Source organism: Schistocerca gregaria, chromosome 6 (genome assembly GCF_023897955.1).
Source record: "Schistocerca gregaria isolate iqSchGreg1 chromosome 6, iqSchGreg1.2, whole genome shotgun sequence".
In the NCBI taxonomy this organism is placed as follows: domain Eukaryota; kingdom Metazoa; phylum Arthropoda; class Insecta; order Orthoptera; family Acrididae; genus Schistocerca; species Schistocerca gregaria.
In genome coordinates, this window is record NC_064925.1 from 140,417,916 (window position 1) to 140,562,094 (window position 144,179).

The 144,179-nt window shown below is 44.6% G+C and overlaps 1 protein-coding gene and 1 non-coding gene across 2 annotated transcripts; one reads left to right on the forward strand and one right to left on the reverse strand.

The window, feature by feature from the left end:
* Positions 1–12,936: 12,936 nt before the first annotated feature.
* LOC126278183 (uncharacterized transmembrane protein DDB_G0289901-like) lies at positions 12,937–114,418 on the reverse strand. Its single transcript, XM_049978094.1, has 3 exons — positions 114,300–114,418; positions 29,421–29,723; positions 12,937–14,970 (listed from the first exon to the last, which is right to left on the reverse strand). The coding sequence occupies exons 2-3, from the start codon at positions 29,686–29,688 to the stop codon at positions 14,855–14,857; spliced, it is 384 nt and encodes a 127-aa protein (XP_049834051.1). The 5' UTR covers positions 29,689–29,723; positions 114,300–114,418; the 3' UTR covers positions 12,937–14,854.
* Trnat-cgu (transfer RNA threonine (anticodon CGU)) lies at positions 60,411–60,483 on the forward strand. The gene has a single exon. It is a non-coding gene; the product is annotated as a tRNA-Thr (tRNA).
* Positions 114,419–144,179: the final 29,761 nt, after the last annotated feature.

The window sequence follows — 144,179 nt, forward strand, 5'->3', positions numbered from 1 at the left end:
CGTTTCAGTACCAGGCAGTTGGCCCGCCAGTAGAGAGTAAGGCAGACGACCGCTGGGAGCATTCTCCATGACCTCCACGGCAATTGTTACTATCCTTACCTCTTAAGCTTGTGCAGGGCTTATTAGCGACAGACTTTCCAAACCGGGTGCAGTTTTGTCAGTGGTTGCTTCACGATTCTGGAATTTGTGTTATCCATCCCATTCACAGATGACGCCTCAGTTACGTAGTGTTGTACCTGAAACTTCCATAACAGTCGTCTGTGGGATAGTAAGCAGGACCACCATGGTATGTGACAGTGAATCATTAGCATCGATGCAGCCGGAATGTGTGGGCCGAGATAATTGGCGACCGTATTTTTGAACCAGTCTTTCATCCGCGCCGCCTAACAGGCCGGAACTATCGGCGTTTCTTGCGGGTGACTTAGCCTCCCCCGCCTTGATGGTTCAAAGGGTTATGTGGCTGCTACATGATTTTCCTCAAGCCTATTTTGCCGTTGGCGTCCGGACGCATCTCAATCGTGTCTTCCCTGGTAGATGGATCAGACGAAGGAGTTTAGGTGCATGGCCTGCTCCTTCACCGGATCTCAACGCGTGCTATTTCTGGTTATGGAACCATGCTAAAAGTATCATGTATGCAGAGCCCATTCCAGATGTGGAGACACTGGAGCAGTGTATTATGCTGCCTTTGACACTGTTCGCATGCAGCCTGGCCAATGAGAACGTGTGAAACAGAGCATGCTACGGAGCGTACACGCTTGCGTTGAGGCACATGGACACCATTTTCAACACATACTGTAACTGTGGTTGCATAGTACAGCGCGTATTAGACCACAGCCTCTGTAACAATGTGTGATTGAATAAATAGTCTCTAGCATGGAAACCATGTACTTCCGGACATACGTTCATTAGACCTTTTTTGTTCCATATCATACATCGATCAAGCCGTAGAGTTTGTACTCGGTGGAAAAAATCACCCTGTATAGAAATTCCATGACATGATATACTTATAGTGTTGGTTATCCTTAGTATTTGTTACACAAATATATATTTATTATTAATATTTTTATGTTCGAAACACATAAAGTCGGAGAGTTTTTCTAGTTCAAAAAGAATATTCCATCGTTGATAGAACATTTACATACATAAATATGCACAGTCTTGTTCGTTATTGCCATAGTTCACGTGTTCGTACTGTAACATTTTATTATGGCTTTTAGAAGGCTTTCCAGGAGACGGTACAACTGCTGGAAATAATGTTTCCAACGGAAACACGTTTCCAGTCGCAGTGTATACATGGTTGGTTTTTGATCAACATATATAACGTTTACATCCAGATTTGAAAAACTACATTATTTCGATTTCATAATGTAATGCACTGTAGTTCCTTCTCTAGATTGTCGTACAGATGACAAAATGGTAGATATAGAAATAGACGACAGAGGGATAGAGAAACAATTAAAATCGCTCAAAAGGGGAAAGGCCGCTGGACCTGATGGAATGCCAGTCCGATTTTACACAGAGTACGCGAAGGAAATTGCCCCCCCTTCTTGGAGCGGTGTACCGTAGGTCTCTAGAAGAGCATAGCATTCCAAAGGATTGGAAAAAGGCACAGGTCATTCCCGTTTTCAAGAAGGGACGTCGAACAGATGTACAGAACTATAGACCTATATCTCTAACGTCGATCAGTTGTAGAATTTTGGAACACGTATTACGTTCGAGTATAATGACTTTTCTGGAGACTAGAAATCTACTCCGTAGGAATCAGCATGGGTTTCGAAAAAGACGGTCGTGTGAAACCCAGCTCGCGCTATTCGTCCACGAGACTCAGAGGACCATAGACACGGGTTCACAGGTAGATGCCGTGTTTCTTGACTTCCGCAAGGCGTTCGACACAGTTCCCCCACAGTCGTTTAATGAACAAAGTAAGAGCATATGGACTGTCAGACCAATTGTGTGATTGGATTGAAGAGTTCCTAGATAACAGAACGCAGCATGTCATTCTCAGTGGAGAGAAGTCTTCCGAAGTGAGAGTGATTACAGGTGTGCCACAGGGGAGTGTCATAGGACCGTTGCTATTCACAATATACATAAATGACCTTGTGGATGACATCGGAAGTTCACTGAGGCTTTTTACAGATGATGCTTTGGCGTATCGAGAAGTTGTAACAATGGAAAATTGTACTGAAATACAGGAGGATCTTCAGCGAATTGACGCATGGTGCAGGGAATGGCAATTGAATCTCAATGTAGACAAGTGTAATGTGCTGCGAATACACAGAAAGATAGATCCCTTATCATTTAGCTACTAAATAGCAGGTCAGCAACTGGAAGCAGTTAATTTCATAAATTATCTGGGAGTACGCATTAGGAGTGATTTAAAATGGAATGATCATATAAAGCTGATCGTCTGTAAAGCCGATCCCAGACTGAGATTCATTGGAAGAATCCTAAGGAAATGCAATCCGAAAACAAAGGAAGTAGGTTACAGTACGCTTGTTCGCCCACTGCTTGAATACTGCTCAGCAGTGTGGGATCCGTGCCAGATAGGGTTGTTAGAAGAGATAAAGAAGATCCAACGGAGAGCAGCGCGCTTCGTTGCAGGACCATTTAGTAATCGCGAAAGCGTTACGGAGATGATAGATAAGCTCCAGTGGAATACTCTGCAGGAGAGACGCTCAGTAGCTCGGTACGGGCTTTTGTTAAAGTTTCGAGAACATACCTTCACCGAAGAGTCAAGCAGTATATTGCTCCCTCCTACGTATATCTAGCGAAGAGACCATGAGGATAAAGTCAGAGAGATTGGAGCCCATACAGAAGCATACCGAAAATCCTTCTTTCCACGAACAATACGAGACTGGAATATAAGGGAGAGCCGATAGAGGTACTCAGGGTGCCCTCCGCCACACACCGTCGGGTGGCTTGCGGTGTATGGATGTAGATGTAAATGTAGATAATTCTGAATTGGGCATTTTAGATTCCTATTAATATGCAAATAAATTTCTGAACATTTTTATTCGATGTGTTTCCTTTCTTCTTTACAAAACTAAGCAACGATACAATTTTGAATCTCCACTATCAGTCTTATTCAGCATTACATCATCATTCCAGATGAGGGACATATCTTCAATCGCGAAACATATCCTGGAAACATAAAAATAATTGGTTTATGCTGAGTTCCGATTTCAGTATTACAGTACATGCGTAAAAACCGTCTACAAATCACCTCTTGGGTTAAACGAGAGAACTCTTAGGTTAAAAATTACCCTGTTTTCATAGAATCATTTCTTGTGGGTTTACCTTAACACTTTAAGTAAGATCTTGTGAAGTTCCACCTTTAACTGGAAGCTGCTCTGGTAGGAATGACATTAGTCTACTTTACAACACTGTTGAGCGCCCATATCCACCATATCCTATCCTATCTATCTTACTTTATACAATATCTGACCAAAAAAGTGAAGTACCCAAGAGACAAAGTGTGTTTATATTTTGCGGCGTGCAGTTGCAGCCGTAGCGGTTATAAAGCTAAGTACTGACAAAGTTATTTGTGCACTGTTATACAGCTATTAAATTTGACAGTTTTCAGCGGTGTTTCGTTCTGTTTGTGGCGAAATAACGATTTAATAAACTTTTGGAAACGTTCGCTCACCGTGTTTTTCCAGAGTTTTCTGTGCGTTGAAGACGTTTAGTAAATTTCGTGCTTTAGTTTTTAGCTGAAGTTTGTTATTGTTTATAGTGAAATATTTCAGCAAAATTTTCATTCAGTTTTTTAACTTCGTCGGGTGTTCCAGTGGCAGGTTGAATTTTTGGTTTTAGCTAATAATTTTGTGAAATTTTGTTGGTATTGGTATTAGTTGTGCTATTCTAGTATTAATAAAAGTAGTTGCTTTCTTAGTAGACAGAGAATTTCGAGAGCGCTATTGTTAGCTCTACAAACAGTTCTACTGGTGTGACTGAATTTAGGTAAAGTGTATAGTTTTTTTCAGTAACTGTAAAATTTTACCATGAGTGAGAAGTGTGGGCTCTATCGTAGGTCTGTGAGTTGTGGGTTATGGTGTGGCGTGTGGCATTTGTTTAAAGTATTTTCATTGGGGGAATGTAGTGGGGAAGTCAGTGGGCATTCTAGCGAGATACTCTCCTGGTAATGCAGGATCTGTAGTTGATAGAGGAGCAGGAGCGTAAGATCTGTGCCCTTCAGGTGCAGCTACAACGCGCAAAGGAGGAACTAGATAGGTTGAGAAGAGTTAACGGTGGTGGGGAATGGGAACTGGCAGTTGGCAAGAAGGTAGCTGGGAAGATGACGTATTCACACAGTTGAACTTCGTGTATTTGCAATAGATTTGACCAACTGTCAGAGTTGATTGGAGAGGAGCCTCTTGAAGCAGTAGAGGTAGGGAACAGGCACCAGTCCTCAACAGTCAGGAGGCCTAAGTCAGTTGCAAAGTCTAACTGAAAGAAGACGTAATCGCGATGTGATTGACATGCGTAATCACACTTCCATACATATCAAGAGGTCCGAAACGAATAATACGGTCTGCTGCCATTTTGCTGCGATTACGGGCAGCATGGGGTTCACGCCCGAGCCTCAGGACGTGCGCTAGCAGCGCATGTCGGATCTTTCAAGCGTCAACTTCACGTCTCAATATCTCGGGATGTAATGGGAATATTGCGATGCAATCAACGCCATTGTGTATCTGCTTTGTCATGCTATGGATTTCTGAAGAAAAAATATAGGAGGTCCAGTTAAAAAAAAACATAAGTTTGTGTTAAAAAACACATATGCTTTCGCTTTAGAATGTTTCCAAATATGTACATTCATGGGCCCTAGCCATACATTGAAACCGGTGAAAGTCGTTTCCAATAGCTGTTATTGTTCCAGAGATACACTCCTGGAAATTGAAATAAGAACACCGTGAATTCGTTGTCCCAGGAAGAGGAAACTTTATTGACACATTCCTGGGGTCAGATACATCACATGATCACACTGACAGAACCACAGGCACATAGACACAGGCAACAGAGCATGCACAATGTCGGCACTAGTACAGTGTATATCCACCTTTCGCAGCAATGCACGCTGCTATTCTCCCATGGAGACGATCGTAGAGATGCTGGATGTAGTCCTGTGGAACGGCTTGCCATGCCATTTCCACCTGGCGCCTCAGTTGGACCAGCGTTCGTGCTGGACGTGCAGACCGCGTGAGACGACGCTTCATCCAGTCCCAAACATGCTCAATGGGGGACAGGTCCGGAGATCTGGCTGGCCAGGGTAGTTGACTTACACCTTCTAGAGCACGTTGGGTGGCACGGGATACATGCGGACGTGCATTGTCCTGTTGGAACAGCAAGTTCCCTTGCCGGTCTAGGAATCGTAGAACGATGGGTTCGATGACGGTTTGGATGTACCGTGCACTATTCAGTGTCCCCTCGACGATCACCAGAGGTGTACGGCCAGTGAAGGAGATCGCTCCCCACACCGTGATGCCGGGTGTTGGCCCTGTGTGCCTCGGTCATATGCAGTCCTGATTGTGGCGCTCACCTGCACGGCGCCAAACACGCATACGACCATCATTGGCACCAAGGCAGAAGCGACTCTCATCGCTGAAGACGACACGTCTCCATTCGTCCCTCCATTCACGCCTGTCGTGACACCACTGGAGGCGGGCTGCACGATGTTGGGGCGTGAGCGGAAGACGGCCTAACGGTGTGCGGGACCGTAGCCCAGCTTCATGGAGGCGGTTGCGAATGGTCCTCGCCAATACCCCAGGAGCAACAGTGTCCCTAATTTGCTGCGAAGTGGCGGTGCGGTCCCCTACGGCACTGCGTAGGATCCTACGGTCTTGGCGTGCATCCGTGCGTCGCTGCGGTCCGGTCGCAGGTATACGTGCACGTGCACCTTCCGCCGACCACTGGCGACAACATCGATGTACTGTGGAGACCTCACGCCCCACGTGTTGAGCAATTCGGCGGTACGTCCACCCGGCCTCCCGCATGCCCACTATACGCCCTTGCTCAAAGTCCGTCAGCTGCACATACGGTTCACGTCCACGCTGTCGCGGCATGCTACCAGTGTTAAAGACTGCGATGGAGCTCCGTATGCCACGGCAAACTGGCTGACACTGACGGCGGCGGTGCACAAATGCTGCGCAGCTAGTGCCATTCGACGGCCAACACCGCGGTTCCTGGTGTGTCCGCTGTGCCGTGCGTGTGATCATTGCTTGTACAGCCCTCTCGCAGTGTCCGGAGCAAGTATGGTGGGTCTGACACACCGGTGTCAATGTGTTCTTTTTTCCATTTCCAGGAGTGTATTTTGGGTGGACAAGATATGTGTTACAAAAAGGTATGACCAAACTTTCAGGAAACATACGTCACACACAAAGAAAGAAAATATGTTATGTGGACATGTGTCTGGAAACGCTTACTTTCCATGTTAGAGCTCATTTTATTACTTCTCTTAAAATCACATTAATCATGAAATGTGAAATACACAGCAACAGAACGTACCAGCGTGACTTCAAACACTTTGTTACAGGAAATGTTCAAAATGTCCTCCGTTAGCGAGGATACATGCAGCCACACTCCGTCGCATGGAATCCCTGATGCGCTGATGCAGCCCTGGAGAATGGCGTATTGTATCACAGCCGTCCACAGTACGAGCACGAAGAGTCTCTACATTTGGTACCGGGGTTGCGTAGACAAGGGCTTTCAAATGCCCCCATGAATGAAAGTCAAGAGGGTTGAGGTCAGAAGAGCGTGGAGGCCATGGAATTGGTCCGTCTCTATCAATACATCGGTCACCGAATCTGTTGTCGAGAAGCGTTCGAACACTTCGACTGAAATGTGCAGGTGCATGAACCACATGTTGTGTCGTACTTGTAAAGGCACATGTTTTAGCAGCACACGTAGAGTATCCCGTATGAAATCAGGATAACGTGCTCCATTGAGCGTAGGTGGACGAATCCAGGTACCTTCTCCTTGGTCTGCCCCCACTCCTCCTACCCTCTACTGCTGAACCCATGAGTCTCTTGGGTAAACCTTGCTTCTCCCATGCGTGTAACATGACCCCACCACCTAAGCCTGTTCGCCCTGATTGCTACATCTATAGAGTTCATTCCCAGTTTTTTTTTTTTTTTATTTCCTCATTGTGGACACCCTCATTGTGGACACCCTCCTTCCATTGTTCCCATCTACTAGTACCTTCAATCATCCTAGCTACTTTCATATCCGTAACCTCAACCTTGTTGATAAGGTAACCTGAATCCACCCAGCTTTCGCTCCCATACAACAAAGTTGGTCGAAAGATTGAACGGTGCACAGATAACTTAGTCTTGGTACTGACTTCCTTCTTGCAGAAGCTGAGCGCTCACTGCATTAGCTTTGCTACACCTCGCTTCCAGTTCTTTCACTATGTTGCCATCCTGTGAGAATATGCATCCTAAGTACTTGAAAGCGTCCACCTGTTCTAACTTTATTCCTCCTATTTGGCACTCAATCCGCTTATATTTCTTTCCCACTGACATTTCTGATCTAGCTCTTAAATATTACTTTGCAAACTTTCAATGGAATCTCCCATTACAACGAAGTCATCCGCAAATGCAAGACTGCTTATTTTGTGTTCACATATCTTAATATCACCCAGCCAGTCTATTGTTTTCAACATATGATCCATAAATAATATGAACAACAGTGGAGACAGATTGCAACCTTGTCTTACTCATGAAACTACTCTGAACCATGAACTCAATTTACCGTCAACTCTAACTGCTGCCTGACTATCCATGTAAAGACCTTTAATTGCTTGCAAAAGTTTGCCTCCTATTCCATAATCTCGTGGGACTGACAATAACTTCCTCCTAGGAAGAAGGTCATATGGCTTTTCTAGATCTATAAAGCATAGATACAATTCCCTGTTCCACTCATAAAACTTCTCCATTATTTGCTGTAAGCTAAAGATCTGGTCCTGACAACCTCTAAGAGGCCCAAACCCACACTGATTTTCATCCAATTGGTCCTCAACTAATACTCGCACTTTCCTTTCAACAATACCTGAGAATATTTTACCACAACGCTGATTAAAGAGATATCTCTGTAGTTGTTACAATCTTTTCTGTTTCCATGTTTAAGGATTGGTGTGATTACTGCTTTTGTCCAGTTTGATGGAACCAGTCCCGACTCCTAGGCCATTTCAATAATCCTGTGTAGCCATTTAAGACCTGACATTCCACTGTAATTGATGAGTTCCGACTTAATTTCATCCACCCTAGCTGCTTTATTGCACTGCAGTCTATTGACCATTTTCTCCACTTCCTCAAATGTGATCCTATTTCCATCATCATTCCTATCCCATTCTACCTCGAAATCTAAAACATTGCTGATCGTATTTTCATCCACATTGAGCAACTCTTCAAAATATTCCCTCCATCTGCCCAAGGCATCCACCGGCTTCACCAGCAGTTTTCCTGACCTGTCCAAAATACATGTCATTTCCTTCTTACCTCCCTTTCGAAGACTGCTACTTACACTCCAGAATGGTTTTCCAGCAGCTTGACCCATAGTCTCCAACCTGTTTCCAAAGTCTTCACAAGATTTCTTCTTGGATGCTGCAATTATCTGTTTGGCTTTGTTTCTTTCTTCAACATAACTTTCTCTGTCTACCTGAGTTCTAGTATGTAGCCATTTTTGATACGCCTTCTTTTTCCTTTTACAGACTGCCTTGACTGTATCATTCCACCAAGCTGTTTGCTTCATCCTGCCTTTACACACTACTGTTCCAAGACATTCTTTAGCCACTTGTAGTATTGTGTCACTGTACCTTGTCCATTCCATATATATGAGAGAGAGAGGAAAAAATTATAATAATATAATCCATTTCAGTGATTTTTAAGTATCTTATTTGATAGCTAATCCACTTGGCTGCCACATCTCAAGGAGCTCAATACACAAGCCCTGAAAGTGTTGGATGTCGTGAATTGCTTGACTAGGAAGAACTGTGGTGCAGATAGATCCTGCTTGCTCCAGTTCTGTAAGTGTTTCGTGCAATCGCGTCTTGATTATGGTTGTACAGTCTATGGCTCGGTACGACCAAAATACACAAAGATTCTGGACTCTGTACACTATGAGGGCATCATATTGGTCACAGGATCCTACAGGACGAGCCCTATACCGAGCTTGTGTCCAGAGGCAGGAGAGCCACCATTAACTATTCGGCGGCGGTTCCTTGTGGCTAAACAGGTGCCTAAGATCCGGTCGTTTCCGACCTCGCTGGCTTTTCCTGCAGCTATTAACACCTGCGAATCCTTAGAACGACTCTATCGCACTTGTCTACGAGGGACGAAACCATTCGGTATACGGGCAAAGCAGCTTTTGTTGGACATGGGAATATCTCCGCCAAACATACAGAGGGAGGATTGGTGCGAAGCTCCGCCCTGGTTGTTATTGAAACCTAGAATGATTTTAAATTTGACAGAGCGCAACAAATTGCTCACTCCAGACTATGTTATTAAAGATAAATTTCTTAGCATTTTAATTGATTACCAGGACTGTAACGTGGTGTACACAGATCTGTCCTAAGAAGGAGATGCTGTCGGATGTTCTGTCATTTTTCCTGCCTCTGTCTTCAGAGGCAGGAAACTATCTTTGACAATGAACTTTATGTGATTTTTAAAGTTGTGGATCAGACGAAACCTGAATTCCCCATGTTCTCTGACTCGCTTAGTGCGTTGTAGACAATCCAGTCTATGCACTTACCCGATAGAACTGTCCAAAACATACACGACGCCATTACTCCACTTGCACAGACAAAGAAAGGAGGTCTCATTCTGTTGGGTACCAGGACGCGTGGGTATCCATGGGAATGAGTTGATCGATGGCGCAGCCAAGGAGGCACGTAACTGACTGCCCTATCCTTCTGCACGCTGCACTGTCACGGCTGCGAATGTCTGTCATGTGTCATTGGGAGGAAGAGTGGCTGGGCATAACAGAAAACAGGTTGCGATCAATAAAAGCGACTGTGAGGCCATGGCGCACCTCCTTCCGGACTGTTGGGATTGATGAAGTTTGTTTAACACGACTGTGGATAGGACACAGCCCCCTGACCCATGGTTTCCTTCTCAGATGTGAAGAACCGCCAGTTAGCGAAGCGTGTGCTGCTTACGGTTCGCCTAATTTTAATCGACTGTATATTATATAATCCTGGTCTACTGGCAGACTTGCCCTCAATTTTAGGTGATAATGCGTTGAAAGTGGCATGTGTTACGAGCCTGTGTTCTGTTTTCACCTTTACCTAAGCTATTAGGTCGACGCTTTTAGTATGTTAGAGACGACTGTCTCATCCCTTTACTATTTTCTAGACTTGTCTGTTAGTGGCTGTCCAGATCATATACCATTGTTTGTAATGGTCTGCCTTGACTTGCTTGCTCCACTGTACCATTCAGAGGAGTCGCGTGTGTTCCTGAAAAAAAAAAAAAAAAAAAAAAAAAAAAAAAAGGGTTACAAGGGAGCATGTCCGGTATTATGTTGTATATTAAGCTATCCTCATTTTGTGTATTATAGCCCCATTCGCCTCACGCCGTCAGTGCTGATGACCGCTATATTGATCGATCTCCAGATGTAGCAGTAACAACAACATGTCTCTTGTTTAGTGATGAAGCGACATTTACCAACCATGGCCAGGTAAACCATTGCGCTACTGCTCTGTTGACAGTCCCCATTGGCTTCCTCAGATGGAATGTCAGTGTCCATGGAGTGTAAACGTGTGGTGTGGGATAGTGAACCATCAGCTCATACTGTCATTTTTTTTATAGACGTGCAAAAGTACCACAGCCTCCTAACAGACCATTTTCCGCAGATGCTAGAAGATGTTCGTCTGCAGACTACCTATGATACCAACATGATGACCACCCAGCCCATAATGCCCTAAGTACTACAGCATGTCTTCGTGATTGTTTCCAGATCGTTGGATTGGACACAAAGGATCTGTATCTTGGCTGGCCCATTCCCTGTACTTGATGCGTGTAGACTTTTTTCTGTGGAAAAAGCTGAAAGACGCTGTCTACAAGACAATACCAACTACACCCAGTGCTTTGCAACGATGTATTACTGCAACCTGCTCAGACCTCTCCACTGAAATGTGCCATGTGCACCAGTCGTCCATACCATGCGGGAAGGACATATTGCCACTGCCAGTGGCCATTTTGAACACAACATGTGATGATCAGTTGTCTAGTTACTGGTCAGTTCTTTAGTGTGTACTACCACAGGTATTGTGCAAGTGGTAGTATGGGGACTTTTCAAAATATATCTCATGAAACAATCATACTAGAATCCTGCAACAAACACTACTGACATTTTTATTATCCTAATTTTAGTCTGCTAATGCCAATAGGCATTGTTCCATTTAAAAATGTGTATGTTTGCACAAAAAATAGGCTTCCTAAGTAGTATTACAATCTGTAATGGCTAACAATATGGGGCGACTGACTGCCAATTGGTTCTGTGGAAACCACAGCCGGCCGGTGCGGCCGAGCGGTTCTAGGCGCTACAGTCTGGAACCGCGTGACCGCTACGGTCGGACGTTCGAATCCTGACTTGGGCATGGATGTGTGTGATGTCCTTAGGTTAGTTAGGTTTAAGTAGTTCTAAGTTCTAGGGGACTGATGACCTCAGATGTTAAGTCCCATAGTGCTCAGAGCCATTTGAACCGTTTTTGAAAACCACACATCAATAGCACTTTCCACTTCCGCAATATTTACAGCGAAAGTTTTTGTGATTCACCCTGTGTAAATATGTATAGAAATACGATCACTGGCAACTGTGTTAACTGATATATATATATAAAATTATGTCAATTTAGTCTCTGAATATTTGTATTTATAGTGCTCCTATTTTTTCATTTCATCCATTAACTTGTGGTGCCATGTAAAGTTTATACATAACATGTTCAACACTTTCGTTAAATGTATACATATATATTTATTTATATTTGAGCCACTACAACAGTGTTAATTATTACTGTTGTTATACATGTATCAATTTATGTCATCAATTTATGGTTTGTAGTACATATCTCTTATTAACTGTAACTGGCTAAGTGGTCATTAGTTCCCTGAGGCCAAATAAATAAATAAATAATCTCAGAAAGAATATAAAACAGGCAATATAGATTCTTTGACCTGTCAGTTCCATGTTTATATTATATGACACTTATGTTATACGTGATTAGGAATTAGCACTGTAAGATTTGATAACTTGTGTACTACGAGGTAGGATGAAATTCATATCCTGTCGTATTAACACTAATATTGTTGTAACTGGGTTTTAGGTATATGTATATGGTTGTTAGCTTTCTAGATGCACATCAAGCTGTACACACTAAAATTTATAAGTGGCACATATGCCACTGCTATACAGATAGATGCTGTAAGTAGACTTGCATTTCTGCTATTTTGTGTACAGTTTTCACGTTGTAGAAATTAATGTACGTAGAGTTGTCTGTCACTCTGTATCAGATTCCACTGATGATGGGTATACACCCAAATACTGATTTGGCCTGTAAATATTTAACATGCAGCTCATGATGTTTAGAACAAATCTTTTAGTAAACAGTAAGAGCTGGCGGTTACAAGCCATTATCTGCCTTTTGTTATCTAATGAAGTCTAATTCATAGAACAATATTTCAGACGGTAGTTTAATAGCTGCAGAAATTTATTTCGTTAAAGCACATAATGTGTAAACCAGAATATACGACTTCAAAATAATGCACATTCTGTGGTAGTACATTAGCCAAAGATAAGTGAAATGCAAGTAATAACAAGCACAGACACTAACAGATGTTGGCTTATACTGGTTACCTCTTGTTCCAAACTCCAGACAGCAGGATGAAGGTAAATTCAGCAGAGTATAAAGACAGTGCAGAACCTAACTTTGATTAAAAATAAAAATCATTTGAATATTCTTTTATTTTGAGATTTCCAATTAGAACATTTATAATAAATCATTGCAGATTCATACATTGAAGGTGCATTGGGTTGAACTATTCAGGCAAACATCGATACTGATATACATGTTTCAGGTACAAGCCAGAGACAAACTGTGTACATTCGATCACCTGCTGATGCAGATTGACACATTACATGAATTTAGGATATGAAAGATGAGCATTCACGAAGAAATCATGTAGTACATGTTAAAGAATATTGTTAGCTACACAAAAATACATAAATACAAAGACCAAAATACATTAAGTAACAATAACATATGGAAGAAGACCCATAGCCAGCATTCCAATAAAAAAGTGCACTTTTTCTTGTCTTACAACATTACATTCACAGTGATTCAATCAAAGTTCTATCGATAATCTATGACAATAGAAGCAAAAGAGTTTGCTGAGGTTATGAAAAGCGACAGTTACCACAGAAGCTAATGATAAACTTCCTGAAATAAGTGTACAGTCACCTGGAGGTTCCACTCCATTATCATGCTCACTTTCTTGGGCTTGTACTTTGGAAAGAGTTACATAATTTCATACAAATCACATTATAGCTACATAGTAAAGTGAAACAATCTAATTATGAGAAAAATACTGCCAGATCCCAGACAGATCGGTCATTAATCTAATTGTGTAACTACAGCTAATTTTCTCACAAAAAAGTTCAATATTTCAGAGTGGACCACAGCAGTATCAAAGTGCATTTTTTTTTAGTTTCATACAAGGAATTCAGTTTCCAAATTTCGTAATCATGTCTGGTCTAGATCCTTCGTAATAATAATATCTGACAAGCTACTAGAAAACTTGGAATTATTATATGTGGTGATGACAGAAAGGAATTTTCTTTCTTTAAGACTGATCACAGTAGACAATAGACACACATCTCTGTGCAAAGACGAAGCACAAAAATGTCAGACGAAAACTGAAACAGACTAATTGTTCTGTCAGTTATGAGCCTCCAACAGCTTTAATGTCATACAAAATTTGACGTTCCCCACCAGCAGATTTACCATCACGTCAACAGTGCAGAGACTGACGTATACCAGCGACTGTTAACACTGATGCTCTGCTCTTAAATGATTTTTTTTTGTTCTGAATTAAACCAAGTGCCAAACTACAGTTCTTTTTAAAGGCTAAATCAAATTTTCGGATGTTTTGAGACAAAAGTGAAGAAAACTTTGACTACACGTCCACACCTACCGTTATTTGAGCATGAAATATGGTTTAGTTCGTAAGTTCCACAAATCACTGTGATATATTTTGGTTGGTTACAGAATAAATGAACACAGCACTTACCCTCACGAAGAAACAGAAATACAGAGTATGACTGTAGCAGGTTACTTGGTAGCCACTCAGCTAACTTTGCAATCACAGACACAAATCTTAATCAGTAAAGGTTCAGAGCAAGTCTTAACAGACTGAGGAAGTCAGTCTGAGCTGACCAAGGATGGTAATTAGTGCCTAGTCTGCAGCGAGTTGAACTATTTGCTTGTAGAAAGTGACATTACTACTGAGGAAGTCTAATGGATAAGTGATTGTGGATACAAAACAACTCATTTCAATTAATCTGGTGACTAACAGCTTTTTTTTAATTAAATTAATTTGGTCCTTTGTTTTTGCTGTAGTTAATTTGAATTCCCAAGTCTAGACAAATGCTACGCATGTTCTATGTTAATTCGACTGTCCACAGACGAAATATTTGTACAAAATTGTTCTGTCTCACTAATCGGAGACGAAAGTTCATAAACGGGCCCAGCCACATATTCCATGTCTCGATGTGGCAAAATCAAAACTCCCAAGAACAGGAGTTAGTTAGCGCTGATGACATCCTTTGGCGCTGCTGACCAATGGCGTTGAGACTGCTGCTGCTGCTATAACAGGTTGCAGCAGTCACCGCCTCCTCCTCCTCTACGATTATCACGCTTGCGTTGGCTGCTGTCATCATTGTAATTGGTGGTGCTCGACCAGTTCGCGTTGTCGGCAGTTCCTGACAACAGAAGAACACATGTTCAAGTGCTGCTACTTGGCTGTGCACTGGAGCCACTCATTAGCACTGGAAACTTTTCACTACAACAAGCTTCAAACGTCTAATAATGCATAGAATGGATACAGGGTGGTTATAATTAGACTGTCGCCTCCTGAGAGGGGTGCTGAGCCATGGCGCTTGAATCTTTATACAGGGCGAGTCAAAAGTCCTTGGACACCTTCATAAGTTGGAAGATTAAAGGGAAAATTGAAATGTGATGATGGGAACATAGATTTGACGTGGTGCCGCAACTTTTGGAGTGAATGGCATTCATGGCCGCCATCTTGAAATCCGCCGTTTTGGATTCAAGTCATTTTTTTTAATGGGAAGGGGGGTGTATGAAACATCAAATAACACTCGCTTGAGCTCTGGAATTTGGTGGTGTAATTTGTATTTGTCTATCTTGTACAGTTTAGTAGTGATTAATGTTCAAAGTTACCTTGATAGCGACTCATGTCTCTCTTTGTTCCAGGTGATCTAAAATGGGTCTGGCACGTGAACAGAAGATCGAAATCATCCTTATATCAGGGGAACGCAGCTACTGAACAATGGCAGCTGACTACAACAGACGAGACCCAGACGGAGAACCGGTATCGCACAGCACGGACCCTCCGTGATCACCAAGTTCCGGGAGACGGGCTCTGATCACGATAGGGCACGAAGTGGGCGACCAATGTCTGCCACCAATGAGGAAACTCCAACTGCGGTTGTTGCGTCGTTTGTGAAAAGTCCTAAACGAAGTACCCGTCGTGTGGCCCTAGCATGTGAATTGAGCCAAACCTCCGTTCTCCGGATATTGCACACCAATAAGTGGCATCCTTACAAGCTGCAGATGCAACATCGACTTAACGAGGATGACCCTGATCGCCGGTTGGAGTTCTGCCTGTGGGCTACTGAACTGGATCCTTCGTTTACCAAGGGCACACTGTTCAGCGACGAGGCGTATTTCACTTTGAACAGGGGGGTTAATCGACATAATTGTCGGTATTGGAGAGATGCAATTGTCCCAATTTGAGAACATAGTCCAGCGAAGGTGATGGTGTGGTGTGGCACACGGGACACCAGCATCATTGTACCATTTTGCATTTACAACTCCTTAACTGCACCACAGTATCTGATGCTGCTGTAGGACCTTGTGTTCCCTTCCACACTGAACGCTACGGCGTTTTCCCGTCTTATTTTCAGCACGATGGAGCCCCTGCACACTATGGCACTGGCGTCCATGGATGGTTGGGGGAACAACTGCCAGGGAAGTGGATTAGTCGCCGTGATCCCGTGGAATGTCCACCCAGATCCCCTGACTCAACGCCCCTTGATTTTTATCCATGGGGACATCTTAAGCAGACAGTGTATGCTGAGAGCATCCGTGATTTGAGACACCTGGAGGAATGCATATAAGACGCCTGTGACCAAATTGCAGAAGACATCCTCCTCCGTGTGCAGTCAGAGTGGTTGCGGCGACTACAGTTGTGCATTGCAAGGGATGAACAACACGTAGAACATGTGTTGTAGCAGTCGGTATGAAGGTAAGTTCACAACTTTGAACATTGATAACCTCTAAACTGTACAAGATGGAGAAAAACAAATTACACCACTCAATTCCAGAGCTCAAGCGAGTGTTATTTGATGTGTCATACACCCCCTTCCCATTTTAAAAAAATGACTTGAGTCCTAAATGGCGGATTTCAAGCTGGCAGCCATGAATGACATTCACTCCAAAAGTAGCGGCCTCACATCAAACCTATGGTTCCATCATCACATTTCAATTTTCCCTTTAATCTTCCAAATTACGAAGATGTCCACGGACTTTGGACTCGCAATGTATTGCTCGCGGGCTGGTTCGCGATCTTGGGTAGAATTCAGCTGGCCATGATTTGGGAGTAGTTCGAGAGAGGGCAATCACACTGTGGGGGGGGGGGGGGGGCGTTTAAAAGACCACTGTTTCATGTTTTTCTTTAATATTTCGGAACCATTACCTTCAAGCAAGGTCTTCTTCATTATTTCCCCAGGACTATTAGTCTCTGCATGACAGGGAATGAAAAAATCGCAAATTATTGAAATTTGTCATTTAATGCTACAAATTAATATTTATAGTTAAATGAAGTGTTAAGACTAAATATTAACCATGCAGTAGTCGCGTGAATTTCTGCTACATTATTGGTTGTGTACTCAACTCTACACATGAATGTGCTATATGTATCATAACATACACAAATAACCTGTTTTAATTAAAACAGACAATAATGAACTTATATTACAGTAAAAATGAATAAGAAGTGTAGTTTCTGAATTATTTATATGAGCTCAGTAATACAACAGTTAAATCAATATTTCGAAAATTACTTTTTGACACATGTATTATTTCAGTCCACAATGTCAAAACATTTCAAACAAACACCTTTCAACTGATCAGGGCACGTCCATTTATCACACCTAACACACCACTTCCTGATTGATTTACCCCATGCTCGACCACACTCATAACACCTTCCTCTTTTTCCCTTTCTTTCCTGTTGTGACTTTGGTTTTTGGTTTTTCTTTTGCTTTAGGGCGTAATACGCGTCCAAGTCAAGACTATAGAATACGAAAACAGAGAGGAGTTAAAAAACGACTGTACGTCGGTCCCAATTGACATAAATAGAAGACAGCTACAAACAGGGTCGTGGAAAAAGGGCTAATAAAAGACACCATACAGAAACGGAGGCCCAAGACTAAAAATTAAATGGCCATCGGCATATTGCAGAGGTGGATAAAAAGTAAAATGCGGTTGACAGCCTGCGCGTCATTTGCTAAAACTGCTGATAACTCAGACGGCAAAACCAAGCAGGAACGTAAACGGTTAAAAGATGGGTAGTCTCTCAAGGAAGTGGTGGACAGTTAAAACTTGGGGGCAATGTGTACAAAGTTGCGCTGTAGTGCCACTTATCAAATGACAATGGCTAAAAATGCAGTGCCCAATACGCAGCCTACTTAAAATGACTTCCTCCCGGCGGGAGGGCCGAGAGGAGATCATTCAAGCCACTGGGAGAGGCTTAATAAACCAGAGTTTATTCCCGTGAAGCGAGGACCATTGGCAATGCCAAAGGGACACCAACTCCTGACAGACGGCAACACAGAGATCATCAGAGGGAATATAGGAAATCATGGGCTCAGGTATGAGGCTACAGCCTTGGCAGCAACGTCAGCAGCCTCGTTTCCTGGCAGACCAACATGACCAGAAACCCACAGAAACATAACCCTGGCTCCACCAAGAATAAGCAAGTGCAATTTTGCTGGACCTGCTGCACTAGGGGACGGTCGGTGTAAAGTGTACATACTCTTTGAAGGGCACTGAATGAGTCCCAGCAGAGGGCACAATGGAAAAGGCTGTATCGCCAGATGTACTCCGAGGCCTGACACAGGGCGAAGAGCTTGGCTGTAGATACTGAGCAGTGCGCCAGCAGTTGATATCGAAAGACACGGGTGCTAATGACGAAGGCACGCCCGACCCCATGGTCAGTATGAGAGCCATCAGTGTATAAAAAGGTACTATCGCGAAGTTCCATGTGAAGGTCGTGAAGCTGAAGAGGATAGACTGAGGCTGGAATAGTGTCCTTAGGAAGCGAATGGAGGCCAAGGTTAACATGGGCCGTTTCGCGAAGCCAAGCTGGTGAAGGGTTCACACCCACTGGAAAAGGTGACGGTAGTGTGAAGTTAAGCCACCGCAGCAAGTGCCGAAAACTGGCTCCAGGAGGTAACAGAGAAGTGGGACGCATTCTGTACTGGCGATCAAAGGAATCATCAAAGAAGGAGGAATAGGATGGGTGGCCATGCATGGCAGACGAACGGCATGCATACCTGCTGAGAAGAAAGTCACGGTCGTTGGACAGTGCTAGTTCAGCAACTTCAGCATACAGACTCTCAACCGGGCTAGTGTAAAAGGGGCGTGTGGCCAAACAGATGCCACAATGGGGGATAGTGTTGAGATAGTGTAAGATGGATGGACGTGCAGACGCTTAAACAAAGCACCCATAGTCGAATTTCGAATGGACAAGGGACAGGTACAAACGGAGGAGGATGGTTCGATCGGCACCCAATTAAGTACCACTGAGGACACGTAAGACACTGAGGAACCACGTGCAGTGGGCTGCCAGGTAAGACACATGGGAGGGCCAAGAGAATTTCCTATCGAGCTATCGAGTAAGAACCCCACGAATTTCGTAGTTTCAACTAGTGGAAGGGCAACAGGCACAAGATACAAAGATGGTGCGAGAAACCAATTGCGTCGCCAGAAATTCATGCAGACGGTTTTGTCAGTGGAAAATGCGAAAGCCATTGTCGGTGCTCCAGGAGTAAAGATGATCAATACTTCGCTGAAGACGCCGCTCAGTGAGACAGGTCTTTGGAGAACTGTAATAGATGGCAAAATCGTCAACAAATGTGAGCTAGAGATGTCCGGCAGGATACGGGCCATTATAGGGTTTATGACGATAAGGACGGCGTCTTTCCCTGGGGAAAAGGATTGGGATGGACTGAGAGAATGATATAGCGCCCTTAAAGTAAAGGTAGCATTGTAGCACTCACGATTTGGAGAAGAGAAGGGTATTGCCCAAGCCTCCTCCGCTCGTTCCCTTTGGAGGAAGGCAGGGTGATAGTGGGAAGAGCTCGAAACTTCCACAAAATGGCGGTCCAAGGTGTTGGAAATAGCAATTGGGTACATGAGGACATCATCTGCTACTGTCAGGCTGGAAATTGGGGAATGGATCTTGGTCCCAGAGAGCCATTGGAGGTTGGCTCACACGACAGAGGAAGGGGTTGAACTATTAAAAACACTAGTGAATGAAATCCAACTAGCTTTTTTGCTGTCCCGAAGAACGCGACGATACTTTGCACCCATCTGTTTATAATGAATGCAGTTCGCAATCATAGGATGACAGTTAAAAATGTGGAGAGCATGTCTCCATGAGCGAAATGCATCGTGGCATGCCTCAGTCGACCAAGGGACTGGGACACGGCGTGGTAAAGAGGAGGTATGAGGAATGGAACGTTCTGTAGCAGTAAGGATAATGTTTGTGAGGTATTCCACCTGGTCATCACATCTGGGGAAATCTTGTTCATCAAAGGTCGCCCGGGAGGAGCAAAGCTGCCAGTCAGCCTTGGTAAGCTGCAATTTGGGCGCGCACATGGATGGGGTAGGAGTCAGCAAACGGAGAGCACATGGAAAATGGTGGCTCAAAGTATGTGTCAGAAAGAACGGACCACTCAACATGATGGACAAGCTGGGCAGTGCAGAAGGATAAGTCCAAATGGGAATAGGTGCGCAAGGAGCTGGAAAGGAAAGTGGGGGCTCCAGGGTTAAGCCAGAAGAGGTTAGGTTGGTTGAGAAGGCCAGCCAAGAGAGCACCTCTCTGACAGGTCCTGGGAAACCGCAAAGAGGATGATGCACATTAAAGTCACCGAACAGGAAAAATGGAGGAGAGGGGCGGGGGGGGGGGGGGGGAGCTGCCCAATAAGCTGTAGGAAGTCCGCCCTGGTGACATTGAATGATGGAGGGACATAAATGGTTCAGAGGTAAAAGTCAGGAGGGAAAGGAAAAGGTGAACTGCAACAGCTTGAAAACGGGTAGTCAGGGAGTTGGGTTGGCTATGAATGTCATCCCATATGAGCAGCAAGATGTCCCCATGAAACGGGAAGCTGACCTTAGGGGGAAGGTCAAAACGAATGGAAATGTGAAAGCGCAAAGTGGTCGTGAGGGCGCAATTTCGTTTCCTGAAGGCAGAGTACAAGGGGACAGCAGTGCTGGGTAGACATGCAGTCTGAGACATCTTGTCAGAGATCGCGCAGCTCCCCTGTTGGATGTTCGAGCCCTACCTCTAGCATGTGTGTGTGTGTGTGTGTGTGTGTGTGTGTGTGTGTGTGTGTGTGTGTGTGTGTGTGTGTGTGTGTTTTGTCCTTAGCATAAGCTAGTTTAAGTTAGATTAAATATTGTGTAAGCCTATGGACCAATGACTTCAGCAGTTTGGACCCATAGTGCTTATCACAAATTTCCAATTTAAAAGGGGACACGGCAATGATAAAAGCAGCTGTTAACCCCTTTGTGGGACCGAAGGCCATGAACGTTCAATTGGAGGAGAGTCATGATGAGGAAGAGATGTAGGGGTATCACCTCAGCGGCTGCTGAGTGAAAGCCGGTGACGAGTCCTTACTTCAGGGCACAGAAGCAGGGAGATCCTGCTACATGTGGTCCATAGAAACATCGGCTTGCTTGTGCTGTTGGTCTGTGGAGTCCAACGCTGAAGAACGGTTGGTCGTGCGAACCAGCGACATGGAGGCTGGCCAGACTAAGGTATCATGTGGCGATACTGTCAAGGATCTTCGAGTTGATGAAGGAGAAGACCGTTTGCCCTTAGTGGACTTCTGCGAGCCTTACTGGTTAGAGGAAAACTCGGGTGTTGTTTGGCTCGAGGGACAAAGGGAGTGTTCACGGGAGTACTACTTCAGTCCTTTCTGGCCTACCACTTGTGTAGCTGACGGTTTCGCCCCTTGAGGCGCGAGTTTGACGGCTTGTTGCATAGCTGAACGGGGTATGGCGATGCTACCTTGACACTGCGCGATTTCACAACCTCAGGATCGCATGTCTGTGTGGCCTTGTCCTTAATGGAGCGAGGGATAACAAGAACAGAACTATAGGTGCCAGATGGGAGAATGCAGGGCTTGCAACTAGCCAGTAACTTACGAACTACTGTGGCATGTTTACAGTCTCCTCCGTTCCACGCAATGCAGGGCCATGCCTCCTGGTCTCTTTAGGTACCTGTGGTGCTTGATATCTCCTTTATATCTGGGGCTTTAGAAGTTCCTATGCATTATTGGTTAGGAAAGTAGTTCTTTTCATGGCTTTATCTCCATTTTTACTGAATAAAAATCTGAAAATAAATAACTTAGCTATTGACATAGAAGCGGAAATGGTAACAGGCGTTTCAGCCTGGAACCGCGCTGCTGCTATGGTCGCAGGTTCGAATCCTGCCACGCCCATGGATGTGTATGATGTCCATAGGTTAGTTCGATCTAAGTAGTTCTACGTCTAGGGGACTGATGACCTCAGATAGTGCTTAGAGCCATCTGAGCCAATGGGAACGCTAGACGGTAGAATTCGTTTCTGGCCTGTCATGCTATTTTGCTCGTCGTCCGGTGCAGCACGCTTTAGCGAGTAGTTTTGCAGACATTTATCTAGAGTGCAAATGAAGACTTTCAACCACCTAGGATCGGTATTATGGTAAGATCACAGCCAGCCGCAAGCATTGTGATTGCCTTCATATGACTAGAAATTACGGTAGGCATCACGTTAGGTAAAGACACCGGTTCACGTATTTTTGCATGCAGATTCCACACATAGAATATTGTGTCTGCGTTCGCATTTTACTACATTCAGAACAAACGGTGACCGGATTCCTTCGCCGTATTAGGACTCAGGTGACTTAAAAGTATTTTTCCACTCATTGACAAGATTCCACGCGCTTTGTGACATTATTTCTTTGATAATCAGAGATGTTGTTAGAAAAAATATTAACTATTCTCAGTCGATAATTATTCGTCGCCACCATGACGAAGTTGAATTATTGATCTACTGGTAAATTATACTGTTTATTTATTGCATTTAGATTTCACAAATTCATTAATTCATGCCTTTTCCTCGTATTACTAATTTCAGTAACATATAGTTGGCTCCATGTTAGGATTCTCATGCACTTTGAAGGGGTGGTGTGCTTCTTGCTTTTGCTTCGAGCTGAAGTGAAGGTTACAATGCACATGCGTTCCCCATTAGAATTTTATAATGTTAAAGAGGATGCATTTACTCGGAGATTTCTTGCTGCTGAGACTACGTGGACCATTGGGTTCACCACACAGGGCTAAATATTTATGGTTTATTAGGCAAATTATTTTATAGATGGTAAAGGCATTTCTCTCTAGAGAAATCTGACTTATAAGGTGCGATTTATAACACTCGGAAGTCCGATTTATAGCACTGAGTGGTCGTGTTGTATATAGTTAACTGTGTCACGAACGTGTTCAAATTTAATTTGTCACTTTCAAGTAATTTTCCCCTTTTGTTGCGCTTCGAGTAAGTTTACCATCTCCTATCGTTGGTGAAACTGTCAGTTTCTGTTACACTTGGCTCACAATCACTTTCTGGTGCCAAATTTCATGGCGTGAAGTGTCTTCGTCACTTTCTATGTACGCTCATGTTTAGTCGCAATAAGACAGTGTGGGTAGTGTTATGTTGCGAAATAACTCATTTCATGTTATTGTATGGGCTTGGATGTAGTCGTGGCACTCTGTCTGACCATATTTTTTTTTACGTGTATGTGAATGGTAATTCTTCTTTGGAAATGCAAACGTGGTTAATGCCTTAACTCAAAGACAAGGACGTCACGGATCACATATGATTACAAGACAGAGCTTCAAAAAATGGCTCTGAGCACTATGGGACTCAACTGCTGTGGTCATCAGTCCCCTAGAACTTAGAACTACTTAAACCTAACTAACCTAAGGGCATCACACACATCCATGCCCGAGGCAGGATTCGAACCTGCGACCGTAGCAGGCTCACGGTTCCGGACTACGCGCCTAGAACCGCGAGACCACCGCGGACGGCACAGAGCTTCAGTACACTTCACAACACATGCGCGTGAGTTCCTTAATGAACAATTTTTAGGCTGCTGGATGGAGCGTGTTCATAAGAGCCTCTACATCCACTGAGACGACCAACGCAATGTTCAGACCTTACCTCACCAGACAGCTCAATATAGGGAATGATTTAGTTCCATGTAACTTAACCTCGGTACAAGACTAATGAAGAATTGTACAAAAGTTCTATAATTCTTCGCCACCAGTTGCTCAAAATAAGAAGGGACGCTTCAGCTGCAACCTGTACGCGAAACTTAACAAATTTAAGTGTCTGCTTTGTTCAGAAAACGGTACCCAGTGTAAAGTCTGACAGACAGCAAGAGGGCCACTGCTGAGTCTCAAAACATGGGTAAACTTGAGCAAAGAATTCAGGTTACGCATATGTGGGTTTGTTATTAGGTCGCTGCATTCTTGGCAACTGAGAAATCCTAACATTTGAAGATAATCCTAGCGGCGTACAATTCGCCAGGAAGCTGCAGATCACAGAGTACGAGGGACGTTTGAAAAGTCCGTGCAAAAATAAAAACTACTTACGTGTTTGGGGGAAACCTTTTTTATTTTTGACATAGTCTCCTTTTAGGCTTATACTCTTCGTCCAACGCTGTTCTAATTCGTTGATCCCTTCCAAATAATAGGAATTGCCCAAGTCTGCAAAATAGCTATTAGTTGCAGCAATCACCTCCTTGTTTGAATAAAATCGTTGTCCTACCAGCCATTTCTTCAAATTGGGGAAGATGTAGCAGTCCGAGCGAGCCAAGTCTGGAGAAAAAAGGGGATTTGAAACGAGTTGTAATCCTGTTTCCATTAATTTTGCGATCACAACTGCTGAGGTGTGTGCTGGTGCATTTTCATGATGGAAAAGGACTTTTTTACGGTCCAATAACCGGCGTTTTTCTTGCAGCTCGGCTTTCAAACCGTCGAATAACGATTAATAATATGCACCTGTAACAATTTTAGCCTCTTCCAGATAGTCGATGAAGATCACTTGCGAATCCCAAAAGACAGTCGCCATAACCTTTCCGGCCGAAGGACTGGTCTTCGCCTTTTTTGGTGCAAGTTCTCCCTTGGTAACCCATTGTTTAGATTGTTGTTTGGTCTCAGGAGTATAGTAATGTATCCATGTTCCATCCACAGCGACGAAACGGCGCTTAAAGTCCTGCGAATTCTTCCTGAACAGCTGCAAACCATCCTTGCAACACTTCTCACGATTCCGTTTTTGGTCAAGCGCGAGCAATCGCGGAACCCATCTTGCCGACAGCTTTCTCATGTCCAAATGTTTATGCTAAAAATTATGTACCCGTTCAATCGAGATGCCCACAGCACTAGCAACCTCACGCACCTTAACTCTTCTGTCATCCATCACCATATCATGGATTTTATCAATGATTTCTGGGGTGGTAACCTCTACAGGGCGTCCAGAACGTTGGAGCATCACTTGTACCCATATGGCCACTCCGAAAAATTTTGAAACCACTTATAAAGTGTTATAATCGAAGGTGCATAATCACCGTAATGTTTATCAAGCTTCTCTTTAGTCTCCTGAGATGTTTTACCTTTCATAAAGTAAGTTTAATCACCACACGAAATTATTCTTCGTCCATTTTTTGACAATCACTCGATTTCCTTGATTCACACGAATGCCAAACACAAATAAATGGACCAATATGACTGAAACTTGGTGTACGTTCTTCCAAAGATGCTATACCAGGTAGTGAAGGGGGAGTTTCCAAGTTACACGTCAGCCGTCGAAAGATCGTAAATTTTCAACCTGTATGAAGACTGCGAGGCGAGATTACACAACGTGATTGGGTGGGATAACAAATTGACCTCGCTAATAGAAAGATGATATGACAGGAATTTCATCGCCCTGGAGGATAGTGTAAGGTACAGTGTAACAAAACTCCTAAGCAGAAGGAGTTGCAAAGACAGTCAGTGAGTTCAAAATGGTTCAAATGGCTCTGAACACTATGGGACTTAAAATCTATGGTCATCAGCCCCTAGAACTTAGAACTACTTAAACCTAACTAACCTAAGGACATCACACAACACCCAGTCATCACGAGGCAGAGAAAATCCCTGACCCCGTTGGGAATCGAACCCGGTACCCCAGGCGCGGGAAGCGAGAACGCTACCTCACGACCACGAGCTGCGGCCGAGTCAGTGAGCAGTCAGTGAATTTGTCTGTAGGTAAGCTGTCAGATGGACCAGGCAGTCAGCGATCAGAGAGGAACCGGACAGTGGGAGTCAGACAGGAGTTCACCTTCTGCTGGCATAGCAACCTACTGTTGACTCAAACTCAGACAGATCCCTTTATTCCGATGGTGACATCCTCATTTTACATTCCATGTCGAATGGACCTTCCTCGCGGTCCGGTGCTCGAATATTTAAGCATTCTCTGCACTTCTCTTTCCGATCTTCAAATATTAAACTGACCACACCTCTGCAAGACAATTACCACAGGCAATAGGCGCCGAGCGTTAGAAAAATAGGCTACGTCAGGCACCGAGTCAGAGGAGGATTAGGCTGAGAGCAAAGAAGGAGAGCCTAATTTTCAGTCATTCGTAAGTTTCAGATTCCTATATTTTGGGGCCTAGTATGAGACGCCACCAATTTGCATATCAAATTTCTGAAGCATCGAACAAGCTTTTCGAATCATAACTCCTCAGATACTCCGCAAAATGTCATAGAGGACACGGAGATGAATAGGTCTGCAAGAAGCACACGTTGGTGAACACACAGTTATGCTGGATCTGTAACTTTTACATGTAAATACTCCAATACACAATACACTGTTTTGTATTATGCATTGTTCATTATAAGAATAAAAATAACGTGAACAAACTCAAACGCGATGATTGATCAGCACCCGTAGCACAGGTACACTGGCGTGTTGTCACGCTCTTGTAAGTAGGTCCTACTTATGTAATAGACATCTTATTACTAAGTAACGCTAAATGAAACTTTAAGATATTGTAATGTATTCATAGCCATTAAAGATTTTCTTGATCATGCATTAGCTACGTGGTTTTTATTTCTAGAATAGTTTTCAGTCACAGTCTCTGTTCTGTTGTGTTCTTAGTGTCGCGCTGTGTGAAAATGGCTGACGCTGCTTCGTCATCCGTAGTGAAAAACATACGTGGAAGTTCTTATTGTTTCTCTCAAGTTTACAGAAGAAATCGTCTTTGAAACTTCCTAAGCAACTGCATTTACTACAGTTAATAATTCGTAACTGTACCAGTAGCGTTATGATACATTCCGTGGATCGATGGTTCAAGTCTCACTTCGATCTTTCTTTTTTCGTTCTCTTTGGAACACATACATCTTTTAAATGTAAAATTCATCAAATTTATGCTAACTGACACATATCTAAGCGTCATTGTTATGAAAAATTCACATTGTTTCTAATTACGTACTGCACGCAGAATTCCAGTATTCATTGAAAATATGAATTCTTAATGATCGACTGTAAGTAAAGGTTGTTTAAGTTAAGAAAACATAACGAATTAAAGTATTAGGGCAAAAATGAGTTTCAAATACCCTTTTGTTGGACTATCGGGTATTTTATACCACAGATGTGGTCTCATACTAGCCAGGGTGATAAACGTCATAGAAACATGGAAACCAATAATTTTCATAGCATCTAGCACACCATATGAATGCTTCTTTTTTTACACATTCCACGGCAGCTCATCAATATGAACACGATTTTCTGACAAAGTTAAAGGATTTGTCACACCTTCATCTACATTTGCATCTGCTATGTAGTCTGAAAACCACCGTGAGGTGCGTGGCAGAGGATATGTCCCATTGGGCGAGTTATTAGGGTTTCTTCCTGTTCCATTCATGTATGGAGCGCGGGAAGAATGACTGAATGCCCCTGTGTGTGCAGTAATTATTCTAATCTTATCCTCACGATCCATGTGTGAGCGATAAATAGGGGTTGTAGTATATCCCCTGAGCGCGGAGTGTACAGGAACTTGTAACTCTACAGGTAATACAGAGGGGTCCAAAAACATGTATCCACTGTTTGAAAGTCCATAACTTGCAAACTAATTGACGGAGTTGTCACATTTTTGGTGAAAGTGTAGCTTAAAGTCCAACTTAAAGATATCACTGTAGGTTTTCGAAATGGTCACCATTAACATCCACACACAAACGATACGGCCGAACTGCAGCACGAACTACTGACTGCAACATGTTCAGTTGGATATTTGCACATGAATGTACGATGGATTATCGAAGTTCATCCAATGTGCTTGGCTTCTGTCGATAAACGACGTCCTTTAGTGTTCCCCACAGGTAAAGGTCCAGAGGAGTTAGGTCTGGAGAACATGGTGGAGACTCCACAGCATCTCTACGGCCTATCCATCTTCCTGGTAGATTTTCGTCGAGATACGCCCTAACATGTTTTTGGTAGTGGGCTGGGTCACCATCTTGTGGAAAGTAAACTCTTCCGTCCCCATACAAGACTCGGGTGGCAGGTAAAATGGATGCCTGAAGCTTCTGAAAGTACACCTCACCGGTAACTGCGCAGTCAAAGAAGAATGGCCCAATCAAACCCCGGTAAGACAACCCACACCACACATTTACTCCTGGTAAATTCACGGCTTTGTCTACATGGACGTTCGGATTTTCGGCGGCCCAGTAGAGGCATTTGTGGCGATTTACTGTACCATTGAGTTTGAACTGTGCTTCATCAGACCACACAATCATCTCTGCCAATTCTTCATCCTGGCGCACCATGTTAGTAAACATCTCGCAGTACTCCATTCTACGATCTGGGTCGTCCTCGTTCATTGCGTGTAGCCACACACCGTCAGGTGGCTTGCGGAGTATGGATGTAGATGTAGATGTAGATGTGGCACTTCCACTTTGCTGTCTTCATAATTCGCGGAACACTTCAGCAACTCACTCCAATTTCACGGGCACTCTATCTCACAGACTTCTGTGGTGAGCGAGTGAATTGTTGTAACACACGACGGGAGTTAGCTGGACTTGTTGCTGTGACAGGTCGTCCAGATCGTCGTTTGCGTACATGTTTAGCACAGCCTTCGGCTTCAGATTTGTCTCGAATGCGACAAATCGTTAAACGTGTAAGTGGCTGCGTTTGATATTTCGCCATTGAAGTCGAACCTCATTAATGTTTTCGTACTTAAAATACCACTTCAAAACTGACTTCCTTTCATCGAATGTAAGCCTTGCGCCATCCATGATTACTCGAGTAAATAGGTGCAAAAAATGGTTCAACTGGCTCTGAGCACTATGGGACTTCACATCTGAGGTCATCAGTCCCCTAGAGCTTAGAACTACTTACACCTAACTAACCTGAGGACAACACACACATCCATACCCGAGGCAGGATTCGAACCTGCGACCATAGTGGTCGCGCGGTTCCAGACTGAAGCGCCTAGAACCGCTCGGACACAACGGCCGGCCGGCTGCGTGCAACTAAGAACAAAACACTGGCTATCTGGCGTGTGTCACCTGACAAAACAAAACAACGCAATACAACGCTTGTGGGGCTATTGCCGGAACTACAAACTATTACACTACCAAAGATGAGACAACTCTGTCAATTAGTTTGCCAGTTACGGAGTTTTAAACGGTGGATACATTGTTTTGGACCCCTCTGTATTTAGCAGCCGCAGTCTAGTGGAGCAGCGACCTCAGGTCACGTGGGATGCGGTCGCTTTCCACGTGGCTCTCGCTCCGCCCTGCCCGTGATTCTATTAGACAGCTCAGTTCACCTGCGTCAGCTCCGGCTCCAGCCCCATACGACTTCCACCAGTCATTATTGTCGGTGCTGGACTCGGTCTTGTTAGCGCTGCCCCAGTGGCTGGATGTGTGGTTGCCACTGTCCCAGTGGCTGGACGAGTGGTGGTGGCTGTCGCTGCTGCCGTGGTCTCCCCCGCCGCCCCCACCACTCCAGGAGGAGTCTCCGCCTCCGGAGAAGCCACCCCCACTGTCGCAGCCTCCGCCTGTGTCCCCACCGCCACTGTCACAACCGTCACTCATCGAGCTGCTGACTGAAAAGTGATCTCAGCAATAACCTGAAAAAGGCAGAAAACATTGTCTAAGAGACCAAGAGATGAATACACTAAGCAGATTCAGAAGGATGAATGCTGCAGTATGTACTGGGAGATGAAGAAGCTTGCACAGGTTAGAGTAGCATGGAGAGCTGCATCAAACCAGTCTCAGGACTGAAGACAACAACAACAACATTTCGAGTACGAGTACAATTTACCTTCCCATTCAAAATTCGCAAACAGAATACTTTGTTTTTAGTATTTGATTCCCGATACTTGAGAGCTGGCCGGGGCGCCGTATAACTATTATTCAATCAAGCCTGGAAGTAGGGTTCCCGAGTGGAGGTATTTGTAAGGGTATTTATAGTTCCAGAGTCACCTGATAAACAGAGAACCCTCCTGAAGATCTTCGTCGAATCCGGAGAACTATACCTATTGGTTCAAATGGCTCTGAACACTATGGCACTTAACATCTGAGATCATTAGTCCTCTAGAACTTAGAAACTACTTAAATCTAACTAACCTAAGGACACCACACACATCCATGCCCGAGGCAGGATTCGAACCTGCGACCGTAGCGGTAGCGCGGTTCCAGACTGTAGCGCCTAGAACCGCTCGGTCACACCGGCCGCCACTATACCTATTTTAATACATTTCTGCGGCAATGTTGTCCATTTCCCCAGAAAAAATAAAACTTTCGTTTATCTGTATGTACGTACATTGATGGAGAAAGGCCCAACACCAAGGAGGAATTGTGCAACTCAAACGAAAATTCGTAGGCATGTTTCTACATTGGGAAGATGATGTCTATTTAAATTTCTCACCAGTCGGATAATAGTGGTGCTAGCAGCGCCACCTTCAGTCTTCTGGAGCGGCCCACCATGAATTCCTCTCGTGTACCTCTTCATGTGAAGAGTAGCACTTGCAACATACGTCCTCAATGAGGACCCAAATCAGGTCTGCTTTAAATACCTTTGAGATTGGACATGATGAGTTGATGTTAGTCAAGAATGCCTTCACGGCGACAAAGACGCAATTATCAACATCTGAGTTTGAACCAGGCCGTGTAATAGGGCTACGAGAAGCTGGATGTTCCTTCTGCGATGCTGCCCAAAGACTTGGCAACAATGTAGAACTGTACATGATTGCTTGCAGCGGTGGTCTCGGAAATGTACGGTCGCGATATGACTGGGCCCAAACGGTCACGTGGCAGTGCCAAGAGGGAAGATCATCGTGTTCGGCGTATGGGTCTGGCACATCGTACTGCATCTGAAGCAGCAATCTGAGCAGCGGTTGACACCACAGTGACACAACGAACTGTTACAAATCGGTTACTTCAAGGACAGCTCCGAGCCATACTCCCTGTAGCGTGCATTCCACTGACCTCAATAGGCCGCCATTTGGGGTTACAGTGGTGTCAAAGAGGGGCTGACTGGAGGGCAGGGTCAGGGACTTTCTCTGCCTCGTGATGGCTGGGTGTCGTGTGGTGTCCTTAGGTTAGTTAGGTTTAAGTAGTTCTAAGCTCTAGGGGACTGATGACCATAGATGTTAAGTCCCATATTGCTCAGAGCCATTTGAACCATTTTTGAGGGCAGGGTGGAGGGCTGTTGACTTTTCTGATGAAGGCTAGTTCCGCCTCGGTGCCAGCGATGGCCGTGTGTTGGTTAGTAGAGGGCCTGCAACCAACCTGTCTTGGTGTTATTCACACTGGGCCTACCCATGGAATTGCTGTGACTTTATGACAGCAGCAGCACTCTCGGGGTTATCCCACGCTCTCTGACTGCAAATTGGTACATCAATTTGGTGATTCGACCTGTTGTGCTGGCATTCATGAGCAGCATTCCAGAGGGTATTTTCCAACAAGATTAACCTCATCCACATAACACTGTTGTGAGCCAACACGTTGCCTCGGCCTGCTCGATCACCAGATCTCTCTCCAATCCAGCATGTGCGCGACATCATCGGAACACACACCCTGCGTCATTCACAAACAATATAACCGTCCCTGTATTGACCGACCAAGAGCAACAGGCATCGAACTCAATCCCTCAAAGTGGCATATGGCGCCTGAAAACACAATGCTTGCACGTTTATGTCTTCAATCAACGTTCTGGCGGTTACACCGGTTATTAATGTACCAGAATTACACATTTACAATGGCTTGTCGCACGCGAACTTTAACTTATAATCTTGCATGACTTAAATATGTTACCCAGATAAGTGCATTCCAGAAATTTAATTACTCTAAATTAATTTTTTTGTGTTGATATTTTTTCCGTCATTGAATATACAGGGAGGTCCATTGATAGTGACTGGGACTCGTCTAGCTTGAAGGGGGAAACCAGATGGCGCTATGGTTGTCCCGCTAAATCGCGCTCCCATAGGTTGGGTTGTTTTGGGGAAAGAGACCAAACAGCGAGGTCATCGGTCTCATCTGATTAGGGAAGGATGGGGAAGGAAATCGGCCTTTCAAAGGAATCATCCCAGCATTTGCCTGGAGCGGGAAATCACGGAAAACCTAAATCAGGATGGCCGGACGCGGGATTGAACCGTTGTCCTCCAGAATGCGAGCTCCCATAGGTCAGACAGATATAAACTGCGTTTTTAAAAATAGAAACCCCCATTTTTATTACAGATTCGTGTAGTACGTAAAGAGATATGAATGCTTTAGTTGGATCACTTGTTTCGCTTCGTGACTGATGGTGCTGTAATAGTCACAAACGTATAAGTACGTGGTATCACGGAACACTCCACCAGTGCGGACGGTATTTGCTTCGTGATACGTTACCCGTGTTAAAATGGACCGTTGCGGAAAAGGTCGATATCGTGTTGATGTATGGCTATTGTGATCAAAATGCTCAACAGGCGCGTGCGATGTATGCTGTTCCGTATCCTGGACGACATCATCCAAGTGTCGCCGGATAGTTACGTTATTTAAGGAAACAGGAAGTGTTTAGTTACATGTGAAACGTCAACCACGACCTGCAACAAATGATGATGCACAAGTAGGTACTTTAGCTGCTATAGCGACTAATCCGCACATCAGTAGCAGACAAATTGCGCGAGAATCGGGAATCTCAGGAACTTAGGTGCTGAGAACGCTACATAAACATCGATTGCCCCCGTGCCATATTTCTATGCACCAGGAATTGCATGGCAACGACTTTGAACGTCGTGTACATTTCTGCCACTGGGCACAAGAGAAATTACGGCACGATTACAGAGTTTTTGCACGCGTTCTATTTAGCGACGAAGCGTCATTCACCAACAGCGGTAACGTAAACCGGCATAATATGCACTATTGGGCAACGGAAAATCCGCGTTGGCTCCGACAAGTGGAACATCAGCGACCTTGGCGGGTTAATGTATGGTGCGGCATTATGGGAGGAAGGATAATTGGCCCCCATTTTATCGATGGCAATCTAAATGGTGCAGTGTATTCTCATTTCCTACTTAATGTTCCACCGATGTTACTACAAGATGTTTCACTGCATGACAGAATGGCGATGTACTTCCAGTATGATGGATGTCTGGCACATAGCTTGCGTGGGGTTGAAGCGGTATTGAATAGCATATTCCATGACAGGTGGATCTGTCGTCGAAGCACTACACCATGGCCCTCACGTTCACCGGATCTGACGTCCCCGGATGTCTTTCTGTGGGGAAATTGAAGGATATTTGCTACCGTGATCCACCGATAATGCCTGACAACATGCGTCAGCGCACTGTCAATTCACGTGCGAAAATTACAGAAGGCCAACTACTCGCTGTTGAGAGGAATGTCGTCACACGTATTTCCAAATGCATTGAGATTGACGGACATCATTTTAAGCATTTATTGCATTAATATGGTATTTACAGTTAATCACGCTGTAACAGCATGCGTTCTCAGAAATGATAAGGTCACAAAGTTACATGTATGACATTGGAACAACCGAAATAAAATGTTCAAACGTACCTAAGTTCTGTATTTTAATTGAAAAAACTACCTGTTACCAATTGTTCGTCTAAAATTGTGACCCATATGTTTGTGACTATTACAGCGCCATCTATCACATTGCGAAAAAAGTGGTCCAACTAAAACATTCATATTTCTTTACTTACTACACGAACATGTAGTAAAAAAAAGTGGGGGTTCCTATTTAAAAAAAAAAAAACGCAGCGCCATCTAGTGAGCCAACCATAGCGCCATCTGGTTTCCCCCATCAAGCTAGACAAGTTTCGTTCTTTGTAGTTTTTTCGTTTGACGCTTATTTCATGAGATATTTGGCCCGGTCACGATCAATGGATCACCCAGTATGTATGTATCTGTGTATGAGTGTTTATGTGTCTATGTGTGTCACTGTATTTCGTGTGAACGTCTGTTAAGCATTCGAAACAGCTCAATTGATCTCATTTATCTTCATCATCATTCTGCAGGGCGTATGTTGGAGGACGTAATGTACTGTGTGATCTCGGAACTTATGCTGTAGGAATTTTAACAGCAGATATTCTCTAAATATATAGTTCCTCTCTTCTTGTTTCTTTGTGCTGGCTGGATATCTCCGTAACGCTCTGATGATGAACCAGATCCCAGAGTGACCACCAAGACTCAAGAATCCATCGAACGATGGATTTGTGTACTTCGTAGGTGAAACACATTACCTTAATAAACTATTAATCAATCACTGACTGGAAACTACCTTTACCGCACCTAGATTTATGTCGTCCTACAACTTCAGGCCGTTCCTGCTGGAAGTTCCTAGATATTTAACGAATGTGATTTCCAGTGATTTATCACTAATCGAGTACTCAAACAGTAATCGATCTTTCTGCTATGTATGCAAGAAAGGTTATATTCGTTTTTGTTGAGGACCAACTGCCAGTTCCTCCAAGTGTCGTTTCTCTGCAGGTATGTTACGTTTGGCTATAATTTTTCGGCTTTATGACAGCATTTTATGCAAGAGCATCTTTCGCGAATAGTATCACAAAACGTCATACGTCATGCAAATCAGAGCCAACGATTTAGAACTAGAATTACAGATACTGACTGCTGTGAAGAAAGGAAGTAACTGTCGGAACTGAATATTTAGGTTTTTATCCTCGTAAACAACATAAATCTGCAACAAGAATTTATGCTTCTAGCTGTTCAAAGTAACTGCTACCACCACAATGTCTGCGTGACAGTTCATGAAATTTATCCATAGCTACAAAGCCACTTTAAGAAATGCACAGGTGAACACGAGTCTGCACAGGCAAATACACGCTGCTGTAGTAAGTTATGTTTTCTCAATCGTCAGTGATCCATATTCCCTGTACTCATCACATTTTCTTCGTCACTGAGCTTCGTATCTATGAAAGGAAGGTTTCGACATTGTAGTCTTGACTGGAGTTGAGTTTTTGGATCACATGTCAGGTTACCGTTTGGAAGAGAAACATTTAGATATTAATTATGATCTGCCACCAAGTGCATGTGGTAATGTTAACGTCTAACAGTAACAACAACTGAAGCCACAAGTGCCTATCAACAAAGCAACATCTCGAAGTTCTTACAAACAGAAACTGCAGCAAAGACTTAGTCGGTCGTCCAAAAAGGCAGGTGTAGAGCTCGTACTCAGAATGTTATTGGTGCAACACTGAGCAATCTTAATGTTAAGTTACATGAGAATAAAGTGTTTGGTATTAAGGCTGAAGACGGCAACCCATTGTGTTGACATAGGACTGAGATAATATTAGTAAAACATTAGATTTTGTGAAATCCGATGGCTTTTGTGAAGTAACAAATAATCGATTGCTTAAGTTTAATAATAACCTTAATAAGTATGTAAACGAGTCTCTTTTCTTTTTTGCATCAGAGTTCAGTAAGAAAAGGCTTAATGTGATGAATCCAAATAGGCCTACCCAACACTCCCAAATTAAATTTCGCAAAGTTAACTAGCCCATTAGACCCACGTACTGTAAGTGGTTTTTAGAGTCCTAATTCCGAAGTCGGTAGTTTCTGCTGTGCTAAACTGTTAATAGAGGTACTACTGTAGCGCTTATTATACTTCCCTTGCAAAATGTCTTCAGCATCTGACGAACCACAGTCAAAACAAACTGCTAGTTAAAATAGAATGATTGAAATAGCTCTGAGCACTATGGGACTTAACGTCTGAGGTCATCAGTCCCCTAGAACTTAGAAATGCTTAAACCTAACTAACCTAAGGACATCACACACATCCATGCCCGAGGCAGGATTCGAACCTGCGACCGTAGCGGTCGCGCGGTTCCAAACTGAAACGCCTAGAACCGCTCGACCACCACGGCTGGCAGTTAAAATAGAGTACCGACAATATACGTATATGTTTGAAAATTTACGTAAACTATCAATTATTATGGAACATACGTTATTATGATTATGCCAAGAAGGCGAAGTGGGAGAGTTCTGTGATGAATTTAAAGAGTAACTCTGTGGGACTTGGGGCCACGATTCTCAATATGTGCTTTTTTGGAGCTCCTATAATGGCTATAAACGCAACGTACACTGGTGACCTCTTGAATGTGAGTTTCGTAACTGTCTCCACTGACTAAAAATCGTAAGGCACCGTATTGTTTTGAACGGGCAGTAATTGATTTTTTCATCCTTGTATCTGGTTTTGATATTTTGTGTTCAGGTAAAGCCGGCCGGGGTGGCCAAGCAGTTCTAGATGCTTCAGTCTGGAACCGCGGGACCGCTACGGTCGCAGGTTCAAATCCTGCCTCTGGCATGGATGTGTGTGGTGTCCTTAGGTTAGTTAGGTTTAAGTAGTTCTAAGTTCTAGGGGACTGATGACCTCAGAAGTTAAGTCCCATAGTGGTCACAGCCATTTGAATCATTTGTTCAGGTAAGTTATACAGTTCGTTGAATTGCCACACAACTCATTCTCATGTAGGTTCTCTAGACGGTCCTCCTCGACAAGTTCTCGAAGTACTGCAGACAAAGCTCCTGGTGAACTCTAAGACACACCTAGTCTTTAACGCAACACGTCCAGTTTTTGATTAATATTTCCTGCAGCTCTTAACATAGCCAACGTACAATTCCGATCCCAGCCTCAATAACAGATTCCTCAGATTCTTCATCAATCTCCTCCACGATTTCGCGCATCGTCGAACAATGTTGCCCTCACCACGTCCTCACACACACTAGCTACTGGCTGCCATTGGAACAATTTCACTGGAAGCCATCACTGTCTTCGTGTGTAAGCCTACTGTCCCGGCCACTGCAATGGCTGCCGGTACTGGCCTTCACTACTGTTAATGTGTTCAGGGAACTGATGCATGTGTTTCAACCCTACGTCGCCGTTTCAGTGCTGGCGCCTTACGGCAAGTAAAGATATTAAAATTACTAACGACGCAAATCCTGCAGCGCACAGTCTAAAGAGCATTCCTATAAAGTTGGGTACCCACTGAATTACATTATTTTATTTTTTTTATTTTTCTAAGGCATCTGCATTATGTAAATTACACTACGTTTCCAATTGGTGAGAGATCTGGAGAATGTGCTGGCCAGGGCAGCAGTCGATCATTTTCTGTACCCAGAAAGGCCCGTACAGGACCTGCAACATGCGGTCGTGCATTATCCTGCTGAAATGTAGGGTTTCGCAGGGATCGAATGAAGGGTAGAGCCACGGGTCGTAACACGTCTGAAATGTAACATCCACTGTTCAAAGTGTCGTCAAAGCGAACAAGAGGTGACCGAGACGTGTAACCAATGGAACCCCATGAAACCTTCCCGTCTAATATTGGATGAACGTTTGCTTGCTGACTGAACGCTGCGTCTCTTAAAATCTTTTAACTGCTGCTCTGTCAAGACTACCTGCTGATTATTACGACGAAACATAAAATGTGTTGTCGCCGTGGCCCTCAGTCGTTACCTGAAATTATTAAGACTGATTCTTACCTTTAATTATTTATACTGGATCGCCATCTGACTGCTACAGCAAACTGTGGAATGAATATACTTACTTCTCTTTAACATAATTATAAGCTGCTGGTGGAGTTTCATAATACTTTGTGACTGGAATTCTTTAAGTTGAAGTTAATTTAGATTTGATAAAAGCTGAAGCTCAGTTTAGACTTTTCTTTTAAGATAACAATAAATTCCGTAAAGCATTTACGTGAATGATTTTGGGATAGAAAATTCTTAATGCATTTAATCTGGTAGAAGTTAACTATATTCTGAGAACGATCTTGACAAACAATTACAAGGGGTATAGTTCTTTACAAAAATTCTTAAAAAGTAGCGTTGCGCTACATACCTAATTTTCCATCAAAATTACATAACTATATTCTGAGAACGATCTTGACAAACAATTACAAGGGGCATAGTTCTTTACAAAAATTCTTAAAAACTAGCATTGCGCTACATATAGCGAGTGGCTGGCGAGCACACCGCTTCTTTCAAAGTGTTAATTCATACCTCGCTTACAGCGACCTCCTCTCATGTCTCGCTAGCTACGACTGCCTCGTCTCACATCTTACTCGCAACTGCTCGCTTCCAACGCTCAATGCTACAAAAGTGCGGTCTCGCCGCCAACAATGGTTTTTGGTGCAGACAATCCCTCGCTTACAGCGACCTCCTCTCATGTCTCGCTAGCTACGACTGCCTCGTCTCACATCTTACTCGCAACTGCTCGCTTCCAACGCTCAATGCTACAAAAGTGCGGTCTCGCCGCCAACAATGGTTTTTGGTGCAGACAATCCCTGCTACCATTACAGATGTATTACTGCGCGCTGTTTCCCGCTCTTTCTCAAAATGTATCTATGTGCGGTTTCCCGCTCTTTCTCAATAATACACAATGCAATTTAATTAACAAAACAATTTAAATAAGAAACAGTTCAGATAATTACATGCTAAAACAGTTTAAATACGCCTATTACATAATTACACCCATACCATCAGGCCGGGTGATACGCCAGTATGGCGATGACGAATACACACTTCCAATGTGCGTTCACCGCCATGTCGCCAAACATGGATGCGACCATCATGATGCTGTAACAGAACCTGGATGCATCCGAAAAAATGACGTTTTGCCATTCATGAACCCAGGTTCGTCGTTGAGTACATCATCGCAGGGGCTCCTGTCTGTGATGCAGCGTCATGGGTAACCGCAGCCATGGTCTCCGAGCTGATAGTCCATGCTGCTGCAAACGTCGTCGAACTGTTCGTGCAGATTGTTGTTGGCTTGCAAACGTCCTCATTTGTTGACTCAGGGATCGAGATGTGGCTGCACGATCCGTTACAGCCATGTGGATAAGATGTCTGTCATCTCGACTGCTAGTGATACGAGGCCTTTGGAATCCAGCCCAGCGTTCCGTATTACCATCCTGAACCTACCGATTCCATATTCTGCTAGCAGTCACTGGATCTCGACCAACGCGAGCAGCAGTGTCGCGATACGATAAATCGCAATCGCGATCGTCTACAATCCGACCTTTATCAAAGTCGGAAACGTGATGATAAGTATTTCTCCTCCTTACACGAGGCATCACAACAACGTTTTACCAGGGAAAGCCGGTCAACTGCTGTTTGTGTATGAGAAATCGGTTGGAAACATTACTCATGTCAGCACGTTGTAGGTGTCGCCACCGTCGCCAACCTTGTGTGAATGCTCTGAAAAGCTAATCATTTGCATATCATAGCATCTTCTTCCTGTCGGTTAAATTTCGCGTCTGTAACACGTCCTCTTCGTGGTGTAGCAACTTTAATGGCCAGTAGTGTATTATTTTTTTAAAAGCATTAACGACTGTATACCAATAAGATTATATCAATGAGAAGTCTTTACTGTTAGATTTAGAAGCATCCGACACACCTTACATTTCAACGCGGTGGGTTACTCCGTACTGTTAATGAAATAAATAAATAAATATCCATGCCGTAAATGGTTTGCCGTCTACACTGGCTCAAGTGGCAATAGCTTAATTATAACCACCTTGTTGGTTACATTCGGAGAAATAAGTCTTATAGCAGATCAGACCAAAAAAGAATTTCAGCGAAATTAAGATACCTTCATACTGATAAGAACTTAGCTGGGAAGGGCGTGACTTCAAGAGTGTTAATCATTTATCACATTCGAGAAGTCCCATACAAAGAGGGACTGCTGTCTGCATCGATCAGTTGAAAATGGCTTCCTGTCACAGAACTGAATGGAATTTCGGAAAGCGATGAAAGTAATTGTAGACAGTACATCAGACATGTCAGCCGGAATCTTGTTATCCCAGCACGACGCGCAGGCCGTGGCAGTCGTGTGTGGCCACTGATCTGGAAACGGTTCGTGGTCCCGCGTGTGACGGCTTACGACAGTCAAGCAGCCGAGTTGGGTCGCGGGTGATGGAATTGGGGTGGGCGGGGAGGGGGGAAGGGAGGGGGGGATGGCTGAATCACAGCAGCTCCTACACGGGGTCCATACAGCAGACGGCGCTGTGTTACAAGAGGTGAGGAGAGGTGTCGGAAACTGGCAGCTGCTGCGCTACACGGAAACCCACTCCCTAGTCCGCAGCCGATCCTGTCCTTCTCTCCACAGAGCTTATCGACCGCCTCTCGTCGCCTTTGAGGTCTGCCTCCAGACCCTTTACGTGTCTCAGACGCCCATCGGCTGGGCACAAAGGGCTCAGGAAGAGTTCTGCAGCCGGGATTGCTTACTGTCCTGGAAGCAAAAAAAAAATACTCTTCCGCTTTTGATGTTAACTCTGTCTTCTCTGATATGTTATCTGCCTTACTGTTCAGCTACTTTCTGTTCCCCCATAAGAGAGCGATAGCGTGGAAATTATTGACCAAGAAGTTCAGGACATATATCCCTAATCTCTTAAGTGAAAACCAAAAGAGACTAATACTCCGCTAGTATACCAGAGCTTCAGTAACGTCACAGTAATGCGCTGTAATTTGAAGTTATGTTCGGTAGACAGTAGACACAATAACCACTCATTTAATTTGGTACAATGCAGAAAAAAATGATCAACCATTCCGCAATTTCTTTAATTAGTTTATACGGATGGATAACATTGAAAACATTGAGATTACGGAAAAAGTAACAGATGAGGCTATAAAACTACTAGATGAAGAAAATGCGCCTACAGGTGAAAGGTGTCTCACTACATACACTACTGGCCATCAAAATTGCTACACCACGAAGATGACGTGCGTACTACAAACGCGAAATTTAACCGACAGGAAGAAGATGCTGTGATATGCAAATGATTAGCTTTTCAGAGCATTCACACAAGGTTGGCGCCGGTGGCGACACCTACAACGTGCTAACACGAGGAAAGTTTGCAACCGATTTCTCATACACAAACAGCAGCTGACCGGCGTTGCCTGGTGAAACATTGTTGTGATGCCTCGTGTAAGGAGGAGAAATGCGTACCATCACGTTTCCGACTTTGATAAAGGTCGGATTGTAGCCTATTGCGATTGCGGTTTATCGTATCGCGACATTGCTGCTCGCGTTGGTCGAGATCCAATGACTGTTTGCATAATATGGAATAGGTGGGTTCAGGAGGGTAATACGGAACGCCGTGCTGGGTACTAACGGCCTCTTATCACTAGCAGTCGAGATGACAGGCACCTTATCCGCATGGCTGTAACGTATCGTGCAGCCACGTCTCGATCCCTGAGTTAATAGATGGGGACGTTTGCAAGACAACAACCATCTGCACGAACAGTTCGACGACGTTTGCAGCTGCATGGACTATCAGCTCGGAGACCATGGCTGCAGTTATCATTGACGCTGCATCACAGGCAGGAGCTCCTGCGATGGTGTACTCAACGACGAACCTGGGTGCACGAATGGCAAAACGTATTTTTTTCGGATGAGTCCAGGTTCAATTTACAGCATCATGATGGTCGCATCCGTATTTGGCGACATGGTGGTGAACTCATATTGGAAGCGTATATTCGTCATCGCCATTCTGGCATATCACCCTGCGTGATAGTATGGGGTGCCACTCGTTACGCGTCTCTGTCACCTCTCGTTCGTATTGAAGGCACTTTGAACATTGGTCGTTACATTGCAGATGTGTTACGACCCTTGGCTCTACCATTCATTCGATCCCTGCGAAACCCTACATTTCAGCCGGATAATGCACGACGGTATGTTATCCGTCGTGTAAGGGCCTTTTTGGATACAGAAAATGTTCGACGGCTGCCGAGGCCAGCACATTCTCCAGTTCTCTCACCAACTGAAAACATCTGGTCATTGGTGACCGAGCAACTGGCCCGTCACAATACGCCAGTCTCTACTCTTGATGGACTGTGGTATCGTATTGAAGATGCATTGCCAGCTGTACCTGTACACGCCATCCAAGCTCTGTTTGACTCTATGCCCAGGCGTATCAAGGCCGTTATTATGGCGAGAGGTGGGTTTTCTGGGTACTGATTTCTCAGGATCTATGCACCCAAATTACGTGAAAATGTAACCACATGTCAGTTCTAGCATAATATATGTGTCCAATGAATACCCGTTTATCATGTGCATTTCTTCTTTGTGAAGCAATTTTACTGGCCAGCAGTGTATAATTACTGGGAGTGTTCAATAAGTAATGCAACACATTTTTTTCTCGGCCAGTGTCGGTTGAAAAAACACTGAATTTGTTGTGGCACATCGTGGAAATTTCCAGCTTCATCCTCTATAGTTTCATAAATTTCCGACACGTGGCGATGCAATACATAGTCTTCGAAATGCGTCGGTAACGTAGGTGCTTTCCAAGCAGAGACTTGCTAGGGTGTTTCTTTTGGCGGAATAACAGAGCACGGCAGACATTCATGGGCGCTTGCAGAACGTTTACGGGGACCTAGAAGGGAACAAAAGCACGGTGAGTCGTTGGGCGTGGCGTCTGTCATCATAGCTAGGTCACGGTAACCTAACCGAAGTCCCACGTGCCGGATGGCCGCCCACAGCTGTGACTACTGCAATATTGGAACGGGTGGACGCTGTCGTTTGAGGTGATCGACAGATCACAAGTAATGCCTTGCTGCTCAACTGGACGTCTCTCTTGGTAGTGGGGACACTCTCGTAGCAAAGAAAGAATTGCTTGCGTGTTACGAGGCTGATCGAGACAATTTTTGGTCGAACATCATCACAGGCGAAGAAACAAGGGTTCATCACTTCGTACTGGAAACAAAATCATCCATGGAGTGGCACTACACCAGCTCTCCTCTGAAGGAAAAGTTCAAAGCTGCACCTTCAGCCGGTGAAGTCGTTGCGACGGTCTCGTCGGACTCTGGAGGGGTTGTTCTGTTTGATATGCTCCCACATGGTGCAAAGGTCAACAGTAAAGTGTACTGCACAACCCTCGGAAACTAAAGCCATGGAATGCAAGCTCCTACTCTGTGACAACGAAACGCCTCACAAAAGTCTTCGCACCTCAGAGGGGCTCACAAGACTTCATTGGACTATCCTTCCTGATCCACTCTATAGGCTCAGACTTCGAACTTTACGATTGCATCTGTCTGGCTCAATGAACTCCGCGAGAAGCAGTAGGTCGATGATTGGGAGGTTACTGAGGGCTCTGGCATCGACCAGTAGAGTTGTACCATGAGGGCATATAGGCCCTCCCAGTAAGGTGGCGTTAGATCGTTGCAGTGAAATGAGATTATGTTGAAAAATAGGGTTTTTTGGCCAAAAGAGTGGGGCATAATAAGGTTATTGGAATCCTAAATAAAACCAACATTCTTTCAAAAGAAAATATGCGTTGCATTACTTATTGGACACTCCTCTCCCCCTGAAGGTCCTGGGGTTAGAATAGACCTGAGGTATTCCTGCCTGTCGTTAGAGGCGACTAAACGGAATCTCACACGTTTTGGCCATTATGTGATGGCCCCCTGTAGGGTCTGACCCTTCACAGGAAGGGCGCCTTACATGGTGCATCGTGTCCATCATGCACTGAGACCTCTCGCAGCCTTCGTCGATGTGGTTCTGCATTTCCGCTCATTCTCTAGCTGTTGAGTGAGGTCACCCTCCTAAGGGCGTTTTCTTCTTTCCAGTGGGCAGTATCACTTTCTGCACTGACGACGATATTGGACTTCTTACCTCGTTTGCACTTGATATCCAGCGCAGTAGCCAGTCTGTTGTGGTGGGGGCGCCATGTACCCTGTTGGTTCGAGCCCCCTGAACACACAAGGATTGCTCTGCTGATGACTGCACTGTTAACTCCCTGACTATGCCAAGGAGTACATTCCCCCCCCCCCCCCCCTGCGGGTTCGGGGGTTATAATTGACCTGCAGTATTCCTGCCTGTCATAAGGGGTGACTAAAAGGAGTCTCCAACGTTTTGGATTTTCAGTGATTGACCTCCCCCTTTTCCAGATTTCTGTTGATAGTTCGTGCCATTTGGGGAAGGACGCTTTATGTGGTGTTTTTTGTTTGTCCATCGTGCACCAAGATCTTGCATGCTAATTACTGTTGTGTGGCGCGCTGTGCACCAAACATCTTACAGGTTGCCATTTCTTGTGATCCACCGAAAAAACTTTTGGCACCAGTTTGGCACACACTTTTCGCATCATCAAATTCTCCGACACAATCCTCCACACCGTACTCTGACTGAGTCCCGGTTCATCGGCAATTAATCTAGTAGTAAGGCGACGGTCGTTGTATAAAAGTTCTCGCACTCTCTCCACATTTTGATCCGTTCGGCTTGATGATGGCCTCCCAGAGCAGTCGAGGTCTTCAACATTCCCGCGGCCATCTTTGAAAGGTTTGTGCCACATGAAAACCATTTCACGGGACATGGCTTCTTCCTTAAAGGCCCCTTGAATCATACCGAGAGTCTCCGTGGCGGTTTTGTTCAGTCACACGCAAAACTTAATCGCATAACGCTGCTCCATTTTCGCCTCTCCCGCTTTTCGACCGAGGTCAATGACACGCACTCAGGCTGCAAGCCATGCGCACTCTCCAGGGTTCCGGAGGCAACTGGTGCAGCGTCAGTTCGTTCCCTGAGACCCGCACTACTCCCTCTCCCCCCCCCCCCCCCCCCCCCCCCCCTGGCGGAACAGGTTCGCGCGCGCTCCCCTACTCAGAAATGAATCAGTCTTGAAACTTCTGAATCACACCTTGTATACAATTTGCACAGAGACGAAACGGCAATTACGCTTAACATTAGATGGGTAGATTGCGCAACTAATGACAAAGTAGTGAATAGAAGTGGGTGAAAAGAGATTTTTGCTAGAGCTTGCCTAAAACCGACTCGTGGCGAAACATATTAAGACCTTCTGGTGACAAACAGACCCGAACTATTTGAAACAGTTAACGCAGAACAGGGAATCAGCGATCATAAAGCGGTTACTGCATCGATGATTTCAGCCGTAAATACAAATATTAAAAAAGGTAGGAAGATTTTTCTGTTTAGCAAAAGTGACAAAAAACAGATCACAGATTACCTGACGGCTCAACACAAAAGTTTTGTCTCAAGTACAGATAGTGTTGAGGAACAGTGGACAAAATTCAAAACCATCGTACAATATGCGTTAGATTAGTATGTGTCAAGCAAGATCGTAAGAGCTGGAAAAGAGCCACCGTGGTACAACAACTGAGTTAGAAAACTGCTGCGGAAGCAAAGGGAACTTCACAGCAAACATAAACATAGCCAAAGCCTTCCAGACAAACAAAAATTACGTGAAGCGAAATGTAGTGTGAGGAGGGCTATGCGAGAGGCGTTCAATGAATTCGAAAGTCAAGTTCTGTGTACTGACAGACTAAAGGTCGAAATAATAAATGTCTTTTTCCAAAGCTGTTTCACAGAGGAAGACTGCACTGTAGTTCGTTCTCTAGATTGTCGCACAGATGACAAAATGGTAGATATCGAAATAGACGACAGACGGTAGAGAAAGAATTAAAATCGCTCAAAAGAGGAAAGCCGCTGGACCTGATGGGATACCAGTTCGATTTTACACACAGGAACTTGCCCCCCTTCTTGCAGCGGTGTACCGTAGGTCTCTAGAAGAGCGTAGCGTTCCAAAGGATTGGAAAACGGCACAGGTCATCCCCATTTTCAAGAAGGGACGTCGAACAGATGTGGAGAACTATAGACCTGTATCACTAACGTCGATCAGTTGTAGAATTTTGGAACACGTTTTATGTTCGAGTATGATGACTTTTCTGGAGAATGGAAATCTACTCTGTAGGAATCAGCATGGGTTTCGAAAAAGACGGTCGTGTGAAACCCAGGTCGCGCTATTCGTCCACGAGACTCAGAGGGCCCTAGACACGGACTCACAGGTAGATGCCGTGTTTCTTGACTTCCGCAAGGCGTTCGATACAGTTCCCCACAGTCGTTTATTGAACAAAGTAAGAGCATATGGACTATCAGACCAGTTGTGAGACTGGATTGAAGAGTTTCTAGATAACAGAACGCAGTATGTCATTCTCAATGGAGAGAAGTCTTCCGAAGTAAGAGTGATTTCAGGTGTGCCGCAGGGGAGTGTCATAGGACCGTTGCTATTCACAATATACATAAATGACCTTGTGGATGACATCGGAAGTTCACTGAGGCTTTTTGCAGATGATGCTTTGGTGTATCGAGAAGTTGTAACAATGGAAAATTGTACTCAAATGCAGGAGAATCTGCAGCGAATTGACGCATTGTGCAGGGAATGGCAATTGAATTTCAATGTGCTGCGAATACATAGAAAGATAGATCCCTTATCATTTAGCAACAATATAGCAGGTCAGCAACTGGAAGCAGTTAATTCCATAAATTATCTGAGAGTACGCATTAGGAGTGATTTAAAATGGAATGATCATATAAAGTTGATCGTTGGTAAAGCACATGCCAGACTGAGATCCATTGGAAGAATCCTAAAGAAATGCAATCCGAAAACAAAGGAAGTAGGTTACAGTACACTTGTTCGCCCACTGCTTGAATACTGCTCAGCAGTGTGGGATCCGTACCAGATAGGGTTGTTAGAAGAGATAGAGAAGATCCAACGGAGAGCAGCGCGCTTCGTTACAGGATCATATAGTAATCGCGAAAGCGTTACGGAGATGATAGATAAACTCAAGAGGAAGACTCTGCAGTAGCTCGGTACGAGCTTTTGTTACAGTTTCGAGAACATACCTTCACCGAAGAGTCAAGCAGTATATTGCTCCCTCCTACGTATGTCTCGCGAAGAGATCACGAGCATTAAATCAGAGAGATTACAGCCCACACAGAAGCATCTCGATAATTCTTTCCACGAACAACACGAAACTGGAATAGAAGGGAGATCCGATAGAGGTACTCACTGTACCCTCCGCCACACACCGTCAGGTGGCTTGCGGAGTATGGATGTAGATGTAGATGTAAAAGAAGAATTCAGATGGTAGTACACGTTCTGAACCACTTTTGATCAACCTAATATTGGAGGGAAGTGTGCATGGTAAAAACTGTTGTGGGAGCTGTGTAGCACTTGTCACAAACTCAGTCGATCAACATTCATCCAGGGGAGCAATTTACTGTTTGTAGTTTGTAACTGGTATCTATTTGCAGAAGGTTGTCACCGATGTAAACAAAACATTAGAAAACTGACGCAATTTCAAATTAAACTCTAAAATAAAATTTTTAATTCGCAAAGCGGCTACGAAATTATGGATAATTGGGAGTTAGTAGAAAAAATAACTGATAACTGGTGAATATGAATGTGAAGTGTTCGTTTAATCTTGACATTGAAGGTGCTGGGTTTGGATAAAATGTGGTACGGAAAGAAGTGTTGTTTCATCGAGGAGGGAGAGATATGTTGTTACGTGCCGGATTGCACGTACGTCCACTGCGAGAAAGCGGAGAAGGCGTATAAGCGGAAAACAGACGAGTGCTCCACGCGACTGGTTCCACGGGGACAGCCGAGCACGTACGATTGCACCTGTGACGTCATCGCCTCGCGGAGTTCTGCGTAAGCCGGCAAAGGCCAACGAGGCTAGGGCCACACGGGCGTTGCGTTCTTGCAGACGGAGTTTCTGCAGCCACGCGGCTAGCTGCGGAATGGAATGCGGATGGCTAAACTTCGAGTCATCTGCTGTGCCTCTCAAAAAATTGTCTTATGTAAAATATCAACACTGTATCAGACTGTGTAGTCAGTGGCTCACTAAAACCTTTATCTTACGCGTAAAAAATTATAAGTCAAGGTTCTTGGACTTGCGCGTGTTCTGCGCTATGCAGTCTTCCTCGTTCCATTGTGAGGAAACTATGTTTCTATCAATCTTATAGTCTTACGTCGCAGTTTGATAATGAACTGGCTTTCTATTCGTTATTGCCCACACTTACAGTGATTCGTCGAAGAAATTAAGACACAGCGCTTATTTTGAAAATGTTGTCGCTGGCCAATATATGTTTCGTGCTTTTTAGACTATATAATGCTGTGTACCAACGGTTTTTGGCCGCAACGGACTACAACGCACCACACTTGAGTCTATCGCCACTTATCGTGTGGTGTTGTGTCTCTTCTAAAACAAGTGCCAAGAACCCAGTTAGTAGCATACACCTACCTCAATGTTTTCACTGCTTCTGAACAAGATATCTTCACTTTCTTTGTATATTTGCGACAATAATCCCTAATGTTTCGTCACTTTTGTTGAACCTCCTGGCCTACAGGATAAAAAAAAGAAACGGAAAATCAACATCAACATCAAAATCTGTAACATCATTAAATAATGATAAATGTTGACCATAAGTTTTACATATCTCTTTCGTTTAAGGTTATTTGGCAACTTGTTACTTTCAAAATGTTGCAAATGGCTCTGACCACTTTGGGACTTAACTATATAATGCTGTGTACCAACGGTTTTTCGCCACAACGGACTACAACGCACCACACTTGAGTCTATCGCCACTTGCCGTGTGGTGTTGTGTCTCTTCTAAAACAAGTGCCAAGAACCCAGTTAGTAGCATACACCTACTTCAATGTTTTCACTGCTTCTGAACAAGATATCTTCACTTTCTTTTTATATTTGCGACAATAGTCCCTAATGTTTCGTCACTTTTGTTGAACCTCCTGGCCTACAGGATAAAAAAAAGAAACGGAAAATCAAAATCAACATCAAAATCTGTAACATCATTAAATAATGATAAATGTTGACCATAAGTTTTACATATCTCTTTCGTTTAAGGTTATTTGGCAACTTGTTACTTTCAAAATGGTGCAAATGGCTCTGACCACTTTGGGACTTAACTATATAATGCTGTGTACCAACGGTTTTTCGCCACAACGGACTACAACGCACCACACTTGAGTCTATCGCCACTTGCCGTGTGGTGTTGTGTCTCTTCTAAAACAAGTGCCAAGAACCCAGTTAGTAGCATACACCTACTTCAATGTTTTCACTGCTTCTGAACAAGATATCTTCACTTTCTTTTTATATTTGCGGCAATAGTCCCTAATGTTTCGTCACTTTTGTTGAACCTCCTGGCCTACAGGATAAAAAAAAGAAACGGAAAATCAACATCAACATCAAAATCTGTAACATCATTAAATAATGATAAATGTTGACCATAAGTTTTACATATCTCTTTCGTTTAAGGTTATTTGGCAACTTGTTACTTTCAAAATGGTGCAAATGGATCTGACAACTTTGGGACTTAACTTCTGAGATCATCAGTCCCCTAGAACTTAGAACTACTTAAATCTAACTAAGCTAAGGACATCACACACATCCAAGCTAGAGGCAGGATTCGAACCTGCGACCGTAGCGGTCGGGCGGTTCCGGACTGTAGCTCCTAGAACCGTTCGGCCATCCCGGTCGGCACTTGTTACTTTGTTGAGCTGTACTGTACGTAAAGAATTGGCGAGTCAACAGCCAGTGACATAGTGAGAAGCGAGTAATGTTCGATTTTGGGCTGCGCGAGTGAAAAGTGTCTGCCTTAGCCGACAGAGAACGACTGGAAGAACATTGGAAACGGATTCCAAAGCGTGCGAATGTCCCGAACTGCGTAGGGGCAGTCGATGGTAAAAACATACGACTGGTGAATCCAAATACGAGTGGGTTAATGTTTTACAATTATAAGGACTTCTTTTCCATTGTTTTTCAAATAGTGATCAAGTTTACAGATTTGTTTTTGTCAACAATGGCTCATTTCAAAAAGATTCAGACGGAACAGTGATTATGACTTGCGTACAACGTCTGAACGGAAATACACTTTTCATACTAAGACCTCTGACTTGCGAAATACTAGTGAGATGACTACGCCGAATGTGTTTGTTGGTGAGGAAGCATTTGGGCTCTCAGAACACCTAGTACGGTCACATGTAGGTAGATTGTTGCGCGTGACAAAAGAACTTTCAACTACCGTTTGTTAGTGGCTAATAGGTGCGATGAATGTTCCTTCGTAATGTCGTCAAATAAACGCGAAATCCCGTTTGCTGTTGGCATAAATAGTTTTCTGTATAATTGTGTATATTTAAGAGATGAGCATCAAATTGAGGACAAATTTACTGTGAAAGGATATGAGTCTGCCACAAACTTGGATGTAAGAACAACAAATGTGTCAACAATAATAAACAGAGACGTAATTGCTAATTATTTTGTAAGTGCTGGTAAAGTACTTGGAAAAACAGAAAAATTTGATGTTTTATATGAAACAGAATAAGAGCATTCATAAGCATTTTGCTTTATACGCACAATTTTATTAATTTCATTGCTATTGTCGGTAGCTGTACCTGTAAATTTGCCTGAGAGATAATAAAAAACAAGTCTGTTACTGTTGACTCTTTATTACTCTCTCCAAAAATCCGTTTTGGAGCAGTGTTTACTAAAAGTGTAATGTTTCATGTTCTACACTCCTGGAAATGGAAAAAAGAACACATTGACACCGGTGTGTCAGACCCACCATACTTGCTCCGGACACTGCGAGAGGGCTGTACAAGCAATGATCACACGCACGGCACGGCGAACCGCGGTGTTGGCCGTCGAATGGCGCTAGCTGCGCAGCATTTGTGCACCGCCGCCGTCAGTGTCAGCCAGTTTGCCGTGGCATACGGAGCTCCATCGCAGTCTTTAACACTGGTAGCATGCCGCGACAGCGTGGACGTGGACCGTATGTGCAGTTGACGGACTTTGAGCGAGGGCGTATAGTGGGCATGCGGGAGGCCGGGTGGACGTACCGCCGAATTGCTCAACACGTGGGGCGTGAGGTCTCCACAGCACATCGATGTTGTCGCCAGTGGTCGGCGGAAGGTGCACGTGCCCGTCGACCTGAGAACGGACCGCAGCGACGCACGGATGCACGCCAAGACCGTAGGATCCTACACAGTGCCGTAGGGGACCGCACCGCCACTTCCCAGCAAATTAGGGACACTGTTGCTCCTGGGGTATCGGCGAGGACCATTCGCAACCGTCTCCATGAAGCTGGGCTACGGTCCCGCACGCCGTTAGGCCGTCTTCCGCTCACGCCCCAACATCGTGCAGCTCACCTCCAGTGGTGTCGCGACAGGCGTGAATTGAGGGACGAATGGAGACGTGTCGTCTTCAGCGATGAGAGTCGCTTCTGCCTTGGTGCCAATGATGGTCGTATGCGTGTTTGGCGCCGTGCAGGTGAGCGCCACAATCAGGACTGCATACGACCGAGGCACACAGGGCCAACACCTGGCATCATGGTGTGGGGAGCGATCTCCTAAACTGGCCGTACACCTCTGGTGATCGTCGAGGGGACACTGAATAGTGCACGGTACATCCAAACCGTCATCGAACCCATCGTTCCACCATTCCTAGAACGGCAAGGGAACTTGCTGTTCCAACAGGACAATGTACGTCCGCATGTATCCCGTGCCACCCAACGTACTCTAGAAGGTGTAAGTCAACTACCCTGGCCAGCAAGATCTCCGGATCTGTCCCCCATTGAGCATGTTTGGGACTGGATGAAGCGTCGTCTCACGCTGTATGCACGTCCAGCACGAACGCTGGTCCAACTGAGGCGCCAGGTGGAAATGGCATGGCAAGCCGTTCCACAGGACTACATCCAGCATCTCTACGATCGTCTCCATGGGAGAATAGCAGCCTGCATTGCTGCGAATGGTGGATATACACTGTACTAGTGCCGACATTGTGCATGCTCTGTTGCCTGTGTCTATGTTCCTGTGGTTCTGTCAGTGTGATCATGTGATGTATCTGACCCCAGGAATGTGTCAATGAAGTTTCCCCTTCCTGGGACAATGAATTCACGGTGTTCTTATTTCAATTTCCAGGAGTGTATTTTTAGTCATGTATCACTCTCTCCAATAACGTAATTTTCCAAGACAATCATGTGACTTTAATTCATAAAAGGCGAAGGAATCGATATCATTACTGTTGACCGAACCAAGAGTGGGAACAGTGGTCTTTGCCACACCCTGTAAGAAATTGTAATGCATACTGCCATCCATGCTTGACTATTATCGGCCATCCATGCATTTATTGTGCATTTTTATAATAAAATAATTAACAAATTAGATATACATATTGTTAACATAAATATATACATTGGCCAAGTTTTCCAGTATCCAGCCACCGATCAGTGCCTCAGAAATCACATTATTGTGAGTTTTAGTGAATATTTTATCTGCGTTGCCCTTAGTTCCATTTATTTGCTTTTAAATCTCGTTACTGAATTCCATCATAAGTGCCGCTGATTTAGTATTTTTGCTAGATGGTGTCAGAAGAAGCAAGATGTAACATGCTAACATCAAGAAATATTTAGTTTCTCAAAACCTGTCACTTTAACGAATCTCTAAATGAAAATGGGTAACACTTTTCGGGATACTATATCGCTAATTCTTTTGTAATTCCAGCTGATATTGTAACACAGAGTGACAATCAATAACTTCACTGAGCGATAACAACGCTGAAGTTACTGATGACAGTGCCACTAAAGCAGAGTTATTAAACACGCTTTTCCGGAACTCCTTCACCAAAGAAGACGAAGTAAATATTCCTGAATTCCAATCAAGAACAACTGCCAAGATGATAAACATAGAAGTAGATATCCTTGGTGTAACAAAACAGCTTAAATCACTTAATAAAGGCAAGGCCTCCGGTCCAGATTGTATACTAGTCAGGTTCCTCTCAGAGTATGCTGATAAAATAGCTCCATATTTAGCAGTTATATACAACCACTAACTCACAGAAAGATCCGTACGTAAAGACTGGAAACTTGCTCAAGTCACATCAGTACCCAAACAGGGAAGTAGGAGTAATCCGCTGAATTACAGGTCTATATCACTAACGTCGATTTGCAGTACGGTTTTGGAACATATACTGTATTCGAACATTATGAAGTACCTCGAAGAAAACAATTTATTGTTACATAGTCAACACGGATTCAGAAAATATCGTTCTGTGAAACACAACTATCTCTTTATACTCATGAAGTAATAAGTGCTATCGACAGGGAATGTTAAATTGATTCCATATTTTTAGATTTCCAGAAGGCTGTCGACACCGTTCCTCACAAGCGTCTTCTAACCAAACTGCGAGCCTACGGAGTATCGCCTCAGTTATGCGACTGGATTCGTGATTTCCTGTCAGGAAGGTCACAATTCGTAGTAATAGACGGAAAGTCATCGAGTAAAATAGAAGTAGCATCCGGCGTTCCCCAAGGAAGTGCTATAGGCCCTCTATTGTTCCTTACCAGTATTAACAACATAGGAGCCAATCTGAGTAGCCGTGTCGGCCGGAGTGACCGAGCTGTTCTAGGGACTACAGTCTGGAACCGCGCGACCGCTGCGGTCGCAGGTTCGAATCCTGCCTCGGGCATGGATGTGTGTGATGCCCTTAGGTTGGTTAGGTTTAACTAGTTCTACGTTCTAGGGGACTGATGATCTCAGAAGTTAAGTCCCATAGTGCTCAGAGCCATTTGAACCATTTTTTTGAGTGGCCGTCTTAGATTGTTTGCAGATGATGCTGTCAGTTACCGTCTTGTAAAGTCATCAGATGATCAAAAAGACTTGCAAAATGAATTGGATAAAATATCTGTGCGATGCGAATAGTGGCAATTGACCCTGAATAAAGAAAAGTGTGAAGTTATTCACATGAGTATTAAAAGAAATCAGCTAAATTTCGATTACGCGATAAGTCATATAAATCTGAATACTGTAAATTCAACTAAATACTTAGGGATAACCTAAACTGAAACGATCACATAGATAATATTGTGGTAGAGCATACCAAAGACTGCGACTCATTGGGGAAAAAAAAATCTACGGAACATAACATCTGAGGTCATCAGTCCCCTAGAACTTAGAACTACTTAAACCTAACTAACCTAAGGACATCACATACATCCATGCCCGAGGCAGGATTCGAACCTGCGACCGTAGCGGCCACGCGGTTCCAGACTGAAGCGCCTAGAACCGCTCGGCCACATCGGCCGGCCAGTGGCAGAACACTTAGAAGGTGCAACAGGTCTACTAAAGAGACTGCTTACACCACGCTTGTCCGCCCTATTCTGGAGTATTGCTGAGCGGTGTGGGATCCGCATCAGGTGGGACTGACGGATGACATCGAAAAAGTTCAAAGAAGGGCTGCTCGTTTTGTGTTATCGCGAAATAGGGGAGAGTGTGTCACAGACATGATACGTTAATTGGAGTGGCAATCATTAAAACAAAGGCGTTTTTCGTTGTGACGGGATCTTCTCATGAAATTTTCTCCTCCGATTGCGAAAACATTCTGTTGGCATCCACCCACATAGGGAGAAAATTATCATTACGATAAAATAAGAGAAATCAGGGCTCGCACAGAAAAATTTAAGCACTCGTTTTTCCCACTGGAACGGTAGAGAGACAGCTTGAAGGTGGTTCATTGAACCCTCTGCCAGGCACTTTATTGTGAATAGCAGAGTAATCACGTAGATGTAGATGAACAGGACACATTGTGGAAAACGCTTTGTAGCTACACAAACACACACTCACACAAGCCACGGAGAACACAGCACTGCCCATTGTCTGTCAGTCGGCCACTCCGATCCGGTCCCAGTATTGACTGCCTGTTGTTCGCTGACCACTCTTCGCATACTTGCCGCACCGCCTGTTTGAACTGGCCAACTGATTCTCGTGGTCCACTGCACTGCGGCTGCCGCTGTGCGATTTTCGCCTCGCAACGGGCGATGACGCTGGCAAACGGCGGAATTCCGCAGCCGCATACGTGTCGCCCTGTGTGGACTACCGCATCCTCCCCTTGCGCCATTGGAGTGCGTACATTTACCGTGAAGAAGACGTTCTGAATATATTCCACTCGCTTCACCCCAATGGTTCTCCGCATGAGCTCTACGATCAAGACTCAGAAGTTGAAGTTGAAACGGACACACACACACACACACACACACACACACACACACACACAGGCCGTGCGCAGTGCAGATAAATACTGGCACAAAAAAAATTAAGAACGGAATCGGCACGCGACAGACAATAGGATTTAAACTTGACAGTGGAAAAACCGAAACAGAAGGGAATCGAAGCATTTGAAATATGATGCTACAGAAAAACGTTGAAAATTAGGTAGTCTGATAAGATTAGGAATCAGGAGGTTCTCTGCAGAATCGGTTAAGACATACGGAAAACACTGACAAGAAGAAGGGTCAAGATGATAGGACGTCTGTTACGTCAGTGAATAACGTTCTTGTTACGAGAGGGAGCTGTGGAAGGTAAAACTGGTAGAGAAAGACAGAAACTGAGGACGTAAGGTAAAATGCTGCTACTCTGATCTGAATTTCTTGGCGGGCCGCATCAAATCACTCACAAGACTTAAAAAAATAATAAAAAAATAAAGATTATAAAACAGCACGGACTTCGACACGAATGCGTTTCACACGGGAAAGAAAATATGGAAGGAGCGATTAAAGGGGAAGGGGCAATTAAGATTAATCTTAATTTGACCATGCGAGAATATTGAAAGTAAAATGGACCTAATTTTTACTGACATGCGTCTAATTCTAAAATAAAATTTTTATCCACCCAAGTAGCTTAGCACTCGTCGTAGCACCATTTGATTAAATACACCAAACAGAATACGTTTAAATTTGATTGACCGTTACAGCCTTTTCTCATACCTTTTTTTTATGGACAAGTGCATTGAAACTCATACGGAAAGGGAAAGCGCCTGAAATAGTGTCGAAACTGTTGCTTCATTTTCAGCAAGACGGGATCAAATATCTGGAAGAATATAGTTAAATCGGATGTGAAAATATGATCGCACAAGCATCATATTAGTCGAAAACTTGATGGTTAATGAAACATAACCGAACTGATGTTTTAACCTTGTGAGGCATAGGCCTGGTGTTGGCCTTTTACTCAAATTTTTTAATCAACGTCGAAGGACGTCACGTGTAAATATTTCAATCTTGCATTCCAGTTTTTATGAGGACGTGAAACATGAGTGGTCATGAGATTCGATAGGTGCTGTACTTATTTTTATCTTGCTTACATCCTTCTTCAACATGTTTTCAGTACTACATTCTTTCCTCCATCTAACATTTCTCCTTAAGGGAACAGTTTTTGGTGCTCCGTGTGGGGACCTCTGAACTTGGTTTTCTGATGCGTTCTGACACACGCGGACCTTGACAACATTCTTTCGGCAGGTGATCTCCGGGACAGACACAAGAGTCTGGCGCTCACCGGACCAAGGCGAAGCCGCTTAAAAGCGGAAACAATGTGGACCTTTGATGCCAGTTTCAGTGAAATGCAGTCCGCACAATAGTGAAGCAGGTCGAAACGAGCGATCCCGATTAATCAGAGCAAAAGTGGAGTAAGAGACAGCTGACCTGAAGAGCAACAAACATTCTGCTCGAAGGCAGCTGTACACCACTCTCTAGTCAAAAGAATGTGGCCTCGACAATACTCCGCGATATTCCGACTGAGAGTGTTCCATGGAAACGAAGACCCTTAAAATTTTCCTTTCCTCTTTCCAGAAGTCTCACGAGCAGGGCGAACCACCGTATCACCGTGGGAGTCAGACCACCCGGCTGCTGCTTTGTTCAGAAGTTGCTGATTGGTTGGTCCAGAGACATCATTCTGGTGAGAGGGAAAAGTTCATTGTACACTACTGGCCATAAAATTGGTAAACCAAGAAGAAATGCAGATAATAAATGGGTATTCATCGGACAAATATATACTAGAACTGACATGTGATTACGTTTTTACACAGTTTGGGTGCATAGATCCTGAGAAATCAGTACCCAGAACAACCACCTGTGGCCGTAATAACGGCCTTGACACGCCTGGGCACTGAGTCAAACAGAGCTTGGATGGCGTGTTCAGGTACAGTTGCCCATGCAGCTTCAACACGATACTACAGTTCATCAAGAGTAGTGACTGGCGTATTGTGACGAGCAGTTGCTCGGCCACCATTGACCAGGCGTTTCCAGTTGGTGAGGGATCTGGAGAATGTGCTGCCCAGGACAGCAGTCGAACATTTTCTGTGTCCAGAAAGCCTCGTACAGGACGTGCAACATGCGGTCGTGTATTATCCTGCTGAAATGTAGGGTTTCACAGGGATCGAATGAAGGGAAGAGCCACGGGTCGTAACACATCTGAAATTTAACGTCCACGGTTCAAAGTGCCGTCAGTGCGAACAAGAGGTGACAGAGACGTGTAACCAATGGCACCCGATACCATCACGCCGGGTGATATGCCAGTATGGTGATGACGAATACATGCTTCCAATGTGCGTTCACCGCGATGTCGCCAAACACGGATGCGACCACCACGACGCTATAAACAGAACCTGGATTCATCCGAAAAAATGACGTTTTGCCATTCGTGCACCCAAGTTCGCTGTTGCGTAGACCATCGCGTTCGCTTCTGTCTGTGATGCAGCGTCAAGGGTAACCGCAGCCATGGTCTCCGAGCTGATAGTCCATGCTACTACAAATGTCGTCGAACTGTTCGTGCAGATGGTTGTTGTCTTGCAAACGTCCCCACGATCCGTTACAGCCATGCAGATGAGATGCCTGTCATCTCGACGGCTAGTGATGCGAGGCCGTTGGGATAGAGCACAGCGTTCCGTATTACCCTCCTGAGCCTACCGATTCCATATTCTACTGACAGTCATTGGATCTCGACCAACGCGAGCAGCAATGTCGCGATACGATAAACCGCAAGTGCGATAGGCTACAATCCGACCTTTATCAAAGTCGGAAACGTGATGATAAGTATTTCTCCTCCTTACACGAGGCATCACAACAACGTTTTACCAGGGAAAGCCGGTCAACTGCTGTTTGTGTATGAGAAATCGGTTGGAAACTTTCCTCATGTCAGCATGTTCTAGGTGTCGCCACCGGCGCCAACCTTGTGTCAATGCTCTCAAAAGCTAATCATTTGCATATCACAGTATCTTCTTCCTGACGGTTAAATTTCGCGTCTGTAGTACGTCATCCTCGTGGTGTAGCAATTTTAATGGCCAGTAGTGTAATTCACTGTAATTGGAAGAGCGTTTTGGGGCTCCCCTACGACTGACCTCGAGGGAAGGAAATGACCACAGCCCCAAGTTGAGATGGGAAGCCAGAGAGGCGAAAACTAACAGTCTTATTTCAAGATGGCAAGTGATTTGGCCATTCGTGTTGTGAGTATAGAAGTTTTTCTCTTTGAACAGCTCCTGCCACGATGGAGCGCGGAGCCTGCAAGCACCGCCGCTGTACAGGCAGTGCTGCGCACACCTAAGGCTGCGATCACAGTGGGTCCGATGTCGGTGGATTCCGCCGACGACCGACATCGGCCGGAGACGGCCGATCTTTTCAAACCAGTACGCCGCTACGTGCAAGGCCACACTAAAGCCGATCCTATCTCCAGAATGTACAGACTTTGGACGACATTCTGTTAAGTTCAAATCAGTTTGTGAGTGAGTCGTGGCATCCTGAGGATGAAAATATCACAATCGGGATATAGTTCGCAATCTATGGATTGAAATCTCAAATAGACAAAATCTTTATTGGAAATTTTAGGCATGGGTTATAACCTCAAAAAATAATTTGTTCAAGTGAATATTTTATATGCTTATAACTACCGTAATTGATCTTTTTGTGGTAGGTTGTCATTGGTTGTCTACAAATTATTATTACTACTTACTGGCGTTTTAAGCCTGTAGAGTAGTGATTCCCTTAATATGAAGTGGTACCACATGTGGTGTGTATTTCCACTTTTAAATGTTGCAGGTTATCAGTATATCTAATGGTTAATTAATATATTCATTCAGAGCATAGAGCACGCAGGTGAATTCATTCTTTCTTACTCTTCACCTGCTTGTTCTGAGTAAATTCAATTCTTATGATATTAAAAATGTTCGCCAAACACCAAATAAACCTCAGTCTTAAGTTGTTTCCATATGAGAAATTCGGTTTGGACAAAATATAAATAAATACTATTGTTGAACATTAATAATGTTTGATGACTTTTTAAAACTTTCAAAACACAGAAATCCAAAAGTCATTGCTCTGCAGGTATTTGAATCTCTCTCGCAGTATCGACTCATGGTCACGTTACTATGACTGATAGCTACACTGGGTATAAAATCAGAACCAACACATCAGTCTCAACACTCACTGCTTTGTCCATCTGAAACTGAAACTGCTTCTTGTGACAGGCGAACTTTCAACAAGAAATCTAGTTTCTGACACGGCGCACCGTGTGTCTGTAGTTTACACTGGACGTCACACAAGTAATGGGGTTGCAATATGCACATATGGGGTGCTTCCGTAACAGTGTGCAAAAATTTAACGGGACATATAGGATGCTCCACTGAACAGTTTGAGGCAGGGCATCTAATGTCGGAGAAACCATCTCAAGGAGATGATACGAATAAAATCACATTACTGTGAACTTCTTTATTTACATCAGTTACAGTTAACTGAAAATACCATCATTGACACACTGATCGAGAGAAATAAACATACGTAGTGACGGATGATGTCCGTTAGGAAATCCTTCCCTGTACAGCCTTTCAGCAATATAGTTTATATTATTCCAAAACTCTGTTATAGGTAATGTAAATTTTTTTTTACTTCTGATGAAGGCTGCCTTAGAGCAGTTGAAACCTAGGTAAAGTTGAAAATTTTTTACCTGTGCAACCGAAGAGCTGTATTTTCAAGTAATATTAGAAGTAAGTTTCTTGTCGTTCTCACGAGAGTGAAGTAATCTGAGGTGTACACTTTTAAAGAATGTTTTGTTTCACTTATTCGAGTGGTACGCGCGCGTCAGCACGTCGCTTCCGGGATTCGGGAGGCGTACTGGCCGGATCGAATACGTCCTGCGGATTAACGACGAGGGCCGGCTTTCTGGTTTTTAGGTGGTTTCCCACGTCCCGCTAGGCGAGTAAAGTGCTGTTCCCCACGTCCTGCCTCAGTTACACTATTCGCAAACATTTCGATGTTTCACACGTCTGCATGGGATGAGGACGCAGGCAGACAGGGTACACAAATTCCGTCCCTGAGAGGAAATGTTGGTAACTAGATGGGAATCCGGCCACTCTCTGCTACAAACATGGACAACAGATTAACATGCTCTCTCCGCTAAGATGCGGGATAAGGCCACGAAAAAAAGAAAAATAAAGGATTGAGTGCCGCTTTCGTGATCCTTGTTTTGCTAACGAAACTTGTTCTAGACATGCTAATGTACCTGGAGAGGCATTTGAACAGTACTCCCCCAGACTGCCAGTACAGTGTCTTAACTACTGTACATAGTACCTCATTTGGCAATAACCTGCAGCGAAAAATTCATACAAATGTCGAAATCTCTGCGCCAGTCCGTAAGTCAGAGAATCATAACAGCTAATACTTACAGGCACCGAGCGAGGTGGCGCAGTGGTTAGCACACTGGACTCGTATTCCGGAGGACGACGGTTCAATCCCGTCTCCGGCCATCCTGATTTAGGTTTTCCGTGATTTCCCTAAATCGTTTCAGGCAAATGCCGGGATGGTTCCTTTGAAAAGGGCACGGCCGATTTCCTTCCCAATCCTTCCCTAACCCGAGCTTGCGCTCCGTCTCTAATGACCTCGTTGTCGACGGGACGTTAAACACTAACAACCACCACCACCACTTACAGGCAGTTTTTAATTGTGATTGTTGCGACTGTACTGGAATTATTGTCGGAAGGGGGTGAGCGAGATGGTGAGAGATGATGCTGAACTTCCATTCAGGACGACGACGAACCAATTAACTCTCTGGCCTGTGAGAGGGAACACCTATTAGGTCATTTAACTAGCCGCAACTAAAGCGCATGGGGAATAGACGATGAGGTAGATTGGAGAGGATAAGTTTCAAAACACTCCATCGGTCTACTAGAGGCACGAGGGTTATGAGTGCCCAAATTATTTAATAACTGCACCGCAGGAGCAAGGTTCCGCACTGCTATACGAACAGGTGCAAAACTTTGAAACACAATGAGTTGGCCGGAAATGGCCACTCTGCATTCGGTGCGCAAAGCAACTCCCTCTACACACGCTGCGTTAACAGGGCCGGTGCGAGTGTGAAGGCATTGCTAATTACGCATATAAAATTTTTTTCCTGATTTTCTTTGGATTTCTATTCTTTTTCTTTTGTTCATATGGGCATTTATAACTGTGATTATGTAACATTCTACTGTGGTTTTTAAATGTAAAGACGTAATTGTGATTATTTCGTTTGCCAATGGATAAATATGCTTCTTGCTTTGTACCTGTGGTAAAGTTTCTAAAGTTCTCTTTTGGAATATTATTAATTGTGAAAAATGCAGTCAATGACATTTATAAAGGTGTATGTAATTTACGATAACGATATAACATCTATAGACACGAGACAGCGATAGTGATATCGAGAGTTGAAAGGTTGTTGCGTAGTAGAGGGGATGGTGGGTGGCGTGTCTGTGAACCGTGCGCGGAAAAAATAGTACTGTGTTCCCTGAAAAGCATACGTAATTGTATGGACAGTGATACCGAACTATCAGATTGTTAATTCTCTTTACCACTGCGGTATGTAATGCCATCGCCAGCGAACTTTAAGAGCAAATAAACCGGACTGTGAAAGTGCTGCTAACATTACTTTGTTGTGGCCGACACGAACTGTGCCTTTATTCGAATGAACTTTGCTGGTATTGGTTTTGGGTGGTGGAACTGTTGTATATCACATTCTGTCAAACCATGAAAGTGAAAACTAATTAACTGTGCAATATAAATGGCTTTCAGTGACGTTGTCGAAGTTTGAAATGCGAGAACAGAGTGGACATTGTATACGGTGTGCTTCACATACATGAACAATTCTATGAACTTTGTATTTGTGGCTAAGACTATATGAATGTGACGAACCATGTAATTATGGACGATAGCGCCACGGACAGTGCATAAAGTGTAAAAACGAGCGATGTCTACCTCATGTACTTTGAAAGAGAGGACATGTCAACAACGTTCGTATACTGGCGTCTTGTGGTTTGCTAATCACCACGAAGTTAATGATACAGCTGTGCCGGAACTTTATTTGCGTTTCGCCGGAGAAGATTAACCAGCGGAACTGCCTGTGTCCTGCTCTCATCATCGTAACCCGCCGACATCGTGCTGCCCCACCCGACGCTTCGTATTCAACAAAAAGTTAAGGGTTTTCGCTGAACGCTATCCCCTGACCTAGAAACTTTCTTTCTCTATTAAAAGTATAAGAATTACGGACTCTGTTTAATTAAATTCTTTGTTTAGTTTGTTTGCTTTCTGCTAACGAAAATAAAATTACAATCAGTGAATGAAAAGTTGCCTGGTAGTCATTGTTGAAACACCAGTAAATATAAACTTCTTCCTCTCATTAGGACTAATTCTCCTTGCATGTCAAAATTATTGTAGTTTTTTTATGTAATATTATGTATTGTTATGAGACTAGATATATGAAAGTAACTAATAAGAGTATTTTGTCGCGAAATATGGCTTCGCGCGAAAATTACGGCGACTGCCATAATTGCTTGCGTTCTGACCAATAATGTAATAGCTGCTATTCCCGTATTGGTGCTTTTCCTGACGTGAGCGGGAATTATAAATGTTAGCAGTCGCTACGGTCGCAGGTTCGAATCCTGCCTCGGGCATGGATGTGTGTGATGTCCTTAGGTTAGTTAGGTTTAAGTAGTTCTAAGTTCTAGGGGACTAATGACCACAGCAGTTGAGTCCCATAGTGCTCAGAGCCACTTGAACTTGTTAGCAGTCAAATCACGTAGTGACTCTTTACCCAGTAATAAAAGTTTTTTGATATTGCATTGCTACTTGTCATAGTATTAGTATTAAGAGACACTGGTTATACTCAAAAGTGGGTAGATGTATGGTGAACCCCCCCCCCCCCCCCCCCCCCAGTGTTCATGCAATTATTAACAGTATTGTGTGTGATTCACGAAATTTTGTCACTTTTTCTAATTCCTTTGAAGTTTCAGAGAATATATACACAATTTTGTCGGTTCACGTTAATTTCAGAGCAGTTTCTCGTGAATATTAGAGTTTTCAGTTCATAAACAAAGTGAGATCGTGACCAATTCAGAAGTATAACAAAGAGTGTGGTTATCCAACTAGAATTTTGGATGACTTCACAGTTCAGATTTTGATAATTATTTTTCCTGTGGGTTGAGGTCATCACACGAGGCACTACGGTATCGACCTTGGAGCACAATGTTCAGTCAGCCCCCCCATCCCACCCCCATGGTGACACCATCCCTGATGTGTTAAGTAGCGCATACGCAATGATACCGCAGTGGCACGCACTGCTACCTGCGATCTATTATGAAGTGTCAAGTGTGGGTCTGTATTGTGTGGATGCCTGTGCTGGGTGCTTGTAGAACGTAGCGTCAGGTTTGCAGCACCACAGGCATATTCGCACGTCGGAGGCGAGGTATTGACCTAGTAGCACCGCTCACCTTCAGCCCTGCTCTGCACTCGAACGATTAAAGCATTCGAATTCCGAGCCAATCACGAATTCCCTGGCTGTATCTGTGATCGAACCTTGGTCCTCTATATAGCAGTGGCAAACGAGTCCTGCGCAAAATGCTGGGCATGCTCTGCCCTCAGTTTCCTCACAGCGGCGGCAGCGCCAACTGGCACAAGACCTGTCGGCCTCGAAGACGCTCGCCCTACTTCCGTCGTGCTTACGTCATCGACCTAGCATTATTAGTCGCAGTGCTCTCGCGTTCGGATAGGGCCGAGGTCGGCAACCTGCGGCTCGCGAGCCACATGCGGCTCTTTGGACATGAAGCTGCGGCTCTTTCGTTCCATACGCAGGTATTATTTATTTTATAAGAAAAACATTTTGATCGTTCTGAATCGATTAACGAGTATTAGGCACCATTTCTATCCCTCACAATCAGCCCATTGTTTTCTCTTTCCACCGCACCCCTCCCCCGGGACACTCGTCACTGTCACACCGCGATAAGCACGTTCTGAGTTCTGAAAGGTCCGTTCATGCCAGTCGGCCATCACCGCACACGGGAGGCGACCACAGGGTGAGACAAAAAGTGTTTCGTGTCTCAATTATTCATTTTAATAATTCAATTACTGGAAAATTATTTATTCTATCAAGGTTTGTATTTTTAATTGGGAAATATCGATGTAAAATGTTTTTTGATAGATTATATTTTGAAGCCCAGCTTTTCGTATGCATTTCCGTAAATATACGTTGACACAGTAAATAATTGCAAAACTTCTCATCTGCTATTTTCAATACCTGAATAATGATTTTAAAAATTCTTTATCGCAGGTTCACAGCAAGCATGGCACGTAAAAAAAATGAAAGAGAGAAAGAGAAAGAGAGAGAGAGAGAGAGAGAGAGAGAGAGAGAGAGAGAGAGAGAGAGAGAGAGAGAGGAGAGAGAGAGAACTGAAGAAGATCATCGAGAATTCAAGAAGGGATTGGAAGGTGTCTTTCGCTTTCATATGCAACTCAGTTGGCCTTCCGACTTGTCTCATTTGCCACGAAAAACTCGCACACAATAAGAAATCAAATTTAGATAGACACTTCTTTACAAAACGTACACAGTTTGCTAGTAACTATCCAGCCGGCGAAGAACGAAAAAAAGCTGTCGACGAGCTCCAGAAACAAGTACAGCAATCAAGTTCCATGTTAAGTAGCTGGACGTAATCTACAAGTAATGTTAATTTGGCAAGGCTCGTGGTATCACCAGACATGGCAAAAAAAAAGGCAGACTATCCCCAGAAGGCGAGTATGTCAAAGATTGTTTCATACGTGCATTCAAAGCCAACAAATCCACTTTAGCATTCACAGTAAATCCTCTCAACACAAATAGTAACGAAATCCATATTGAGCCATTTGGAGTTGATAGTGGATCTCTATAAATGCAATTGATCGATTTAAAAAGTAAAGCCTTGTTGAGTGGAAAATTCACAGAGTTGAAAAGCAAATTGTAAGAGTTAAAGTCCAGAAATGTATGCACATAACGCAACAGAAGTGGGCACCTTCAAAATAAATGCCGCGAGTTGAGGCAGTAATATTCGACGCATGGAATAGTCTTCCAGATTGCTACAGTGAGTTGAAGAAGTTGCCATTTGGAGTGCTGACTATCTTCGGATCGACATATTCGTGCGAGCAAGCGTCCTCTTGCATGAATACAATTAAAAGCAAAGTAAGGAGCCAACGAACGAATGAAAATTTAGAGTCGTCTTTGAAACTTAAAACAAATAATGGGCCAAATTTATCCAAACTTTTTAAAACCAAGCAAAGCCAACTATCCCATTGAATTTGTTCGCTCGAATGTATGTTATCTTTTTTTTCATTTTAAGTACATGTTACATTGTTTAGTCAAGTTCAAATTTTCTACTAGAATAACCATGCAAAACCATCGCCCCATTGAATTTGTTTGCTCAATTGTTTGTTATTGAAGTTCAAGTCAGTGTTGTAAGTGAATGCTTAAATGTTTTAATATTTACTTGAATAATAAGTGATTATGTAATAATACCATATATATATGTACTGTCTAATTTGTTGTGAAAAAACACTACTTATAGTATACGAATAAATATATATTTTTCTTATGAATGAATAGATTAGTTTTTTCGTCAAACACTTTATTAATGAAAGTACTATTTATTGTTGGCAAGACAACTTTTTGTGGCTCTTTAAAAACTTTGAAATTTTATAAATTGTAGTTTCTGACTCTTCTGATCCAAAAGGTTGCCGATCCTGGGAAAGGGGAAGCGTCGCCAGTGACGAGAGCAACCAGCCAGGAGGAGACTCGTAGTCAACCCAAGAGAAGTCATGAACAATGGATCGTCACATAACGCACCCGTTTAGTGAACAGTACGGCTACAAGCTACTGAAGTTTAACAATATCAATATTATAACGTACATGTAATCCCATACCCAGGGAACGACTATAGGGTAGCAGCTGCAGGAATCTTGCATCGACATTCTGGTCGTGGTTCTAGTAGAAGTGATTTGGCATTGCTTACCTCCGAGCTGTTACCAAGTGTCAAGTATGCATCTGTATTATGATGGGTGCTTGTAGATTGTAGAGTCATGTCTGTATTGTTATGAACGAAGGTAAGGGAGAGGCTGAAACGCGATACCAGTACACTGAGTTCTGCTTCCAAATAGCACCAAGGGAGCCGCCGAGCTTGACGTACCCATTCGCGGCAGACGATCATCATTAGTGTCTCTTGATCTCACTTCACGCGAAGAAGTTTGGAATTTAACCCAAGACGTCGGCGCGAAGATTGGTGGGCAGGAACTTCATGCCACTACCTCTTTTCCGTTTGCTGGCCGAGCACTGGCAGCGAGAAGATCGTACACCTCCGGGATTCGAACCTGCGTACGTCCGAGTCGAGCGCCACAGTACAGGCGTGCTTTAGCGATTTCAGCTACGGAGGCGGGTTATTGATATGATACGTCAAGCCTCTCCCCGATGTTATTCAATCTGTATATTGAGCAAGCAGTAAAGGAAACAAAAGAAAAATTTGGAGTAGGTATTAAAATTCATGGAGACGAAGTAAAAACTTTGAGGTTCGCCGATGACATTGTAATTCTGTCAGAGACGGCAAAGGACTTGGAAGAGTAGTTGAACGGAATGGATAGTGTCTTGAAAGGAGGATATAAGATGAACATCAACAAAAGCAAAATGAGGATAATGGAATGTAGTCAAATTAAATCGGGTGATGCTGAGGGAATTAGATTACGAAATGAGACACTTAAAGTAGTAAAGGAGTTTTGCTATCTAGGAAGTAAAATAACTGATGATGGTCGAAGTAGAGAGGATATAAAATGTAGACTGGCAATGGCAAGGAAAGCATTTCTGAAGAAGAGAAATTTGTTGACATCGAGTACTCGTATAGATTTAAGTGTCAGGAAGTCATTTCTGAAAATATTTGTTTGGAGTGTAGCCATGTATGGAAGTGAAACATGGACGATAACTAGTTTGGACAAGAAGAGAATAGAAGCTTTCGAAATGTGGTGCTACAGAAGAATACTGAAGATAAGGTGGATAGATCACGAAACTAATGAGGAGGTATTGAATAGGATTGGGGAGAAGAGAAGTTTGTGGCACAACTTGACTATAAGAAGGGATCGGTTGGTAGGACATGTTTTGAGGCATCAAGGGATCACAAATTTAGCATTGGAGGGCAGTGTGGAGGGTAAAAATCGTAGAGGGAGACCGAGAGATGAGTACACTAAGCAGATTCAGAAGGATGTAGGTTGTAGTAGGTACTGGGAGATGAAGCAGCTTGCACAGGATAGAGTAGCATGGAGAGCTGCATCAAACCAGTCTCAGGACTGAAGACAACAACAACAACACGTCAAGCAATACACGAAACATTAACAGGCTGTTTGAAGACGCACTTATTGTAGAGCGAAAGTCCCATTTCCAAAGAGAGTGTTGCTTCCCTTCTTGAAACCACGACACAGCAAATGCTGCGAGAAACATGTCGTGTAAGTATTAATACGAATCCTCGTATACCTTATGATAAGTCTCATGGACTATCTTCAGTTCTCTTTAATACGACATGCGGACGCAGCTACCAAATACTGGGTCGATGCGTAACCTCTACATCTACATCTACATGGATACACATTTAAGTGTCCGGCAGAAGAGTTCATCGAACCACCTTCACAATTATCTATTATTCCAATCTCGTATAGCGCGCCGAAAGAATTAACACCTATATCTTTCCGTACGAGCTGTGATATCCCTTATTTTATCGTGGTGATCGTTCCTCCCAATGTATGTCGCTGTCAACAAAATATTTTCGCATTCGGAGAAGAAAGTTGGTGATTGGAATTTCGTGAGAAGATTCCGTCGCAACGAAAAACGCCTTTCTTTTAATGATGTCCAGCCCCAAATCGTATATCATTTCTGTGACACTCCCCCCCACATTTCGCAATCAAAAAAAACGTGCTGCCTTTCTTCGAACTTTTTTGATGTACTCCGTCAGTCCTATCCGGTAAGGATCCCACACTTCGTACCAGTATTCTAAAAGAAGAGTGACAAGCGTAGTGTAGGGAGTCTCTTTAATAGGTCTGTTACATTTTCTAAGCGTCCTGCCAATAAAATGCTACCCCACAACAGTTTCTATGTGTTCCTTACAAATTAAGCTATTCGTAATTGTAATACCTAGGTATTTAGTTGAAATTACGGCTTTTAGATAAGACTGATTTACCGTGTAACCGAAGTTTAACGAGTTCCTTTTAGCACTCATGTGGATGACCTCACACGTTTCCTTATTTAGGGTCAACTGCCACTTTTCGCACCATTCAGATATCTTTTCGAAATCGTTTTGCAGTTTGTTTTGACCTTCTGATGACTTTATTAGTCGACAAACGACAGCGTCATCTGCAAACAACCAAAGACGGCTGCTCAGATTGTCTCCCAAATCGTTTATATAGATAAGGAAGAGCAAAGGGCCTATAACACTATCCTGGGGAATGACAGAAATCACTTCTGTTTTACTCGATGACTTTCCATCAATTACTACGAACTGTGACCTCTCTGACAGGATATCGCAAATCACACATAACTCACACCATATTCCATAAACACGCAATTTCACTACAAGACGCTTGTGTGGTACCGTGTAAAGCCTTCCGGAAATCCAGAAATATGGAATCGATCTGAAATCCCTTGTCAATAGCACTCAGCACTTCATGTGAATAAAGAGCTAGTTGTGGTTCACAGGAACGATGTTTACTAAACCCATTGTGACTGTGTGTCAATAGACCGTTTCCTTCGCGATAATTCATAATGTTCGAACACAATATATGTTCCAAAATTCTGTTGCATATCGACGTTAACGATATGGGTGTGTAATTTAGTGGATTACTCCTACTACCACTCTTGAATTTGGTGTGACTTGTGCAAGTTTCCAGTATTTGGGTACGAATCTTTCGTCGAGCGAACGGTTGTATACGATTGTTAAGTATGGATCTAATGCATCAGCATACTACGAAAGGAACCTAATTGGTATACGGTCTGGACCAGAAGACTAGCTTTCATTAAGTTATTTAAGTTGCTTCACTACTCCGAAGATATTTACTTCTACGCTACTCATGTTGGCAGCTGTTTTCTGTTCGAATTCTGGAATATTTACTTCGTCTTCTTTTGTGAAGACATTTCGGAAGGCTGTGTTTAGTAACTCTGCTTTGGCAGCAGTGTCTTCGATATTATCTCCATTGCTATCACGCAGAGAAGGCAATGATTGTTTCTTGCCGCCAACATACTTCACATGCGACCAAAATCTCTTTGGATTTTCTGCCATATTGCGAGACAAAACTCCATTGTGGAAACTGTTGTAAGCATTTCGCATTGTAGTCTGCGCTAAATTACGAGCTTCAGTAAAATCTTGGGGATTTTGCGTCTGTTTTCTATAATTTTTATAAACACGACAGATACACATAACAGAGGGCTTTGTCATCAATAATATGTTCTCCGTCACTGTTTATAACAGTCTGCCAACCCGGAGTAACGTTTCGAGTCTACGACTGTAGAAATCATTTGGTTACGAGGTGAAAAAATTCGTCGAGTCATGTTCGGAGCGCATTTTCATCAGGAATAGAAGTTCTCGAAGGTTTTTCGATAGAGAGCGGAAAAGATGGAAATCTGAGGGAGCAAGATTAGCTGAATGAAGTGGATGCGGAATGACTTCCGAACCCAACTCGGGTACAGTGTTTTCTGTCTGTCTAGCAGAATGCGGGCGGGCGTTATCGTGGAGTACCAACGCTTCACGCAGTCTTCCTGATCGTTGTTCTCGGATAGCTTGTATACTTTGCCTACTTTCATTCCATAATATCATATGGTATAATATTTTGGGGTAACTCTTTAAGTCAAACAAAAGTTTTCAGAATCCAAAAGCGTGTAATACGTATTATATGTGGAGTAAATTCACGGACTTCCTGTAGAAACCTCTTCAAAGAACTGCGTATACTAACTACTGCCTCTTAGTATATTTACTCCTTAATGAAATTTGTCCTAAATAATATATCTCTTTTTCCAACAAACAGTTCAGTTCATACATACAATACCAGGAACAAAAATGATCTGCACAAGGACTTAGAAGCACTTACATTAGATCAGAAAGGTGTCCACTACTCAATAATTTGCCAGCAAACATAAAAAATTTAGTTACAAAGCAAGATCAGTTTGAAAAGGAAAGACTTACTAGTGGCCAACTCCTTCCACTCCATTGACGAATTTTTTAATAGAAAAAAATGATGTATTGTATATACTCATACTATTAGTATTGTTATTTCAGTTTAGATTAGTTTTTCGTTCCATAGATCCGTGCTGAGGAGATCCTCGTGGATGTGGAACATGTCTTTTTTTTTCTAATCTAATCTCAAAGCGTCTGAAAGACATCTCAATTGTTGACAATACAAGTCAACAGTGGTGGTTACACCTCGGGAAAGCAATTCGTTTTGCACTACAGCGTCGCTGTTCCACCAGAGGCAAAATGTTATCTTTTGTGGACGTGCGTAGGTCTTTGCACGGAGAGATGCTGCTTTGTTTGTGCTCGAGCGTTCATTTGTTTTCCTTGTGTTCACATAAAGACACCATCTCTCGTCATAAGTAACGATACGGGATAGGAATGGTCGATGTTGATCACGAGCCAATTGAAAATTGGTGACAAGCAAGCAAAGATCTACATATATCCTCCCAATGATTTTTGTGACTTTTCCTTAGAGCATGCCGTGGCCAAACACCTGATTTTTGAACTTTCTCATTGCATGCAAATGTCGCACAATGATGCGGTAATCACAGTTAATCAAATTTGGCAGTCTTGAATACACTGACGTGGATCATTTCTGTATTAACGGTCTTAACCAAACTCCGAAAGCTCCCACTCACATGGAGAATCACAAACGTCATAATGGTACTCCTTAAAACGAGAAAACCATTTTCTGGCCGTGCTCTGTGCAATGGCATATCTCCATACACGGTGCAAACGTTTCTGGCTACCTCCGCTGCTGTCACCCCTCTACTGAACTCAAACGGAAGAATATGTCGGAAATGATCCGATTTCTGCAATTGGAACTCCATTTTCTTGCTGCCATAGCTCTGCTTACTCCAATATCTGTAAATGACAATATGTAAATTCAAACAACAAAGACTCACAAATAAAAAATCACGATCGGTAAATAAACCCACGTGTTGTTGTTGTGGTTTTCAGTCGAGAGACTGGTTTGACGCAGCTCTCCATGCTACTCTATCCTGTGCAAGCTTCTTCATCTCTCAGTACCTACTGCATCCTACATCCTTCTGAATCTGCTTAGTGTATTCGTCTCTTGGTCACCCTCTACGATTTTTACCCTCCACGCTGCCCTCCAATACTAAAATGGTGATCCTTTGATGCCTCAGAATATGCCCTACCAACTGATCCCTTCTTCTAGTCAAGTTGTGCCACAAATTTCTCTTCTCTACACTTCTATTCAATACCTCCTCATTAGTTATGTGATCTACCCATCTAATCTTCAGCACTCTTCTGTAGCACCACATTTCGAAAGCTTCTATTCTCTTCTTGTCCATACTACACACCTGGAAATTGAAATAAGAACACCGTGAATTCATTGTCCCAGGAAGGGGAAACTTTATTGACACATTCCTGGGGTCAGATACATCACATGATCACACTGACAGAACCACAGGCACATAGACACAGGCAACAGAGCATGCACAATGTCGGCACTAGTACAGTGTATATCCACCTTTCGCAGCAATGCAGGCTGCTATTCTCCCATGGAGACGATCGTAGAGATGCTGGATGTAGTCCTGTGGAACGGCTTGCCATGCCATTTCCACCTGGCGCCTCAGTTGGACCAGCGTTCGTGCTGGACGTGAAGACCGCGTGAGACGACGCTTCATCCAGTCCCAAACATGCTCAATGGGGGACAGATCCGGAGATCTTGCCGGCCAGGGCAGTTGACTTACACCTTCTAGAGCACGTTGGGTGGCATGGGATACTTGCGGACGTGCATTGTCCTGTTGGAACAGCAAGTTCCCTTGCCGGTCTAGGAATGGTAGAACGATGGGTTCGATGACGGTTTGGATGTGCCGTGCAGTATTCAGTGTCCCCTCGACGATCACCAGAGGGGTACGGCCAGTGTAGGAGATCGCTCCCCACACCATGATGCCGGTGTTGGCCCTGTGTGCCTCGGTCGTATGCAGTCCTGATTGTGGCGCTCACCTGCACGGCGCCAAACACGCATATGACCATCATTGGCACCAAGGCAGAAGCAACTCTCATCGCTGAAGACGACACGTCTCCATTCGTCCCTCCATTCACGCCTGTCGCGATACCACTGGAGGCGGGCTGCACGATGTTGGGGCGTGAGCGGAAGACGGCCTAACGGTGTGCGGGACCATAGCCCAGCTTCATGGAGACGGTTGCGAATGGTCCTCGCCGATACCCCAGGAGCAACAGTGTCCCTAATTTGCTGGGAAGTGGCGGTGCGGTCCCCTACGGCACTGCGTAGGATCCTACGGTCTTGGCGTGCAGCCATGCGTAGCTGCGGTCCGGTCCAAGGTCGACGGGCACGTGCACTTTCCATCGACCACTGGCGACAACATCGATGTACTGTGGAGACCTCACGCCCCACGTGTTGAGCAATTCGGCGGTACGTCCATCTGGCCTCCCGCATGCCCACTATACGCCCTCGCTCAAAGTCCGTCAACTGCACATACGGTTCACGTCCACGCTGTCGCGGCATGCTACCAGTGTTAAAGACTGCGATGGAGCTCCGTATGACACGGCAAACTGGCTGACACTGACGGCGGCGGTGCACAAATGCTGCGCAGCTAGCGCCATTTGACGGCCAACACCGCGGTTCCTGGTGTGTCCGCTGTGCCGTGCGGGTGATCATATCTTGTACAGCCCTCTCGCAGTGTCCGGAGCAAGTATGGTGGGTCTGACACACCGGTGTCAATGTGTTCTTTTTTCCATTTCCAGGAGTGTATTTATCATCCAGGTTTCACTTCCATACATGGCTACACTCCATACAAATACTTTCAGAAACGACTTACTGACACTTAAATCTTTATTCGATGGTAACAAATTTTTCTTCTTCAGAAGCACTTTCCTTGGCATTTCCAGTCTGCATTTTATATCCTCTCTACTTCGACCTACATCAGTTATTTTGCTCGCCAAATATCGAAACTCCTTTACTACTTTAAGCGTCTCATTTCATAATCTAATTCCGGCAGCATCACCCGATTTAATTCGACTACGTTCCATTATCCTTGTATTGCTTTTGTTGTTGTTCATCATACATACTCTTTTCAAGACACTGTCCATTCCGTTCAGCTGCTCTTCCATGTCTTTTGCTGTCTCTGACAGAATTACAATGTCGTCGGCGAACCTCAAAATCCATGGAGAAGAAATAAAAACTTTAATTCCTATTCCAAATCTTTCTTCAGTTTCCTTTACTGCTTGCTAAATATACAAATTCAATAACATCGGAAATAGGCTATGTGGTGTGTGTGCTGTAAGACCTTCAGTACACACACCATCAGATTATTAGACCTGTCGCTCTAACGAAGTAGGCGAGTGTCAGAAATATGTCTCGTGGTCTTATCGTGGCGTGTTTATCTTCTGCCGTTAGGTCAGACGATAGAAATGCCACTTGCACGCTTAGAGTAGCAGACTGACGGTGATCAACTTTAAACAGAACTTGATTAATTTTCACACACATTTATTAAAATAATAACAAGCATAAAAATTACTTAACTTGGTTCTGGATGCTATTTACAATTGACAATCTGAAGTTCCTTTGGTATTGGTACATTAATCTTATTCTCACACATATCTCTGATACTTGACAAAAGTGTCTATACATTTATCTTCATGGCTATGTACAGGAATATGGTAACCTTATTTGGCGCAGACTGAAACTTAACTATAGACTGGTGCAGACAAATGCAGACTGGCTAATCGGAGGTCTGTACACTCGTTATAATATCTCGCGCGTTCATGTAACACTGCGTGAGTGTGATCCTCGAGGAGAAAAGGTTCTACGTTAGCAGCAATCTCATTGGCTGCGTTACATATTAATACGCGGGTCGGCGGAAGCACAATTTGGTCCGTCTCTATGGCAGCGCTATCTCGTAGTGCGGAGACGGACGAGCGCTGCGCCTGCGCTGCTGTGCTTAAAGCGGGGCGCGCTCTAGCGGAAAAGTTGTGTACGCGCTGACTACGCGGAACTATATACACAACAGGCCACAACCTTGTCTCACTCCCTTTCCAACCACTGCTTCCCTTTCATGCCCCTCGGCTCTTATAACTGCCATCTGGTTTCTGTACAAATTGTAAATAGCTTTCGCTCCCTGTATTTTACCCCTGCCACCCTCAGAATTTGAAAGAGTGTATTCCAGTCAACATTGCCAAAAGCTTCCTCTAAGTCTGCAAATGCTAGAAAGGTAGGTTTGACTTTCCTTAATCTATTTTCTAATATAAGTCGTCGGGTCAGTATTGCCTGAAGTGTTCCAACATTTCTATGGAATCCAAACTGATCTTCCCTGAGGTCGGCTTCTAACAGTTTTTCCATTCATCTGTAAAGAATTCGTGTTAGTATTTTGCAGCCGTGGCTTATTAAACTAATACTTTGATAATTTTCAAATCTATCAACAGCTGCTTTCTTTGGGATTGGAATTATTATATTCTTAATAAACTCACAGCAGACTTATAATACCAACACGCAAAATAAAAACGCAACGAACTTATATACATGAACACAAGTTTGTCAGTTAAAATAATCGTTTACTCCACACTTCTGCTGTGATAGAAACTGTCGGCGATTGGTTCATCCGTCGTTGTGTTCAAACTCGGGCAATCACCTTATAATACCAAATTCTCAAGTGCGCGCTTAACAGTGCGAGCAACATACTTCGCTATCACGTCAGAAAATTTTGGAATCCGTGTGGCTAAGCCGCCGCTCACCGGGTACACCCACTTTTCTCCCTGGCTGTCGTTCACTCAATGGCCCTTCGTCATACACGTGGGCACGTGAGCAACATTCTCCTCCCTCACCATGAAAGCCACCCTTCCAACCGCCAACAAAATTCCATACATTTTCGAGACAAATATTAGAAGCTGTCGTCTCACATTGCCTCAAGGAGTAATTAAAACCACAACTGCAAGAGAGGTTGCGCAGAATTTAGACTCTGGACTGATACTGAAGATCGAGTATACCTAAAATTACTTCTTACACGAAATCATTTCAGTTGTGTTCAGAATATCTCGATTTTTCCTTCAGAAATACAATGGCAAACTGTCCAGATGCAGCAGACTACTTCTAATGACTTCGGAGTCAACAAGGAGTTCAAAACTAAGGAAATCACTATAATGCTGTAGCCTAGCCTTGTTGTAGCAAGACTGACAAGATTCGTGTCAACGTCGATTTACACCTGACAAAAGCCTTAAAGACCCATGTAAACCATCAGATTTGTTAGTCAAATTCGCTGTGTGCTATCCATGTGTTTTTCAAATAAGCGCGCAGGTGCACCAGCCTTTTTGTCAAATTCACTTCGCATTTCAAGCAGCTGTCACGCTGTGCATATCGTGTCGCGAAGTACACTCATGCTCATAAATTAAGGATAATGCTGATACATGGTGAAACGACGCTCTGGTGGGTGGCTTCCGGGTTTAAATCACCTCGGGGTATGACCACGCGGTGCATTTGACCTGCGGTCGTCGCACGGTGGCGCTGGCAGCAGTCCACATATGTAGAGGTGTGTTGGTGCATGTCAGAGCACGGTGCAGCGAGTAAGTGTGCAGACGTTTTCAGACGTCCTGTAATGGTGACTTTGTGTTGAAAATGTCTCAAAGAACACATATGGATGACGTTATGAGGAGTAGAATACTAGGGCGACTGAAGGCTGGTCAAACACAGCAGGTCGTAGCACGGGCCATCCGTGTGCCACAAAGTGTGATCTCAACATTATGGTAACGATTCCGGCAGACAGGAAACGTGTCCAGGCGCTACAGTACGGGACGTCCATAGTGGACACCACCACAAGAAGACCGATGTCTCACCATCACTGCCCGCAGACGGCCACCGAGTACTGCAGGTAGCCTTGCTCGGGACCTTACCGCAGCCACTGGAACAGTTGTCTCCAGGCACATAGTCTACAGACGACTGAACAGACATGGTTTGTTTTCCCGGAGACCTGCAAGGTGCATTACACTGACCCCTGGTCACAAGAGAGCCCGTAAAGCCTGGTGTCAAGAACACAGTACATGGTCTTGGAACAGTGGTCTCAGGTTATGTTCACAGACGAGTCCAGGTATAGTCTGAACACTAATTCTCGCCGGGTTTTCATCTGGCGTGAACCAGTAACCAGACACCAACCCCTTAAGGTCCTTGAAAGGGACGTGTATGGAGGTCGTGGTTTGATGGTGTGGGGTGGGATTATGATTGGTGCACTTACACCCCTGCATGTCTTTGGCAGAGGAGCTGTAACAGGTCAGGTGAATCTGGACGTCATTTTGCACCAGTATGTCCGCCTTTTCAGGTGTGCTGTGGGTCCCACCTTCCTCCTAATGGATGATAATTCAAGGCCCCATCGAGCTGGAGGAGTACCTTAAAACAGAAGATATCAGGCGAATGGAGTGGCCTGCCTGTTCTCAAGACCTAAACCACATCGAACACGTCTGATATGCTTTCAGTCGACTTATCGCTGCACGTCTTCAAACCCCTACGACACTTCAGGAGCACTGACCACCTGATTCAGAAAATGGCAACCCGTTGTGTGGCCTGTGTACGTGTGCATGGTGATTATATCCCAGTCGGGGTACATTCCGCAGGAAACAGTGGCATTTTGTAGCACATGTGTTTCGGGACGGTTTTCTCAACTTACCACCAATACCGTGGACTTACAGATCGGTTCAAATGGCTATAAGCACTATGGGACTTAACATCTTAGGTCATCAGTTCCCTAGAACTTAGAACTACTTAAACCTAACTAACCTAAGGACATCACACACATCCATGCCCGAGGCAGGATTCGAACCTGCGACCGTAGTTACCCTTAATTTATGAGCATGAGTGTATTTTGACAATAATGAGCAATGTACTAGCTGCAGTATAGGATACAAACTTCGGAATCTGCTCCACTTGCTAGACATCTCGAAATTATGGAAGTCAGCCAGCTGAAGACGAAACGATTGGGAAAAAGTAAGTAAACTGCTTATTATTTCAAAAGTAATCACCACAACTGTTAATATATTTACTCCACGGTGAGACAAGGCGGTGGGTGGTTTCATGGAAAAAAGTTTTCAGTTACCTACGAAACAATGATTGTAGCCAGGCATGCATCTCATCGTCCGAAGTAAACCGACAGCCGCGAGTGTCTTTCCTCAGTGCTCTAGAAATACGAAAATCGCATTGGTAGTTATCGGGACTATTTTTGCGGCATAGCTGAAACGATCCTCGGAATAGCTTTCGTTTTCTGTCGCTATCGTGAAAAACCCTAGAATTACGTTTCGTCAGAGGTGATGGCCAGATCTCTTCTTGCGTTGTGAGGGTCGTAATGGAATTCTGTGATGGACTGGGATCTGTCTTTTCATTCATTTCCAAATAAGAAACGAAAACAAAAAGCAACACACAACACAAAGCATTCGGTAACGGCTGCTGCGCAGTTGCTTGCATTGGTTGGCACTGTAGTAAAGAAGGCAGTTGCTACTCTATCTCCAGCGGCATCCGATGCTACCATACAGTAGTTCAAAACATCCGCCAAATAAAGCTGCCCCTTTCAAGTGCCCCGCGCATTAACTATGCTTACATGGAGCTCCCAAAACCGTATTTCGTAAAGCGATTTCCCAACTGCGCGTCTAGTTGGATATGTAAATACTCCATATCGATTTCGGAAACGCGGTTCTACACTTCGTTAATCAAAAGAATACACCTGGTGTAAACGGGTTCGTTTAACCAGCTGCCAGATTGCTACTTTCAAGCGCTTAAAAACAGTCCTTCGTGCGCATGCGCAGCTAGGATGACATAGAAATCGGTGTTTGGTCTCTTCACTACATAAATGCTTCTCTTCCCATTTCTGGTTAAATTCCCGCGCATAGTGGTGGATAAACATCTGATTCGATAACCTTACTATCATCAGTGACGTGTAAACGTGAAGTAGACGGATGCAGGACCTGCAATAGTTTCGAAACAATTGAAAAACGTGCAACAAACAAAACACGCGTTTCGTGAAGTGTACCCCCACTCTAACGCAGAGAGCTATGCACATGCGCGAATATGACAGGTTGTCAGCGCCAGAAAAATTTTCCGAGTAGGTTTTGGCTGCTTTCTCTCGTCGCTTATACACCAACCGGCCACACTCAAAGTAACCAGATGCGGGAAGAGGAGCTGCTTCTATACGATTTAAGCTCTGTGCATGCGCGTCAAGCTGTCTGGCAACTGTTTAAACGAACCTGACATTACACCATGTATTCTTCCGCGTTTGCTTGAATCATTGGATTTCTTTCCACGTGGAGCGGAAGCTAAGCTGTGTCCGCTACATTCAAGTACGGTCATAAGGATATGTTTTATGCTGTGTTAGAAGCTGAGCGATAATGCGAGACAACAGCTTTGCCGGCGCATGCAACTTGCGCAACACTGGTCAGCCAGCTAGTCCAACTGACCTGCAATGATATGAGCAGTTGTAGTTTAGACGTAAAAAGAGACGAGCAGAGAACAATACAGCTTCGAATATCGTTTAATTTTTAAAGAGAATGACACAATATTCGGGAAAACTCCAGCGCCAACGCACGCTTCTTAGATGAATAGACGGAAAGCATACATGCTCTCGTTTTCACCTAACATAGTATTATAATTACAAGCAAGAGTATGAAAATTCCTAATCTAAACACAGGGTAATTCTTCTGGGCGAGCTTTGTGTGATGAAAAAGCATACTGCAGGGATTTCACCGTCTTGTTAAATACTGAAGCCACTGAAAGTATTAATTACACTCAATCGTCTGGCAATCTTTTAGCACCTTTCTCGTCCGAATCCGAGAAATTCATTTCAGTTCTAGAACTGTCATCTGTTACGTTGACGAGTCGATCAACATCAGACTCCACGAAACACATTTTGTCCTCTTCTATTATGACGTGCCGTACTGTATCCCGCCAGCTTTCGGCAGTGACGTGTAAAAAAGCTGCGTGCGTTAGTTCCATTACGTCTGGCAGCTTAACAGTCTTCTTATTTCTCTGACAAATCCCTTAACTTCGCTCCAAATCAGTTCTGTTGGGTTCATATCGTAATTATAAAATGGCAAAAGTAAAAATGCTGCATTTATATGGCGAGCTCGGTGCTGTGAAAATGATTGTTTTTCGTATTTCTACGAAAAACTTACCACTCTGATTCGTTTGAGGCTACATCTGTGGTATAAAACAATGGACGTAGTCCACAAAGACAGTATTTGGTTTTCATTTTTTCCCTAAAAATTAAATTGTTATGTTTTCTTAGTTTAAGCAACTTTTATTAACAATCTTCATAAAATATCGCTAATTAAGAATTTATATTTTAAATAAAAACAGGAATTCCATGTGCAATATGTAATTAGAAACCAGAAGACAGGAATTATTAATAAAATATGATGATGAATTTCACAATGAGCTGTAGGTATTCCGAATTGAATGAAAAAGAAGACAACCACGGCGAGATTTAAGCCAGCGATCCACGAACTACACCAGATTATCTATCTACCGCACTACCGTTTCCACTATCTATATATGTATATGTTTCTCAACTTCAAAGTGAATTTGTCTGCAAATTTATAAAACCCTCACGAACAACTTATTTCTCGGCACTTTTTAACCGTGTTCCACACCTGTGTTTTCACTACGGAGCAGAAAGCAACCTCCGCCATTTTCATGCTGCGTATTAACAGCGCAACCATCAGGGCACAACAGTACAGAGACTTTGACTGTACACGATTTTTGAAATAAAAACTACATAGCTTCAGCGTAATTCAGAAATATAGTGATGGCTGTTAATACATTAGAATATCTTAAAGTTCAATTCAACGTAATATAGTAATAAGATATCTAATACAGAAGTAGCGCATATTTCCGAGAACGTGATAGCACCAGTATATAAAACGCTCAAACAAAGTTGACACCTGGCGCGGTGGCTGATGGGAGCAGCTCTAACAAGGGGAGCCCGCCAATTGTGAAATTCAGATTCGACTCATACTGCGCATAATAAAAGCTCATGGCCAGAGGTGTAATGTGGCAAAGCACCAAGATGCACTTCTCAGCCGTTGTCGAGAAAATCGACATTTAAAATAAACCGTTGCGGTGAAATACTCCCTACGGTTATTAAATTTCTACAGCGTCGTGGCGCAGCGGTAATCGCTTGGGTTCGTAATCCGAAGATCGCCGGATCGAATATCGCGCCATGCATATATATATATGGTGAGTCACCTAACAATACCGCTGGATATATTTTGTAAACCACATCAAATACTGATGAATCGATTCCACAGACCGAACGTGAGAAGAAGGGCTAGTGTAATTGGTTAATACAAACCATAGAAAATGCACGGAAGTACGTTTTTAACACAAACATACGTTTTTTAAATGGAACCCCGTTAGTTTTGTTAGCACATCTGAACATATAAACAAATACATAATCAGTGCCGTTTGTTGCATTGTAACATGTCAATTACATCCGGAGATATTGTAACCTAAAGTTGACGCTGTTCGATCGTGTGTATCGGAGAGCACCGAATTACGTAGGTATCCAAAGGGAACGGTGATGGACCTTAGGTACAGACGAGACTGGAACAGCACCTTACGTCCATATGCTAACACCTTTTTATTGGTCTTTTTCACGGACGCACATGTACATTACCATGAGGGGTGAGGTACACGTTCGACGGGCGTTTCATAGGACGTGGTGGACGCATAAATTGGCCAGCCCGTTCTCCTGATGTTACACCTCTGGACTTCTTTCTGTGGGGTACGCCAAAGGAGGAAGTGTACTGTGATGTGCCTACAACCCCAGAGGATATCAAACAACGTATTGTGGCAGCCTGCGGTGACATTACACCAGATGTACTGCGGCGTGTACGAAATTCATTACGCCTGAGATTGCAATTGTGTGCAGCAAATGATGGCCACCACATTGAACATCTATTGGCCTGACATGACGGGACACACTCTATTCCACTCCGTAATTGAAAACGGAAACCACGTGTGTACGTGTACCTCACCCCTCATTGTAATGTATATGTACGTCAGTGAAACAGACCAATAAAAAGGTGTTAGCATGTGGACGTGCATGTGGATGTGCTGTTCCAGTCTCTTCTGTACCTAAGGTCCATCACCGTTCCCTAAGGATTCCTACGTAATTCGGTGCTCTCCGATACACACGATCGAACAGCGTCAACTTTAGGTTACAATATCTCCGGATGTAATTAACATTTTACAATGCAACAAACGGCACTGATTACGTATTTGTTTATATGTTCAGATGTGCTAACAAAACTAACGGGGTTACATTTAAAAAAAAGTAGGTTTGTGTTAAAAAACATACTTCACGTTTGGTCTGTGGAATCGATTCGTCAGTATTTGATGTGGTGTACGAAATATATCCAGCGGTAACGTTAGGTGACTCACCCTATATATATATATATATATATATATATATATATATATATATATATATATATATATATATATATACTATTAATGAATTGCTTATGCATGTTGGTGACGGCGGATCCCTTTCCAATTGTACCGCCTCCATTTTTCCGTTTGTTTAACAGGGTGTACCAAAGCTCTCACGTCCGCACTGATTTTCGACGATGTTATAAGTTGCGCTAGGGACCGAACCTACCTTCATTCGAAGTTAGCAGGCAACTACGCTGTTATGCGGTGGCTCGTTTACGGCCCATTCAACATCTGTCCTTCAAGTGCAACGAGCGAGTAACCGAGTTTATATTTCATACCTGCCACAGCAAATTTGTGTTCGTGGGGTTTCTATTCTAATCGGACGTTTGACTTACGCTATACGTATTCGTTTCGGAATATCGTTTCTACGTCTTCCGTTAACTATACGTGGTTGACATTATGAAGACAATTAATAATATTTGTGAAATACAACTTTGTTTGCGGAAAACATAATGATGTTCGAAGTCGCCAGTTTTTCCATGACAAACGACTTTCAACAGCTTATTATATGCATAATGGTTGCAACTGATTGCCGGGAATTATATATATATATATATATATATATAATTTGTGTGTGTATATGCACACATTTGAATTACAAAAAACAACGACGCTGTAGAAAAATTGTTAACCGTAGAGAGTATTTCACCGCAACGGTTTATTTTAAATGTCGATTTTCTCGACAACCTCTGGCCATGAGCTTTTATTACGCGCAGTATGAATCGAATCTGAATTTCACAATTGGCGGCCTCCCCTTGTAAATGGGAAAGGCCTTTGCAGTCACTTCATCAGCCACCGCGCCGGGTGTCAACTTTGTTTGCGCGTACAATAATACGTGTGCTACGGTTCCTAACCAATCATCGCGTTTGTGTTTGTTTACATCAGGTTTAATCTTACGATGAACAGAGTATAGTTGCTGGATTTCAATTTCTTAGCGCGCACCGATACTTCGTTGCGTTCGTGAACTTTCTTTTTTGTATACGAGTTGTTACGGATATCTAGGGTGACCAGATGCAATTATTTAAAAAGGAGAACAAACAGGTTCAAAAAGGAGGATAAAGGAAGAAAAAAGAGGACACATCAAACGGGTCAACTGCAGATGGGGATACCACCCGTCAGCTCTGGACAAGTCATGTGACTGCCGTGAATTACCGGCAAAACTAGTAGGTTAATTGTTACTCGTGATCAGGTGGTGATTCCGAGATCAATATCTTTATATTTTAAATAAAAACAATGATTATGGTGAGAGTGTAGCATCAATTGTTTTATATTTACGCGTAGTTTTAAGATTTAACAAAGACGGCTGCCTAAACGCCACTCCTAATTGGTTACTTTAATGTGACTTGTCTAAAGCTGACAGGTGGTATCCTCATATGCAGTATTCCCCATCAAACATGCGTTCACTTTTAATAAATGAGTTTATTATTTTAATATGCTTCTGAGTGGCAATGATGTTCAATATCTTGGCCACCTGTGCAAGAAATTTAACATTTCAATGACAAAGCAACACGCATTTCGTTTTATAGCGTTCAGGCAGTCAATAAGATTGCGTGTTTCTGCCTGGAATTAAAACTAGTTGTCAGTTGTTACTGATGGTCAGGTGGTGGTTGACTGAGCAATGTAAAAAAATTAAAAACATTGATTGTGGTGACAGTGTGGCGTCAGTTGTTTTGTTATGTCAACAACACGGAATTGTTTACAAAGCAAAAAATGTAAGACCATTCGCCTCCCTTCATTCGACGCAACGCTACCAACATCTACAATTCAAGCAGCAGCTGACGACATGTAAACTGAACTTTAACCTTCCGAATACAAATAAATTGAATGACTATGAAACAATGAAATAAAACCATGACAGTTAATCTGTCGAGTTATTTCTTACCTTTATTGACCACTGACTCGTACGTTCCAGCCTCCACATATCTTACATTCCGCTTCAAATTCATTTCTCCCTTTCGTGAAAGCCGGACATTTGCAGGAAAGGACATCAGAAAATGTACACTTTCATGTAGGCATAGCCAAATATTTTACGTAACTCACTCGGTTAAAAATTACACTCACAAATCACACGTGCACTACAGGAAGCCAAGCCAGTACAAAGTGAAGATACGAAACGAAAATTTTAAATGATCGATATTTGCATTCGCTTATAGGTCGATCAACGATAACATCGACGATCCTGGTGCCACCTGCTACCACCGCTTTCGTGCGTGTTTATCACGAAGGATGCGCCAATAGTTAAAGTATTTAAGAAACGAGCAATAGAGCGGGACGAATTGTAAATTTAACTGTATTACGCTCAACTTTTCGAAAATGCCGGACACTGTAAAAATCCGCCCGGACCCCGGACAAAGAGCTAAAAAGGAGGACACGTCCGGATTAATCCGGACGTCTGGTCACCCTACGCATATCATCCTTTCGAAGTAGGCTTCGCCAGATTGCATGCAATACCAGTAATCAAAAATTCGCTAAACTTCCGATTGTTCCATACAAGACGGGCACGACAATGAGGCATCGTGGCCACATGGGGACATATCGCAGAGTACACCAGCAGGGAAACACGCACGAGAGTCAGAACTGGTCAGCGGATCGGGATGGCCGACCTGTCAACAAGGTAGTTTCCAGAAAGCTGCAAAAGTTTCGCTAAGAAGCCCCTACACATCCTCCATACCGTCCCGATCTCTCCTCATGCGGTTTCGATATTCTTGGAGTACTAAAGAAAGACATTTGTGGCCTCGATTTGTTTTCGAGGAGGAGGTGCACGCCTATATGCAATCATGGTTCCGCAGGTAATTACAAACATTTTTCCATAAAGGCACTGACCGTCTCGCCTCACAGTGGAATAATGTTCAAACGTGTGTGAATTCCTATGGGACCAAACTGCTGAGGTCATCGGTCGCTAGACTTACACTCTACTTAAACTAACTTATGCTAAGAACTAAACACACACCCATTCCCGAGGGAGGACTCGAACCTCCGGCGGGAGAGGCCGCGCAATCAGTGACATGGTGCCTCTAACCGCGCCGCCACTCCATGCGACTTTTGAAATAATAGACATTTTCATTTTTTCTCCATCTGCCTCATTGTGACTACCCCTTAGCGATAATAAAAACGGGAAGAAAGTAAGCAATCAGCCACACAGCTGTCTTCATTCCTGTTTGAAATACTTCACAGCTGTGCACGACGATTCCACTGTAATCCAACCTTACAGATAACACACTGGCAAGAAACTGGCTTTGCTTGACAAATGCAAACGTAAACGGTCAAACTTGTTTGTCAAAAGGCTGTCTACCAACATTTCTCTCGAACACGTCAAACAGAGTGTTGTTGTTGTAGTCTTCAGTCCGGAGACTGGTTTGATGCAGCTCTCCATGCTACTCTATCCTGTGCAAGCTTCTTCATCTCCCAGTACCTATTGCAACCTACATCCTTCTGAATCAGCTTAGTGCATTCATCTCTTGGTCTCCCTCTACGGTTTTTACCCCCCACACTGCCCTCCAATACAAAATTGGTGATCCTTTGATGCCTCAGAACATGTCCTACCAACCGATCCCTTCTTCTGGTCAAGTTGTGCCACAAACTTCTCTTCTCCCCAATACTATTCAATACTTACTCATTACTTATGTGATCTACCCATCTAATCTTCAGCATTCTTCTGTAGCACCACATTTCCAAAGCTTCTATTCTCTTCTTGTCCAAACTATTTATCGTCCATGTTTCACTTCCATACATGGCTACACTCCATACAAATACTTTCAGAAATGACTTCCTGACACTTAAATCTATACTCGATGTCAACAAATTTCTCTTCTTCAGAAATGCTTTCCTTGCCATTGCCAGTCTACATTTTATATCCTCTCTACTTCGACCATCATTACTTATTTTGCTCCCCAAATAGCAAAACTCCTTTACTACTTTAAGTGTCTCATTTCCTAATCTAATACCCTCAGCATCACCCAATTTAATTCCACTACATTCCATTATCCTCGTTTTGCTTTTGTTGATGTTCATCTTATATCCTCCTTTCAAGACGCTGTCCATTCCGTTCAGCTGCTCTTCCCAGTCCTTTGAGGTTCGCCGATGACATTGTAATTCTGTCAGAGACAGCAAAGTTTTTATTTCTTCTCCATGGATTTTAATACCTACTCGCAATTTTTCTTTTGTTTCCTTTACTGCTTGCTCAATATACAGATTGAATAACATCGGAGAGAGGCTACAACCCTGTCTTACTCCATTCCCAACCACTGCTTCTCTTTCATGTTCCTCGACTCTTATAACTGCCATCTGGTTTCTGTACAAATTGTAAATAGCCTTTCGCTCCCTGTATTTTACCCCTGGCACCTTTAGAATTTGAAAGAGTGTATTCCAGTCAACATGCTCAAAAGCTTTCTCTAAGTCTACAAATGCTGGAAACGTAGGTTTGCCTTTTCTTAATCTTTCATCTATGATAAGTCGTAAGGTCAGTATTGCCTCACGTGTTCCAGTATTTCTACGGAATCCAAACTGATCATCCCCGAGGTCGGCTTCTACTAGTTTTTCCATTCGTCTGTAAAGAATTCGTGTTAGTATTTTGCAGCTGTGGCTTATTAAACTGATTGTTCGGTAATTTTCACATCTGTCAACATCTGCTTTCTTTGGGATTGGGATTATTATATTCTTCTTGAAGTCTGAGGGTATTTCGCCAGTCTCATACATCTTGCTCAACAGATGGTAGAGTTTTGTCAGGACTGCCTCTCCTAAGGCCGTCGGTGCCTTGTTTCGACTCAGGTCTTTCAGTGCTCTGTCACACTCTTTACGCAGTATCGTATCTCCCATTTCATCTTCTTCTACATCCTTTTCCCTTTCCATAATATTGTCCTCAAGAACATTGCCCCTGTATAGACCCTCTATATACTCCTTCCACCTTTCTGCTTTCCCTTCTTTCGTTATAACTGGGTTTCGACCTGAGCTCTTGATATTCATACAAGTGGCTCTCTTTTCTCCAAAGGTCTCTTTAATTTCCCTGTAGGCAGTATCTATCTTACCCCTAGTGAGATAAGCCTCTACATCCTTCCATTTGTCCTCTAGCCATCCCTGCTTAGCCATTTTGCACTTCCTGTCGATCTCATTTTTGAGACATTTGTATTCCTTTTTGCCTGCTTCATTCACTGCATTTTTATATTTTCTCCTTTCATCAATTAAATTCAATATTTCTTCTGTTACCAAAGGATTTCTACTAGCCCTCATCTTTTTACCTACTTGATCCTCTGCTGCCTTCACTACTTCATCCCTCAAAGCTACCCATTCTTCTTCTACTGTATTTCTTTCCCCCATTCCTGTCAATTGTTCCCTTATGCTCTCCCGGAAACTCGGTACAACCACTGGTTCTTTCAGTTTATCCAGGTCCCATCTCCTTAAATTCCCACCTTTTTGCAGTTTCTTCAGTTTTAATCTACAGGTCATAACCAATAGATTGTGGTCAGAGTCCACATCTGCCCCTGGAAATGTCTTACAATTTAAAACCTGGTTCCTAAGTCTCTGTCTTACCATTATATAATCTATCTGATACCTTTTAGTATCTCCAGAGTTCTTACATGTATACAACCTTCTTTCATGGTTCTTAAACCAAGTGTTAGCTATGATTAAGTTGTGCTCTGTGCAAAATTCTACTAGGCGGCTTCCTCTTTCATTTCTTAGCCCCAATCCATATTCACCTACTACATTTCCTTCTCTCTCTTTTCCTACTGCCGAATTCCAGTCACCCATGAGTATTAAATTTTCGTCTCCCGTCACTATCTGAATAATTTCTTTTATTTCATCATACATTTCTTCAATTTCTTCGTCATCTGCAGGGCTAGTTGGCATATAAACTTGTACTACAGAAGTAGGTGTGAGCTTCATATCTATCTTGGCTACAATAATGCGTTCACTATGTTGTTTGTAGTAGCTTACCCGCATTCCTATTTTCCTATTCATTATTAAACCTACTCCTGCATTACCCCTATTTGATTTTGTGTTTATAACCCTGTAGTCACCTGACCAGAAGTCTTGTTCCTCCTGCCACCGAACTTCACTAATTCCCACTATATCTAACTTTAACCTATCCATTTCTCTTTTTAAATTTTCTAACCTACCTGCCCGATTAAGGGATCTGACATTCCACGCTCCGATCCGCAGAACGCCAGTTTTCTTTCTCCTGATAACGACATCCTCTTGAGTAGTCCCCGCCTGGAGATCCGAATGGGGGACTATTTTACCTCCGGAATATTTTACCCAAGAGGACGCCAACATCATTTAATCGTACAGTAAAGCTGCATGCCCTCAGGAAAAATTACGGCTGTAGTTTGCCCTTGTTTTCAGCCGTTCGCAGTACCACACAGCAAGGCCGTTTTGGTTATTGTTACAAGGCCAGGTCAGTCAATCATCCAGACTGTTGCCCTTGCAACTACTGAAAAGGCTGCTGCCCCTCTTCAGGAACCACACGTTTGTCTGGTCTCTCAACAGATACCCCTCCGTTGTGGTTGTACCTACGGTACGGCTATCTGTATCGCTGAGGCACGCAAGCCTCCCAACCAACTGCAAGGTCCATGGTTCATGGTGGGGGTCAAACAGAGTGTGTGCTTGAAAAATACATCCCTACCACATAATTTGTCAGACACGTGGTTTGACAAATTGTTTCATCGTCTACGGGGGTCATAAGAAGCTAGACAGTTTTAAATCTCGAGATTGTCACTTTCTATCACGAAATCTGTGTCTTGGTTACTATTGATCAGAATCTAAAAAGTATACTTTTTAACTTTAGCTCAACAGTGCCGAAATATCCACCGAAATCCATATACTGATAATCGAGTTACTGTACGAGGTGCGGCAATAAAGTAATCAGACTGATGTAAAAAAAAAAAAAGTTGCTTACCGTTTTAGTCAAGTTTAGTGTTGTCTCCTTCAAAGTAGTTCCCTTCTGATTGCACACGCTTTTCTAGCGCTTCTGCCACTGATGGTAACATTTCTCCGCAAAGATCCTCGTTACAGCTTTTTGGACGTCTTGTGTTGTTTGAAAATGGTGTCCCTTGACCGCCGTTTTGACTCTTGGAAATAGAAAAAAGTCGCATGGAGCGATATCTGGTGTATAAGGTGGCTATGGTGGTACTGAAATTTGTTTTGAGGTTAAAAATTGCTATACTGACAGCAGTATGGGATGGCGCAATATCGTGTTGCAGAATCCAATTACCAGTAATATTGGCACGGGCACAAAGAATTCTTTCTAAAATTTATTTGTAGTAATATTGGTTAACTCTTCGTCCAGGAGGCACCCACTCTTTATGAACTATTCCCTTGGAATCAAAGAAGCACACAAGCATGCATTTCACTTTTGACTTTGACATGCGAGCTTTTTTTGGTCTGGGTGATCCCTTAGAGTACCATCGCGAACTTTGGCTTTTTGTCTCTGGATCGTACTGCAAAAACCAACTATCATCACCAGTGATAGCACGGCTCAACAATTCTGGATTGATTTCCGTTTGATCTAACAGACTGGCTGCCACATTTTTCCGTGTTTCTCGCTGGTGTAGTGTGAGATTTTTGGGGACCATTTTTGCACAAATAATTCTCATACCAAGATCTTCAGTCATTATTAGACGAACCGTTTCTCGGTTGATATTCAGTTCTTCTGCAATCATTTGCACGGATGATCTTCAATCAGATCGTACGAGTCCACGCACCCTGGCCAAGTTGACATCCGCCTGTGAGGTTGATGGTCGCCCACTGCGGTCCTCATCTTCAACATTCGTTCTGCCTTCACTAAACATTTTATGCCAACGAAGAACTTGAGCTCTTGACATAACCTTCTCTCCAAAAGCCTTCTGAAGCTTATCGGCATAAGTTGTCGTCGCGTTTTCACCAAATTTAAAGCAAAAAGAAATGGCATACTGTTGCGCAATATTATGCATTCCCATTTCCGTGTCGAGGAACACAAACACTTGATAACTTATTACAATACACCTCATAACTGAGCAGTTGCATCGATGTGCTGCTTGGACTGGAAGCAGCTTATAGACCAAGGTCAAAGATATTGTGCCTATGCAATCCTGCAGGGTTGTCACATCTTGCAAAGAAAATCAGTCTCATTACTTTATTGTCACACCTCATATTTAAAAAAGAATCTGAGAGATGTTACATCTCTCCTCTTACATCTCTCACTGATACCAAATATTTTTGAAAATGTAGAGCAGTCTCAAATTCTTTAAATTAATAGCATTATATGCTGCTGAAAACGGAATACAACCATTCGTTAAGGAGGAGACAATGGAAGATTGCGTTCAATGTATTTGTTAAACAATGATTCATACAGCAAAAATTCTCAGTCTAATGACTTCCGTTTCAATGAATTTTCTCCACACTGTTAATATTTGATAGTAAACTATATGAGTCTGCATTCTGTATCGTGTGAATGCATTGATACTGAAGAGCTAAAGAAACTAGTACACCTGCCTAATATTGGTACGGCTCCTGGGAGGAAGCAGAAGTGCCGCAACACGATGTGGAATGTCTGAAGTAGTGCTGGAGGGAATTCATACCGTGAATCCTGCAGGGCTGTCCATAAATCCGTAAGAGTAAGAGGGGGTTGTGGTCTCTTCTGAATAGTACGTTGCAAAGCATCCCAGATATGCTCAATAACGTTCATGTCTTGGAAGTTTAGTGGCCAGCGGAACTATTTAAACTCAGAAGAATGTTCCTGGATCCACTCTGTAGCAATTCTGAACATGTGGGGTGTCGCACTGTCCTGCTGGAATTGCTCAAGTCCCTCGGAATGCACAATGGACATGAATGAATGCAGATGATCAGACAGAGTGCCTACGTACGTATCACCTGTCAGAGTCGCATCTAGGCGTATCAGGGGCCTCATATTACTCAAACTGCACACACCCCACACCATTACAGAGTCTCCACCACCCTGCTGATATACAGTGTCCATGGATTCATAAGGCTGTCTCCGTATCCACTCGATACAATTTGAAACGAGACTCGTCCGACCAGACAACATGTTTCCAGTCATCAACAGTCCAATGTCGGTGTTGACGGGCCCAGGCGAGGTGTAAAGCTCTATGTCGTGCAATCATCAAGGGTACACGAATGAGCCTTCGGCTCCGAAAGCCCATATCGATGATGTTTCGTTGAACGGTTCACACGCTGAAACTTGTTGATGGCCCAGCATTGAAATTGTGGAAATTTGCGGAAGGATTACACTTCTGTCATGTTGAATGGTTCTCTTCAGTCGTCGTTTGTCCCGTTCTTGCTGGATCTTTTTCCGGCTGCAGCGGTGTCGGAGATTTGATATTTTAACGGATTCCTGATATGCATGGCACACTCGTGAAATGGTCGTACGGGAAGATCCCCACTTCATCGCTACATGAGATGCCATGTCCTATCGCTAGTGTACCGACTATAATACCATGTTCAAACTCATTTAAATCTTGATAACTTGCCATTTTTACCAGCAGTAACCGATGTAACAACTGCGCCAGACACTTGTCTTATATAGGGGTGCCGACCGCAGCGCCGTATTCTGGCTGTTTATATGTCTCTGTATTTGAATACGCATGCCTACGCCAGTTTCTTTGGCGCTTCAGTGTAGTTGAAAATGAAGACTTCTTCGATGTGTCTGCGATCAGGGAGCCCCTGATTCTTGGAATGTCCGATGTAACATTGTGAAACAGCGTGGTAAGTGTTCTTTGTGATGTAGCTGGGTAACGAAAGTTGGGACTCAACAGGTCTCCAGTCTACCACTAACTCTCTCGCATTTTAAAAAAACTCTATTAGCGCTTTACCACGTGGAGAACGATATGGAAGGGTATAGCTTAGCAATGCAATGAATGTTGTGAGACTGGAGGCTTTAAATTTGAATAGTTGCTCTGATCGTACATTGTTCTCACAAGATCTGTTACAAAGTAAACATTCACTTCTATCATTAGTTCCACACCTCAAAGTAGCCACCTTACGCTACTACACTCCTGGAAATGGAAAAAAGAACACATTGACACCGGTGTGTCAGACCCACCATACTTGCTCCGGACACTGCGAGAGGGCTGTACGAGCAATGATCACACGCACGGCACAGCGGACACACCAGGAACCGCGGTGTTGGCCGTCGAATGGCGCTAGCTGCGCAGCATTTGTGCACCGCCGCCGTCAGTGTCAGCCAGTTTGCCGTGGCATACGGAGCTCCATCGCAGTCTTTAACACTGGTAGCATGCCGCGACAGCGTGGACGTGAACCGTATGTGCAGTTGACGGGCTTTGAGCGAGGGCGTATAGTGGGCATGCGGGAGGCCGGGTGGACGTACCGCCGAATTGCTCAACACGTGGGGCGTGAGGTCTCCACAGTACATCGATGTTGTCGCCAGTGGTCGGCGGAAGGTGCACGTGCCCGTCGACCTGAGAACGGACCGCAGCGACGCACGGATGCACGCCAAGACCGTAGGATCCTACGCAGTGCCGTAGGGGACCGCACCGCCACTTCCCAGCAAATTAGGGACACTGTTGCTCCTGGGGTATCGGCGAGGACCATTCGCAACCGTCTCCATGAAGCTGGGCTACGGTCCCGCACACCGTTAGGCCGTCTTCCGCTCACGCCCCAACATCGTGCAGCCCGCCTCCAGTGGTGTCGCGACAGGCGTGAATGGAGGGACGAAAGGAGACGTGTCGTCTTCAGTGATGAGAGTCGCTTCTGCCTTGGTGCCAATGATGGTCGTATGCGTGTTTGGCGCCGTGCAGGTGAGCGACACAATCAGGACTGCATACGACTGAGGCACACAGGGCCAACACCCGGCATCATGGTGTGGGGAGCGATCTCCTACACTGGCCGTACACCTCTGGTGATCGTCGAGGGGACACTGAATAGTGCACGGTACATCCAAAGCGTCATAGAACCCATCGTTCTACCATTCCTAGACCGGCAAGGGAACTTGCTGTTCCAACAGGACAATGCACGTCCGCATGAATCCCGTGCCACCCAACGTGCTCTAGAAGGTGTAAGTCAACTACCCTGGCCAGCAAGATCTCCGGATCTGTCCCCCATTGAGCATGTTTGAGACTGGATGAAACGTCGTCTCACGCGGTCTGCACGGCCAGCACGAACGCTGCTCCAACTGAGGCGCCAGGTGGAAATGGCATGGCAAGCCGTTCCACAGGACTACATCCAGCAACTCTACGATCGTCTCCATGGGAGAATAGCAGCCTGCATTGCTGCGAAAAGTGGATATACTCTGTACTAATGCCGACATTGTGCATGGTCTGTTGCCTGTGTCTATGTGCCTGTGGTTCTGTCAGTGTTATCATGTGATGTATCTGACCCCAGGAATGTGTCAATAAAGTTCCCCTTCCTGGGACAATGAATTCACGGTGTTCTTATTTCAATTTCCAGGAGTGTATATTACCGGTATAATTCTGTGACACCCTGTGGACAACAACGCTTTTAAGCGTGCAGTATCTTATGTCTATTGTGTCGAAACTCGGAAATTTTCTCAGAAGTAAATAAACATTACAATTCGGCTTTCACAAGCTTGGTATAAATTACAAGAAAGAATCGGCATAGTGATTCCGATGGTCGTTCTACTTGCCCAACACGGCCTTGAAAGGCACCACCCAAGAAAGGGCTAGTGGCACACGAAACTACACTACAACACACACCTCACTTCTGAATTTGTGCACTGTGGCATTGTCATGTGCAGACAATACGTATTCACCTCTCCAAATCAAGTCGATGGCGTATCAGACTGACGCAGCAGGTAACAATCATCAAACTGTACACATAGACAACCTGTTCCAAATAAAATTATCTTTTAGCTCCATAAACTCGTGTAAGCTTCTCAAAAACATTCTCATTATGCAAGTCAGTCTGTTAACAAGATTTGTTCACTAGATTTTTCTCTGCTCTTAGTCCCCCAGCACCTTCCATGAAATTTATACTCTTATGCGTCAAACACATTGTCTTTCCCGACTTCGTTGATAGTATGCCAACGCACGGAAAAGCTGCTCCGACTGTTTCCGAGTGTCTTTTCTGCCGCCGCCAGCCCATGTGGGCGTGACCTCATTGCCCTTCGTTTACCGCACCTCACGTGACGTCGTCTCGGGTCAGAGTTCCGCCAGCAGGAACTAAGCTGCCACGAATAAAATAATTCAAGTTTCCTGCTATAGCCAGCAGCAACAATCGCATTTAGTGCGCCATAAAATACTCCACGATACAATAACCAGAAATAATTTAATATAGTAATACCATCTCGCTTAAGAATATGCATGACCGTATTTCTTAATGCAACATATTCACTATAACTGTGAAAATAATTTCATCTGTTTCTGCAGGGCTGCGTAACATCTTTTCATGTCCTGATTAAAAACTATGATTTAACAATTACTCGTGTTCACAAAATCTGTAGATGGTTCTGAGACTTACTGTACTCAGAAGCTCTATACTGGTCGGTAGTTGTGGGTAAATCTGTCATTAACTAGCGGCTTGCCATTTGTTGCTACGGGGTCCATCCATAGTATTCGGATATTTAAGCAATGTTAAGGGATAGTCTGTAAAGCCAGAAAAATTTCTCTGGAATACACAATGCTGGCAACAGTGACTGTTAAAATATCAAATCAAGAAGTACCGCTTCACTTTCGTGTCTCCCTTGCTTAGGATTTTACACAGGCCTCCTGCAAAAAATTAAAGGAAGATACGTAACTTATATGTACTACCGGAAACCAAACGTGTTACCCCCTGCAGGTCCGGGGATTATAATGGGCCCGAAGTATTCCTGCCTGTAGTAAGAGGCGACTAAAAGAAGTCTCACACGTTTTGGCCTTTATGCGATGGTCCCCTGGAGGGTTTGACCTTCATATTTCCAAATTTTTCCGAAGAGTGAGCCAATTGGGGAAGGGCACATTACATGGTGCATCGTGTACATCGTGCATTGAGATCTTTAGCCCACTTTCTCGTCGTGACACTGCAGTCCCGCTCATTCTCCACCTCTCGGGTGAGGATAACTTCCTGGATGCGTCTTCCTCCATCCAATACGCAGTGTCGTTTTCTGCGCCGACTATGACCATGGACTTATTTCACCTAACATCCTGCGCGGTAGCCAGTCCGTTATGGTGGCGCCGCCATGTACCCTGTTGGTTGTAGCCCCCAGACAACACAGGGATCGCTCTGCTGATGCCTGCGCCGTTAACTCCTCATGTATGCCACGTAGTAGATGCCCATCTCCCTGGGGCATCGGGAATCCCGGTAATGGCCGCCCTGCCAGGTGTCCCTTACTGGGGCTGGGTGGCGCCCTTGGGAAGGGCTCCTGGTCGGAGTGGGTGGCATCAGGGTGGATGACACGTGATGAAGCGTACTACATCATCTCCCGCTGGGGGACCTCCACCAGGAGTCTCTAAGTGATCGAGGTCTAACTCCAGTGCAAGAAATTACAACCCAAAATCGTTCCCTTCCCTGGCCACACCATGGGAGGAACAGGATAGCAGTGAAGCTTATTCACCCAGGTACCTTGTCTGTTCGAGAATTGATGGGGAATACTTCATGTCAACGAAGCCCCGGCTTTTGTGAAGCATTTAGAGGATAGGTTTGGGGAGGTGGAGGGCTTGTCCAAAATGCGCGCTGGGTCAGTCTTAATAAAAACAGCATTATCTGCCCAGTTACGGGCACTACTCGTTTCTGACAAGTTGGGGGATTTTTCTGTTTGCTTAAATATGGTCAAGGATATTACATTCAGTTGGGACCTTCTTTTACAGCCTGATGACGAGCAGTTCGCTAATTTAGAGCGACGAGGCATCCATTTCGTCCAGCGCATCCATGGGGGTCTGAGGGATAACCAGGTTGCCACTGTTGCCTTCATCTTGGCCTTCGAGGGTGACACATTACCCGAGAAGGTCAAGGTGATGGTCTACCGCTGTGATGTCAAGCCCTATATCCCTCCCCCGATGCTGCGTTTTAAGTGCTGGAAATTCGGTCATATGTCTTCGTGCTGTACTTCCAGCGCCGCCTGTCGAGATTGTGGATGTCCTTCCCATCCCAATACTCCATGTGCCCCACCTCCCATCTGTGTCAACTGCGGGATTAAAGCAATGAAATTGGGACAAAAGAGTACACTAGTAATCAACGTCAAGTTCACAAGGTATGAAACAGCAGTTACAATCAAAGTTACAAAAAAGTAATCAATGAATCCCTTACGAGGTTAGTAGATCGAGAGCGAGAAATGCTAGTAATGAGGAAGAGCAATAGTCGAGTTATACACTATGTGGGAGTAAAAATGTGTAGAAATATCAAGTGGAATCATCGCTTGGGCTCAGCTGTAGGTAAGGCAAATGGAAGATTACGCCTCGAGAGTACATCTACATGCATACTCCGCAGTCCACCATACGGCGCGTGGCGGAGGGTACCTCGTACCACAACTAGCATCTTCTCTCCCTGTTCCACTCCCAAACAGTACAAGGGAAAAATGACTGCCTGTATGCCTCTGTACGAGCCCTAATCTCTCTTATGTTGTCTTTGTGGTCTTTCCGCGAAATGTAAGTTGGCGGCAGTAAAATTGTACTGCAGTCAGCCTCAAATACTGGTTCTCTAAATTTCCTCAGTAGCGATTCACGAAAAGAACACCTCCTTTCCTCTAGATACTCCTACCCGAGTTCCTGAAGCATTTCCGTAACATTCGCGTGATGATCAAACCTACCAGTTAGAAATGAAGCAGCCCGCCTCTGAATTGCTTCTATGTCCTCCCTCAATCCGACCTGGTAGGGATCCCAAGATCCCAAACACTCGAGCAGTACTCAAGAATAGGTTGGTTCGTTGGTTTGTGGGACTGAAGGGACCAGACTACCATGGTCATCGGTCCCTTTTACAAAAAAAAAAAAAAAAAAAAAAACAACAAACCACCCAAAGAGGAAAAACGAACAACAGGAAAGACGGAATCGACACAGGACAAGAAATACTCAGACAAAGAACAGACAAAACAAAGTAACACCACACAGAGTGTGGCGGTGGTTGGCCGACCATAGGGATAAAAAAGGAAAAGCCAACCACCGAGAACACATTAAAAACTCAGTTTAAAATCGTAGGCCAAAGATCAGAATCAACACAATACAATAAAATGAAACAGAAACACTCAGATTAAACGATAAAAAAACCCCTGACCGAATAAAACGTAAAACTAAGTCAGCCATAGCAGAGTCATCTGTTAAAGGCGCAGGGAGCGTGTCAGGCAGTGCGAACGACAACCTGAGCACAGCTAAAAGTGGACAGTCCAATAAAATGTGGACCACTGTCAAAACAGAGCCGCAGCGACATAAAGGTGGGGCCTCACGTCGCAATAGGTGGCCGTGCGTCAGCCATGTGTGCCCAATGCCAGTCGGCACAGGACGACAGACTCCTTGCGAGAGACTCGCAAGGAGGAGTGCCACACAGTCATAGTGTCCTTGACGGCACGGAGTTTGTTAGGGGTGGTCAGACCACGCCATTCAGCATCCCAAAACGAGAGAACTTTGGCCTCCTGGCGGCTGATTTGCGGGCAGTCTTACGCCGCAATCTCCAGAGATGGCGCACTGGTGGCCTCTTTCGCCAGGCGGTCAACAGTTTCATTGCCGGGTATACCAACATGGCCTGGGGTCCAAACAAAGACCACAGACCTGCCGCTACGGGCGAGAGTATGCAGGGACTCCTGGATAGCCATCACCAGACCAGAACGAGGGAAACACTGGTCGAGAGCTCGTAAACCGCACAGGGAATCGCTACAGATAACGAAGGACTCACCTGAGCAGGAGCGGATATACTCTAGAGCACGAAAGATGGCGACCAGCTCAGCAGTGTAAACACTGCAGCCAGCCGGCAACGAACGTTGTTCAGAATGGTCCCCTAGAGTTAATGCATAACCGACACGACCTGCAACCATCAAACTGTCGGTGTAGACAACGCCAGAGCCCTGATACGTGGCCAGGATTGAATAAAAGCGGCGTCGGAAGGCCTTCGGAGGGACTGAGTCCTTCGGGCCCTGTGCCAAGCCGAGCCGAAGGCAAGGGCGAGGCACATACCATGGGGGTGTACGCAGAGGTGCCCGGAAAGGAGGTGGTACCGGGAACACCCAAGCTCGGAAAGAAGCTGTTTGACACGTACGGCGATCGGACAACCCGACCGGGGCCGACGTTCTGGCAGATGGACGACTGACTGCGGGAACAGGACACGACAATTTGGATGCCCGGGCAAGCTAAAAACATGGGCAGCATAAGCAGCCAGTAATTGTTGGCGTCGTAACCGTAGTGGAGGGATACCTGCCTCCACAAGTATGCTGTCCACAGGGCTGGTCCGGAAGGCACCAGTGGCAAGGCGTATCCCGCTCTGGTGGATTGGGTCCAGCACCCGCAACGCAGATGGGGATGCTGAGCCATAAGCCAGACTCCCGTAGTCCAGACAGGACTGGATTAACGCCTGGTAAAGCCGTAGGAGAGTAGATCGGTCGGCGCCCCACCTGGTGTGGCTCAGGCATCGCAGAGCATATAGATGCCGCCAACACGCCTGTTTAAGCTGCCGAATATGAGGCAGGCAAGTCAACCGGGCATCAAAAACCACCCCCAAAAACCTATGTGACTCCACCACTGTAAGAAGCTCGCCGTCGAGATAAATCCGCGGCTCCGGGTGAACTGTGCGTCGCCGGCAGAAATGCATAACGCAGGTCTTGGCTGCCGAAAACTGCCTTTACTACAGCTCTATTGGCATTGCAGCTGCTGAACGTCAGCTACAGGGCGCAATCCGCAAGGCGCAGTCTTGGGCTGTAGCGCATGGTTTTCAGAGGTCGTCAGCATACAGGGAAGCGGAGACAGAATTTCCCACGGCCACAGCGAGCCCGTTAATGGTTATTGAAAACAGACAGACACTTAGAACAGAACCCTGTGGCACACCGTTCTCCTGGACTTGGGAGGAACTATATGAGGCCGCGACGTGCACGCGGAAGGTACGATACGACAGGAAATTGCGGATATAGATCGGCAGAGGGCCCCGAAGACCCCATCCATGAAGCGTAGAAAGGATGTAATGACGCCATGTCGTATCATACGCCTTCCGCATGTCGAAAAAGACAGCGACCAGATGCTGACGGCGGGCAAAGGCAGTAAGGCTGGCCGACTCCAGGCTCACCAGACTGTCCGCGGCGGAGCGGCCTTTACGGAACCCACCCTGAGACGGAGCTAGAAGGCCCCGAGACTCCAGTACCCAATTCAAGCACTGGCTCACCATCCGTTCAAGCAACTTGCGAAGGACGTTGGTGAGGCTAATGGGACGGTAGCTGTCCACCTCTAAAGGGTTCTTCCCCGGTTTCAGAATGGGGACAACAAGACTTTCCCGCCATTGCGACGAAAACTCACCCTCGACCCAAATGCGGTTGTAAAGGCCGAGGAATCGTCGCTGGCAGCCCACTGAAAGGTGTTTCAGCATCTGAGAGTGGATGCCATCAGGCCCAGGAGCGGTATCAGGACAAGCGGCGAGGGCACTGCGAAATTCCCACTCACTAAATGGAACATTGTACAATTCAGGATGGTGGGTGCGAAAAGAAAGACTCCGACGTTCTGTCCGCTCCTTAATGGTGCGGAAGCCCAAGGGGTAGTTGGCAGAAGCGGAATTCAGGGCAAAGTGCTCTGCCAAGTGGTTTGCAATGACGTCGGAGTCAGTACAAACTGCTCCATTCAGTGAGAGCGCAGGGACACTGACAGGGGTCCGATAGCCATAGAGGCGTCGAATCTTGGCCCAGACCTGCGATGGAGTGACATGGAGGCCAATGGTGGACACATACCGCTCCTAGCACTCCTGCTTGCGTTGGCGGATAATGCGGCGGGCTCCCGCACGCAGCCGTTTGAAGGCGATAAGGTGTTCAATTGACAACACGTCGCTTGTGACGCTGGAGCGCCCGCCGGCGAGCTTTAATCGCTTCAGCGATCTCAGACGACCACCAAGGCACAGTCCGTCGCCGAGGGGACCCAGAAGAACGGGAAATGGCAGATTCGGCGGCAGTAATGATGCCGGTGGTGACCGATTGAACCACTGCATCAACGTCATCGTTAGAGAGAGGCTCAATAGCGACAGTGGAGGAGAACAAGTCTCAGTCAGCCTTATTCAGAGCCCATCTGCTAGGGCGCTCAGAAGATTGACGCTGTGGCAGTGACAGAAAGATCGGAAAGTGGTCACTATCACTCAGGTCGTCATGCACTCTCCATTGGACAGACGGTAAGAGGCTAGGGCTACAGATGGAAAGGACAATGGCGAAGTATGGGCCATGCGCCACACTGAAGTGTGTGAAGGCACCATCATTTAATATCGAGAGATCGAGCTGCACCAATAAATGCTCAACGATGGCGCCTCGACCTGTTGCCACTGACCCACCCCACAGATGGTTATGGGCGTTAAAGTCGCCCAGTAACAAGAAAGGTGGCGGCAATTGGGCTATCAGAGCAGCCAGGACATGCTGCGCGACATCACCATCCAGTGGAAGGTAAAGACTGCAGACGGTAACAGCCTGTGGCGTCCACACCCGAACAGCAACAGCCTCTAAAGGTGTTAGGAGAGGGACAGACTCGCTGTGAAGAGAGTTCAGGACATATATGCAGACGCCACCAGACACCCTTTCATAAACTGCCCGGTTCTTATAATAACCCTGATAGCCACGGAGGGCGGGGGTTCGCATTGCCGGAAACCAAGTTTTCGCTTCAGAGCAATGCAGAGGAAAGGGTGAAGGCTGATAAGCTGGCGGAGCTCAGCTAGATGGTGGAAGAAACCGCTGCAGTTCCACTGGAGGATGTTGTTGTCCATGGCTGAGAAAGGCGTGACGGTACTGGGAAGGCAGATTACGCCGCTGGGTCACATGCTGCCTCCGATTGAGCACCTGTGACAGTGCTTTCCATGGCGTCTGAGGGACCGGCGAGATCGAGGTCCTCAGCGGATGCCAGAATCTCCACCTCGGCCTCAGACACAGAGCTTGTAGGAAGCGGTGGGACGGGTGCCACCGCAATGTCGTTAGCCTTGGGGACTTTCTTCTTCTTCTTCTGTTTCTCTCGCTGTGCCTTCGGTGGTTCAGGCTTCACGGGCTTAACTGGGTCAGCCTCAGGGACGGACGACGACCGTGAGGCCCGACGACCAGGGACTGGTGGTTGTTTTAGCCACTTGTGGGTGTCCACTTTTCCACTGGTCAGAACTTGGGTAGGGCGGTCCCCAAGGGACCCCTTCCTGACGAGAGTAGCCGAAGAAGTCTTACTCTTCTCCGGCTGGGAAGGGGGAGCTGATGTCCCCGATGGTTGGGAGGGTGTTGCTCCTGAAGAAGATGGAGCAGGAGCAACAGGGTGTGAAGTACCCCCTACAACCAAGGGGGCTGTTGGATTCTGACCAATCAGAGAACCAAGCGTACGGGACGACACAGGAGATGGAAGAACCGTCGTTGCAGCAGCGGCGTGCGTTGACGTCATTGGCACAGGATGGAGCCTCTCATATTTCCGCCTAGCCTCTGAGTAGGTCAGGCGGTCCAGGGTTTTATATTCCATTATCTTCCGTTCTTTCTGGAAGATCCTACAGTCCGGCGAGCAGGGGGAATGGTGTTCTCCGCAGTTAACACAGATGGGAGGCGGAGCACATGGAGTATAGGGATGCGCAGGATGTCCACAATCTCGACATGTGATGCCGGTAGTACAGCGGGATGACATGTGCCCAAACTTCCAGCATTTAAAACACCGCATCGGAGGAGGGATATATGGCTTCACCTCACAGGGGTAAACCATCACCTTGACCTTTTCGGGTAAAACATCACCTTCGAAGGCCAAGATGAAGGCACCGGTGGCTACCTGATTATCCCTCGGACCACGATGGACGCGCCGGACAAAGTGAACACCCCGTCGTTCTAGATTGGCGCGTAGTTCATCGTCAGACTGCAGTAGAAGATCCCTGTGGAATATAATACCCTGGACCATGTTTAGACTTTTATGGGGAGTGATGGTGACTGAAACATCCCCCAACTTGTCACAAGTGAGCAACTTCCGTGACTGGGCAGAGGATGCTGTTTTGATGAGAACCGACCTAGATCGCATTTTGGACAAGCCCTCTACCTCCCCAAACTTGTCCTCTAAATGCTCCACAAAAAATTGGGGCTTGGTCGACATAAATGATTCCCCATCAACTCGCGTACACACGAGGTACCGGGGTGAATAATCTCCACTGCCTTCTTTAGCCATACGTTCCTCCCATGGAGTGGCCAGGGAGGGAAACGATCTCTGATCAAATTTCTTCCCATTGAGGTTAGAGCTAGTGCGCTTAGAGACTGCTGGTGGAGGCCCACCAGCGAGAGATTATGTACCACGCTTCATTGCGGGTCATCCGCACTGATGCCACCCACTCCGACCAGGGGCTCTCCCCACTGGCGCCACCCAGCCGCAGCAAAGACCACCTGGCAGGATGGCCTTTGCCGAGAGTCCTGATGCCCCAGAGGGATAGGCATCTACTCCTCGGCATACGTGGGGAGGTAGCAGCTCAGGCATCAGCAGTGCGATCCTTGTGTAGTCAGGGGGCTACCACCAAGAGGGTACATGACAACCCCACCACAACGGACTGGCTACCGTGCTGGCTGTCGGGTGTCAAAATATCCATGTACATAACGAGGGCAAAGATGGAAGTGCACTATGGAGGGAATGTACGCTACCCAGAACACATTGCAGCAGATGTGGCCGGAAGCTCGATAGAAGTGCAACTCCATGATAATAGCGGGTGGGCCAGATCTTAGGGCAAGATGGATATACAATACACCACGTAAGGTGTCCTTCCCCAAATGGTACGCACTAACAGAAAATTTTGAAAGATAGTTGTCAAACCCCTTAGGGGACCATAACATTAAGGCCGAAACGTTTGAGACTCCTTTTAGTCGCCTCTTACGACAGGCAGGAATACCGCGGGCCTATTCTCACCCCCGAAGCCACAGGGGGAAGAATAGGTTGTATTAGTGTTTTGTAAGCGGTCTTCTTTACAGATGAACCACATCTTCCCAAAATTCTACCAATGAACCGAAGACGACTATCCACCTCCCCACAACTCTCATTACATGCTTGCCCACTTCATATCGCTCTGCAATGTTACGCCCAAATATTTAATCGACGTGACTGTGTCGTAAAACGTCGCACAAGTACTTTCCCATCGCGGCATTTTCAATTCACTGCATTGTTGCCAGTACTTCTTATATTGCTGCTGAAATGAACAGGTAAATCATTGTTCAACAATATCACGCATTGTGGGCGAAGTCTGTATTTTGTATGAAATTCGGAATACAAAGTACAGTTTTACACACGAATGTCCTCACCATTGGTGGTTAACAGTTAGTGGTAAAACTTCCCACAAGTACTTTCCCATTGCGGCATTTTCAGTTCACTGCATTGTTGCCAGAATTCGCTCTCTGTTTCTGTTTTCTTTCTTTATTCCGAAAACGCTTTTAAAATAATCGTAGTTGTTGCCCCTCGAATTAGGTTGTTGTACCTCTCTCCGATTACTGGTACTGACGACGCAGCTTTAAACTATAGTATGAGCGTTGTGAATCGCAGCGCACCTAACTCCAACGCTGCATCGCGTGGCCTTACTGGTCGTGACAATGGAAGCAGGAAGCATGTGACGATCCAACATTGCGCTACAGGTTGTGAGTTATCGGCATAGCGGTAAGCTTCTCGTTTCCAGTGACCGCTCAAAGAAGAGGCGGTTTCAGAATTTCCTATTTTGTCTGTAGTTAGCCACGCAGCACCCTGTTACACTCGCCTGAGATTCGCGGACGCTGGGACCCCCGACGCTTCCTATCCTTCCCGTTTCTTTCCTCACCTCTCTTTAACAGAAAATATCGGCATGTAATCGACACAAATTACTACACAATTTCATTCATTTCACATGATTACAGGTATGAATAGCAGCTCAGCCCCTGATGTGAAAATCAGTACATGAGTGTAATCTTCGTATAAGACACACCAAATTGAACTTTCATTTTAACTGAAGAATCCTACACTACCGGCCATTAAAATTGCTACACCACGAAGATGACGTGCTACAGACGCGAAATTTAACCGACAGGAAGAAGATGCTGTGATATGCAAATGATTAGCTTTTCAGAGCATTCACACAAGGTTGGAGCCGGTGGCGACACCTACAACGTGCTGACATGAGGAATGTTTCCAACCGATTTCTCATACACAAACAGCAGTTGACCGGCCTTGCCTGGTGAAACGTTGTTGTGATGCTTCGTGTAAGGAGGCGGAATGCGTACCATCACATTTCCGACTTTGATAAAGGTCGGATTGTAGCCTATCGCGATTGCGGTTTATCGTATCGCGACATTGCTGCTCGCGTTGCTCGAGATCCAATGACTGTTAGCAGGGTATGGAATCGGTGGGTTCAGGTGGGTAATAGGGAACGCCGTGCTGGATCCCAACGGCCTCGTATCACTAGCAGTCGAGATGACAGGCATCTTGTCCGCATTGCTGTAACGGATCGTGCAGCCACGTCTCGAACCTTGAGTCAACAGATGGGGACGTTTGCAAGACAACAACCATCTGCACGAACAGTTCGACGAGTTTGCAGTAGCACAGACTATCAGCTCGGAGATGGTATGGGGTGCCATTGGTTACACGTCTCGGTCACCTTTTGTTCGCATTGACGGCACTTTGAACAGTGGATGTTACATTTCAGATGTGTTACGACCCGTGGCTCTATCCTTCATTCGATCCCTCCGAAACCCTACATTTCAGCAGGATAATGCACGACCGCATGTTGCAAGTCCTGTACGGGCCTTCCTGGATATAGAAAATGTTAGACTGCTGCCTTGACCAGCACATTCTCCAGATCTCCCACCAATTAGAAACGTCTGGTCAATGGTCGAGCAACTGGATCGTCACAATACTCCAGTCACTACTCTCGATGAACTGTGGTATCGTGGTAAAGCTCCATGGGCAGCTGTACCTGTACACGCCACCCCAGCTCTGTTTGACTGATGGCCCAGGGGCATAAGGCCGTTATTACGGCCAGAGGTGGTTTTCTGGGTACTGATTTCTCAGGATCTATGCACCCAAATTGCGTGAAAATGTAATCACATGTCAGTTCTAGTATAATATATTTGTCCAATGAATGCCCGTTTATCATCTGCATTTCTTCTTGGTGTAGCAATTTTAATGGCCAGTAGTGTATTACGAATTTACTTGGAGCATCTATACGGAAGCTGTCCCTCTATAAATGTCAGTCGCTACGGAAAAAGTGATATATTTTCTGAAATTAAGCATCTTACAAGAGGCCAGGAAGAATTACACAATTTGGTAATGACGTATGCGTTCAGACCAATGAGGTGGAGGTGCAGTGAAGCCTAGCATTTTATTTTATGGTTCAAAACAGCTTCTTGAATCTCCTGTCATGTTGCGAACCCAGCACTTTATTTTTAATGCGAGTCATTGTGGCCTTTCTTCCAGGAAGCCTCGCCACTGTCCTTGGTGAATGTCTGTCTCATTTCACAAAACGTTCAGACAGCGACAGAGATCGAACTCCTACCTTTCGGCAGTGGCACTCCACTGAGCTGCCGACTGACGGAACCGGTCTGCAGTGGCTGAAAGAACATATTTTGGTTTACCTCTCGTTCCTGCGCCGACTACGCAGCTGCACGGTTGACCGGATTGCGCAAGATTTGCCCGGCCGAGCAGGGATTTCGCCACTCTGATGTGAGTCACTGTGTTAGAAAACATCCGGACTCAGATAGTCGTTCATTCATATAGTCCTACACTTTGTTACCTTCGATTAATGATGGCAACTTTACGACATTGCCTAAGTGAAACGTTTCCACTCACATCTCTTTGATGTAAGCTATCCAGGCACCGCCGTCGATAAAGTAAATAATAAAGCGTATAACAACTTTAGTAATATCCAGTAGTGGCAGTACAAATTTCCAACCTTGTGCAAAGAGAGGCAATCCGTACTTTATTTACAGAAATGTGAGACTGTGTGTATCACGAATCATTAACATCCTGACTAATGAGTCAGAAATTAGGTTAGTCATATCACAGACACTGCCAAGACTGAACAGTGTTCAGTAATATCAAGTAAAATGGAGATATTGTGTTGGCTGTAGAGAGAGAGAGAGAGAGAGAGAGAGAGAGAGAGAGAGAGAGAGAGAGAGAGAGAGAGAGAGAGAGAGAGAGAGAGAGGGGGGGGGGGAGAGAGAGAGAGAGAGAGAGAGAGAGAGAGAGAGAGAGAGAGAGAATGTGGGGGGGGTTTGAGATCTAGCGACCGGCTTCGATATTAGCAAGTTATTTGCCTCATACACGAAACTAATCATACTGCACTCATTATAAAGTAGTTTCTTGTTGTGACGTATTAGTGTGTTACAGCTTTTCCAATCACGAAATGTGTCCTTTCGCTGTGACGTATTATTATAATCCATCAGTTCACTGGCAGTGAGACAGAAACGACGGTGTTCCTGCACAACGTGACAGAAAACGAGATGCGAAAATATTTTAAACAGCGAAGGAAACAATTGTAGATGAATATGCAATTTACGGATTCCGTTTGTAATAAACTTCTCGTGCCCTGTCATTGTGATGGCCGGTTTAACGTCTACATCTATAAAACATACTCCGCTAACCGCTGTGAAATGCATTGTTCATGGTACTTACGTCAACACAATACTACATGTTAGGGTTTCTTGCCGTTCCAATTGCGTATGGAGCGGGGGAAGAATCAATGCTCAAATGCCTCTGGCCGTGCTGTAATTATTTTTGTCTTCACGATAAATACGGTGGTGACAGAAAGGGGGCTGAGGCAAATTTCTATATATTTCGCTTACTACTGATCGTCGAAACTTTGCGACTAGGCTCCTACGCGTAGTAGCTTGCATCTGTCTTTTCAAGCATTTGCTAAGTCAGTTCCCTGAACCACAGTCGTGGCACTCACCCCTGAGTCACACAAACTTTTCATACGTTCACTATCTCCTGTTAGTCCTATCTGGTACAAGTACTACGCGGCTGAGTACTATTTTAAAATGACATACACAAGTAATTTGCATCCAGTCTGCTTAGTAAGACTGCACTTTTTGGATGTTCTGCCAATGAACCGAAGACTGAGACCCACTTTACCTACGGCCAAGCCTACGTTATCATTCTATTTGATATCCCTACCCCACACTATGGAATTTATAACAGTCGAATAATTCCATCTATGACTCAGGGGATGCTACTGACTGGAGTTGACTTGATATTCGTGCAGCTTCTTTCAGCTAGTGCTACATTATAAATAAGTGTAACATCTGAAAAGAGTCGGAGGTTACTGTTAAGGGGACTAGTAAGTGAATAAGTGTCGAAAAATCGATTTTTAAATTTTTGTCTTAAAATATTATCTGTAGTTTCCTGAACAAGAAAATGTTTACTTCTACATCTACATCCATACTCCGCAAGCCACTTGACGGTGTGTGGCAGAGGGTACCTCGAGTACCTCTATCAGTTCTCCCTTCTATTCCAGTCTCGTATTGTTCGTGGAAACAAAGATTGTCGGTGTGCCTCTGTGTGGACTCTAACCTCTCTGATTTTATCCTCATGGTCTCTTCGCGAGATATACATAGGAGGGAGCAATATACTGCTTGTCTCCTCGGTGAAGGTATGATCTCGAAACATGGCCATCAGTGATGGTGCGGTGTCAGGGTTCAAGATTATGGAATTAATGGGAGTGCCTGGTGGACTAAATACGCAAAGAACTATAATTACCATTGACCACAATCGACTCCGAAGCAGGGAAATCAGTGATAGAAGCCACCAAAAGCGCGAGGGTAAAAAATAGTCTGATAAACAAAAGGGAGGGAGAACAACACCAGAAACAAGATGAATGTTGCTCTTGAATGCATTAGTGTTATGCAGGGCAGGCAGACAAACAAACTTTAACTTTAACTCGAATTTCCTAGAAGTTCACGTATGTAATATTCTGGTATACTTCAATTGAAAACTATTAAAGATAGAGGGCTGGAAGTTTTGTATAATGTCTTAAAACATTCTTAGCTAAAACATGGGCTATTCTTGTGACTTAAATTTGAAAATTAAAGAGTTTTTAAAGAAAAGCTATGAATTAATTACTGATATTATTGATAATTACTAAAAAAATTTTAACTATAATTTATGGCAGCTACGTCTTTTTAACATAATTGTGTAAAGAACTTCCAGAAAAAAATGAAGCTTCTACTTTGATTTTATTTCGAGATATGTGTTCCTACGCCGTACATAATAATTAACATGCTTTACTTCACTTGCAGCACAAAATACAATTCAGAAATAAGTGTGAGAGCAAAATCTGTGGTTCATACTTCAAATTGTTCCCGAAAGATCTGCTGCAAAGTGGTAAGCATTACATGGGCTTACAACTCCTATTCTTTGAGCTACACCATTTAGAAAACTGACAAATTTTTCGGGATTTCTCGTTGTTTTAATGAACCAATAACCTTATTATACCACACAGACAACAAGGCTACCAATCCACTTCTCTAGGGAATGTCTGAAGTTACTTCCACTTCTGTCGACGACTCTTCATCCGAGATAACATGCTGCATCCTCCCTACCACGAAATCTTCAATCCAGTTACAAATTTTGCTTGAAACCACATACTGTATGATCGTACTTTTGTTAATAATCTTCTGCGCTTTTCGGAAATCAAGTCATACTGCATCTACACAATTACTTTGATCTGTGCCATTGAAGATATATGTAAGGAAGGCGCAAGCCTCGTTTCATGTACATAATGTTCTTAGTATCCAGTGCTCGTTGGCATGGAGGAGGTCATTCTCAGGTCCCTCTTTCCCACTGGGCAGGGGCACATGCCCAGGGCCCCACGATCGATAGGGGCCCCGTAGTTCTTGGCTGATCACCAAACGATAGCCGATATTTATTCTCGAAAAGGAAATTTATTTCGAAAAAATCGCAGAATAATGATTGACTACAATACCTACTTGCTTATTAGCGTTGCACAGTGCACAGTTCTGCACGGAGCGAATGGCGACGTAAAATTAAACGTGACCAACCGATTTAAATAAACCGACCCGAGGATCGGGAGTTCTGCATTCGACTTCGGTGTTGTGACGTTTGTTTTGTTTGTAGTTGTTGCTTATTGTTTGAGGTATTCTTTGATTAAACCCTCGTTTGCCTGTTTTGTTTTGTGTTTAGGACTATTTTCGGTGAAAAATAAATACTGAATTTCAATACTAAATGTCAAAACGGTCATATCCTAGTGGATCCGCAAAAAGAAAAAATGCTGTATCTCAGAAGGAAGTAACTGAAAAATTACCAAAATAAACAACATATTTTACTGCTACTACTCGGGCAACTTTTGTAAGTAGCAATCAAATAATAAATCTTCCACAAGATGAGTCGTGTCGATCACAAATCGCGGGAATTTTTGAATGTTCATATTCTACACCAATTTCAGATTTCTACCAATTTAGGGAAAGAGATTGAATCAGAAAGCGACCGTCCATATGACGAAAGTGCAACAACTTCGGTGACTTCACCAACACCGACAACTGTGCAGTTGAACAACAGTTTTCCAACCTAGAAGAAGTACCATACAATCCCGCTGAATATTTTCATGAAAATTTTACAGGAAGAAATCGAGAAATTTTGATTCATAATGGACCTGCATATTTTCAAAATAAAGATTCTAACTTTTCCGAGGCATCCAGAAACTACAAAGATGGTAATAAATCAGTAACTAGGTATTTCAACAAAGCATTGTTTATTCACAGATTAATGAACAATGAAAGCGTCGAAAGGAGGTGGTTGTTGTACTCGCCTTCCAAAAGCTCTGTATTTTGTTTTTCATGCTGCTTATTTAACCCTTCTGATGTAAATATATGCTCTCCGAGTGGATGCAATCATTGGAAGCACATTAATCACCTAATTTTGACACATGGAAATAGCCCATTTATGATGACATATCTGGCACGAATTAAAGGGGCTGGGAGAATAGATATAGATTTATAATCCCAACATAAAAAAGAAGTGGCTCACTGGAGAAATATACATATACGATTGTAGGTGTTGTAAAATTTTTGGCATCGAGAGGGCTTCCATTCTGCGGTGACAATTAAATCCTAGGATCTCCTAACGATGGAAATTATCTGGGATGTGTGGAATTATTGAGTGAATTCGATCCATTTCCTGCAGATCACTTACAAAAATCTGGAAATCCTGGAAAAGGTAATCCTTCTAATTTATCAGCGAATATCTGTAATGAATTTATTGACGTAATGGGAAAACTGGTCCTAAAATAATTATAAATGAAATTAGCAAAATATTTTTCCATTGGCTTTGACAGTACGCCCAATATGTCTCATGTTGAACAGCTAACTTTCATAATTCGATACTGTGTTTCTGCTGAAAGTTTCCTGAAATTTATATCTATTAAAGACCACAAGTATGAGTGTTTGGCATAAACTATCTTGAATTTTTTCAGAGAATCATAATGTTCTCATAAAAGATTGCACAGGACAGAGCTGCGACAATGCTTCAAATATGTCGGGGAAGTATACTGGTCTACAAGCAAGAATCAAGGAGAAATGTGAATTGCCACATTTGCGCCATGTGCAGGACGTTCATTAAACTTGGTAGATGTCCAAGATTCTAGGTGTGTATCAGAGGCAACAAAGTTTTTTGAAGTGGTTCAGAAAGTGTAGAACTTTCTGTCGAGCTCTACCCACCGATGGAATATGTTGACAAAATATTTAGGTTCAAAAAATGTTGTTAAAAGTCTTTCACAAACCAGATGCTTAGTTCAAGCTGATTCAGTAACTGCCTTGCATAAAGGTTATAAACAAATTTGATGTCCATCGCAGGAGATACAGAACAGGCAAGAGAAACTAGAGACGAAGTTCTTAGTCTGCCAAGAAAAGTAGGAAAGCTAGAATTTATTATACTAAGGGAAATATGGAGCTCTATATTGGAAAGAATAGACAAAACAAGTAATTACCTTCAGAAAGAAACAGTAACACTGCACGTCGCAACTAATTTGTTCGCTATACTTGATGACTTTATCATTAACCTCAGCGATAAATTTCATGACTTCGAATTGTCCGCCAAAGAAAGGAGCCTGGAATCTGATTACAAGGACCTGTCTCAAAGAACAGAATGTAGAAGCTCACGCCAGAGTGTTTTTGGTGGCTCTCCACCGTCAGTCCAGTTGAATGGAAAAGAGAAATTCAAAGCAGAAATATTTCTTCCCTTAATTGATACCCTGAGCATTCATCTAAAACAGCGATGAAGTTCGTATGAGAATATTAGTGAGTGTTTTGGTTTATTTTTTCGTTTGAAAACTCTGAATTCCGAAGAGCTGATGGTTCAAATGGCTCTGAGCACTATGGGACTCAACTGCTGTGGTCATCAGTCCCCTAGAACTTAGAACTACTTAAACCTAACTAACCTAAGGACATCACACACATCCATGCCCGAGGCAGGATTCGAACCTGCTACCGTAGCAGTCGCACGGTTCCGGACTGCGCGCCTAGAACCGCGAGACCACCACGGCCGGCTCCGAAGAGCTGAGACAAAGTTGCAAAGAATTTACTGAAATTTATTATGAAGACGTTAACGAGCAAGAGTTGGAAACAGAATGTCTGCATTTAACAAAATAATTGAAAACTGTTCCTAGTAAAAATGGGGGAAATAGCGGTGTACTGGAAATATATCTCCTTATGAAAGAAAACATAACTGAAGACACATTTCCAAACGCAGAAATAGCATTCAGAATCTTTCTAAGCATGATGGTAACCAACGGCAGTGAGGAAAGCTGCTTCTCCAAACTGAAAAGAATAAAACTGAATTACGAAGTACAATGCTTCAAGAGAGATTAACCAGTTTATCGCTGATGTCCACAGAATGTGATATACTCAAAACCATTAGATTTTGAAGTGATTACCGACTTTGCTCATCTCAAATCGAGAAGAGTACCTCTTCAATCAACATAGATTTTTAACCACTAACGTGTGAATGCTAAAAGAGTTACTTTTGTGGATTATTTTATATTATCTTTTCATTTAATTTGACTGTAAAGACATAAAAATATGTCTAGAACCTCGCTTATCTACCTTCTTTGCCTATTCTAACAAAATGGTGCTCTGTCACGTCACAGGGGCTCCATTATCCTAGTGTGCCCAAGGCCTCCAATAGGTTAAACACGGCCCAGGTCATTCTGCTCGAGATACGTGATGTACGAGGCGAGAATACCTTCTTCAGTTCTACAGCAGATGAACTTGTAGTGCAAGAATACTGCTCGAGAATGAAACTATTTGCGCCCGACTAGGCCACAACAAATAATGCCTTTTCTTGTGTGTCGAAATAGAATACTGAAAAAGTGAGATTCCTTTGTGGAACACAGGTTGTACATGATTATTGGTATGCTGTCGATTCAACATCACGTTGGACATACAGACGCCATGGAGTGTTTACACAAAGAGGGAAGTGCAGAAATTCGCGTATGTGTCTGTTTGACGGAAGTGTGCAATATAATTGCGTTGGCTTCCGCAGCCCGAGTAAGTTGACATTAAAAGTTGTCTTAGTATCGTACCGCATCACTATGTAAAGAAGAACTGTACTGGAGAGACCAACGTTTCGGTCATGGTTAAAATGGCCTTCTTCTGGGTTTACTGATAACACTGTAACCGTGGCCGAAACTTTGGTTTCTCCAGTATATTTTTTACATTATGACGCAGTACGATACTCTGAAGAGTTTTCCGTCAACTGAAGGGTGTGATGTATTTAAGGGACAAAATTTCCGTAGGATGACACTTTATGAAAGACGTTCCGTATCTTACGAAACATTAATTCTCGCAACTGGTTTTCACGAGGGAGCGTAGCTCAGTTTCAAACAAACCTCTACATGTCTCTCTCATAACGAGCATGAAGATAACAGCAACGACATTTTCGACAGAGGCAAATAAGTAGTTATATATACTTCGCATACTCTTTTCCGTGAATGGAACGGGAAGAGATCGCAGTATATGCCACCAAAAACGTACGCTTTCCCATTGCCATATATGAGTTGATGTACACGTAGGTGACCTGACATATGTAGGTTAAATACATTCATTAAATATTTAATGACGGAGCTTGAGAATAAAGAAGCAGATGTAGCACCATCTGTCTCATTTGACAATAGCACTGTCCATCCAACACTCGTTCTCTTATGAGACAATACTGATGTATATATCAAGTTTTTGTACGTCCATCCTTCTGAATAAAAGTTTTAGGGCCTACAGCTGTTCACTTTTGTAATATGATGGAACAATGACAGCCGCCCTTTTGATGTAATTTATTATATGGCTACCAGTTTCAGTGATTGAATACACCAATCAACAGTTGGTAGTAGATGGTTGGAGAAACGATCAAAATGGTTCAAATGGCTTTGAACTCTATGGGACTTAACATCTGAGGTCATCAGTCCCCAAGAACTTAGAATTACTTAAACCTAACTAACACACATCTATGCCCGAGGCAGGATTCGTACCTGCGACCGTAGCGGTCGTAAGGTTCCAGACTGAAGCGCCTAGAACCACTCGGTCACAGCGGCCGGCTGAGACAACATCCCTGGTGCAGTCAAAGGAACCAGTTCATAGTGTTGGCCACTGATGGAATCGTGTATACATTTGCAGTCAACCCCCTCAGCGTCAGCTAAGGCCTGATAATGGTGTTCTGGATCACTGAAACTGGTAGCCATACAATAAACAATATGGTAAGGATGGTTCCATGTGTAACATTTTGATATATCACACGTACGTGTTTGGTAAATATATTTACAAAATAAGTAAGAAAAACAGTCACTTTCAGCAACGTATATCAACACTAATACTGGTTTCGAGCAACGCAGATCATCTTCAGAGGGCGTACTTCTTGTGAAAAGCGATGAATTTGCGTGTTGCAGGACGTCAGCACTGAACCTGAGTGAACATGTATGCCTGGTTATGAAATGAAATGTTTTCATTAACTATCCACACACAATGCAATAACAAATATATATGCTTTTACCGGCTCCGAACGACAAAATCAAACGATATTATTGAAAGTGACTGATCAATCAGTTTACTTACGACAGTTACAGAGCCGGCCGCGGTGGTCTCGCGGTTCTAGGCGTGCAGTCCAGAACCGCGAGACTGCTACGGTCGCAGGTTTGAATCCTGCCTCGGGCATGGATGTGTGTGATGTCCTTAGGTTAGTTAGGTTTAAGTAGTTCTAAGTTCTAGGGGACTGATGACCTCAGCTGTTAAGTCCCATAGTACTCAGAGCCATTTGAACCATTTTTGAACAGTTACAGACTTTCACCACCGATAATGGGTGAAACACAGTACATTTACATTATGCGACGCACAGGCTACACCCAGTTTTAAGAGCTGTTTTCGGAGTATCAGAACGAGCACCAGTTCCTGGCGCGACAACACACCATGAATTCTGATCGTGGCGTTTCGAGTCTCTTTCCTCACCGCAGAACACAACAATCTTCAGTGAGACGCGGCACAAAGAGGTAGCAGGCAACTTGTAAGACAGAAGATAATTTATACACTTGCCTCGCTTGCACCCAAACACGGCGGCTCTCACTTTGCAGCACGACCCAGCAGCGCTGCAGTCCTGGTTGCTACTGCGTTGTGCCGTGCTGCTGCGCCAGCTGGCGTCGGCGTAGCGGAATGTCACAGAGAGCGACGAGTGTGACGTCACGCATCAAGGTCGAGCCGTGCTGAGGACACCTGACGCGTCACGTCGCTTCCCTCAGGCCGGGTTTAGGAACCAGTATGAGGTAACAGTCGCATGCAGACCGCATCACAACACCCACCTCATAACAACAACAACAACAACAACAACAGTACCTCATACTGGTTCCTAAACCAGGCCTGAGGGAGGCGACATGACGCGTCAGATGACCTCAGCATGGCCCGGCCTTCGATGACACGCGTTAAGCTGAAATACTAAACACCTATTTCCAAAGCTGTTTCACAGAGGAAGACCACACTGCAGTTCTAAATCCTCGCACGAACGAAAAAATGGCTGACATCGAAATAAGTGTCCAAGGAATAGAAAAGCAACTGAAATCACAGAGGGAAGTCCACTGGACCTGATGGGATACCAATTCGATTCTACACAGAGTACGCGAAAGATCTAGCTCCCCTAACAGCCGTGTACGGCAAGTCTCTAGAGGAACGGAAGGTTCCAAATGATTGGAAAAGACCACAGTTAGCTCCAGTTTTCAAGATGGGTCATCGAGCAGATGCGCGAAACTATAGGCTTATATCTCTGACATCGATCTTGTAGAATTTTAGAACATGTGTTTTGCTCGTGTATCATGTCATTTCTGGAAACCCAGAATCTACTCTGTAGGAATCAACATGGATTCCGGAAACAATGATAGTGTGAGGCTCGCTTTGTTTGTTCATGAGACCCAGAAAATATTAGATACAGGATCACAGGTAGATTCCATTTTCCTTGACTTCCGGAAGGCGTTCGACACAGTTCCGCACTGTCGCCTGAAAGTAAGAGCCTACGGAATATCGGAGCAGCTGTGTGGCTAGATTGAAGAGTTTTTAACAAACAGAACACAGCATGTTGTTTTCAATTGAGCGACGCCTACAGACGTTAAAGTAAGCTCTGGCGTGCCACAGGGGAGTGTTATGGGACCATTGCTTTTCACAATATATACAGGGTGTTTCAAAAAAGACCGGTATATTTGAAACGGCAATACAAACTAAATGAGCAGCTATAGAAATACACCGTTTGATGCAATATGCTTGGGACAACAGTACATTTTCAGGCAGAGAAACTTTCGAAATTACAGTAGTTACAATTGTCAACAACAGATGGCGCTGCGGTCTGGGAAACACTATAGTACGATATTTTCCACATATCCACCATGCGTAGCAATAATATGGCGTAGTCTCTGAATGAAATTACCCGAAACCTTTCACAACGTGTCTGGCGGAATGGCTTCACATGCAGATGAGATGTACTGCTTCAGCTGTTCAATTGTTTCTGGATTCTGGCGGTACACCTGGTCTTTCAAGTGTCCCCACAGAAAGAAGTCACAGGGGTTCATGTCTGGCGAATAGGGAGGCCAATCCACGCCGCCTCCTGTATGTTTCGGATGCCCAAAGCAATCACACGATCATCGAAATATTCATTCAGGAAATTAAAGACGTCGGCCGTGCGATGTGGCGGGGCACCATCTTGCATAAACCACGAGGTGTTCGCAGTGTCGTCTAAGGCAGTTTGTACCGCCACAAATTCACGAAGAATGTCCAGATAGCGTGATGCAGTAATCGTTTTGGATCTGAAAAATGGGCCAATGATTCCTTTGGAAAAAATGGCAGCCCAGACCAGTACTTTTTGAGGATGCAGGGACGATGGGACTGCAACATGAGGCTTTTCGGTTCCCCATATGCGCCAGTTCTGTTTATTGACGAAGCCGTCCAGGTAAAAATAAGCTTCGTCAGTAAACCAAATGCTGCCCACATGCATATCGCCGTCATCAATCCTGTGCACTATATCGTTAGCGAATGTCTCTCGTGCAGCAATGGTAGCGGCGCTGAGGGGTTGCCGCGTTTGAAATTTGTATGGATAGAGCTGTAAACTCCGACGCATGGGACGATACGTGGACGTTGGCGTCATTTGGACCGCAGCTGCAACACGACGAACGGGACCCTCTGTGGTTGCCGTACGCGGTCGCCCTACCTTTCCAGCACGTTCACCGTCACGTTCCCAGTCCGTTGAAATTTTTCAAACAGATTCTTTATTGTATCGCTTTTCGGTCCTTTGGTTACATTAAACCTCCGTTGAAAACTTTGTCTTGTTGCAACAACAATGTGTTCTAAGCGGTGGAATTCCAACACCAGAAAAATCCTCTGTTCTAAGGAATAAATCATGTTGTCCACAGCACACTTGCACGTTGTGAACAGCACACACTTACAGCAGAAAGACGACGTACAGAATGGCGCACCCGCAGACTGCGTTGTCTTCTATATCTTTCACATCACTTGCAGCACCATCTGTTGTTGAAAATTGTAACTACTGTAATTTCGAAAGTTTGTCCGCATGAATATGTACTGTTGTCCCAAGCATATTGCAACAAACGGTGTATTTCTATCGCTGCTCGTTTAGTTTTTATTGCCGTTTCAAATATACCGGTCATTTTTGAAACACCCTGTATAAATGACCTAGTAGATAGTGTCGGAAGTTCCATGTGGCTTTTCGCGGATGATGCTGTAGTATACAGAGAAGTTGCAGCATTAGAAAATCTGCAGCGAAAAGCAGGAAGACCAGCTGTGGATAGGCACTTGTTGCAGGGAGTGGTAACTGACCCTTAACATAGACAAATGTAATGTATTGCGAATACACAGAAAGAAGGATCCTTTATTGTATAATTATATGATAGCGGAAAAAACACTGGTAGCAGTTACTTCTGTAAAATATGTGGGAGTATGCGTACGGAACGATTTGAAGTGGAATGATCATATAAAATTAATTGTTGGTAAGGCGGGTGCCAGGTTGAGATTCATTGAAAGAGTCCTTAGAAAATGCAGTCCAACAAAGGAGGTGGCTTACAAGACACTCGTTCGACCTATGCTTGAGTATTGCTCATCAGTGTGGGATCTGTACCAGGTCGGCTTGACAGAAGAGATAGAGAAGATCCAAAGAAGAGCGGCGCTTTTCGTCACAGGGTTATTTGGTAAGCGTGATAGCGCGTTACACAGATGTTTAGCAAACTCAAGTGGCAGACTCTACAAGAGAGGCGCTCTGCATCGCGATGTAGCTTGCTGTCCAGGTTTCGAGAGGGTGGATTTCTGGATGAGGTATCGAATATACCACTTCCCAATACTTACACCTCCCGAGGAGATCACGAATGTAAAATTAGAGAGATTCGAGCGCGCACGGAGGCTTTCCGGCAGTCGTTCTTCCCGCGAACCATACGCGACTGGAACAGGAAAGGGAGGTGGTGACAGTGGCACGTAAAGTGCCCTCCGCCACACACAGTTGGGTGGCTTGCGCAGTATAAATGTAGATGCAGATGTAGAACAGCTGCGACCCTTAGTGCTTAGTTGCTAGCTTCGGGAGACTGCTGGACAAGCACGAGTGCTGGTAACCTACTTGGAATCGAAAGCTCCGCGCTCGCAACAACCCTGGTCCCAAGTTCCTTGTAAGCACGTTCTCGGTATCCGCTCTTTCCTCTTTAGCCATGAATTACCCAGTGACGACTCGAGCGGAAGGCACGAAGATTGGCAATATCATATATCTCATTTGTAGTCTAGAATATGATGCAGTACTTGCCAGTTCGTACGAAAAAAAAAGACTAATGTTACGAGAAATTTTGGCCGCGCGAGATTGCCGCGCGGTCTTGGGCGCCTAGTCGCGGCCCATGCGGCTTCCCCCGTCGGAGGTTCGAGTCCTCCCTTGGGCATAGGTGCGTGTGTTGTCTATAGCTTAAGCTAGTTTAAGTTAGATTAAGTAGTGTGTAGGCCTAGGGACCGATGACCTCAGGAGTTTGGTCCCCTAAGACCTTACGACAAATTTCCAAATTACAAGAAATTCTCAAGAAAAATAATTTTGTTACTTCAACCTGTGTAAAAACAGAACCTCTAAACTATTGGACAAAAAATGCACATAGATGCATGCAACACGTATTTTATCGTGAAAACATAAAAGTATTCCGACAAAAAAAACCGTAAGAAGTGTGAAACTGTTTTGCTTGTGTAACGAAAAACGTCCTCACTGTTGAATTTACGTTGGGCCTCGTGGGAACGTCCGGCTATAAACTTGTTTCGAAAGAAATCGAATTAATTTTGGTAACATCTGCAACATCATTATTGTACCGTCTCGCTTATGAACGCATTTTATTTATGCGTATGTGCAGCGCGCAGAATTTTTGTTTCGCCGGCTCGTCTTAATACGACGAAGAACATTCCATACCTCCGGATAATTTTTATATTTGCAGCCGCTACAGATCCTTTGCTATTGCACCCATTTCCCAAATCGCCGATACACGCTACCCAAAAATAAATATAGTTGCTTTCAGGCCACTATTTCCGTTGAGTCGAGCAAAAAATGTTTGCTAGGATGGTTTTGTGCCCCCCAAAGTTTATCTAAGCATGCTATAAGCATCCTGAGAACGCAATAAGTGCGTTGCAGACAAAAGATTCGCTCTTGCTGCTGCATTGGGTGTGCAGTCCATTAAAAATTTTCGTCCATCGTTACACTTTCTAAACCGAAAACTAATTGAGAGGGAAGACGAATATATGGTGGTCCATTGATCGTGACCGGGCCAAATATCTCACGAAATAAGCGTCAAACGAAAAAAATTACAAAGAACGAAACTCGTCTAGCTTGAAGGGGGAAACCAGATGGCGCTATTATTGGGCAGCTAGATGGTGCTGCCACAGGTCAAACAGATATCAATTGCGTTTTTTTAAATAGGTACTCCCATTTTTTATTACATATTCGTGTAGTACGTAAAGAAATATGAATATTTTAGTTGGACCACATTTTTCGCTTTGTGATAGACGGCGGTGTAATAGTCACAAACAAATGGCTCACAATTTTAGACGAACAGTTGGTAGCAGGTGGGTTTTTTTAAATTAAAATACAGAACGTAGCTACGTCTGAACATTTTATTTCGGTTGTTCCAATGTGATACATGTACCTTTGTGAACTCATCATTTCTGAGTACGCATGCTGTTACAGCGTGTTTACCTGTAAATACCACATTAATGCAATAAATGCTCAAAATGATGTCCGTCAACCTCAATGCATTTTGCAATACGTGTAACGACATTCCTCTCAACGCCGACGTTTATGAGATTCCCGATTCTCGCGCAATTTGTCTGCTACTGATGTGGGTATTAGCCGCGACAGCAGCTAAAACACCTACTTGCGCATCGTCATTCGTTGCAGGTCGTGGCTGACGTTACACATGTGGCTGAAAACTTCCTGTTTCCTTAAATAACATAACTATACGGCGAACTGTCCGGACACTTGGATGGTGTCGTCCAGGATACCGAGCAGCATACATAGCACTCGCCCGTTGGGCATTTTGATCACAATAGCCATACATCAACACGATATCGACCTTTTCTGCAATTGGTAAACGGTCCATTTTAACACGGGGAATGTATCACGAAGCTAATACCGTCCGCACTGGCTGAATGTTATGTGATACCAGCTACTTACCCGTTTGTGACTATTACTGCGCTGTCTACCGTAAAGCGAAAAAAGTGGTCCAACTAAAACATTGATATTTCTTTACGTACTACACGAATATGTAATAAAAAATGGGGGTTCCTATTTTTAAAAAAAACGCAGTTGATATCCGTTTGACCTGTGGCAGCGCCATCTAGCGGGCCAAACATAGCGCCATCTGGTTTCCCCCTTCAAGCTAGACGAGTTTCGTTCTTTGTAGTTTTTTCGTTTGATGCTTATTTCGTGAGATATTTGACCCGGTCACTATCAATGGACCACCCTATATATATAAAGAGTTCTGCTTGTATTTTTCTAGGCGTCTGACACCCTCAACTGTCGTAGCAACCAAGTAGACTTCTAGGCACTAACTTTTTAACTTCTTGTTAACGCTATCAAATTCCTTGGAAATAACGCAAGTTTTTGCTATAAGTTTATGCAGTTGCGTAATATTTATATTATACCTTCCTTCTTCACTGTACATCAGATCAGTAAAGAGCGTTCAGTACGTTCAACAAAACTATTTTAGCTTGTTTTCGAATGTCAAGACGCCCTTTACGCACGTCCGCCGATGTAGCACCCCATGTAGACGCTTGCTCCTGTATTACGGTCGCTACAAAACACAAGTGCAGCTTTCCATGGAAGACTGACAGCCACTGTAGTGGCTGATACATGTGGGCGTTCAGATGCAAACTCAAGAACGTTCATAGGTATGAAAATTAGCATAAAGTTCATACGAAACACCCAGTTCACTACAAAATACAGGGCGTACAAAGAATGTGTCAGAAACTTTAGTTTATTCTTCACGTCAAAACAACACAAAAAGTTCATTTGGACATGGTTCCAAAAATCCTTCGGTAGGGAGGTAGGAAAGGAGTTTCAAGTAGTAACTCCTGGTTGCGTAACGTTCCTCAAATGTGTTTTTTTACACACTTCACAGTTGGTCATAGTATTTTTTCTTTTTTTGGGTGATTGCTATATGCAAGAATACCTTCCATCACAACATAACATAACTAGGTACTTCATGTCGCAAAAGACGGATATGCATTTCATGTACAGCCTAACAGGCGGGAAAGCGGGTGCAGCACAACTTAATGCTGGTAGTTACCCTGGGAGGCAGTCACCTTATGCAGGAACGTTTGTACGATTCCACCAACCCGGACATGCTCATTTGAGAAGAGAGTTGCAGATGGTGGGAGAACAGACGGTGTACGAACGCCTGATGGATTCTCAAACGTTCAAACGTGTGTGAATTTCTAAGGGACCAAACTGCTGAGGTCATCGGTCCTTAGACTTACACACTAATTAAAGTTACTAACTTATGGTAAGGACAACACACACAGGAATCGAACCTCCGTCGGGAGTGGCCGCGCAATCCGTGACATGGGGTCTCTAACCGCGCGGCCACTGCGCGCGGCTTGGATTCTTCCACCAACTGAGAATCAAGGTGAATTGCGAGAAGGGAAGGCGTTAATCACATGGCGATCTGGAACATTCTGCATGAAAATCTTCTTTCTCCGTATCTCCTTCAATGGGTGCAAGGATTAAATGTTCTTAGTGTCTAATTCCATTACGAACCATGCGCTCCACGGCCATATTACTGTCAGTATATTTTGGATAAATGGCAGCATAGGTCTTGAATACTGAAATCCTTCATCTACAGATCGATGTACTTTGGACTGTACTCTGGATCGGCAATTGCTACCGTTAACTGCTAAGGTTACCAAATAGGCTCTACTGTAAATTTAAAAATGATTGTATGCAGTAAAAATGAAGATATCCTTTGTAAGTAATCATCAAAGTACTTGTTACACCTCATAGAAAATATTGTGCTAATATCATAAGGGCCTACGATGTTCGAATAATTTGCACTGTAGATAGCCACACAGTGGCCGAAATCGTTCTGTAAATATAGGATTTAAGTAATTACGACCGATGCCGCCATTTAAATAAGATTAAATATGGCGTACTTTCCTCCAAGAAAAGCTTTCTGTCAACGCTGTGTGCTGTGCTTCTGCATTTCTCAGCATCTACTTTATTCGCTGATAAGGCTGGGTTTTCACGTGATGAAATCTCCAGTTGTCGTAACAAGGACGTCTCTGCTTATGAAAACCCTCATGCAGTGGCACAAGACGGACATCAATAGTTCATCCTCAGCTTATGGGGCGTAATCTCTTCCCACAGCGTGGGCAAACTTATTTTCAGTTTCACAGACATGAGTTGCTTCAATTGCTTGATGATGTTTCTCTGGACGTCATCCAACGAATGTGTCTTACACACGGTGATGTTCCACTTCACTTTACAGGTGTTGTTCATCAGTATTTCTATATCCACTTTCCGAGTGAGTGGATTGCTCCAGGCCTGCCCGATCGCTATATTTGAATTCAACTTTTTTTTCCTTTAGGCACATTTAAAATCCTTGGCGTATTCAACTCCCGCACCCAATATCATTGTTCTGAGGGAACGTGTCCCAAATATGAACCACACCAGGGGTTTTCCACACGTGCAGCAAAGTATGGACATAGGCTCGGAAGATGGCTAGAAGCAGGTCACTTGGAGCATATATTTTATTTTTACTTTCCGTACTTCTTTTGCTACGACAGCCGAGCTGGAGAAACTGTTAATACACCAGCAGTCATTATATACACCGTTCTGAAACATAAGGTGCGTCTGAAAGCTTCGGTCGATGGTCTTAGAAAAGAAAGGAAACAAGAATTAGATACAAAATACCTTCACTGGTCTTCAAAGTAATCACCATTAGCTACAACGCACTTGTGACATAATTTGTGAAGCTGTTGTAAATTGTCAAAGTTCACGCATTGTCGCATAACCGCATTATTACAAGTGATCGGACGTGGTGCTACCAAGTGACACTTTAAGCCATGGGCTTTATCCTTTTCCCCGGCTCCCAAATCGAAGTAAACTCACAGAATCTAAGATTAAGGCGATACTAATTGCCTGTTTCGACAGTGAGAGCTGTCTGTAGGTAACTGCTTCAGTTTTTAGACATTCCTTCCCTGTAAGAAATGGGTATGACCTAATTGTCTGTTCGTCACTTGAACAGTAAGTTGTTTGTCATAGTTCGAATAGCTATCAGGGCACTGAAGAGCTGGAATTTATAGACCAAAATCTTTTTCTTACTTTTTACTGTCATAATTTTCAATAGCTCTTTTCCTGGGGCAGGGCTGTGATGGGGGAGGAAACCAGACAGAGAGGTCATCTGTCTCAGCGGAGTAGGGAAGGACGGGGAAGGAAGTCGGCCGTGACCTTTCAAAGGAACCAACCCGGTATTTGCCTGGAGCGATTTAGGGAAATCATGGAAAACCTAAACCAGGATGGCCAGATGCGGGATTGAACTGTTGTCCTTCCGAATGCGAGTCCAGTGTGCTAACCACTGAGCAACCTCGCTTGGTATCTCTTTTGCTACGACAGAAAAGCTGGAAAACCTTTTAATGTACTTTCCTGTTCTTCAAAGCAATCACTATTTGCTACAACGCACTTTTGACATCGGTTATATACACTACTCGCCATTAAAATTGCTACACCACGAAGATGACGTGCTACAGACGCGAAATTTAACCGACAGGAAGAAGATACTGTGATATGCAAATGATTAGCTTTTCAGAGCATTCACGTAAGGTTGGCGCCGGTGGCGACACCTACAACGTGCTGACATGAGGAATGTTTCCAACCGATTTCTCATACGCAAACAGCAGTTGACCGGCTTTGCCTGGTGAAACGTTGTTGTGATGCCTCGTGTAAGGAGCAGAAATGCGTACCATCACGTTTCCGACTTTGATAAAGGTCGGATTGTAGCCTACCCCGATTGCGGTTTTTCGTATCGCGCCATTCCTGCTCGCGTTGGTCGAGATCCAATGACTGTTAGCATAATATGGAATCGGTGGGTTCAGGAGGGTAATACGGAACGCCGTGCTGGATCCCAACGGCCTCGTATCACTAGCAGTCGAGATGACAGGCATCTTATCCGCATGGCTGTAACGGATCGTGCAGCCACGTATCGATCCCTGAGTCAACAGATGGGGACGTTTGCAAGACAACAACCATCTGCACGAACAGATATACGACGTTTGCAGCAGCATGCACTATCAGCTCGGAGACCACGGCTGCAGTTACCCTTGACGCTGCATCACAGACAGGGGCGCCTGCGATGGTCTACTCAACGACGAACCTGGGTGCACGAATGGCAAAATGTCATTTTATCGGATGAATCCAGAATCTGTTTACAGCATGATGGTGGTTGCTTCCGTGTTTGGCGACATCGCGGTGAACGCACATTGGAAGCGTGTATTCGTTGTCACCCGGCGTGATGGTAGGTGGTGTCATTGGTTACACGCCTCGGTCACCTCTTGCTCGCATTGACGTCATTATGAACAGTGGACGTTACATTTCAGATGTGTTACGACCCGTGGCTCCACCCTCCATTCGATCCCTGCGAAACTCTACATTTCAGCAGGATAATGCACGACCGCATGTTGCAGGTCCTGTACGGGCCTTTCTGGATACAGAAAATGTTAGACTGCTGCCTTAACGACCACATTCTCCAGATCTCCCACCAATTGGAAACGTCTGGTCAATGGCCGAGCAACTGGCTCGTCACAATACTCCAGTCACCACTCTCGATAAACTGTGGTATCGTGGTAAAGCTGCATGGGCAGCTGTACCTGCACACGCCACCCCAGCTATGTTTGTGTCAAGGTCCAGGCGCATCAAGGCCGTTATTACGGCCAGAGGTGGTTTTTCTGGGTACTGATTTCTCAGGATCTATGCGCCCAAATTGTGTGAAAATATAAAATGGTTCAAATGGCTCTGAGCACTATGGGACTCAACTGCTGTGGTCATTAGTCCCCTAGAACTTAGAACTACTTAAACCTAACTAACCTAAGGACATCACACAGATCCATGCCCGAGGCAGGATTCGAACCTGCGACCGTAGCAGTTCCACGGTTCCGGACTGCGCGCCTAGAACCGCGAGACGTGAAAATATAATATACTAGAACTGACATGTGATTACATTTGTCCAATGAATGCCCGTTTATCATCTGCATTTCTTCTTGGTGTATCAATTTTAATGGCCAGTAGTATAGTCGTTGGAAACTGTCAAAAAAAATTTTTTTTTTGTGGAATCGCTCGAAACACCTTGGTGACGTGTTGGTCGGATATCCGCATCGTTACAGGAGATAAAACCAACCCGAGAGCGACAGGGGAGACCACCGACACCATACCATTGACTGTCACTTCGTCTTCGCATCACATCACCTGTAATAATGGGATATCCAGCAACACGTGATAAAGGGTGCTTCGAGGGTTTCGAACAGCTTTACAACCGATGTCAGAAGTGTGTTGTAGCTAATGGTGTTCACTTCGAAGGTCAGTACAGGTGTTTGGCTTGCAATTCCTGTTTCCTTTATTTTCTGACAGAATTCACCGAACTTTTCAAACGCACCTTGTACAAGATTGAATTTTATCCATAATGGGTGCAGATGAACTACGTGACTGTTCCTTTCAGGGTGTTGAATGAAAACCGCTACCAGTCACAATTGAAGGTATTTATTTACAGCACGACCGGTTTCAGGCTTTTGCCCATCTTCAGGTGCTTACATTCAGAAACATGTGACGTTCAATGATGGAGTTCACTGTTTCAATAAAAAGAGAATATGATAACTAATAAAACCGAGCGAAACAAATGCAAATGAGAAGTGGTTTATCCGAAAACTATTCCTGTACTTACATACAGATGGATTATCCATATTGTTGTCACGCTAATCTTGCAGTTTTTTGGTCTTGTGTTCGTTCTTCTTCACATAAAACTTTTCAATTTCACTTATTGTTTTGATATTTGCACCACTATAAGCATGAACTCTTTGATTTACAGACGCTACTTTCATTTTTACACTTTTATAAGCGTGAACTCGCGACATTGAACGTCTTTACATTTAGATACAGCTGTTTTGGTCAAAGAGCTTAGATCTAAGAAGTGTAAAGACGTTACACTTACAGAACCAGAAAACGTATTACAAATTACAAAATATAGGTACAAATATGTTACACATACAGAAACAGAAAGGTATTACAAATTATGAATTATAGGCACAAATATGTTACATAGAAATAAACAGCTATTACAAATTATGAAATTGAGAACTGTTGTATGATTGTGGGACTACACTGACATTTTTAATATACAAAATGGTTGTAGGTAAATGATGTTGGGTTCAAAAAGTTTTTAGAGTGAATATAAGCTGATCTGTTTTCAATGTGAATTACTGTAGAGCTGTTACAAATTCAGTGGTCATGAGAAAGGGATTAGTTTCTGTTTTGAAATATTTCATGAAAGATGTTTAGGAATGATTTGTTTGCAAGGTCGACTTGTTCATTTAGAATGAGGTGCGGTGAATTTGAGCTGTAGATGTAAATTTCAAGTTCTTCAAGGAGGTTCATTTTCTTTCCTTTGCTGACAGTGTGTAATATTTGTAAGTTGTCTGTAATGGCTGTGGCTGAGTGGCCATGTTCTTTTAGATGTGCTGCAAAGGTTGATTTGTCAAAGTTGTTTAGGCGGAATGCATCCATATGCTCTTGGTATCTTACTGTGAAACTTCTTCCTGTCTGCCCTATGTAGTATTGTGGACAGTTGTCACATAAGAGTTTGTAAACACCTGACTTGTGATGACACTGGCTGTTGGTTTTGCTACTGTGAATGATATGCTGCTGTAGCTTATTGTTGGTGCTGAAGGATATTTGGATGCCACTGTTACGAAAAAGGTTGGCGATTTGGTATGAAATTTTTCCAAAAAAGGGGATGCAGGCAAATGTTTGTGTTTCAGCTTGTGAATCTGGTTTAGGAGGTGTGCAATGTTTCTTTTTGATCTTATTGTTAAGTTTATCAATTATATCTGGGCTGTATCCATTTCTGTCTGCAATTCCTTTTATAATGTTAATTTCTTTTTGTTCATCAAGAGGACTGAGTTGGATTTTGTGTACACGATTAAGTGTAGATCTGAAAAATGCCATTTTATGTTGTACTGGGTGACAGGAAGAGTTATTTATAACAACATCAGTGGTGGTGGGTTTTCTGTAAATTTGGAAAACATCTTTCTTATTTATATTTGAAATATTAAGATCAAGAAAATTAATTCCTTTGTCTACTTGGTGTTCTATGGTGAAGTTAATGTTGTTGTGCAAGCTACTGAGGCCATCTGCAAGTTTTTCAATTTCCTCACTCGTACCATTGTACAGGATGATGGTATCATCTACATACCTTTTGTAGTAAATTATTTTATCTTTAAATAAACAGTTTGAGTTGAAGAACTGATTTTCTATGTGATTAATGTAAATGTCTGCTAGGATTCCTGCCAAAGTGCTACCCATTGCAAGACCATCTTCTTGCTTATAAATTTTATTATTAAAGGTGAAATAGTTATGTGAAAGAATTAGTTCTAGTAGTTCAATTAGTTCATATATCTCAACTTTGGATAGCTTTTGGTGCTTCAGTAGGTTGTTTTTAATTATCATAATTGTGTCTTGTATAGGGATGTTGGTGTAAAGGTTTACTATGTCCATTGAAGCAAATATGGCACCTTCTGGTATTGGTATGTTTTTGATGTGCTCTACAAGTTCATAACTATTTTTGATTGAGAAGTTATTTTCAAAAGTATAGAAATTACTGAGAATGTCTTTAAGCTTCTTGCTGATGAAGTATGCTGGACTGTTTCTGGAATTGACGATTGGGCGTATAGGACAATTTGCTTTGTGGACTTTTGGTTGTGACCGTAGTTTTGGTGCTGATGGATTCATGACAAGGCATTTTAGGACATCAGAGTCTGATGAAATCCTCTGACTTCCTGTTGTCAATTTCCTTAGCTTGGTTTGAAATTTGGAAGTGGGGTCTTTCTGTATTTCATTTATGTTGTTCTTATGGAAAAATTCTAGAATTTTGTTGATATATTCAGATTCATACATAACAACAGCTGAATTACCTTTGTCAGACTTCACTACAAGGGCTTTGTTTACAGACAGTTTTCTATTAATATTTCTTAACACTTTGGATTCACAGTTGTTTGTCTTTTGGTTTTGCAGGTTTTTGTTTATGATATTCTTAACTTTGAGACCAATGCTAATCTGTTCATTATTGTTCATTTTGGCTGAGTCACATGCTATTTTAGAGTGGACAATTAGATCCTTGATATTGTTATTATTGAGCACTGGTGGAATATTATGCTTGAGACCTTTCTCAAGTAGCTTAGTTTCAGCTCCGTCAAATGTGATGGTGGTGGAGTTTATCACTCTGTCATAAAACATTTGTTCTGATGTGGGAGTAGATTCTAGGTGTTGTCTATTAACAGAATTGAGTGCAAGTAATTTCTGATTATGCCTAGTTGACACAGCTAGTTGTTCTTTGCTCACTTGGTCTCTAATTGTATCTAAAATGTACATGAATTGCATGGCGGTCAAGGAGTTGCTTAATGCCAAGTGCAGTTTAAGGATTTGCTTGTTAAGGGTGTCTTTCCGTTTGTATAGTGATTTGATTTCAGATTTTAACCAGATAATTTCACACTTAGACTTCGCGATTTTAGCTGATTGACTGTTGCTCTTAACATTGACTTTAATGTAATTTGGAATAAGTTTAGACAAAAGGCAATTTTTGTTAAATTATCAACCTTTGCACAGTTTGGCAGGAATCCTAGCAGACATTTACATTAATCACATAGAAAATCAGTTCTTCAACTCAAACTGTTTATTTAAAGATAAAATAATTTACTGCAAAAGGTATGTAGATGATACCATCATCCTGTACAATGGTACGAGTGAGGAAATTGAAAAACTTGCAGATGGCCTCAGTAGCTTGCACAACAACATTAACTTCACCATAGAACACCAAGTAGACAAAGGAATTAATTTTCTTGATCTTAATATTTCAAATATAAATAAGAAAGATGTTTTCCAAATTTACAGAAAACCCACCACCACTGATGTTGTTATAAATAACTCTTCCTGTCACCCAGTACAACATAAAATGGCATTTTTCAGATCTACACTTAATCGTGTACACAAAATCCAACTCAGTCCTCTTGATGAACAAAAAGAAATTAACATTATAAAAGGAATTGCAGACAGAAATGGATACAGCCCAGATATAATTGATAAACTTAACAATAAGATCAAAAAGAAACATTGCACACCTCCTAAACCAGATTCACAAGCTGAAACACAAACATTTGCCTGCATCCCCTTTTTTGGAAAAATTTCATACCAAATCGCCAACCTTTTTCGTAACAGTGGCATCCAAATATCCTTCAGCACCAACAATAAGCTACAGCAGCATATCATTCACAGTAGCAAAACCAACAGCCAGTGTCATCACAAGTCAGGTGTTTACAAACTCTTATGTGACAACTGTCCACAATACTACATAGGGCAGACAGGAAGAAGTTTCACAGTAAGATACCGAGAGCATATGGATGCATTCCGCCTAAACAACTTTGACAAATCAACCTTTGCAGCACATCTAAAAGAACATGGCCACTCAGCCACAGCCATTACAGACAACTTACAAATATTACACACTGTCAGCAAAGGAAAGAAAATGAACCTCCTTGAAGAACTTGAAATTTACATCTACAGCTCAAATTCACCGCACCTCATTCTAAATGAACAAGTCGACCTTGCAAACAAATCATTCCTAAACATCTTTCATGAAATATTTCAAAACAGAAACTAATCCCTTTCTCATGACCACTGAATTTGTAACAGCTCTACAGTAATTCACATTGAAAACAGATCAGCTTATATTCACTCTAAAAACTTTTTGAACCCAACATCATTTACCTACAACCATTTTGTATATTACAAATGTCAGTGTAGTTGGTTGGTTGGTTGGTTTGTGGGGGTTAAAGGGACCAGACTACTTAGGTCATCGGTCCCTTGTTCCACGACCATAATAATACACGAAGAAAAGTCCAACAAGCAATAAACACATAACGGAGACGACAAGGGACGACACAGTACAAGAAAGACATAGACGAAGACCAGAGAAAAGAGATTAAAAGACACACAGAGTGCGACGGTCATTGGCCGACCATGAAAATAAAACTGGAAAGGCCAACAACCAAGGGACACATTAAAACACCACAAACTAAAACCCCAGGCCAAAAGCCACAGTCGACACTAAAAAAAAATAAAAAGGGACTCTCATATTGAATGATAAAAACCCCCTGCTCGAATAAAACGGAGAACTAAGTCAGCCATAGTAGAGTCATCGGTTAAAAGAGCAGGGAGTGTATCAGGCAGTGCGAACGTCTGCCTGAGGGCAGTTAAAAGTGGGCAGTCTAGTAAGACGTGTACCACGGTCAGGGCCAATCCGCAGCGACAGAGAGGCGGGTCGTCACGGCACAAGAGATACGCGTGCGTGAGCCGGGTATGTCCTATGCGGAGCCGGCAGAGGACGACAGCGTCCTTGTGAGACCCCCGCATGGAGGAGCGCCACACACTGGTTGTCTCCTTGACTGCCCGAAGTTTGTTGGGAGAGGGCAGGGTGCGCCACTCATCACGCCAAGCAGCAAGGACCTTCTGCCGCAATACGGATCGGACGTCACTCTCTAAAAGACCGATCTCCATGGCCGGGGAACTGACCGCCTGTTTCGCCAGTTCGTCAACCCGCTCGTTACCCGGGATGCCGACGTGACCCGGGGACCAAACAAAGGTGACAGAGCGGCCGCAACGGACGAGAGTATGGAGGGACTCCTGGATGGCCATCACCAGACGGGAACGAGGGAAACACTGGTCAAGAGCTCGTAAACCGCTCAGGGAGTCACTACAGATGACAAAGGACTCACCTGAGCGGGAGCGGAGAAACTCTAGGGCACGATAGATGGCAACCAACTCGGCAGTGTATACACTGGAGCCAGCTGCCAATGACCGTTGCTCACAATAATCCCGTAGAGTGAGAGCGTAACCAGTGTGACCAGAGACCACCGAACCGTCGGTGTAGGCCACCGCCGCGTTCGGAAACTCGGCCAGGATGGAAAGAAAGCGGCGGCGGAGGGCCTCCGGAGGCACTGAGACCTTCGGACCCTGTGCCAAGTCGAGCCGAAGGCACGGTCGGGGCACACTCCACGGGGGCAGACGGAGATTGGCCCGGAAAACAGGCGGCAGAGGAAAAAAGTCAAGGCCACGGAGAAGGTCCCGGAGGCGAACCGCAATGGGACACCCTGACCGGGGCCGCCTGTCTGGAACATGGACGATCGAGCGCGGGAACAGGAGACGGTAGTTTGGATGCCCTGGCATGCTATAAACGTGCGCGGCATAGGCGGCCAGAAGGCGGTCACGCCGGAACCGCAATGGAGGGACACCAGCCTCCACAAGTATGCTGTCGACGGGGCTTGTCCGGAACGCTCCCGTGGCGAGGCGGATCCCACAGTGGTGTATGGGATCCAGCAATCGCAATGCTGAAGGCGAGGCAGAACCGTACGCCACACACCCATAATCAAGGCGGGACTGGATCAGCGCTTGATATAGGTGGAGGAGGGTGGACCGGTCGGCACCCCACCTGGTGTGGCTTAAGCAACGGAGAGCGTTTAAGTGCCGCCAGCATGTTTGCTTCAGCTGCCTAATATGGGGCAGCCAAGTCAACCGGGTATCGAATACCAGTCCCAAGAACCGATGCGTCGCGACCACAGCAAGAGGTTCACCGTCAAGGTAAAGGCGCGGCTCAGGGTGAACCGTGCGACGCCGGCAGAAATGCATAACGCAGGTCTTCGCGGCCGAAAACTGGAAGCCGTGCGCTACAGCCCATGACTGCGCCTTGCGGATGGCACCTTGCAGCTGCCGTTCAGCAGCGGCGATGCCACTGGAGATGTAATATAGGCAGAAGTCGTGCGCATATAAAGAAGCCGCGACGGACGACCCCACCGCCTCAACGAGCCCATTGATGGCAATTAAAAACAGGGACACACTGAGGACAGACCCCTGTGTGACCCCGTTCTCCTGGACCCGGGAGGAACTATGCGACGCAGCCACTTGCACGCGGAAGGAACGATACGAAAGAAAATTCTGAATAAAAATCGGGAGCGGGCCCCTAAGGCCCCACCCATGAAGTGTGGCCAGGATGTGATGGCGCCAAGTCGTATCGTATGCCTTCCGCATGTCGAACAAGACGGCAACCAGATGTTGGCGGCGCGCAAAGGCTGTACGGATGGCAGACTCCAGGGAGACCAGATTATCGACGGCAGAGCGGCCTTTACGGAACCCACCCTGAGACGGAGCCAGAAGGCCCCGAGACTCGAGGAGCCAACTCAACCTCCAGCTCACCATACGTTCCAGCAACTTGCAAGGAACGTTGGTGAGGCTTATGGGGCGATAGCTGTCCACCTCCAGCGGGTTCTTGCCAGGTTTCAATACGGGGAGGACTATGCTTTCCCGCCATTGAGACGGGAAAACACCCTCGACCCAGACGCGATTGAAAAGATCTAGGAGGCGTCGCTGGCAAGGCACTGAGAGGTGTTTCAGCATCTGGCTGTGAATGCGGTCTGGTCCAGGAGCCGTATCAGGGCAAGCAGAAAGTGCGCTCTGGAATTCCCATTCGCTGAAAGGAGCATTGTACGACTCCGCGTGGCGCGTGTGAAAGGAAAGCCTCCGACTTTCCAACCGCTCTTTCCGGGAGCGGAAGGCCAACGGGTAGTTCGTTGACGCGGAACACTGAGCAAAATGCTCTGCTAACCGGTCCGCAATCGTGTCGGAGTCGGTGCACACTGCTCCATTCAGCGAAAGCCCAGGGACAGAGACAGGTGCCCGATAGCCTTGGAGTCGCCGAATCTTGGCCCAAACCTGCGATGCAGAGGTACGGACGCCAATGGTGGAAACATAACGTTCCCAGCACTCCTGCTTCCGTTGGCGAATAAGGCGTCGGGCTCGGGCGCGGAACTGTTTAAAAGCAATGAGGGTCTCCAACGACGGGTGCCGCTTATGGCGCTGAAGAGCCCGCCGGCGATCTCGAATCGCCTCTGCGATCTCGGGCGACCACCACGGCACAGTCCTCCGCCGAGGTGACCCGGATGTACAGGGAATCGCAGATGCCGCCGCAGAAACGATGCTGGTGGTGACCGACTGAACCACCGCATCAATCGGATCAGTGGAAGGAGGTGCGATCACTGCGACAGATGTAAATAAGTCCCAATCAGCCTTATTCAGAGCCCATCTGGAGGGGCGTTCAGAAGAGTGACGCTGTGGCAGTGACAGAAAGATGGGGAAATGGTCACTACCACATAAGTCGTCATGGACCCTCCAGTGGATGGATGGTGAAAGTCCGGGGCTGCAAATAGAAAGGTCAATGGCCGAAAACGAGCCATGGACCGCACTAAAGTGGGTCGCCTCTCCCGTGTTTAAAAGGCAGAGGTCAAGCTGTGACAGAAGAGTCTCGACATCTCTGCCCCGGCCAGTAATCGCGGCGCTACCCCACAAGGGGTTATGGGCGTTAAAGTCGCCCAGCAACACAAAGGGAGGCGGCAGTTGTCCTATCAAGGCAGCCAACACATGACGAGAGACATCACCATCCGGCGGAAGGTACAAACTGCAGACAGTAATAGGCTGAGGCGTCCACATCCTTACAGCGACAGCCTCTAAGGGTGTATGAAGAGGCACACACTCGCTGTAGACAGAGTTAAGGACGTAGACGCAGACTCCACCAGACACCCTCTCATAAGCTGCCGGTTCTTATAATAACCCCAATACCCTCGTAGGGCAGGGGTCCGCATTGCCGGAAACCACGTTTCCTGGAGGGCAATGCAGAAGAAAGGGTGACTGCTGACGAGTTGGCGGAGCTCAGCAAGGTGGTGGAAAAAACCGCTGCAGTTCCACTGGAGAATCTCTTTGTCCATGGGCGAAATAGGCGTGAAGGGACCGAGGAGGCGGATCACGTCACTGGGTCACCTGCTGTCACCGATCGAGGACCAGTACAATCGGCGTCCTCGGCGTCTGAGGGTATGGCGAGATCCAGGTCCTCAGCGGACGCCAGGATCTCCACCTCATCCCCAGACGTAGAGCCTATATGGAGCGGTGGGGTGGATGCCACCACGCGTTCCTTGGCCTTAGAGGCCTTCTTCTTCTTCGTCTTCTCTCTCTGCTCCTTGGGCTTTACTGGCTGGGAGGGCTCCACCGAGTCAGTCTCCGGGACGGAGGAGGAGCGGGAAGCCCTGCGACCAGCCGCTGGCCTGCTTTTCAGCCATTGGCTGACGTCACCCTTCCCAGAGGTGGAAACCTGGGAAGGGAGGGACCCGAGGGATCCCTTGCGAGAGAGAGTCGCCGAAGAAGTCGGACGCTTCTCCGGCTTAGAGTTGGGGACTTGTGTCCCTGATGGTTGGGGGGTCGTTGCTCCTGAGGTAGGTGGTGCAGGAGCAACAGATGGGGAAGTGCCCCCCACCATCAAGGGGGCAGGTGTAGTATTCCGGCTCAGAGTGTTCAGTGGAATTGGTGCAGCAGAGGACAAAACTACTGTTTTGGCAGCGGTGGCATAGGAGCTGGTCAGAGCCACAGGATGTAGCCTCTCGTATTTCCGCTTAGCCTCAGTATAGGTCATGCGGTCCAGGGCCTTATATTCCATGATCCTTCGTTCTTTCAGTAGAACCTTGCAGTCTGGCGAGCAAGGGGAATGGTGTTCGCCGCAGTTCACACAGATGGGAGGCGCCGCACATGCAGTATTAGGATGTGAAGGGCGTCCACAATCTCTGCATGTCATGCTGGAAGTACACCGAGATGACATGTGGCCGAACTTCCAGCATTTGAAACACCTCATCGGGGGAGGGATATAGGGCTTCACATCACATCGGTAGACCATCACCTTGACCTTGTCGGGTAGGACGTCACCCTCGAAGGCCAAGATGAAGGCACCGGTGGCTACCTGATTATCCCTCGGACCCCGATGGACGCGCCGGACGAAGTGAACACCCCGCCGTTCTAAATTGGCGCGTAGCTCGTCGTCTGACTGCAAGAGTAGGTCCCTATGGAATATAATGCCCTGGACCATGTTGAGACTCCTATGGGGTGTGATCGTGATGGAAACATCCCCCAGCTTGTCACAAGCGAGTAACCGCCGTGACTGTGCAGAGGATGCTGTTTTGATCAATACTGCCCCAGAGCGCATTTTGGACAAGCCCTCCACCTCCCCAAACTTGTCCTCCAAGTGCTCGACAAAAAACTGAGGCTTGGTCGCCATAAACGATTCCCCATCGACTCGTGTACAGACTAAATAGCGAGGTGAATAAGGTTCGCTGCCAACCGTAGCCTTTCGTTCCTCCCATGGTGTGGCCAGGGAGGGGAACGATTGTGGATCATATGCCTGAGCGTTATATTGAGGCCGAGAACGCTTAGAGACTGCTGGCGGCTGGCCGCCAGCAAGAGATGATGTACCACGCTTCATCGCGGGTCATCCGCCCTGATGCCACCTACTCCGACCAAGGGCCCTCCCCACGGGCGCCACCCAGCCTCAGCAACGACCACCTGGCGGGATGGCCATTGCCGGGAGTCCCGATGCCCCAAGGAGACAGGCATCTACTCCTTGGCATACGCGGGGAGTTAACAGCGCAGGCATCAGTAGAGCGATCCCTGTGTTGTCAGGGGGCTACAACCGACAGGGTACATGGCGGCCCCACCACAACGGACTGGCTACCGTGCTGGATTTCAGGTGAAATGTAGCCCATGATCGTCATTGGCGCATAAAGCGACACAGCAGAGCAGACTGCAAAAACCGCACCCAAGAACAAAGCCACGCCCTAGAGATGGTGAGTGGGCGGGACAGCTATGCGACGACGACCAACCAAGCTAGAGATGGTAATGAGCGATGGACACATTGCACCTTGTAAGGCGCCCTTCCCCAATCAGCTCGCTCTTCGGAAGAATTTAGAAGATGGAGGTCAAACCCGGTAGGGGACCATCACATAAGGCCGAAACGTTTGAGACTCCTTTTAGTCGCCTCTTACGACAGGCAGGAATACCGTGGGCCTATTCTTACCCCCGAACCCACAGGGGGATGTCAGTGTAGTCCCACAATCATACAACAGTTCTCAATTTCATAATTTGTAATAGCTGTTTATTTCTATGTAACATATTTGTGCCTATAATTCATAATTTGTAATACCTTTCTGTTTCTGTATGTGTAACATATTTGTACCTATATTTTGTAATTTGTAATACGTTTTCTGGTTCTGTAAGTGTAACGTCTTTACACTTCTTAGATCTAAGCTCTTTGACCAAAACAGCTGTATCTAAATGTAAAGACGTTCAATGTCGCGAGTTCACGCTTATAAAAGTGTAAAAATGAAAGTAGCGTCTGTAAATCAAAGAGTTCATGCTTATAGTGGTGCAAATATCAAAACAATAAGTGAAATTGAAAAGTTTTATGTGAAGAAGAACGAACACAAGACCAAAAAACTGCAAGATTAGCGTGACAACAATATGGATAATCCATCTGTATGTAAGTACAGGAATAGTTTTCGGATAAACCACTTCTCATTTGCATTTGTTTCGCTCGGTTTTATTAGTTATCATATTCTCTTTTTATTGAAACAGTGAACTCCATCATTGAACGTCACATGTTTCTGAATGTAAGCACCTGAAGATGGGCAAAAGCCTGAAACCGGTCGTGCTGTAAATAAATACCTTCAATTGTGACTGGTAGCGGTTTTCATTCAACACCTTGTACAAGATTTGATAAAATATACCGCACACTTAAACTCCAGGCAGCGTCCACTCTTGTAAGGCAGCTAGCTTTCTCTGCTTCTGGAGCACAGCTGAGGTGTGTGTGTGAGGCTGAGGTTCCCCCACCACTACTACCGCCGACTAGCACCAAGTAAATGAAACTCTCCAGGTCGCACTTGCAGAGCTAGACATGAAACAAGATATAAGTAGATTACCAAATGCATTGTAGAATAGAGTACTTTTCAGTTGTGAACGACGACGTGCTTGGATATTAAAGTCATTTTATAAGAATGATATCATCCAACAGTATGATGCTGTGTGTGAATGGGTTCGAAAGGCGATATCCGCCGCTGTCTGAGGCTGAGGGCGCAATTGTGCTGCATTCTTCCAGCAGCCGAAGAGCAACAACAGAAGCGAGAAGTTGCGCAACGTGTCGTCATCAAGATTCTAGGGAAAAAGATTTCAAGTGAAATGAAGGAGCAAGGCACTAAGAGTCGTATTACATCGAAGGCGAGTATTTCTTAGAAGCACGAGGAAGGTTCTGAAGTACGAGTAACAAGTTGTCTAGTTGCCTCCCTCTCCTATCATACCGGATTGATGCAGTTAGTCACCGAAGTGTGGGACTGGGCTTCTGGATGAATAACATCTTTTGGTCTGAGTCACCAGTGGAAAAGTACGCACATGGGCATTACAAGTGAGTTGCAGTTCATTGAAATTTCACGTGATTTCTTCCTGGACTTCCTACCAGGAATCATATGAATGTGCGGCTGGCAGTATCTCAGAGAAATGTGAAAGCACTTCCTCGTTACGAAGGAGGGGCTGCAGCTTATCTTCGTTGCGGACAGACTACGACGATACTCAAGTTTATTACTAAATATCGGAAAAAAATACATTTGCGATACGTGACTGAAACTACCAATAACATTAAGGCACCACTCTATGTAACAATGGTTTTGTAACATTTTTGTCAGGATTGTCTTGAGTTAGCAGCCTTTAGTCACATATACAGTACAATATTTATGTTTTCAACTCATGAGAATTTCCTCTCGCCGGCCGCGGTGGTCTCGCGGTTCTAGGCGCGCAGTCCGGAACCGTGCGACTGCTACGGTCGCAGGTTCGAATCCTGCCTCGGGCATGGATGTGTGTGATGTCCTTAGGTTAGTTAGGTTTAAGTAGTTCTAAGTTCTAGGGGACTTAATTTCCTCTCATTTTCTGATGTTGTAGTAATATGAAATATTGCTTGCAATTCCTGTTCTGCACGTTCGATCCGAATACGTCGGTGAATCGCTCTTTCCAACTTCTAGTACCTGTGTTGCGAAAGTATAGCCGTCGCAGACAAGCCAAAATGTTTCTACCCACGGTGAGTTAAAAAAATACACACACTCCATTGTAATCTGGATTTTCTTGAGACGGCAACAACCACTCAGATGTAAGTATATTTAAAGTATTACTATATGATGTTAAAGGAAAAACAACAGTGGTTTTTTACTATTTTTGCATAATGGACTTAGGAGTCGACTTGTTAACCCAAAAACCCACGTGTATACTGAAGACGCAATGAGAGAAATAAAACAAAAGTTCGTGAGGTGGATTGAAATTCAAGGTGAAAGGATGTCAATGATAAGATTCGCAGTTAAAGTGAAGTAGAATTATAGAACCAGTGAATGGGATTAACAGTTCAATAAGTACGCAATATGGACTGAGGATAAACTAAAGCAGATCAAAAGTAATGAAGAATAGCAGAAATTAGACTATCGAAAAACATAAAAACTGGTGACCATGAAGTAGATAAAGTAAAGGAATTGTACTACTTTGGAAGCAAAATAACCCGTAATAGATGAAGCAAGGATTACGTAAAAAGCAGACTAGCACAGGGAAAGAGGACATTCTTGGTCAAAAGAACACTACTATAAACAAACATCGGCCTCAGTTTGATTTTATTTTCATTTTTGAACGACTTTAGTAACATTTTAGTAATAAGAACACAGCAATTACCAAAAATGATGCAGTTCAAAACAACTGAGTATGGAATATTAAACTCTTTGGAGGACTGTATAAGCCTATGTTAGGGTATTGCAACCGTTGTTACTGTTATTGTTTCGCTACAGTTACTATCACGGCTACTGGTACAATTACTAGTATTGCTCCTTGTCAAATGTACGACCTCCTGTGAGCCATTTATGTCTAGTGAGGTGCACTTTGTGAAAATATACAGGCAGAAAAGTATTTCGTGACGTTTTCATGTTCTGAGTAATTGGAAAACTTAATCCTTAAAGGCGAGACTTTAAACATAAAGTGAGTTATTGCAGAACCGTTACTTTAACAAACTAGTTAGCGGAATAATGCATGCTCTACCAATATCAGCTTTATTAACTTACATAATTGCGTGCAGTGAACAGCAACGCAGACGATATAGTTTTCTCACTCATACTATAAACTGACGCCTCATACAGAAGAAAGCATTAGTCCTTTAAGAAACTGAGCCAATTCCTGCGTAATATTTCTGGCTTCACAGCCATCATATTCAGCTACTAGAAGCTCTTTTTTTTTTTTTTTAAGCAGTTGAGAAGGCAGCAGCGGTAAGATGACGTAATGTGGTGTGAAGTAATGATGACAGACGGATTGTTCGATCGGGATATCGTGAGAAAGACCGCCTAAATTGTGGTCCTTCTCCGCGACTGGCTGCTGCATTCGGAAGTTGCTCGCCAAAATGATAATCTTCTGTCATTAATATTAGAAAAATTAAGCAGCGTATTTACTTGCATTTCATATTAAAGCGTTTCTCAGTAGTGTACTATCAATTCATAATTTCACAGGTATTAATAACGATCAGAATAATAAACAACTACTAAACGAAAAGGGAAAAAAAAGGTTCAAATGGCTCTGAGGACTATGGGACTTAACATCTGAGGTCATAAGTCCCCTAGGACTTAGAACTACTTAAACCTAACTAACCTAAGGACATCACACACATCTATGCCCGAAGTAGGATTCGAACCCGCGACCGCAGCGGTCGGGCGGTACCAGACTGAAGCGCCTAGAACCGCTCGGCCACTCTGGCCGGCCACGAAAAGGCAGACGATGCACTTCGATCTTCGGATCGCACCTATCTTGGATGGCGGTCGAAGTAGTCGGCTGTAAGAAGAGAGCTGGTTCGGAGTCTCGGAGTATGGAGATGATGTCTGCCGCGGTATCAAGACTTAATGAGAAATATATGGTTTGTAAAAGAGAACTCGTTCGCCAGTCTCGGAAGACAGACTTGTTCTCTGCCGTGATCGGTATCAATTAAGAGTTAATCAGGAAGTTCTGGTTATTTGGGCATGTAGTTGAGAACAGTGTTATAGTAATTACGGAAATACGCAGTTCGTTGAAGAACGGAAATTATTTGTGACTGTAAGATGGAATGAAATGTGCACTTTCTCATGTTCCGTCAATAAAAAACGAGTGGCATCCCGTATAAACAAACTAATTGTAAATTTGATTATTCACAGAATATACGTATATCCCTCGCTAAGAGTTTCTTTAAGGCCTCAAGATAAAGGATTCACGACCGGCGTGCTGTTTCCTGCGCAGGGGACAACTGTAGAAGACTGCAGGTTCGAGAACATTTATTAGAACTTATGCATTCCACTCAGGGCGGTGGAAGCATAAAGGCACCTCACGTGTACTGCAATCTTTGTACAAATGAGGTCAGTGACACGTCATCTGTGGTAACACAGAGGAGGTAGGAAGGAGAGAAATTTTCGAGAGAAGGAGTTTATCATACGCACCCCCCCCCCTCCCCACCCCCACACACACATATATATAAGAGGTGGAAGAGAGAAACAGATATATGAGTGTGTGTGTGTTTGTGTTTGAGGTTTACGGGCGCTAAACAGCGTGGTCATCAACGCCCAAACGCATAGAAACAGGAACACATGCGGTGAAGGGACGAAGACGGACACCAAACAAGGAGAACGGCTAAAAGACACAGGCCTGACGCAGTTCCAAATGCTCACATACAGAGGCAAAACAAGAGGAGAAGAAACACACTAAAAAAGGAAAGGAAACACAAGGAAAAGAGAACAGAAACTGGCGGACCTCTTACCTAAAACCTGGGTGAGCCAGTCACCCAGCTGCACATTAAAACCCTCTCCCTAAAATGCGAGGCAACAGATTGGACAGGACACAAAACCGTAAGACCTTAGTCACTGCGTCGTCTTGCAAAATAGAGGGCAAATCCGGTGGCAAAGAAACCACCGCCCTCTGGTCAGAGAATTAAAGACACTCAAGTCAAATGTGGCGGACAGTAATCCGGACGCCACAAGCACTGCACATTGGGGGGTCCTCTCGCCGGAGTAAAAAACCATGCGTTAAGGGACTGTGCCCAATGCGGAGGCGAGTGAGGAGAACCTCATCCCGCCTGTATGACTGGTAGGACGTACGCATGGTCGCGTAGTGGCCTTTACCAAACGCAGCTTATTGTCAGAAACTGCCAGCCACTCCTCTTCCCATTGATGCAAAACACGAAAACGCAAAAGGGAGGTTACAGCATGGAGGGGGACGGCACATTCAACAACGTGAGGGAGGGAACATGCATCTTTGGCAGCCACATCCGCCAGTTCGTTTCCCCTAATACCCACGTGCCCCGGCACCCAGCAGAAAGAAACCTCCTTCCCCTGCCGTTGCAGGTGGAGTAGGGCATCATGGATGTTCTGGACGACCGTATCCGCTGGGTACAAGTGTTGCATGGTCTGAAGGGCACTCAGGGAGTCAGAACAGACGAGGAACTTAAGACTGGGAACACATCTCATCTGCTCCGATGCCCGCAAGATTGCAAACAATTCGGCATCGAGGATGGTAAACGCCGCAGGAAGCCGTAACTTGACGACTCGATCAGGGAAAACAACAGAACAACCAACAGAGTCCCCCTGTTTAGAGCCATCTGTGAATACAGGTACATGGTCCGGATGCTGGTTTAAAATATCGTAAAATAAGGAGGTAAAAACAAACGCCGGAGTGCAGTTCCTCCGGTTCTCCGACAAGTCTAAAAGGATGCTGGGCCTCTGGAGCAACCAGGGAGGCAGGCGAGTAAAACCTTGTCGTTGGGGGGCCACACGCTCCACACCTAGGGACTCAAGCAAATGCTTGGCACGAATCCCAAATGGTCTCGTTGCCCTGGGATGACTGGAAAACTGGAAAAAGAGACGTTCCATAGGCGGTCGGGCAACGGTAGGGTACGCAGGGGAGGTAGGACAGGCAAGGAAATGACACACCCGTCGCACCATGAGGAGTTTCCGCCGGATGGCGAGCGGCGGTTCCCCTGCCTCAGCCCACAGGCTGGGGATGGGACTGGTACGGAAGGCACCAGTGGCCAGCCTGATACCCTCATGGTGTACTGCGTCAAGGATCTTCAGGTACGAAGACCTTGCTGACGCATACACGGTGCAAGCATAGTCAAGACGCGATCGGACGAAAGCCCTATAAAACTGCAGCAGACGCGCCCGATCTGCTCCCCAGGACCGATGGCTCAGACACTTCAAAATATTCAGTGCCTTCAGGGCCCGCACCTTGAGGTCTTTAAGGTGAGGCAACCACGAATCAAAAGTGAGGCCCAGGAACCTCACAGTGTCTCTAAAAGGAAGAACGGTGTCCCTCAGACGCAATTCAAGGGGAGGTAAAAAGACGCCGAGAACGATTAAAATGAACACACACAGTTTTGTCTGCAGAAAAGGTAAAACCCATCTTTGCAGTCCATGCCTCTAAGCGCTTTATCGTAAGCTGCAACTGCCGACTAGCAGTGACAAGACTGGAGGAAGAACAGTATCACGTCCACTATCCGGAGTCCTGCCCAGTGCTCCTTGTTTGTGGGCGATTTTGCTGTTTTCTGTTAATAGTGACGGCGAAGAGGGTGACACTTAAAACGCTGCCCTGAGGAACACCATTCTCCTGCACGTACAAATCCGATAGCACATTACCAACCCGATACCGAAAGAGGCGGTGAGAAAGAAAGGACCGAATGAAGATGGGGAGACGGCCACGAAAGCCCCACTCATGGAGTTGATTGAGGATAAGGCGGCGCCAAGTAGTGTCATACGCCTTATTAATGTCAAAGAAGACCCCTAGACAATGCTCATTACGTAGAAAGGCCTGCTGGATGGCGGCCTCAAGCAGGGTCAAGTTGTCTATAGTGGAACGACATCTCCGAAAGCCACACTGAGAGGGGCTAAGGAGCTGCCTGGTCCCGAGCAGCCAAACCAGGCGGCGGTTGACCATGCGTTCCAACGTCTTCCCAACACAGCTCGTCAAAGCAATACTCCGATAACTACTGTGATGCGTTCGGTCCTTCCCTGGTTTGAAGAGGGGAATCAAAATCGCCTCCCTCCAGGAGTCAGGGAACGTGCCGGATAACCATATCATATTGAAACAGTTCAGGAGAATTTCCTTGGATGGCAGCAACAGGTGCCGCAGCATGCTGTACCGGATTTGATCATGACCAGGCGCAGTATCATGAGCCACAGACAGCGCAGAATACAGTTCCCACATTGTGAAGGGGCAATTATAGGGTTCAAAATTTAGAGACCGGAAGTCCAAGTGACCCCTTTCTATGGCAGTGCGGTAGAAATCTGGATCACAGTTAGTACTGGCGGTAGAGTCCGCAAAATGCATGGCCAGTGTCTGGGCAATGTCTCTCGGCGCAGTGAGGAGACATCCCTGATGCAGAATGCCGTGACAGGGAGCTGGCTGAGTTTCCCGGAAATCCTCCTGATGGCTTCCCATACTTTCGTAGGACCAGTGGAGCGAGAGATAGAGCAAACGACGGTCATGGCAATCGTTCTTGAACTCCCTTTAATCACTCGCTGCGCTCTGGCCCTTGCCACCCGAAAGGCCGCAAGATTGTCAGCTGAGCGACGGCACTTGAAGCGGCGCAGAGCTGCACGGCGGGCTCGGATGGCTGAGTGGCACTCAGTGGTCCACCAAGGGACAGGACGCCTCTTGGGATGACCGTGGGATTGACAATTCAGCAGCATGTGAGATTCTCGGCTGCAACATGGTCTACCCATTCGTGGACGCTGGACGGTGTTCCAAAACAGCCAGTTGGCTGAAAACTGTCCAGTCAGCTCTGCAAAGGTGCCACCGGGGCGGGACTGGTAATGCCACAGCCTCATCCAGGAGGCGAATCCAGAGGGGGAAATGGTCACTAGAATGGAGGTCAGCTGCAGCCTCCCACAGAGCAGAATCCGCGAGTGCTGGAGAGCAAAAGGAAAGGTCAATAGCCGATGACGACCCGGAAGCAGTACAGAAATGAGTGGGAGCGCCAGAGTTGAGGAGGCACAGTTGTTCAGACATCATGACGCTTTCCAGAATGCGACCCCTGGGGCAAGTAGTCGGAGAGCCCCATAAGACATTATGAGCGTTGAAGTCCCCCAGAAGAAGAAATGGGCGGGGGAGTTGGCTAATAAGGTCCTTGAGAGCCTCAGAGTCTATCGCATCCAGAGGTGGTAAATAAACTGAACAGACTGTGAACCTCCGACCCACAAGAATGTCAA

What these genes read in the sequence shown, in the direction of transcription:
- LOC126278183 (XM_049978094.1), bottom strand. Translation starts at nt 29,688, where the DNA reads ATGAGTGACGGTTGTGACAGTGGCGGTGGGGACACAGGCGGAGGCTGC. An exon ending in TGGAGCCGGAGCTGACGCAG is followed by an intron (nt 14,971 to 29,420) that starts GTGAACTGAGCT and finishes TTCTGTTGTCAG; the next exon opens with GAACTGCCGACAACGCGAAC.